Source organism: Canis lupus, chromosome 1 (genome assembly GCF_048164855.1).
Source record: "Canis lupus baileyi chromosome 1, mCanLup2.hap1, whole genome shotgun sequence".
Taxonomy (NCBI): domain Eukaryota; kingdom Metazoa; phylum Chordata; class Mammalia; order Carnivora; family Canidae; genus Canis; species Canis lupus.
The window spans coordinates 41,379,693-41,518,981 of record NC_132838.1 but is presented as its reverse complement, the minus strand read 5'-3'; the positions used below and the strand labels follow the sequence as shown (position 1 = coordinate 41,518,981).

Below are 139,289 nucleotides of genomic sequence, written 5' to 3'. Positions count from 1 at the left end.
CATACATAGCCTTCTGGAGGAGCTTGCCCCAACCTTAAAGGTATTACCACCTAGCTGGCACTGTAAGTGAAGTGTTTTTTGGTTTTTTTTTTTTTTTTCTTTAAAGGCCGTTGTACCATTCTATCAAGCCAGCTGCTTCAGAATGGTGGGGAACATGCTAAGGCCAGTACGTTCCATGAGCATGGGCCCATCGCCACATTTCTTTTCTTGTCAAGTGAGTTCCTTTATCAGGAGCAACAGGGTATAGAATGCAGTGACGGTGGATAAGGAACTATGTAAGTCCGTGGATGTGACTTTTGGCAAAAGCACTGCATGCAAAGAAGGCAAATCAATATCCACAATAAGTATCTATTTCAAAAAAGATGAATGCTGTGCCTACTAGGCTGGAGGTGGTTGGGTATAATCACCATGCCAGCTGGCAGATCACCCTGGGCAGTGGTGCCATATCGGGGCTCAGCGTGAGTCTTGGCTGCTGGCAGACTGGGTCCTGAGCAGTGGGCACAGCCACATCAGCCTTAGTGAATGGAACTCCATGCATCTAAGCCCATGTATAACATCCATTCCTGCCACCACAACCACTCTGTTCATGAGCACACTGGGCAGTTTGAGGTGCCCGGGGAAACAGGCTGACCGACACCCCCAGAACAGGTCATCCTACCCACTTCATTCTTAAAATCGTTCTCTTCTGAGGCCACACTTTGGTGAGCATTCAAATGGAACATACATATCTTCATGTTTTCAGAGAATACTATCCACAAAACTCTCCCCCAGATTTCCTTTTGGATTTCCAATTTCACCAAATTTCCAATTGGATTTTCCAAGACCCTGGCCATCCACCCAAATGAAATTGGTATATAATTGCACATCTGTCCATTTCTCCTTCCCAGTAAAGTGTACAACCAGGTGTACTGCCTAAAGTTGTACTCGTTGATGAAATTTCCCTTACCCACTGACACTCAGGAATAATCCAGAAAAGGGTTATAATGCTGAGGCCCAACCCCGAGTATCTTACAGAAACATCTGAAAACCAGGCCTGAGTCTTCTCTTCCTCTGTCAACTGATAGTAGGGAACTTCCCATGAGGCCAGAGGTACAGGCTGGGAGAGAGGAGGCAGTGAGGCAGGAGGAGGGACCGTGAGCATTTAGGCAACTTCATCGTGTAACTTGCTTGTACCTGAAGGCCTGATCAGGCCAGACCATGTACGTACTGCTGTGCTTGACCAACTCCATGGCTCTATGACTCAGAAAACACCCACCTCATGATGGGCGGCTCAGGTCTCATGGTGACTAGGTGGCCCACTGTCAAGCTTTCAGGCCCAATAAGGCTTCCTGAAGACCAAGATTTGTTTTTCAAAGGAGAGTAGTTAGTTATGTGTGGTTAATGGCAGGGCCTTGCTCCAAATCCTAAAGGGCCAACGCTGTGACCTACCTAGGGAGGCTGCCAGAGCCTCCAAATACCATGTTGAATTGGAATAACATGTGCATGGTAGCAATGTCAATATCCTGGTTGTGATATTGCACCATAGTGTTTGTAATTTTTTACCTTTGGAAGAAACTTGAAAAAGAATACTGGGACTTCTCAATACTATTTCTAATAACTATATATGAATTTGTCCACATAATGTACAGTTATCTCAAAATCAAAAAATTAATTTATAAACAGTGTGGATGGTTTTGGAAGGAGCAGTAGGTGGAAGCTGGGAGGACATTGACATAAGAGTAGGAGAAAGCCTGCAGAACTTTAGAGAAACTGCCAGAGGAGCCTCATGGCATCTGAGGACGCTGCCAGGAAGGGCTCCAAGGAAAAGTGAAATACTAGGGCTCTTCTACCCACCTCAGAGCCAAGGGGGTCCAAGACATGGAAATTCATAAGAAAGAGCAGGAGCTCTTATATACCTTGTTATTCATAGATCAAGAGGAAATTCAGTAAGGAAGGGCAAGGGGAAGGCTCAGGAGAACAGAACAGGGTTAGGGCTGTGCATTATAGGCCTGAAAGACATACAGTGAATGCTTTTGTCAAGTCCCTAACACCAAGGACATGCTATCTTCAGCACCTACTGCCTACGAACCAGGCTTTTTTGCCAATTAATTTAATTGATAAATTCAGGTAGAAAGGGTATCCATCTCCTTAAGGAAGCATTTCCAAAGTGTTGAGTGCAGACCATAGGATGTTCTACACAACCATTAAAGAGACAAAATAGACATGTGTGGGACAGGGAAGGATATCCTTGATTCAGCGATGAGTGAACCAAAGTGTTGAATAGCAGGATAGCCCTCTATGCACATATTAAATGGAAAACAAAGTTCTGTGGGATATACACCACATTGGGTAAAGAGGTGGCCCTTGGAGAGGGAGAGAAGAGAGCAATGGGTGAGCAAGGATGAACTTTCTTTGTGTTCCTATTGACTTTTTTTTTTTAGGATTTAATTTATTTACGACAGAGAGAGCACAAATCCGGAGCAGCAGATGGAGAGGGAGAGAAATACTCCCAGCTGAGCAGGGACCACCACTGGGGCTCCATCCCAGGACCATGGCCCAAGTCGAAAGGCAGACACTCAACAGACTGTGCCACACAGATACCCCTCCTGTTGACTTTTCAATAGGCATTTACCTTTTTGGCAGTTGAGAATCCTTTAGAGAAAGGTTCATGACCCTTGCATCCTGTAGGCCAACACAGAAACTACAATCCTGGAGTACCGAACCACCCAGAAACATTTCACCAGACCTCATGTGCCCACTCCAGGGGGGTGTGCCTTTGCCATCAGGAGCCATTACATTTCCAGTCCCTAGTGTCACCAGCTGAGTCCAAACAACCTGTGCTACTCCAAAACATAACTGGGCTGAGTCCCAAGCCCAGAATCCCTCTTTTTTGCCTGCTTCTGCTGCTCTAGGGGTCCCACCAAGTCCCCAAGGAGGAGCAAGAACTTGAAGTCCAAGAGAGGGTAATGGCTTCAGGCCTAGCCTCACACAATGCCTCCTCCCTCTGACACCTAAATGACAATCCTTTTTTGTTGGTTTGTTTAAGTAGGTCCCTACAGCAGGGCTTGAGCTCACAACTCTAAGATCAAGACCCAAGCTGATATCTAGAGGCACATGCTTAACCCACTGAGCCATCCTGGTGCCCCCGGATGATAGCATTCTTGCTATTGCTTCAGCTTGCAAGCATCGCCTTGGGATGCTTCTTTGAAGGCGCAGTCTCTTTTCTCTCACTGAATCCATCATTGTCCTGCAGCACTGCTCCTTGTCTGACCCGGACTGAAAGTTTCTGTATTGGAGAAGGAAGAACGTGATGGGCCAGCTGGGAAGTTAGGGCACCAAGATGGAGAACTTTCCCGCCACTCTCACAACGGACCTCCACGTCACCACCAGAAGACCCATACTCTCCACCCGGGAACCTCCCAGTTGGGAAGTGCCAATCACCTACTCGCCGCCCCGTGCCCCCTGAACACCGCATACCTCACCGTATATGAACTCATACTCCTCCCTTGAGGTGATCCGACACACCTTCTCCCGCACATACTCACCTATCACCATATACCTCACCTTTTGGGGGCACAAGCCAAGACTCCACCCCAACTCAATAAAAGAACATTGCCAATTCTCTCCCAGCGCGACTTCCCTGACTCGGGCCACCTCTCCGAGTCACCTAACCTTGCCCATTAGAGCACTCTCGAACCTACTGCCTGGCTCTGCTGTTTTTTTTTTTAATTTCTCCACCGTTCATTTTGGAAAAAACCTAACAGAAAGGCAGGTCCTTTTCATCATTTCCTAAATCTTGTGAGCCAGAAGCTTAGGGTTTTGCCTCTTTCTTTGTTCAGGCATGTCTGTCTGTCTGTCTGTCCTCTGTCTTCCACACGTGTTTTAGTGAGGCTTGTGTATTAACATGACACTGACCAGGAATGCTATTCCCTCTCAGTTCCTGGAGAGCCTAGCCTACTCCCTACTTTTGACTCTTATCACCCCAAGGTGGCAATCCTTCCTTGCACTGCTCCCCTCAACTCTGGATGTGCTGGAATACAGGGCCTTGATTTAGGACTCCTTCGAATCCTCCCATTCTTCTTCACACCTTCTGTTGCTAAGTCCTGCCTTCTTCACAGAAAGAGAATTTTCCAATAGAATTTTCATATTTTGGACTTGGCCAATTGCATCCTTCTGCCTGTTTATGTTGTTTGGCTGACAATATTTTCTATAAACCAGCTGTTAAGTCCAGAGACCTATGATTTGTTTTAGGTTCAATTTTGGTTTTGCAAATCTACTTTTTTTTTTTTGTAAGATTTTATTTACTTATTTGTGAGAGACAGAGAGGGAGAGAGAGAGAGAGAGAGGCAGAGACACAGAGAGAGAGAAGCAGGCTCCATGCAGGGAGCCGAAGTGGGATGGATCCTGGGTCTCCAGGGTCATGCCCCAGGCCAAAGGTGGTGCTAAACCACTGGACCACCGGGGCTGCCCTGCAAATCTACTTCTTAGTTGGTGTTGGAAATAAGTATCCCAGTATATTACATCAAATTTGGGGCTGGACCTTCAGGTGGGACCTAGTACACATGAGCACCTGGGGCCTGGAGGCAAAAGATGGTGAGTAGCTATTCAGCTGCTTTGGGATAGACCACATCCACTAGGAAGACCTCAGGGAGCTCTGGAGAAGCAGGAAGCTCAGGACTATCTTCTGTGTTCACTGACAAATTTACATAAGAACAGGTCTACAAAAGAAGCTTTACCTTTGCCTTCTGGATAGTTTTACTTCCCTACCACCTTTCAAATCAGACTTGGTGCTTTATACCTTTTTATGAATTACTGTGCCAACTGAAACAAAGCATCAGAATTACCCTCAAGTTGTGACATTTTTTCAAGATTTGAGAAGTGAATAATATTTTGATGCAATCTCTATTTTAGTGAGCTATGACCCAACAAAATGCCTCATTTTAGGGCATTGCCCAAATTGCCTATATGGAATGAAAAAAAAAACTCAAAGATCTGAATTTACAGAATTTAAGGGAAGGACCCAAATGACCAAGGAACATCACTTACCACTTTTGCTGTATTGCAGGCAATGCAGAATGGTAGTTGTTATCAGAACATGAAATATCACAAAATAGGACTTCAACCTATAAATCCATGTGATAGTCCTGAGAAGCAGAAAGCAGGATGGGATTAACCTACAGTGATTTCAATGGAGGAAGCCCCCATGAGAAAAGAGAATGAAGCCTGGGGGCATCTAGGAGATCTTTCACATCAAAGTAGTTCAGACCCCAAGTGAAGGAGAGGCAGAGTTTGAATGGTGGCATCATTCACCTCCAACCTGTCTAGGGAAAGTACCACAAGGTCTCAGGAGAGTCCTTAAATAAAAGTGGGCCATCAGAGGAGTCCCAGGTCTCCCAGGAAGAGGCCTGTCTTAGTAGGCTCTGTCAGTGGCTGGGAGCAGCCCTAGGGAGAGTGGCCTTGGCTCCTCCACAGCAATGCACTTGAGAGCATAGCCTGGGACCCGTGGTCTAGTGAGCACTCTGTAGTTCTCCAGCCAGCACAGCACAAGCCACATAAACCCTCAGCTTGGGAAAGGATGATGTATTTTTCTAAAATATTAGTATTGTAGGGGAGAAAAAAAAATTTCCCTCTACCCTTTGGAGTTACAGGCTGAGATGCCTGAAATAAGGACAGATTAATGAGAGAAAAAGAAATGTAAATTTATTAATATAGGTATCTCATATACAGATGGGAGAGGCCCAGGGGGAAAAAATAACTCCCAAGGCAGTTTAGAACTGCCTTAAATTCCATCTTCAGAGAGAAAGGGAAGCAGGGATATAGGCCTCTTAGAGGAGAGTGAATAAATGATTTTTAGGAAAGATGACCAGGGCCCTAGAAGGACAGATGGGAGGCGTGAGAGTTTGGGACAAAGCTTGGGTGTAGTGTAGATTTTCAGGACTTGCAGGATCTTCTCCTAAAGGAAAAGCCAGTCCTTCCTAGGATTCTACCTCACAGGTGAAGAAATCAAGGGCAAAGACTTGCCAAGTGCTCATCAAATCAGCAGCCAGAACTGGCTACTCTAAGCTCTTTCAGGAGGATGCCTGTGAAAACACTGACCTTAGCTGCCAGTGGATGTTGCCACCAAAACACCCCTGAGGCTCTTCTGTGACTTGCCTCCCACTTTGCAACCTTATTGGCCTGAACAAAACAAACAGACCCATGTGAGCCCACTGCATGTTCCTGCTGAACTATACTTCTCCACGGTAGAGCTTTCTGCTGGGGGATGATCTAACTGGGAGCATTTCTAACCCTGGATGCCCACTGAATACATTTCATGGGTTTGTGAAAAAAGCCACAAAATTTGGCTTCTTGATGCATCTGAATTGGCAAGGTTCTCCTTTTCAACTCTTTTCTTTCAGATTTTATTTCTTTTTAAAGATTTTATTTATTTATTCATGACAGGCACAGAGAGAGAGGCAGAGACACAGGCAGAGGGAGAAAGAAGCAGGCTCCATGCAGGGAGCCGAATGTGGGACTCGATCCCAGGTCTCCAGGATCACACCCAGGACTGAAGGCAGCGCTAAACTGCTGAGCCACCCGGGCTGCCCTAGATTTTGTTTATTTCTTAGAGAGAGAGAGAGAGAGACCATGAGCAGGGGAGAAGGGGCAGAGGGAGACAGAGAAGCAGGCTCTCTGTTGAGCAGGGAGCCTGATGAGGGGCTCAAAACCAGGACCCCAGGATCATCATCTGAGCCAGAGGCAGACACTCAACTGACTGAGCCCCCAGGTGCCCCTATTCAACTCTCTTCTTTCTAGGAATTACTTGATACCTGACTGATACCTTTAATGACACCCTCTGGGACCCTGAGCAGAAAAACCAACAAGGAAGTCATGCCAGACTTTTGACCTACAGATCTCTGAGCTAATGACTGAGTGCCCTTGAAACAGACGAATGGTAGTAATCTGTCACACAGCAATAGAACACTAGTCACATACCTTTAGGCTGTGAGGAGAGGTGCAACTAGAATCAATTAATGATTAAAATAATTTCCCTTAGACTAAGCTCAGCTCCATACTTTCCAAACCATGTTCACTTTCCGTATCCACATTTTCAAGCAGGTAGCATAGGATATGTAAACATTGCAATGCATACTGTGGCTCTGGACCTTTGTGTGCAACATCCAGGAGTTCCCACAGCCACTGGTCCCACTTTGAAAGACCAGCAATTGGGGCACCTGGCTGGCTCAGTTGGTAGAGCATCTGCCCCTTGGTCTAGGGTAGTGAGTTCAAGCCTCACCTTATTTGTGGAGCCTGCCTAAAAAATGTATTTTTAAATAAATAAAATATATGTTTAAAAAAGAAAGACTAATAATTACTCAATTATATATGAACCTATAAGAAGATAAAAGTGCCTGAGTTTTGCCAGTGTTTTTATCAAAAGCCCTAGCCTCCTGAGACACACAAATGGATATCATATAAAGATATGATATGCTGGATGATATTTCCCCTGGAAGCATTTTACTCATCAAATACTATGAGTATTAGAAATGAAGCCATTCATCTAACAAGTTGCTCTGTTTCCAGCAGCCAAAGGTTTACAGGGGAAACTTGGACCTTAGGCTAAGCCCAACTTGGGGCTTGAACTGTGCAGGGGGTTACAGGGTGTGGAGGGAGGGTGGGTGTTGCACAGAGCAGGTGGCTTGAGGCGACGGGCGGGGGTGGGGGGGTGGCTCTCGGTCCGGGGCGCCAGGCCCCCTCGGAGCCGGACAGAAGCAAGGGGCCCCGCGGCCCCCCGCGTCACTAGGGGCCCCCCACCCCCGGGGCCCTCCCAGGTGTCCTCGAAGGCTGCTTCGGGCTCCCGCGACCCGCCGGGGACGCCGCGTTTTCGAGCCCTGCACGAGACTGTCAAGGAGGAAGAAAGAACCACGGAAACCGAGAAGCTGCAGGAGAGCACTTCCTTCCGATGAAGGTCTGTGGCGGAGCTGGGCCCGGACCCGAGGCGCCCAGGGCCCCCGGCCTCTGGCTCCCGCGCCCCCTCCCCTGCCCCCTCCCCCGCCCGGCCTCCTGGGCCCTGCGGACTCCACCCTAAGGCAGTCCGGCCGGCCGCGCTGCTCTCCTGTGACAGTGACACAAATTTATTTGTGGCAGAGGAAAGGTGAGTGTGAGGAGAGTGAGGGAACACTGGGGAGAAGGGTTTGGGTGTGAAAAGGAGTAAAACAAAACAAAACAAAAGACTCTCACTTAAAATGGAGTGAGAAGCCCTGAAGGGAGCACTCTCATGCATACATCATTCCTTGCAGGCTGCAGGACCAGAAGGGGGCAAGGAAGATCATTCTCACCCTAACCAGGGAAGACGCCTTCACAATGGATTTATCTCCTGCTGTGAAGAAAAAGAAGGGAGGTCTCCCCCTGTCTCAGCAACAGCCCACTAACCACCACTTGCAGCCAATGAGAAATCTCCACACCCTCAAACTCTTGCTCTTTTCCAATGAAGCTTTGTTCAAAATAGCCCGCCCCAAATTCCTCCTAAACCCTAATAAAAGCTGACCTTCCCAGCTTTTTTTCAACTTCCCTATGCTTTGCCATACTATGCTTATCCAAACTGCAATTCCTCTCCTATTCCTGAATAAACTTGTTTCACCAACTGGTTTCTCATAAGGTTGATATGGGTGTGTAGTGGGGCAAGTACACCTTGTGTGAGAGAACTTTGGCGAGTTTTGGTGTGTGTGTGTGTATGTGTGTGTGTTTTGTGTTTCCCCGAAGTGTCTTCAGAGATAATTGTATCTCCCCTGAACAGGTCAGCATGGGGTGGAAGAAGGGGAAGGGGTAGTATGTGTCTGTAGAATGAGGAAGTGGGATGCACTGGGCCAGACCATGTATGTAAGAGGAAGTGTCAGGGAAATGTCTATAACAGGAATGTTTCTGGAGATTGCCGTAAAAGTAAGTTGGGATATTTTGTGCGGAAGAATTTCAAAGAAGGTGGGCAGGACTTTGTGTAGAAGGAGTGTGTGTAGAGTGTGAGAAAGCAAAGGTATGAGTGGAGGGGGCAACCAGTGTGTCTTTGCAGAGAGTGCATGTGTGTGTCAGGCAAGCAGGCTTGAGAGTAGGGGAGAAAGGATATGTGGTGAGGGGATGTGTGTGCCCAGTGGTGGAGGGGGTGTTAGGACCTTCTGTACAGAAAGCATGGTGAGGGGTGACTTGTATGTATGTATGTGGAAGGAGGATGAGTAACAAACAGGAAGACTATGTGGGGGGATGAGTTTATTTGAAGAGTGTTGGGGAGCAGACTGTATGGAGATGGACAGGTTGGAGGGTGGGCAATAGTGTGAAATGCTGTGATGTCAGGGTGCATGCATGTCTGACAATGGAGGTGTCAATGTGGGAAAGGTAGGCTCATTATGTATGACAATTAGTGCATAAGGAACGCTACTAAAGAGGCATGGACAGTGGTCTGCTCCCTCTGATTTGTCCTGCCTTGATTGTCAACAACCTACAATGGTTTTACCATGAAATTGCAATGGAACCAAAATTGGGGGGGGGGGGGGGACAGCTAAGAAATTGGGTGTGTGGTGACATTCCTTTTTTCCTTTTTGGTTTCATTTTGTGTGTCTGTGAGGTTTTGGGTGGCAGGGAGGGTGGTTGTGGTTTGGCTTGACTCAAGAAACCTCACCCAACCACTGACGTCGCAGTTGCTATGGTTTCCTAGCGTTTGCTCTGATCTTACGCATTAGGTCCCATCCGAGGGAGCGCAGGGAGAGAACGGGTTTGTCCTCCCTCCTAGCGTCGGCTCCTCAGAGAGTCTTGCCTGTTACCTGAGCGATCAGTCCCTTCAATCGTCTCCATCCTAAAACGAGCAGAAGAAACCCACCTCCACCCTCACTAGAAAGTAGAGTGTGTGAGGAGAGGAGAGTGCGGAAATGGGGTGGAGAGGGGCTGGGGGAGGCCAGTAGACAGGAAGTGGGGAGGCAGGGGAGGAAAGAGCCGGGAGAAAGCAGGTGCTGGAAGGGAGGAGGGCGGTCAGAGGTGCCTGCGGGAGCCCTCCACTGCGGGGGCGGGGGCAGCACCCAGCCCCTCGCCGTCTCCCCACCGCTGTTCCCCCACTTTCCTGGGGAGACGTCTTGTTCTCCCTCCGCATCTCCTTCCAATTCCGCTCGCCCTGCTCCCCAGCCCCAGCCCTCGCCCTCTCCACTTTCCCCCTCCTCCCCAGATTTGCGCAGGTCGCCTCCGCGTCCCCCGTCGGTCCTCGGGGCCGCCGCGGCTGGAGAAACCCGAGCGGGACGGGCTGCCCACCCGCCGCCCCCACCCCTTGAACGCCCCCACCCGGGGTCCCTCCACCCTGGCGGGGCGCCGTCGGGGAGCAGCAGCCGTGGCCGCGTGGACGGAGAACAGGATTCCGGACCCTGGGCCCCCGCTGGCTGGCGGCTGTGCTGGGCGCACCGGCTGCGGAGGCTCGTTACCCAGCCCTCGGGGCGCCGGGGTGGCTCAGTGCTTGGGCGTCTGCCTCGGGCCCAGGGCGTGATCCCGGGACCCGGCATCCCGTCCCCCATCCGGCTCCCCGCAGCCAGCCTGCTTCTCCCTCTGCCTTGTTTCTGCCTCTCTCCGTGTGCCTCTCATGAATAATAAAATCTTTAAGGAAAACAAACAAACAAACCCAGCGCTGCCGCAGCCCCGCTCCAGGAAATCGCAGAGCGGCTCCCCACGGGCACCCCATCCCCACTCCAGTCCACCCTCCGGGCACCTCAGGGCTGTCCTCCTAGGTCTCCCAAATGTTCTTCTTGGCCGGAAACCAGGCAACTCCCGGGTCCTTAGCATTTATAATATTTGTGTACTTTGCTGCTTAATTTTTAGTAACTGCTAAAGATTAGGTTGGATCAGACATTGTTGTACCCTTTCCTGCACTATTCTCCCAACATAGTTGATGCTTTCCCAAATATTTCTTACATCGACTGTGCTAGAATCAGTGTGTACACTGGGAAAGTCCTCAGTAGGGGCCAGGCATGCTCCTTTGTGTAACTTACAGAAAAATCAGATGGTTCAAGGGAGACATCAGTAAACACTGGGAAAGAGGACACCTCCTCTTCACCCTCCCCAGTCCTGGCTTCCAGAACAATGGTACCTGGTATGACAAGCTCTAGGATTCTGATAACTCCCTTCTTCCCTGTCTTAGTTGGATGATACTGCTCTGAGGAACTACCACAGACTGGGTGGCTTATAAATAACAGAAAACTTTTCCCACAGTTCTGGAGTCTGGGAAGTCCAAATCAAGGCTCTGGCAGGTGTCTGCTGAGGGCTGCTACATGGTTCCTAGTCAGCTATCTTCTACTGTGCCTTCACATTGTAGAAGGATGGAGGGAACTCAGGGTCTTTTTTTCCCCTTTACTTAAATTCAATTAATTAAAGTATAGTGTATTACTAGTTTCAGAGGTAGAGTTCAGTGATTCATCACTTGCATAACACCCAGTGATCAGTATATCAAGTGCCTTGCTTAATGTCTATCACCCAGTTACCTCATTCCTCCAACCCCTCCCCTCCAGCAATCTTCAGTTTATTTCCTAATTAAGAAACACCATAAGTCTTATAGTTTGCCTCCCTCTCTGATTTCATCTTGTTTTATTTTTCCCTCCATTCCCCTATGATCCTCTGGTTTTTTTTCTTAAATTCCACATATGAGTGAAATCATGTGATAATTGGCTTCTCTGACTGACTTCTTTCACTTAGCATAATACCCTCTAGTTCCATCCACGTCCTTGCAAATGGCAGGATTCATTTTTTGATGGCTGAGTAATATTCCATTGTGTATATATACCACCTCTTCTTTAGCCATTCATCAGTCGATGGACATCTGAGCTCTGTCCATAGTTTGGCTATTGTGGACATGGCTGCCATAACCATTAGGGTGCAGGTGCCCCTTCGGATCACTACATTTGTATCTTTGGGGTAAATACTCAGTAGTGCAATTGCTAGGTTATAGGGTAGCTCTGTTTTCAACTTTTTGAGGAACCTCCATACTATTTTCCTGAGTAGCTGCACCACCCTGCATTCCCACCAACAGTGGAAGAGGGCTCCCCTCTCTGCATCCTTGCCAACATCTGTCATTTCCTGACTTGTTAATTTTAGCCATTCTGACTACTGCTGTGAGGCAGTATCTCATTGGGGTTTTGACTTGTAGTTCCCTGATGCTGAGTGATGTTCAACAATTTTTTCATGTGTCTATTAGCCATTTGTATGTCTTCTTTGGAGAAATGTCCGTTCATGTCTTCTGCCCATTTCTTGTTTGGATTATTTGTTCTTTGGGTGTTGAGTTTGGTAAGTGTCTTAGAGATTTTGGATGCTAGCCCTTTATCTGATAAGACTTTGCAAATATCTTCTCCCATTCCATAGGTAGCCTTTTAATTGTGTTGACTGTTTTCCTTGCTGTGCAAAAGTTTTTTATCCCGATCAAGTCCCAATTGTTCATTTACGCCTCTGTTTCCCTTGGCTTTGGAGATGTGTAGAGCAAGGAGTAGGAGTGGCCGAGGTCATAGAAGTTGCTGCCTGCATTCTCCTCTAGGATTTATTTATTTATTTATTTATTTATTTGTTTAAAAGATTGTATTTATTTATTCATGAGAGACATAGAGAAAGAGAGAGGGATGCAGAGACACAGGCAGAGGGAGAAGCAGGCTCCACGCAGGGAGCCCAACATGGGACTCGATTCCAGGTCTCCAGGATCAGGCCCTGGGCTGAAGGCGGTGCTAAACCACTGAGCCACCAGGGCTGCCTCCTCCTCTAGGATTTAGATGGATTCCTGACGTTTAGGTCTTTCATCCATTTTGAGTCTATTTTTGTGTAGGGTATAAGAAAATGGCTCGGTTTCATTCTTCTGCATGTGGCTGTCCTATTTTCCCAAAGCCATTTGTTGAAGAGACTGTCTTTTTTCCATTGGATATTCTTTCCTACTTCGTCAAAAATTAGTTGACCATAGAGTTGAGAGTCTAGTTCTGGGTTCTCTATTCTGGTTCATTGATCTATGCATCTGTTTTCGTGCCAGTTCCATACTGTCTTGATGATTACAACTTTGTGATCCAGCTTGAAGTCTGGAATTGTGATGCCTTCTGCTTTGGTTTTCTCTGGCAACATTGTTTTGGCTATTTGGGATCTTTGTTGGTTCCATACAAATTTTAGGATTATTTGTTCCAGCTCTGTGAAAAAAGTTGATGGTATTTTGATAGGGATTGCATTGAATATATAGATTGCTCTGGGTAGCATAGACATTTTAACAATATTTCTTCTTCCAATCCATGAGCATGGAATGTTTTTCCATTTCTTTGTGTCTTCCTCAATTTCTTTCATGAGTGTTCTATTGTTTTCTGAATATAGATCTTTTTACTTCTTTGATTAGGTTTATTGCCAGGTATCTTATGATTTTTGGTGCAATTGTGAATTAAATCAATTCCTTAATTTCTCTTTCTTTTGTCTCAGTGTATAGAAATGCAAATTGTTTCTGTGCATTCATCTTATAATCTGTCACTTTGCTGAATTCCTGTATGAATTCTAACAATTTTGGGATCCCTGGGTGGCGCAGCGGTTTAGCGCCTGCCTTTGGCCCAGGGCGCGATCCTGGAGACCCGGGATCGAGTCCCACGTCGGGCTCCTGGTGCATGGAGCCTGCTTCTCCCTCTGCCTGTGTCTCTGCCTCTCTCTCTCTCTCTCTCTCTCTCTCTCTCTCTCTGTGACTATCATAAATAAATAAAGTTAAAAAAAAATGAATTCTAACAATTTTAGTGGTAGAGGCTTTTGGGTTTTCCACATAAAGTATCATGTCATCTGGGAAGAGTGAGATTTTTACTTCTTCTTTGCCGATATGGATGCCTTTTATTTCTTTTTGTTATCTGATTGCTGAGGCTAGGACTTCTAGTACTATGTTGAACAACTGTGGTGAGAGTGGATATCCCTGTCGTGTTCCTGACCTTAGGGGAAAAGCTCTTAGTTCTTCCCCATTGAGAATTATATTCATTGTGGGCCTTTTGTATATGAATTTTTTATATTGAGGTATGTAACCTCTATCCCTACACTGTGAAGGATTTTAATCAATATAGGATGCTATGTGGAACTTAAGAAACAAACCAGAGCATCATAGGGGAAGAGAAGAAAAAATAAAAGACAAAAATCATAAAGGGAGACAAACCATGAGGGACTCTTAATCATAGGAAACAAACTGAGGGTTGCTAGAGGGAAGCAGGGTGATGGAATAACTGGATGACATTAAGGAGGGTACGTGATGTAATAAGCACTGGGCATTATATAAGACTGATGAATCACTGACCTCTACCTCTGAAACCAATAATACATTATATGTAAATCAATTGGACTAAAATAAAATTTAGAAAATTAAAAAAATAATTCTATACTTCGTCAAATGCTTTTTCTGCAGCTAGAGGACCAGATGGCTCTTGTCCTTTCTTTCATTAATGTAGTGTATCACATTGATTGATTTGTGGGTGTTGAACTACCCTTGCAGCCCAGGAATAAATCCCACTTGGTCGTGGTCAATAACCCTTTTAATGTACCATTGGATTCTATTGGCTAGTATCTTGGTGTGAATTTTTGCATCCATGTTCATCAGGGATATTGGTCTGTAATTCTCCTTTTGCTGGGGTCTTTGTCTGGTTTTGGGATCAAGGTAATGCTGACCTCACAGAAAGAGTTTGGATGTTTTTCCTTCCATTTCTATCTTTTGAAATAGCTTCAGAAGAATAGGTATTAATTCTTGACATGTTTGATAGGATTCCCATGAAAATTCCCATCTGGCCCTGGACTCTTGTTTGTTCCATAAGTTTGGATTACTACTTCAAATTCCTTGCTGGTTATGGGCATGTTTGGGTTTTCTATTCTTCCTGTTTCAGTTTTGGTAGTTTATATGTCTCTATGAATGCATCCATTTCTTCCAGATTGCCTAATTTGTTGACATATAGTTGCTCATAATATGTCTTATAATAGTATTTCTTCTATGTTGGTTGTGATGTCTCCTCTCCTTCATGATTATATTTATTTAGGTTTTTTCTCTTTTCTTTTTGAGAAGTCTGGGAAAAGCTTAATGGATCTCATTAATTCCTTCAAAGGATCAGCTCCTACTTTCATTGATCTCTTCTACTGTTCTTTAGTTTCTATTTCATTGAGGTCATTAATTCTTTTCACCTGCTGGGTTTTTAGTCTTTATTCTTTCTCCAGCTCCTTTAGGTGTAAGGTTAGGTTGTGTATTTGAGACTTGTCTTGTTTCTTGAGATATACTTCTATTGCTATTTACTTCCCTCTTGACTGCCCTTGCTGTTTCCCAAAGGTTTTGAAAAGTTGTGTTTTCACTTTCATTTGTTTCTATGAATTTTTTAAATTCTTCTTTAATTTCCTGGTTGATCCATTCATTCTTTAGTAGGGTGCTCCTCAATCTTCATGTATTTATGTTCCTTCCAAATTTCCTCTTGTGACTGAGTTCAAGTTCTAAAGCATTGTGGACAGAAAATATGCAGGGAATGATTCCAATCTTTTGTACCAATTGAGGCCTGATTTGTGACCCAGTATGTAATCTATTCTGTAATCTATAGTATATAATATATTCTGGAGAATATTCCATGGGCACTTAAGAAGAATTTATATTCTGTTGGTTTAGGATGGAATGCTCTGAATATATCTGTGAAGTCCATCTGGTCCAGCATATTATTCAAAGCCCTTGTTTCCTGTTGATCTTAGGTGATCGGTCTATTGCAGGGAGTGAATGTTATTTTTGGGAGATCTCTTCACTTAAAGATACTCTTTAATATCCTTACAAGGTTGGTTTAGAGATCACAAATTCTTTCAGTTTCTGTTTGTCCTGGAAGCTCTTTATCTCTCCTTCTATTGTGAATGACAGCCTTGATAAAGTGTTCCTGGATGCGTATTTTTCTCATTTAGTACCCTGAATATACGATGCCAGTCCTTTCTGGCCTGCCAGGTCTCTCTGGATAGATTTGCTGCTGCCTTCGACACTTGTAGGTTAAGGACTTATCCCAAGTTGCTTTTAGGATTTTCTCAATGTTTCTGAAATTTGCAAGCTTTATACTCTTATATGTCAAGGTGTTGACCTACTTTTATGGATTTTGAGGGAGGGTTCTCTGTGTCCCCTGGACCTGAAAGCCTGTTTCCTTCCCCAGATTAGGGAAGTTCTCAGCTAGAATTTGCTCAAAAACATCTTCTGCCCTCCTCCCTCTTTCCTCTTCTTCTGGGATCCCAATTTTTCTAATATTGTTTTCCTTTATGGTATCACTTATCTCTCAAATTCTCCCCTCCTGATCCAGTAGTTGTTTATCTCTCTTTTTCTCGACTTCTTTATTCTCCACCATTTTGTCTTCTGTATCACTAATTCTCTCTTCTGCCTTGTTTATCCTAAGAATTAGAGCTTCCATTTTTTATTGCATCTCATTATAGCCTTTTTTTATTTCAACCTGATTAGATTTTAGTTCTTTTATTTTTCCAGTAAGGGATTCTCTAGTATCTTCTATGCTTTTTGCAAGCCTAGCTAGTATCTTTATAATCATTTTTGTTTGTTTGTTTTTTAAAGATTTTATTTATTTATTCAAGAGAGAGATAAAGAAAGGCAGAGACACAGGCAGAGGGAGAAGCAGGTTCCATGCAGGGAGCCCAATGTGGGACCCAATTCCGGGATGCCAGGATCACACCCTGAGCCAAAGGCAGATGCTCAACGACTGAACCACCCAGATGTCCCTATAATCGTTTTTGTTGTTGTTTTTAAGATATTACTTATTTGAGAGAGGGGAGGAGAGAGAAAGAGAAAGCAAGCATGCACGAGTGGCGGGAAGGGGCAGAGGGAGAAGCAAGCAGGCTGCTGAGCAGGGAGCCTGATGCAGGGCTCAATTCCAGGACTCTGAGATCATGACCAGAGCTTCGTCACCACAGACACTTAACTTACTGAGCTACCCAGGCATCCTATAATCATTGTTTAGAATTCTAGCTCTGACATCTTACTTACATCCTTATTAATTAAGTCCCTGTCAATGAATACTGCATCTTGTTCTCTTTTTGGGGGTGGGTACTTCCAACTTGTCATTATGTCCAGAGAAGAATAGATGAAAAGGAGGACAAAAATACAGAAATATTTTGGGGGAATATATTAAAAGATTAGGGGGAAATATTCCCTAAACAAATCAGATTAGATAAGAGACTGAAAAAAAAGAAAGAAAAAAGAAAAGAAAATCAAATGGAAAGTGAACAGAACAATGAACTAGATCCTGCATGTATTTTGGTCTGTTTGTTAGAAGAAACTAGATCCCAAAATTGTAAAGAAAGGGAAATTTATGTATATACAAAAGTAAAATGGAATACACTGAAAGGAAGCCAAAAATGAAAAAAAATATATATATATATATAATGTAATGTAAATGTAAACATGAAAATTAAAAAAGATTTTTTAAAAAAGAGTTGATAAAGAAATTAGCTGAAAAGGAAAAAATGTTGAAAGTGAAAGACTAAAAAAAATCATGAGGTAAAACTACAAATTCTATATACTCTTCTCCCCTCCCCCCCCCCCCCCCCCCCACACACACACACACACACACATACAAGCCCTGGAATTTTGCAGCTCCCTGTGATCAGTAAACTTGGCCTTAGCCAGACGCTCTGGCTGACCTGGGGGAGGGGCCTGTTGCACTGACTTTCAGGAGCCTTTACTCAGGTAGATCCGCGCCCTCGCCAGGGCTATAGGCTCAGTGTAAGTGGCTCCAGAATGCTCTCTGTGGCTGTTTATTGCCTGAAGACATTCAGCCCAATTTGGGGGATGAAATGGCAGCGCCCAGATCTGCTCCAGACCCAGAGCTGAAAGATTGCGCCCCCCACTCCTTCGCGCGCCCTCAGGGAAAAGCAGTCAATCTCTGGGGTCCCCCAGGCCTCTGTCCGCACTCCCATGCTCACCTAGCCTGTGACCCAGCGTTTCTCTCTTAGGTCCCACTTGGAGTCGCCAAACCCTGCAGACTCCTGTAGTGCGCTCCCTTGCGGCTCCTCCTGAGGGGTGAGGGGGGTCTCCCCTTGGTTCCCCCGCCTGCTGGGCCCCTGCTCCGACAGAGAGCTGTCGCCTGATCCCGATGCGATTCTGGTTATGGCAACACAGAGCTGAGGGCCCATTCCTGGGCTCACTGATTGCAGCCGGCCTCCACATCCAATGCTTGGGAACTCCGTTGCACTCAGGCACCTCCTTTCTTTCTGTGACCCTGGGGGTCCTGAGACCACACTGTCCCACCGAAGATTCCGCCCCCAATTCACCACCTGAGTGCCTTTCAGGTAGGGACGGCCCACACCAGAGCAGACGTCTAAAAGTTCCAATTTTGCGCTCTGCTGCCCTAGCATTTCAGGTAACCTGCTGACAGAGGCTCCCTCCCTCTGCAGTTAACATACCACCTCGGATTCACTTCTCTGCACCTTCTACCTTGCAAAAAGTGGTCGCTTTTCTGTTTGTAGAATGGCAGCAACTCTTTTCTTAGATCTCCAGTTGAGTTCTCAAGTGTTCAGAATGACTTGATAGCTGTCTAGCTGAATTCCAGGGAGCAGACAAAATTAGCATCCCCTGCTCTTCCGACCTCTTTCTGAGAGCCCCCACGGTCTTTTTCATGAGGGCACTAGTCCCATTCCTGGCCTATCCTCATAGCCTCGCCACTTGCCAAAGGGCCCACCTTCAAATACCATCATTTCGGTGGTTAGGTTCAGGGTGTCAATTTTGAAAGGGGGGACAGACATTGAATCTGTAACACTCCCATCCCAGCTATCGCTTGAATTTTTCTCTCCCCAGCTCTTACTGTCCTCCCTGCAACTTCACAGTCACATCCAGCCAAGTCCCAGTACAAGGTGGAGGGCTCCGCAGGGCTATAGATAAAAGTCTTTCATCTCATTGGGATAGTGGCAGTAACAGGTTCAAACCCTTCATTCTCTAAGAGAAGTAAATGCCATAAAGGTGTGGTCAGATCAGATCCAATCGTGCAAGGAGAAGTGGAGCAAGGATGATCCTGACTGACATTGAGCTGCTGCAGCAAGCCCAGCAAATGACCCCCATGGTCTTCAGGGCCTGCTTCTTGGCATGCCTTTCCCTGGGCCCATACTTTCTCCAGCTCAATGTCAGTCAGGATCATCCTTGCTCAACTTCTCTGGTAACTGAGATGGGTGGCAAGGATATGGTAATTCACTTGGGAAGAGATTTAATGCCTTTCCTAGGTGTAAGTACAAGTGAATGTGTGTGTGTGTGTGTGTGTGTGTGTGTGAATGAGTCACTCACAGATTTCCTGGTAGACTTTCTCAGGGGAATCAATGCCGGCCAAAGGAATTTTCCACCATCCAATCTATCCCATACTACCTCACTGGGGTAGGCAGATCTCGTACCCCATTATCTGATGCATGAGTCACCTGGAATTCCTGAAATCTAAATGCACAGTTTTGCCACTGGGCCTTTTGCTCATGCTCATCCCCTGCCTAGAATTCTCTTTCTCCATATTACTACCTAGTCAAGTTCTAATAATCCTTCAAGACTCAGCTCAAAAATCACCTTCTATGAACACTTTCCACCTCTTCTAGATAGAAGGGATCACCTATCCTTCTAAACTTTGAAAGCTCTGAGCACAGAAACACTGTCCCATTGTGTCCTAATAGGCTGTCTTCCTTCATGTAGATACCTGAGCTTCCTGCTGATGGGCCCATCCCTCATCCACCTGTGTGTCCCAAAAAATTCTTAGTGGCTGTTCATGCTAGATGATCAGTAAATTTGGAAGGAACGAAATGTTTTCATTAAACTGGAAACACCAGATTCTGGGAATGACATCTTTTTAGGACTCAAGTCTAGATAAGGATTTTCATTTCCTGTTTGCTTTTCAACACTACCATCCACACCTCCACCATATGTGACAGGTCTATAAATTGAGTAATCTCAATTCTCTCTTGCGTAATATAACTACATAATGGTTGTTAGGATGGCAACAGTTCCTGTGAAGATGAGAGGGTGGTGGAGAGGTGGGGTCCCTGCTTGTTGGAGATTATATCCTTAAAAAAAGATTTTATGTATTTATTTGAGATAGAGCAGAGAGAGTGAGAAAGCACAAGCAGGGGGAGGGAAAGCACAAGCACTAGAGTTAGAAAGCACAAGCAGGGGGAAGGACAGAGGGAGAGGGAGAAGCAGACTCCCCACTGATCAGGGAGCCTGACTCAGCCCAATCCCAGGACCTTGAGATCATGACCTAAGCTGAAGGCATACTTGAAGCTGCTTCTTTGAATTTGCAATTTAATGTGATATCCTTAACTGACTGAGATCATATCTGATTTTTTTTTAAGATTTTATTTATTTATTCATGAGAGACACAGAGAGAGAGAGAGAGAGAGAGAGAGAGGCAGAGACACAGGCAGAAGAAGAAGCAGGCCCAATGCATGGAGCCAGATATGAGAATCAATCCCGAGATCACTCCCTGAGACAAACGCTCAACCACTGAGTCACTCAGAAGTCTCAGATGATATCTTTGATTAAAATTAAGGTGCAGTTCTCTGGATGACTAGTCCATTGAGCTTCCAACTCTTGATTTCAGCTCAGGTCACTAACAAAGGGTCATGGGAAGCCTGTTTAAGATTCTCTCCCTCTGCCTCTTAACAAACTCTGCCCCTTAACAAACTGAAGTTTATTAAAATATATACCTCATGTACACAGGGGTGATACCCAGGGAAAAATTAGTAACTCCTGGAGGGGGCTTAAAATGCAGGATTAAGTGGCATATTAATAGGGAAAGGGGAGCAGGGATGTAGGCCTTTTAGGAGAGAGTAGCTGATTTTTTTTGGAAAGATGAATGAGCCCTCAGAATAGATAAGAGGCAAATAGTTTGTGGCAAAGTTGTCCTTGTGTGATGTGTGAACTTCTAGTCTCCACACCTATGATGAGTCAGTCCTCTCTGGATACCAGGAGATTGTTGACATCTGAGTTCCTTTTGGAGTATCTGTCTTTAGACAAACTGGATGTGGAGGTGTGCTCAGAGACAGCCTTTCCCTGCATTAGCTGTTTCTCAAATGCTTCGGCTCAAAATAATCTATATGTCAAAGCAATATATCTGAGGATACCATATTCTACTACCCTTCACACCATACACAAAAAATTAACCCAAACTGTGTGTGTGTGTGTATATATGTATATATACATATATATACACATATATGTGTGTGTACACATATATACACATATATGTATATATGTGTGTATATACATATATATATACATATGATAAAACTATAAAAGCATTAGAAGAAAACATAGAAGTAAGTCTTTGTGAACTTGTTTGGAAAAACCTTCTTAAATATACCAATAGCACAAGTAACAACAACAAAAGGTTAATTTGACTTCCTCAAAATTTAAAATATTTGTGCTTCAAAGACACCATCAAGAAAGTAAAAAAGACAACCTACAGGCTGAGAGAAAATAATTGCAAATAGTATATCTGGTAAGGCTGGTATCCAGAATATATAAAGAATTCTTACATGGAATAATACGGAGGTAATAACCCAGTTTAAAAATAGGACAAGGATTGGAGTGTGCATTTCTCCAAAACAGTATACAAATGGACAATAAGCACACGAAAAGTTCCTTAGTATGGTGAGACACCAAGGAAATGAAAATCAAAACCACAAAGAGATATCACTTCACATCTACTAGGATGGCTAGCATCAAGAAGACAAGACACTGATGTGGAGCATGTGGAGGAGGATGTGGAGAAATGGGAACCCTCCTTTATGTCCTCAGACTATGGAGATGGAGTCAGTGTGGATGATGGTGTGAGATGAGGGGTACATGTGTGGGGGCATAAGCCTCTGTGCCTGTGACTATGGAGGTTCATGGATGAAGTGTGGAAACCATTACGGATGGAAACCATTATGGATGAGGAGCCGGTAGGGAACATTGCTAGATAGGCATGGATGGTGGTCTGCTCCTTCTGACTTAGTCTTTTCTGTTTTAGAGTTTCCCTTCTGAACACTGTATCCAAACCTGCATAATGATCTACAGTTTTTCCTTGGACAATTCTAGTTCCTTCATCTTTTATATTCTACGGGGTCCATGCCCAATAAACCACTTGCCTCTTAACTATTTCCTATCCCCTTGCTGTTTCTTTTCCTCTTTTTTCTTTTTCTTAACTAGTTGCCCTGGGGATTACAATTAGCGAGTCCACCTAAACCAATCTAGTTCAGAATAACACCAACATTGCGCCATTATTATTTGACTTCCTCCCCCTTTGTGCCATTACTGTTATACAGATTATTTCTCTATACATTTTAAACCCACATACATTTTAAACCAAACAGGTTTATCATTGGTGCTTAGGCAATTGTCTTTTAAATCAGGTAGCGAATTTACAGACATCAAATCATTATGTTGTAAACTGAAATTAATACAATGTTATATGTCGGGTACGTCTCAATTTTTCCAAAAATCAATAGAAAATAATTAATTACAAAAAGAGTAAATTTGTAGTGTCTGTCGTCTTTACCATGTAGCTGCCTTCACCAGTGCTGTTTACGTCTTCGTGTGGATTCAAGGTACTGCCTCCAGCTTAGGCTTAGATTTGGGACCTCAAACACATTTACGCAGTGGCTTGTGGAAAATACTGGCCCCTGAAAGAAGCTAATGGAGTCAGTGTCACACATACTCTATTCATAGACCTGCCACTCTAGAAGAACTAGCAGCTGTCACCCTCCCTGCCCACAGGTAGCAAGGTATACACAGAACGGGCTCTACAGGAATCTGTGATCCTTCTGCCAGGACAGGGGGTAGAAACATGTTCTCAGATGGAGGTTATCCAACTTCACTTGCCAGGGGACATTGGATGTAATTACCAGCCCCTTCAGACACACCGACCCTGATTCCTCTGGGCAAACAGCCCCCTTTTCCCAGAGAGAAAATCCTGCACAGTCTATGGTTACTTTCTTTGAAGTTTGTTTGTTGCTGGGTGATTTAGGGAGACCCTGGGCCCTGGGGCCTCAACCCAGACCATCCCAAGGAGTCACTGAAAGTTCTTGGTCTTGTCCTGAGAAAGAAATCAAGGATAGACATGCAACACACGGGATGAGTGACATAAGCAGGAAAGGCTTTGATTTGGCACCACCATCTTGAGCCTGGCTGGTTTGATTTGGCTTCGGCTTCTTCTCATGAAGTTCGACCAGGCAGGCTTCTTACATTTCTAAGAGTTGCCCCTGACTTCCTCATTGGTGACCTCCAGCTATTTGGTTAAAAATTAACTGCCTACTCTAACATGTTTGATCTGGATAAAAGAAGGCCAGTAATGCAGACCAATTAATAGATATCAGGAAAGCCCTATAATCTGACTCACAATTTATCGCCAAATGGATGTGACTTGCATTTTAAATAGCCAGCAGAATGCCAGGCACATAGTGAGAACTTAAATGTGATGGACAGATGATTTTATGGACTGAATTTGTCCCTCCAAAATTCATGTTGAAATCCCCAACATGAAGGTAATAGAATGGGAGTCTTTTGGAAGTAATTGGGATGTGACGGTGGAGCCTCTATAGGCTTTAAGGACACTCAGAATTGCTTGTTGTAGCCTGCCTCTCTCTGCCAGGTGAAGACACAAGGAGAAAACTGCTGTGTGCAAGCTGGGAAGGGGGCCTCACTAGACTCCAGATCTTCTGGCCTTTTGATCTTAGACTCCCCAGCCTCCAGAACTGAGAAATAGATATTTACTTTCTAAGCCACCTGGCACATGCTATTCTGTTATAGCAGCCCAAGCTGGCTAAGATCATTGGATGGAATAGGTGGGACAGCTGTAAAAGTGAGGGGTGAAAATAGGCTTAAAAACATCGGGTCTTTTAATTAAGAGGAACTTTCAAGAGAAAAATGACATGAGAAATTTCAAAGTGACACCAAATCTTTGTTCTTAGACTAATTTTCACACTCCAAAGCCAGAGCCCTAAGACTTTTTCTAATGATGAACTACTTGGCTTTTCTTGGGTCCATAAGTCTTGGCTCCCAGGGGATTTTGGACTTGATTGTCAACTCATCTTTGATGATAGACCAGGTGCTATGTGTCTCCAGCTCCTTCAATTAACCAGTGTGAGCTTGGTGAAAGTGAATCTCTATCAGTTATGAGGGAAGAGATCCAGTAGACAAGGAAGGGGTGGGAGAGGGGAGAGGGGAGAAAATGTGGGGAGATGGAGGAGGAGATGGGAAAATCAGGAGAGGAGAAGAGGCAGTGGGAAGACAGGAATAGGAAGTTGGCGGCGATGGGGGTGGGAGTGTGTGACGGGTGGAGAGGAAAGGAACTCACTTTATCGTCAACAGTCGCACTCACACTGGAAGGGGTTTTGAGGAGAGTGGTGAACTTTGCTTTGTGATGTCTTTTCTTTTTTTTTAATGAGTAATCATATTTTGACCATGTACAAAACTTTCCCTCAGCACACCTTGCTCCTGTCTGATTCCAGCAGAGCCTTCAACCACGTTGATGTGATGACTTTGGGAGGTACCTGCCCCGCAGCCACTTCCTGCCTCTTACTCTCCAAGGGTGTGCTCATCAGGAATGTGGCCAGTATCTTACATTGCCAGTCTTTTGTCATTGCTGCCACTGGCACAAGCCTGGAAGACTGTGAGTATCCTGGGATCTGGGGACCTGGCTCGGAGATAAGAAAGGGGAGGAAGACATGGGGCTTCCCCATGTCTCAGGCAAGTACCAAGCTATCCTTGTGCTCTTTTTTTTTTTTCCAGGTTCATAATTTATTGTACAAATTGAGTATCACATGATGAGTTGACATTAGCTTCTCCAAGCATGGGAACTTAACAGATGAGGTCCAAGTTAAAGTCCATTTATGTTGCTTTCACAGCTGGTGTTTTTTTAGACCTTAATTTGAAGTATAAAATCTTCAAAGCAATGCCTCCGTATGTGGCCAATACACAATTCATTCTACCTGTGAGAGTATAAGAGTTGAAATATTTTTTGATGCTAGTGAAATGGAATTGGGCATCAGTTTCTGGACCTGCCATGATTTCAATCTTGCAAAAGGTAGCAATTCCACTGGTTGTATCCTTCAACATATGCAGCTAACTTGCAGCCGCTCGGAAGAAGCCGCCTCTATCCTTGTGCTCTTAAGGACAGGGACCCCAGTCTAAGGCACTCTGCCTGTACTGTGCTCCTCCCATAGGGCAGCTCTCTGTCTCCTGCCAGTTCCCTCCTTCTACTCCAGAAAGCCTCTTCAGGTTACCCAGGAACCATCATGAATCTGGCATGCATCCTATGGTGTCTTTTTTTTTCCCTTTCTGTTGAAAGTCCTCTCTGTTAGCTAGATTTCAAGTCCCAGGAGGGCAGACAGTGCCTTGTAGTTTCTCTACCTAAGAACTTGGCAGATGTCACTTAAAGTATTTGTCACATATATCCTTCTGGAAACAGTATGTGCCCTTCGAGGGCTCTATGGCAGGTAGTATCAAAGTGCTTTACTGAAGCTCAGCCATAAGAGATGGGGACTAAGGATGCAGAAGATGGAGGGTGCTGGGATGGAGACCCCTTTCTCTGCAGTAGGCCTTTCAGAGAGTCTTGGGACCCCAGTTGCCTTTTTCTTTCACAGATGCTCATTCTCTCTGCCTCAACCTCACCGTCAAATCTCAGGCCAGACCTGAACACCCTTGGTATGAAGTGCAGGGCTCAGTGGATAAAAAGCCTTTCCTTCAGTATGACAGTGATAGCAGCAAGGTCAGACCTTTGGGTCTCCTGGGGAAGAAGGTAAATGCCACCAAAGCATGGACAGAATTGACCCAGATGCTGGCAGATGTGGGGCAAGAGCTCAGGATGATCCTGCCTGACATCAAACTGGAGAACAACATGACCAAGGGTAAGTAGAGGAAGGGGCTGGGGAGATGGAGGCAGTCAGCAAGAGAGGGAAAGAGCACAGCACATGCAGGGAAGGGGCTCATGTACAAAACCTCAACATAGGTCCCACCTCAGAGACACGCTGGACCTACTGGGAGATCAGGGAGCTCAAAGAGTCCAAGCCAATGACTGTGTGTGGATTGCAGGTCCTCCCACACTGCACAAACTGCTGTCTTGTCAGTGTGAAGCGGAATGATGCACTGCTGCGTCCTAGCACTTCAATATCAGCAGACAAATGACCCTCTTCTTTGATGCAATGAAAATAAGCTGGACAGTAGTGAATCCTGGAGCCAGAGGTATCAAGGAGGAGTGGGAGAGTAAGGGAATGGCAGACTATTTCAGGAGGATCTCAATGGGAGACTGCAATCAATGGCTTCAGGAATTCTTAGAACATTGGGAGAAAATGCTGGAGCCTTCAAGTAACTAAATGAGCACGGTAAGGAGGTTGCAGCAGCTCTCTTTATAGGTCTAATGCCTTCCCTGTGTGGATAGGAGGATGTGTGTGCAATTGGAGGTTTGATGGATCAGTTGCCTGACTGATCTCTTGGTGGACTGGAAAGTCAGTGACTGCCATAGGCCCTCCTGCCTATGCTCCTTTCTGTCTCCCCTCCCTCTGCTCAGGGGCCCTCTTCCCTACTAACCAATGATCCAGTCACCCTGCACTGCTAGGCAGTCCCCAAACCTATAAATATCATTGTGCTTCCAGCCCTTTCTTCTTCCTCTGTTTTATTTATCCTTTAACAGCACAAATGTCACTTCCTAGGAAGCCCTCACAACTTCCCCTAGACAGAATGAAGCATCCTCAGTTCTGTCACCCTCATAAAGTTCTGCCCACAGTGAACACATAAAACTGTATGATAACCAGGTGGACATCAGCTGTCTCCCTCAGTAGGAATATGAGCTCCATGAGGATAGGGCACAACCTGGATCTGATAGAGTGACTGCCACAGCATGAATCAATTTGGGCATGCCATAGTTTGCCTAGGGAAGGTAAGTGTTCAAGAAGGTATTTTATTTGTTTTTATTACAATATAATTAACTTACAGTATATATTAATTTCACACATACAATATAATGATTCAATAATTCTATGCATTACTCAGCACTCATCAGAATAAGTCGATACTTAATTCCCTTTACCTGGAAATCATTCCCTCTGGCAATTATCAGGACAGCGTTGTTGGTTTTTTTTTTTTTTAGGTTTGACAGGGCTTCTATTTTTTGTTTGTTTTAGCACCATCAATAACTGTGCCAGTTGCCAACCAGTCTTCATCCATCCTGAAAAGGCTATGGATCATCCTAGTAGTGATCAGTTCAGTCCTAATTACTTCTGCATATCAAGTTAAGTGTATATAGCAAGCTTGCCTCGAGCTGTGGGGGAGAATGTAGTCTGCTAAGGACTTGGGAGAGGTGAGCCATGGGTCTCATCCAAGCCCTTGTCCACTGATCCATCTCTACAAAGAAATGAGATCTTTCTTAGTGTTGAGTCTCCACACCTAATATTGGGGCTGGAGTTATTCTGATGTTGGGATGGTAAAAGTTAGTACAGGCAGCACAATAGTGCAGTGAGGGGAGGGGCAAGCCAAGGATCTACTCCTGAAGTGGGGAAGGGTTTAAGATCTATATCCTGGGTAGGGTGTTGTTTTGTTGCAATCTATCCCAAGATTCCTCTGGTTTTTTTTTTTTCTAAATTTGTTTTTTTTTTCTTAAGATTTTATTTATTTATCCATGAGAGACACACACACAGAGGGAGAGAGAAAGGCAAAGACACAGGCAGAGGGAGATCTAGGAGGATAGCATGATGTATTCAACAATTTTTGTAATGTCATAATAGCTGTTCCATTATCAGAAGTTTCTTCTCTGCACCATGAGGGAACTACAACGTAAGACCAACCCTTGGTGGCAAAAACTGACATTAATGACAATCTGACTCCCAAGGTTAAATATGATCTTTTACCACAGGTGGGTTTGCTAAGAAGCTAATGAAGCTTCAGCTTCAGAAAACCTTCTTTGCACTAACTCCTCCCATGGCCCTTGAAGGGGCTCTTACAATGTGTTGGCATGGTCATTTTTTTAAATTTGCAAAAGGAAGCTATTTGCCCACAAATAAAAGAGTTTGAACAAGGAAGCTGCCTGGGTTTTGTTTTGTTTTGGCTCAAGGGTAGAATTTAGTGATTCATCAGTTACATATAACGCCTAGTGCTCATCATCAAAGGCCCTCCTTAATGCCCATCACCAAATTGTCCCATGCCCCCACCCACCTCCCCTCCAGCAATCCTTAGTTTGTTTCCTATGATTAAGAGTCTCTTATGGTTTGCCTCCCTCCTGTTTTCATCTTATTTTATTTTTCCTTTCTTTCCCCTATGTTCAACTGTTTTGTTTCTTAAATTCCAAGTATGAGTGAAATCATATGGTATTTGTCTTTCTGTGACTGACTTATTTTGCTTAGTGTAATACCCTCTAGTTCAATCCACATCATTGTAAATGGCAAGGTGTCATCTTTTTGATGGCTGGGTAATATTCCATTCTGTATATATACCACCTCTTCTTTACCCATTCATCCATCAATGGACACCTAGGCTTTTTCCATATTTTGGCAATTGTGGACATTGCTGCTATAAGCACACCAAGTGAGATTTTTTTCCTGGGCTGCAAGGGTGCTTCAACATTCACCAACCAATCATGTGATATATAACATTAATGAAAGAAAGGACAAGAACCATATGATATTCTCAATAGATGCAGAAAAAGCATTGACAAAATATGCATTCTCTCTTGATAAAAATTCTCTGCCATATATGGATAGAGAGAACATACATCAATATCATAAAAGCCATATATGAAAGACTCACAATGAGTATGATTTTCAATGGGGAAAAACAGAGCTTTTCTCCTAAGGTCAGGACACGACAGGGATGTCCACTCTCACCACCGTTGTTTAACATAATGCTGGAAGTCCTTGCCTCACAATAAGACACCAAAAAGAAAAAGAAAAAAAAAGCATCCAAATCAGCAAAGAAGACAAACTTTAACTCTCACAAGATACTCTATGTAGAAACCTAAAAGATCCCCCAAAACATTGCTAGAACCAATACAGGAATTCAGCCAAGTCTCATGATATAAAATGAATGCACAGAAGTCAGTTGCATTTCTATACACTAACAATGAGACAGAGGAAAGAGAAATTAAGGAATTGATTTAATTCACAACTGCATCAAACACCATAAGATACCTGGCAATAAACCTAATCAAAGAGTAAAAGATCTGTACTCAGAAAACAATAGAACACTCATGAAAGAGCTTGAGGAAGACACAAAGAAATGGAAAAACATTCCATGCTCATGGATTGGAAGAAGAAATATTGTTAAAATGTCTATGCTACCCAGAGCAATCTATATATTCAATGCAATCCCTATCAAAATACCATCAATTTTTTTCACAGAGCTGGAACAAATAATCCTAAAATTTGTATGGAACCAACAGACCCCAAATAGCCAAAACAATGTTGAGAGAGAAAACCAAAGCAGAAAGCATCACATTCCGGACTTCAAGCTGGATCACAAAGTTGTAATCATCAAGACAGTATGGAACTGGCACGAAAACAGATGCATAGATCAATGAACCAGAATAGAGAACCCAGAACTAGACTCTCAACTCTATGGTCAACTAATTTTTGACGAAGTAGGAAAGAATATCCAATGGAAAAAAGACAGTCTCTTCAACAAATGGCTTTGGGAAAATAGGACAGCCACATGCAGAAGAATGAAACCGAGCCATTTTCTTATACCCTACACAAAAATAGACTCAAAATGGATGAAAGACCTAAATGTCAGGAATCCATCTAAATCCTAGAGGAGGAGGCAGCCCTGGTGGCTCAGTGGTTTAGCACCGCCTTCAGCCCAGGGCCTGATCCTGGAGACCTGGAATCGAGTCCCATGTTGGGCTCCCTGCGTGGAGCCTGCTTCTCCCTCTGCCTGTGTCTCTGCATCCCTCTCTCTTTCTCTATGTCTCTCATGAATAAATAAATACAATCTTTTAAACAAATAAATAAATAAATAAATAAATCCTAGAGGAGAATGCAGGCAGCAACTTCTATGACCTCGGCCACTCCTACTCCTTGCTCTACACATCTCCAAAGCCAAGGGAAACAGAGGCGTAAATGAACAATTGGGACTTGATCGGGATAAAAAACTTTTGCACAGCAAGGAAAACAGTCAACACAATTAAAAGGCTACCTATGGAATGGGAGAAGATATTTGCAAAGTCTTATCAGATAAAGGGCTAGCATCCAAAATCTCTAAGACACTTACCAAACTCAACACCCAAAGAACAAATAATCCAAACAAGAAATGGGCAGAAGACATGAACGGACATTTCTCCAAAGAAGACATACAAATGGCTAATAGACACATGAAAAAATTGTTGAACATCACTCAGCATCAGGGAACTACAAGTCAAAACCCCAATGAGATACTGCCTCACAGCAGTAGTCAGAATGGCTAAAATTAACAAGTCAGGAAATGACAGATGTTGGCAAGGATGCAGAGAGGGGAGCCCTCTTCCACTGTTGGTGGGAATGCAGGGTGGTGCAGCTACTCAGGAAAATAGTATGGAGGTTCCTCAAAAAGTTGAAAACAGAGCTATCCTATAACCTAGCAATTGCACTACTGAGTATTTACCCCAAAGATACAGATGTAGTGATCCGAAGGGGCACCTGCACCCTAATGGTTATGGCAGCCATGTCCACAATAGCCAAACTATGGACAGAGCTCAGATGTCCATCGACTGATGAATGGCTAAAGAAGAGGTGGTATATATACACAATGGAATATTACTCAGCCATCAAAAAATGAATCCTGCCATTTGCAAGGATGTGGATGGAACTAGAGGGTATTATGCTAAGTGAAAGAAGTCAGTCAGAGAAGCCAATTATCACATGATTTCACTCATATGTGGAATTTAAGAAAAAAAACCAGAGGATCATAGGGGAATGGAGGGAAAAATAAAACAAGATGAAATCAGAGAGGGAGGCAAACTATAAGACTTATGGTGTTTCTTAATTAGGAAACAAACTGAATGGGCAGCCTGGGTGGCTCAGCGGTTTAGCGCCGCCTTCAGCCCAGGGCGTGATCCTGGAGACCCCGGATCAAGTCTCACATCGGGCTCCCTGCAAGGAGCCTGCTTCTCCCTCTGCCTGTGTCTCTGCCTCTCTCTGTCTCTGTGTCTCTCATGAATAAATAAATAAAATCTTTAAAAAAAAAAAAAGGAGAAGGAAACAAACTGAAGATTGCTGGAGGGGAGGGGAGTGGAGAGATTAGGTAACTGGGTGATGGACATTAAGCAAGGCACTTGATATACTGATCACTGGGTGTTAAGCAACTGATGAATCAATCACTGAACTCTACCTCTGAAACTAATAATAACTATATGTTACTTAATTGAATTTAAATTTTGAAAAATAATTAAAAATAAATAAATAAATCTTTTAACCCCCCCCCTCAAAAAAAAGGAAGATAGAAAAAGAAGAAAGATCTCCCCCTGCCCCAGCAACAGCCCACTAACCATCACATGCAGTCAATGAAAAGCAAAGGTACAACTAGAGGAAGGAACCTGTGTGTCTTTGCAGAGGGTGCAGCGTATGTGTGTCAGGCAAGCAGGCTTGAGTGTAGGGGAGAAAGTATATGTGATAAGGGGATGTATGTGCCCAGTGGTGGAGGAGGTGTTAGTGGTAGAGCAAGGACTCCTGATGATCTTGACTGATATTGAGCTGGAGAAAGTGTGGGCCCAAGAAAAGGTGTGCTGGGACGCAGGCCCTGAAGACCATGGGGTGGGCAGGAGAATAGATGTTGAGAGGAGATGGGCAGCTTTGCTGCTGTGGAAAAACTGAAATGGTCCAACCTCAGGGGCCCAGAAAACCTAACTGACAATAAGAACTGGACTTAGAGCAGTAGCTTGGAATGTGCATAGAGAGAATATAGATGTTCTGGACACAGAAATTATAGGACATGTTGGGCCCTAAGGATTCTGTCGAGTGATCGCTGTAGATGTTGAAGGGATGGTCTTCCCACCTTCCAAGTCAAGATGCTCAGTAAACCTGAGGCAGGTGGACACACCAGTGGATCGTGGATTCTGTTTTTATAGATAGATTTCTCTCATCTTTGATTTGGTGAAGATCCACTGGACATTGATTCCAGCACCAACCAGATCATTAAAGAGCAGGGAGAGTATGTTAGAGAGCTGACTGTCTCAGGAAGGTCTCAAAAAGAAGGGTTCTTGGAGCACTGGAAGGACATTCTGGAGCAGACAAGTAACTGAGCTGGGTGGCACAGACACATAATTCTCCTGGGAGGAGATTGAATGCCTTCCGTGTGTGTGTGTGTGTGTGTGTGTGTGTGTGTGTGTGTGTGTAGAACGAGTCAGTCACAGATTTCCTGGTAGACTTTTGGTCAGGTGCTTCAGTCATTTGAGCTTCCAACTCTTGATTTTGGCTCAGGTCCTGATCTCAGGATCATGGGAACCCTGCTTAAGATTCTCTCCCCCCTGCCCCTCCCCTGCTTGCTCATTCTCTCTCTCTTTCTCAAGAAAAAAAAAAAATATTTAAAGAATCAAGGAGAAGAGCCTCTGAGTTTCACATCTGCCCCTTCACTGTCTCCTGATAAAAAAAAATACGAGCCTCCTATCGCAAAGTAACCTTGACCTGGGCAGGCTCAGTTCTAAGCCATGATGAAGCCTCACTATCTTAGAGCAGTGAAAAAGGGCAGGAAGCCCCAAGAAGGTTCAGGCTTATTTCTTTTTAAAAGCTGGACTCTGAAGTGAAATGTGAACTTACAAAGTAAGAATATCCAAACATGCTTGGCAAGTGTTGGCTTAAGTCACACCAGGCTGCTGCCTTAGGGGCCCACCTGGTGGGTGGCAGGGTGGCAGCAGGAGCCCACGGAATAAACATATGCAGATGTGGGCACGGGAAGTAGCATGATGGATCCAGGTGATCTCTTCATAGGGTGGGGGATGCCATGCACAGAGCTGCAGACACGGGGTTCTCTGCCTTTAGCCCCTGATGGAAGGTGCCTGAAGATGACTTACTTGCCTCAACCAAGCAGGCTGGAGTTTAGGCTAGGTGTCCAGCCACAAAAGGAATTAGTGAGCAGGGAGGAAGGCAGATGACCCATTTTAGAAACTAGGTCTCAACAATGAGGATTTAAAGGAAGCTGGGCCTCCACGGACACCTGGGATTTGGAACTCTGCCAGCTTGTTTTAGGCTACCTGAGTCTGCTGCTGAAGGGCTACAGGTCTGGACAGGGACAGGGCAGGGTTCACCTGGTGAATATCGATGCCCACACTGACTTCAGGGGAGATGGAAGGCAGGGCAGGCCCAGGAAAGGCTGTGTTAGAGATATGGATGTATCCTGCCATGCTTCCTCCACCTTTGGGAAGAGCCTCCCCACTGTGTCTCATAGGTCTCCCCGTCAGAGGAAGAATCAGCACCTAAGAATAAAGAGAGCTAGTGTGCTTATGACACAGCCCTACTTTGTTGCCTTTGGCATTTCTTGACATTGCTTTTGCTGTTGTGACAGAGGAAAGAGGAGATTAGGCCCACGGAATGATGAGGAAAAGAGTTGATGGGAAATGTCTTAAATCAGGAGACACTAGGCAGGGGGTAGATTCAAGATAATCTGGTCCAGAGTCTAGCATAAATACTTTTTTTTTCCTCTAAAGTCCAAAGACTGTTCAGTACTAGAGAGCAAGACTCAGCTATTCAGAGCTCCTGAGCCACTGATTTAATTAATCTTACTTATGTAATGAAGTCTCCATAGAAACCCAAGAAGTTGGAGTACAGAGAACTTCTGGGTCGGTGAACTTACTGGGAGACTGATGTTCTAGAAAAGAACATGGAAGCTCTGTGCCCTTCCCCATACTTTGCCCTGTGCATCTCTTCCCTCTGGCTGTTCCTAAGTTATCCACTTACAATAAACTGGTGATGCACTAAGAAAAGTGTTTTTTCTAAGTTCTATGAGCTGCTCTCACAAATTAATGAAATCCAAGGAGGGGATTATTGGTCAGTTAGAAGCATGGGTGACAGTCTGGACTTGCATCTGGTATCTGAAGGGTGGTGAGTCAGGGAGCCTTGTAGGACTGAACCCTTGACATGTGGGATCTAACACTATCTCCACATAGACAGTGTCAGAATTGAATTAAATTGTAGGATATACAGCTAGTGTCTGGAAAATTGCTCATTGGTGCTAGGGCCTTTTTCCTCCTCCATCACTGGGATTGAGTGCAGAACCATTTTTGTGGAACTTTGTTACAGCAGGCCTAGCAAGTGAACACTCATGACATACAAAAATTAAAGGCACGGTTATCACAAAGGTCTCAAAAGATGATTGCAAATGACAGGCTGGGAATTCTTGGTCATTGGGAGAAAATGGTGGAGCTGACAGGCAAATGAACATGTGCAAAAGGGAGGGTGATGGAGTGAGCAATAGAGGGGCTTTGCTGGTGGGTTTTCTCTGGCATCTAGGCAATTCTCACCCACTGTCCCTGTCCCTTACACATCACACCCCACCTCACCCCCAGACACTCCTTCCCCCTAACACTCCTGGCCACCAAACCAGTATCTACCCACCTCACCACAAGTGTGGAGGTAAGGTAATGCAATTGTTTCTGTATTGTAGATGAGCATATTGGGGTTTAAAGAGAGTAGGTGGCCTGTCCCAAGGCCACACAACCAGTAAGTATTGGCACAGGTGCTGCTGTTGGTGCTATATTTACCAGGCTGAGTTGCAGAGGAGATATTGTGCCAGTTTTTAAATATTTGAAGGACTGTCACTCAGGAGAAGGTACAGATTGCTCTGAAAGACCCCACAAAATGAACTGGGACAAATACTTGGAAGCTACAAATAGATTATAATTGAATAGAAGGAAAAACATTCTAATGAATATAGTAGAGTTGCCCGAAGATGGAATCGCTTTGATATGTGAAGTAGGATATTCCCAACCCCTATAAACATGGGGAGAGTCCAGGGATCCCTGGGTGGCTTAGTGGTTTAGCACCTGCCTTCGGCCCAGGGCGTGATCCTGGAGTCCCAGGATCGAGTCCCACATCAGGCTTCTCCCTCTGCCTGTCTCTGCCTCTCTCTCTCTGTGACTCTCATGAATAAATAAAATCTTTAAAAAATAATAAACACGGTGATAATCATCGTATATGCGACATAGCTTGTTGTAAGTCAAAAAGTCAGTGTTTGGGCAAAACTCAAAACAGTTCCTGGCCATCCTAACACTTCTTATAAGTGTTTCTTAAATTTAAAATAAAAAACAATAGAAGCATCCAAGCAAACGCTGGGCTTTGCCTTAGTCAATGTAGAAGACAACTTTTTAGGATCTTCCCCAATTCCCTACCACGTCCTTTCTCTCACTCCATCCTCAGTGGGGGAAGAGAAGGCAGTGCCTGAGGCCATGTTTGTGTGTCATGATCTCTGCACGTTGGTAACTGCACCTGGGGACTCACACTGGCAGCAGCAGAATCTTTCTCCTGGGACTGGCAGTCGCTGCTCTCAGTTTCCATGCATTGCTGGAATTGAGGGGAGGTAAACTGAGGCTTGGCACAAGGAGGGCAGAAAATGCCATACTGAGAGAGGCAGGAATCGTGGGTGCAGAGAGACCAAGACCACTTGGTCCTGGAAGAGAGAAGAAACCCCTGGGAGACCAGCTGCCTGGTTGCTCAGGGCTCTCCACCTTTGGGTCCAAGTCCTCCTTCCCGCCCAGTTGCCCGTCTGGCCCTGTCTGCAAGTCATCTTACATGTTTATGCACAGCAGCCCTTTTTTCCTCAAGCCAGTATGAAGTGGCTTGTTGTTTGCAATCTGCAGAGATTTGATCCAGACAAACCTGGATCGTTTGGCTGCAAGTAATAAGTCCATGCAAATACCCCAAGTACAAGGCCAAGGGGGGAACTCAGGAAAGCCATCTGGGGCTTTAAAGTTGTCAGCTCCTGTCTTCACTCTGTTCCTCCCTCAGGGCTATGTGTCCACTGTTCTCTGCTTGCCCCTCCTGACTGCTCCATTTGTCTCTCTGCTGAGCAGTTTATCTGCTCCATCGTCCCCTTACATGGAGCACTTACACTTGCCTTTCCAGCTGTGTTTTTCTCATTGATTCCATCCGTTTCTCAATTCTATAATATAAAATACAAAATATTCCTAGGAAGGAGTATCTGACTGGCTCAGATTGGGCAGGGTGCTCACTATCGGTTCCCTGAGTGGACAGGGGTGGGGCACCTGGAAGCGGGAGCTGTCCCTTCAGGGATGTGGGCAGAGTAGACTCTGGGAAGTGGTGTGGACAAGGAGGAATCATAGTATAATGACCTTCTGGCTGGCAGGTTGTAGGGGATTCAGGATTCAGGGGTTGCACATCTCTGATCTTGGAGAAGCTCCCTCATTTCTGTGGACTGTAGTTTTTGAGAAGTGGAACTGGAAATAATAATCACTGGCATTTATCAAGCATCTACCATGAGTTAGATTCTATTCTAAGCACTTTGTGTGCACTAGTTTAACTTACTTAATGCCTGTAAAGCATTTATGGTGGTCACTAGGATAACAATCTTTTTCCAACATTGCATAAATGGATCTATAATGAGCAAATCCCAAGTTGCTGGACTTTACTCTTAATGATCTTATAAAGCAATAACACATCTCCATCTTTTCAGCCCACAGACCTGATATATGTATCCTCATATACAGATTCTGCAGCCACAGATAAGGTTTTGATGTTTAGGTTTTCAAAACAGAGATATTTTCTTTCTGATAAAGATGAAAGGAGAAAAACTAGAACTAGGAGATCAATGATTTATTTCCTCTATCACAAATCATAATCAGCCCATCTCCCTCCTAATATACCATGCAAAGAAACCTGTTTTTTCCCCCACAGTTTTATTAAAGTGTAATTGAAGACAATAAACTATACCCACTTAAAGTATACAATCTAATGAGCTTTCACAAATGCCTGCACCAGTGAAACTATCACCACAGTCAAAACATGAACATACCTATCACTTGCTAGCTAAGGTGTCCTTGCACTTCTTTGTAATCTCTTCCTCCCATGGAATTACAGGTGTCTCTACTCAGGCTTCCCAGAGCATCAACTCTTCCTAGACCTGGGCAGCTGGGAAATTGTTCTGTCTGCTTCTGTTCAGTGGTTCGTTCTCCGGCTTCGGATAGTTTTCTCACATGCATGCACTTGACCAGTACTAAGGTGAAGGCTCGGGGCAGGGGGTGGGGATGGGGTTGGGGTTGTCTCTGCAGACCTCCAGAGCCCTTTCTGTGCACCTCTCTCCCCTCTGGTGCTCTGCTCTATGGATTTTAGCCATCTGGCCCCAGTTGAATTCTCAATTCCATTTTGTCTGCTCAGAGAGACTGCCAGGCTCCCTCTGGGTTCCCCTCCCAGCCCTGCAGTTTGGAATCCCTCTCCAGGCAGGAAGCCAGGGCAATGAGAAGGATCACTTCCTTAGTATCCCTTCTCCCGAGGTCCTGCACTGCCTGTTACCTGATGTCCAAAGCACATTGTTTCTTTTTTTCTTTCTGGAATTTTCACCTAAAACCCCTTTATTATGGCTGCTGCAGGAGGAGCCTATTTTTCTTAATGAAAAATGCTTTATGACAAGCTCATTATAAAAATTTCAGTTGATATGAAGTCTGGTAAAGAAGTAAGTATTCCAGGGATCCCTGGGTGGCTCAGCGGTTTGGCGCCTGCCTTTGGCCCAGGGTGTGATCCTTGGGTCCCGGATCGAGTCCTGCATTGGGCTCCTGGCATGGAGCCTGCTTCTCCTTCCTCCTGTGTCTCTGCCTCTCTCTCTATGTCTATCATAAATAAACAAATATTTTTTTTAAAAAGAAGTGAGTATTCCCCTCTACTGTTCCCATCTCACACGCAAGACATAACCAGTGTTAATAGTAAACACATTAAGTCATGTCCCCTTTTCTTAAAAGGAGCCTGTTGTGAAGTTATAGAGGGGAAATGTTTGGCAGTGCTGGCAGGATTGGAAATGAATGCTCCTGAGAAACACTGTCCCACCCATCTCTCCCTCATTATCTCCCCCATGGAACATGTGAACTGGGTCTCACTCTGTACTGATTTCTCTTTCACTGTCCCAAAGGCAGGAGTGAAGGTTCTGTGTCCAGCTTAAAATCTCCATGAAGGCCATATGAAATCATGTACCTGAAAGTGTTTGGCAAACTTTGAAGTAATTACAATTACAATTGTTAGTTAATGCTATCTCCTATTACCATACATGTTTGTTTTTCATATTAATAATTATTTTTATCAAGCTAGTATTTAGAAGATTTGAATGCTACCCTTCAGAATCTATTTTTATCATCAGTGACAGTTTCTCCTTATCATAAGCTTACTGGAGCTCTCTGATGTCTAAGGTGAAAGGAATTCTTATGTTGTCAAGGACATCTTTAAGTAGTTGTGTGGGGTGAATACCTCATAGGTGGAAGAACCTGCAGCCCAAAGTGGGCCACTCCCTTTAGGGCTAAGAGGCCAATATTTCAGCTTCAAGTTACACACATACACACCCCCTGGAACTCTATGAATTTTCCTTTTCATGTAATAGCAAGAAATATTGGACTATTTTTTCTTCTTTTATATTTTTACCTTCTAGTTCTATCTCCTTCTCTGTTCTAGATCTGAAAGCAATAGGTTCCTAAATATAAGCTCTAAAATTTATATAAATATACATATCATAAACTGCTATTTTCCTATCCAATTATTTTCTCTTTCCCTCCTAAAGAGTATAGACATTGAACAATGTGCAAATTACAATAGTCACATAGCCAGGGATGCCTGGGTGGCTCAATGGTTGAGCGCCTGCCTTCCACTCGGGTCATGATCCCAGAGTCCTGGGATGGAGTCCCACATGGGGCTCTCTGCAGGGAGCCTGCCTCTCCCTCTGCCTAGTCTCTGCCTCTCTCTCTGTACCTCCCATGAAAATAAATAAATAAAATCTTAAAAAACAAACCCACAAAGTTCATGCATCCAAGGGAAAAACTTCTGGACATGCCAAAAAAAAAGAAAACGTGCTTTATAATCAGGAGAAAAAAATGAATCAATAGAGTCTCTGAAATAAATAAGATGTAGAAGCTATTGGCAGGCAGTTACAACTCTCATGTGCGGTTTTTCATAAACCTTATTATGCCACTCTTGGTTTCTGTTCAGGTCATGATCTCATTTCATGGATTTTCAGATACCTTATTATGCCACTCTTCGTTTCTTTTTTTTTTTTTTTTTTCACTCTTCGTTTCTGTTCAGGTCATGATCTGCAGGTCATGGAGCCAGTGACATGGCCCATGAGATCTCGCTCATTCTGGGCTCTGGGCTCACTGCAGAGTGTGCTTGAGATTCTCTCTCCTCTTTTCCCCCTCCTGCTCCTGCTCTTTCACTTTCTCTCTCTCAAATAAATAAGTAAAATCTTTAAAAAAAAAAAAAAAAAAACCCACTGCTGCTCGATTTTGTAACTGTGTGGTGACAGCCGTTTCTGTGGTGATCCGTCAACAAATATACGAGTGGTTTGGGGTTTTCTTATATTTTTATTTATTAATTCATGAAAGACACAGAGAGGCAGAGACAGAAGCAGGCTCCCTGCGGGGAACCTGATGCAGGACTCGATTCCTGGACCCCAGGATCACGACCTGAGCCAAAGGCAGATGCTCAACCCCTGAGCCACTCAGGCATCCCAAAATACGCAGAGTTAAATGATCGTGCACACTTAAAGCTAACATGCTGTGTGTCAATCGTACCTCCATAAAGGAAAAGATTATCTGCTAAATCTAATCAAATAAAACACATCTTCACTAGATCTTACATGATGGAAGCTGGAGGGCTCTCTACACACTTAAAGAGAGAACTCATCAGGCCCTCATAATTGACTGTATCCAGATTTCCGGATATGTCTGTGGACATATGACTGTGACTACTTGATTTTTTGTATTTTTCATCAGCATTGCCCACCTTGTGCTAGCCGAGTATATTTGGGGAACCTAATATGTCAACAACAGTCAGGGGCGGTGAAGGATCGAAGGCTGTGTCCGGTGGTTTCCCAGTTCAACCACGTCCTAGGCCGCGGAGGTCTGAGCTTCCGCTCTGAGCTGACCTCCGCGCGCACCCGGCGTGTTACTAAAGCCCGGGGAGCCTAGACACAAGCCCCGCCCGGACCTGCAGGGGCCCGCGTGCGCAGGGCGCCTACGCGAGCCCGAGGCGGGGCGGGGGCGGGGGCGGGGGCGGGGCTCCGCGCGGGAGCCGGCGGGGGGCGGGGCCGGAACGGGGCGGGGCTCCGCGCGGCCCCGCCCCCGCCCCCTCCGCGGTCACTGTTCACACGCCGGGTGCTGATCCGCGCCGAGGCCGTCTCGCCGCCGCGGAGGGCGCCCCCGGATCCCCGCAGGGAGGCGCCGGCGCTCGGGGAAGCCGCCGGAAAGCGCGAGCGGCGGGGCCAGGCCGGGCCGGCTATGCCTCCCGTGGCCGCGGTTCCCGCCGGCGACCGCGCGCCCGCGGCCTCGGGGGTGCAGCCGGGCCCCGCGGAGGCCGCGCTGTGAGGCGCCAGGGCCTAGTGGCCGCCGCGGCCGCGCCGGAGGGGCCCGGGGCCGGCGCCCGCCCGCCCGCCCGCCCCCCTCGCGCTCTGCGGCCCCGCCTAGGCTCGCCGCCTCAGCCGCCGGCCGCCATGGTCTTCGCCACCCGGGAGGGCGCGGGCTCGGCGCGGCACCGGGCGCTGCGCGGGCTGCTGCTGCTCTGCCTGTGGCTGCCGAGCGGCCGCGCGGCCGCACCGCCCTCCGCGCCGCTGTCCGAGCTGCACGCGCAGCTCTCGGGGGTGGAGCAGCTGCTGGAGGAGTTCCGCCGGCAGCTGCAGCAGGAGCGGCCGCAGGAGGAGCTGGAGCTGGAGCTGCGCGCGGGCGGCGGCCCCCGGGAGGGCTGCCCGGGCCCGGGCGGCGGCGGCGGCGGCGGCGGCGGCGGCGGCGGCTACAGCGCCATGCCGGACGCCATCATCCGCACCAAGGACTCGCTCGCGGCGGGCGCCAGCTTCCTGACGGCGCCGGCGGCCGTGCGGGACTGGCGGCAGTGCCTGGCGGCCTGCTGCTCCGAGCCGCGCTGCTCCGTGGCGGTGGTGGAGCTGCCCCGGCGGCCCGCGCCCCCCGCCGCCGCGCTCGGCTGCTACCTCTTCAACTGCACCGCCCGCGGCCGCAGCGTCTGCAAGTTCGCTCTGCACCGCGGCTACAGCAGCTACAGCCTCAGCCGCGCCCCGGCGGGCGGGCCGCGAGACCTGGGAGCCTCGCCTCCAGAGGGTGAGTGAGCACCGCGCGGGAGGAGGCCGGGGCAGACCGCGGCCGACCCCGGCGCCTGTCGGCGGCTGCACCCGGGGGACTGCTCCGGCAGGGCAGCGCGGTGGGAAATGAACGGAAATAACCGCCTTCCAGGTTATTTCAGGCCGCGGCATCCGGAAGGCTGCCTCTGGTTTCTGTTGTAGATGGTTTCTGAGAAACCCTAGAAGACGGAGCAGAAGAGGGCACCATGGCCTGCTCCTGGAATTTTTCTGGCCTTGGGGGGAGGGAGGCTGATCTCAGAGGATTTACAGAAATTCGATTTAAAGGAGGGGAAAAGCTCGAAGCAAAAAAAAAAAAAAAATTTATTTTAGGCTCAGATTTTTTATTAAGTCATGGTTTGTGTCAAGTAACTGCAGGAGCAAAATCTAATTAGATGCCAGATTGCTCACAACACACTCATTGCTTAGCTTGGCTCTCACGACTCCTGATTGCGTGTGCAGTGGCTTTCGTCACACAAAAATGGCCAAGGGAAACTTGATGTCGGTTATTTTGAAGTGAGTCCAACTGATTTCCCACGAACTATGGTCCCTTTTGTAAAGACGGAAAGGAGGGGGTTTTCATTTTAGTTGAAAATAAGAAAGTTTAAGGCAAGTCTTCTTTTTTTAAGATTTTATTTGTTTATTTGACAGAGAGAGAGAGAGAGAGAGAGGGCACACAAGCAGGGGGAGCTGCAGCCAGAGGGAGGAGAAGCAGGCTCCCCACTGAGCAGGGAGCCTGAGGTGGGGCTCCATCCCTGGACCCTGGGATCATGACCTGAGCCTGGAATCATGACCAGAGCCGAAGGCAGACGCTCAACAGACTGAGCCACCCAGGCACCCCAGCATGTCTCTTTTTTAAAAGAGTTAATAATGAAAATTTTCATTCTATGGTTTTCCTTCCTGCAGATGCTCTGAATGACAGTCGAGGCACAAAAAGAAAATTGTGGCAGTTGGAGATTAAAGCCATGAGGGAATAAAACCTTGATTGGGACCATGTGTGTTTGGCAGAATGTGTTTGATTGCATTCTGTTGCTCTTTGATTTATAATAAGAAGAATGTTATAGTAAGATTGGGGGTCGAGGGCAACCTCAGCCACTTTGGAAACCTGGAACCTCCAAGACCCAAAGGTCCAGAGAGAAGGGTCTGGGAAACCACATCCACAAGGGCCCATCTTCCTACTCATTTCCACCTGAGATAAAGCTCAGGACCCTTGTCAGGGCAGCAGACATCAAAGGTCACCCTGTGACTGCTCAGCCCCAAGGCAGATACTAGGAAGAACCCCAAAGTTTTCTCCCTAAAGGGAAGGCAAGAGATACTTTCACTTGGACCTCCACCAGCATCCCTGAGCCTGCCCCATGACTATTACACACATATCCTTCCTGTTTGCTCAAATGTGGACCAAAAAAATCCCAGCAGCAAAGAACCAAAACCCTTTTCCCTTGTTCTTCCAGCGCATCTGGAAGAAACCAACATTGCCAAAGGAAGTTTTCTTATAAGCTAGGGGAAATCAAAGGAAAATAAACAAGAAAAGAATATTCTCAAGGAAATTTAAAAAGAAAAGTTAGGTTTACTAGTAGGAGTTTCTGAGTCTCTTTAATTTTTTTCTTTTTAAAGATTTTATTTATTCATGACATACACAGAGAGGCAGAGATATAGGCAGAGGGAGAAGCTGGCTCCCTACCAGGAGCCTGATGTGAGACCCTGTCCCAGGACCCTGGGATCATGACCTGAGCCAAAGGCAGACATTCAACCACTGAGCCACTCAGGTGCCCCCGAGTCACTTTTCTTCCACTCCCTTCTTTGCTCTTCCCTTCCCTAGGCAATTCAATTATGTAGATGTTAGGGATGAAAATGGGTGTCTATAGGGCTTGGTTCTCATTCTGGAAAACACCGTCACACACTTCAGATCCCCAGCAACACAGAAACTAAAAGGATGTAGCTCAGACCCTAAGGTGCCCTCATTTGCAGCTAGGACAAAGCTACCTACCCAAATGACCTGTGTTTGCCCTTGCCCAAATGCATAACATCCGAAGCTCTTTATGCCTCTGAAACTTCCTTGTTTTTCCTTCTCTAATTACCTCTTATTTTCCAACTCTTGTGACCATACAGAGTTGGAGGCTAAAGGAGTGTGAATATGGTTTAGAAAAGCTTTTGCAGAGAATTTATCAGGGCCACCTGATGTGAATAAAAATATGATGCAGAAATGGTGAAGGGGCAGGTGGAATGGAATGGCACAAATTTATACCAGAACCCATCAGCCATGTTTGTTGCGGACACTGAGTTTGGTGCTAGGCATTATTACGAGGTCCTTAAGCTCATGAACTCACTCTTCTCACAACAACCAAAGATCTAGGTTCTGTTATAATCCCCAATGTACTGGAAGGTTCTGTGAGAGAAAGTCACCTGCCCAAAGTCTTGCCACACATGAGTTATAGAGCTGTGTCTCACAAGTGTCTCACAGGAAATAAGAAGCACAGACCATTAAATTGGTCATTCATTCTTCTGGCATATTTTTGTAGGAAAGTGATCCATGCTAAAGAAAAAGTAGAAGCAAGAAAATTTACTGTGACAGTATTTATAATGGTGAAAAAAATGGTAAAGTAAGTGTCCAATAGAGGTTAAAAATTAAAATGGCAGCTGTGAAGTTTATGTAGTAACATGGGCGAAACTAGAGTATATGAATAAATATCAATAAATAGAATAAATCAATAAGTTAGGTTAACTCAGGTTGTAAATTTATATTTCCTGTAACTGGAATATACTTTGGGTACCCCCACGTATAATTAGAAATATCCGGGCTGACATCAGAACTGACAGATGTATCATTTTTATCGTCTTAGGCAAGTAAACCTCTGACTCTCCTTTCCTCATGAGTCTGATGCAGATGGGAATACCTACCTCAGAGACTTGTGAAAGTTAAGTGACATTATGGCTCATGAGTACTTAGCCTGGTGTCTAGTACAAAGAAATCACTTAATAAATGGCACCTCATATTATCATCAGCTCACCAAAAATGATAACCAGACTGAGGTTGTGAATAATCCTTTACTGAAATGTTACAATTAAGAACACCCAATGAAAAAAGAAAACCACAAAAACAACCAACCGCATGAATTTTGACAAATGGTAACTAAGCCTATTCCTTAGTCTGGCCCCACTTCTGTGTCCTGACTTCAGGACTCCCTGCTAATTTCTAAACCACCACTCTATCATTTGTGCCCACACAGTACAGATCCAGATTCCAGAACCTCCTCCTTGTCATTCAGGCTCTGTTCACAGCAGTGTGTTATAAATCAGATTAGTTAACAATATTATTCTTATCTGTATAAAATGTCAACTTGTTATGCTTCATCAGAATTGGTATGAGTCTTATTTTCCCTCAGTAGATCTGACCAAGTGTGTTTAGTTTTCAAAAGAAATCAATGTTTCCATAGTATTTAACACTGATGTATTACATTTTTATGATGAAAATTTAAATTTACCTTTATCTTGTTCTTTATTAGCAAGTCAAGTTTTTTAAAAGATTTTTTTTTTAATTTTTATTTATTTATGATAGTCACACAGAGAGAGAGAGAGAGGCAGAGACACAGGCAGAGGGAGAAGCAGGCTCCATGCACCGGGAGCCCGATGTGGGATTCGATCCCGGGTCTCCAGGATCGCGCCCTGGGCCAAAGGTAGGCGCTAAACCACTGCGCCACCCAGGGATCCCAAAAGATTTTTTTTTTGAGAGCGAGCGAGAGATTGGGGGGGAAGGGGACAGAGGGAGAGAGTGAATCTCAAGCAGCCTCCGTGCTCTGTGTAGAGCACCATGCTGGCCTCAGTCTCACAACCCTGAGATCATGACCGGAGCCAAAATCAAGAGTCAGATGTGCAACCAGCTGAGCCACCCAGGCACCCCTTAAAGATTTTATTTTTAGGTAATCCGCACATCCAACATGAGGCTTGAACTCACAATGGACAACTCTTGATCAAGAGTCCCATGTTGTACCAACTGAGCCAGCCAAGGGCCCCAGCAAGTGAACTATTTTTAAATGATAGCACACTCCTTTCCTCTTGTTGTTGTCACTTGTCTGTCTTTAAGGAGTGTTTCTTAGTAGATAAGCTCTAACTTATTTCAAAATACATTATGCAGCATAATTTGCCCAGATTGGAACAAAAGGAGAAAATATATCTCTTGTTTCAATTACAACAATGATTAATGTAGAGGATATGAGGATTTCACTGTGTTCATAAATCATATCTTAAAGCGTACCTAAAGAAAAATAAATGATTAAAATAATGATTGTTATCCTCTTCCCTGAGTGGCAGGATTAGTTTTGTAATATGTGGGATATTTCAGAATTTGCCTGATTTTTTTCCATCTTAAGTCTTTGAGATTACAACTTTAAGGGCTTAAACATATATTATAGCATTCATTTTTGTTTATATCATATAGGTATATTTTGTTTACTTATAAAAAGTATTTTAAAATAAATTTTCATCCAAATAGTTGCTAACTATAATGTATTACCATGAGTTATAAGTTGCTTTCCAGAATTATAAAGTGGCAAACCATTGTGTGGAAAGCAATGAAACTTCCAGAACAAAAAGAAAGTTCTCTGTAACACTCTGTAAAATGGCTTATTAGTAATGAAATTGTCACCTCTCTCCTTACCTGAAAGAAGCAGAATAAAGACCTGACACTAGGGCTTTGCTCAGAGATGGAAAAGGCAGAACAAATTTCTTCTTAGGCCAAGTTGCTTTTATGGCTTATTTAAATCTGTTATTAGTCTTCATTGTTTAAATGACTATAAAAATGGGACTCGCCTTGAAGTGCCTGTGTGGTGCAATCGGTTAGGCATGCAACTCCTGATTTTGGCTCAGGATCTCTGGGTCATGGGATCAAGCCCCTCATCCAGTTCTGCCCTTAGCACGGAGTCTGGGTAGAGGCTCTCTTTCCCTCTCCCTTTGAGCCTCCCCCCACTCTCTCTCTTTCTCTCTCTCAAATAGTCTTTAACAAAACAACAACAACAAAAAAAAGTGGGACTCATCTTCTCAATAGGCAAATGTAACCATTGGCAATAGCAAGTGTGTTTATTCCCTGTAAACAGGCTCATTAGAAAGTCCTCTCTTTTTGAGGCTACCAACAGCATTCTCTTTTTTTTTTAAATATTTTATTTATTCATGAGATACACAGAGAGAGAGAGAGAGAGGCAGAGACACAGGCAGAGGGAGAAGCAGGCTCCATGCAGAGAGCCTGACATAGGACTCGATCCTGGGTCTCCAGGATCAGGCCCTGGGCTGAAGGCAGTGCTAAACCGCTGAGCCACCTGGGCTGCCCCAACCAACAGCATTCTCATTCAGAAAAGCCACAGCTCTAAGAGCTGCCAGCCCCATACAGAAATTCTCTGTTTCTGGGTATTGGGAGGATCAGTAGATGAGAAGACAGGGCTGGATGAGCAGGTCTCCGAACATCTAAAATATCATGGTAACTTGTCAAAAGGTTTTTTTTTTTCTTTTTTTGAAGGGTTTTTCTTAAGCAGGGAAATGACCCAATCAGATTAGAATTTCAGAAAAGTAATTTTAGCTAATGTATCAAGAGTGACTATTCTTTGTTGCCTGGGGAGAAATGAATAAGATTGCTGCTAGCCCCAAATCTCAGGCCCTGGGATATTTGGGTTGGCCCTTAGAAGTTTGCTTAGGGCAACTGGGGCTCTGGAGGAAGAGTTTAGTGAGTGCCCCAGCAGCATCATTCAGAGAAAGTTAAGGAAGAACAAGTCCAGGCCAGAATTTGGACAGCTTTGGCACTGGAGAGGGAGGAAATAGTGGATGCCAAAAAGCATATATTACAAGAACTTATAGATTTTTTTTTCCTTGGTTAATATTACTAAGTTTCTTTAAGATATATGTGCATTTGGGTAAGTTTACTAATAAGCTTAAATCAATAAAATATTCACATCTCTTTTCTTAGAAATGTTTTCTGTATACTGCTTTTCCTATCAATCAGCACTGAAGCAGCTACCAGATGAGGATTAGTAGTTAGTGAACATAGTTAGCCTTGAATTATTTAGTACCATTCCAGATCAAAGGTAAATATATACTTGTTTTGCTATTGTCAGAAACTCAGTGTGCCAGGCTCTGTTGTAAAAAGTAGTTGTTAGAGGGACCCTTGGGTGGCTCAGTGGTTGAGCGTCTGCCTTGGGCCCAGGTGTGATCCTGGGGTCCTGGGATCGAGTCCCCCTCTCAGGCTCCCTGTGGGGAGCTGCTTCTCCCTCTGCCTATGTCTCTGCCTCTTTTCCTGCATCTCTCATGAATAAATAAATAAATAAATGTTTTTTTAAAAGTCGTTGTTAGAAACTGAATGTCTTCTATTTTTCTAGATGAAACATTGTATTCCAGAGAATTTCTAAGTGAGCTTTATTTTGTGTGAGTCCAAGAACTTGCTTTAACTTTCCAAATTTAATTTATTTCCTATGCATTGAACACTTTATATCACTTCTATTTTAAAAACTTGAGGATAAGAAAAAAAATCTATATCAGGTGGATTTTTTTAGATGTGTTTCAGAAGTCCTTTTTTGATAAATTCATTTAATCGAATTTTGAACATAAGTTATTTATGAATTAAATAAAATTTTGACTCTAGAGAATAAAGCTACTACTCCAGATTAGCTGGCCTAGTACTCTGTCTTGTACTCACAACCTTATCCTAACTATTAGTACTAGCTGATACGCCACACCTCCTCTTCTGCATGTATTATAAATTCCATATTCCTAAATGTTGCTGTTTTGTGTAAAGAGAATACGATGAAAATCAATAAGAAAATAACTTTTAGTTGCTATACATTCTCTTAGTAGTTGTTTGTTGGACTCCATCCTTTCTAGCAAACAAGATTCTTCTTTAAACATATCATTAAAAAAATAGTTATCTCTCTTGTGAATTATTGATTTTCTTTCACAGAAAAGGATGAGCCCCCGCTTAGCAAGGCTGGGCAGGATGTGGTCTTGCATCTACCTACAGACGGAGTGGTTTTAGATGGCCGTGAGAGTACAGATGACCACGCCATTGTCCAGTATGAGTGGACACTGCTGCAGGGTGACCCATCAGTGGACATGAAGGTAATTCATGACATCATTGTGATGACTGCAAGTATTTCCATGAGGTGATCTCTCATAATGTTTTTCTACTCCTGTTCCCAAAATATCAGTCAGCTAGCAGAAAAGGTATGACATGGAGAGAGCATAAAACTGATTGTTGAAAAAGTGGTTTATTATATGAATTTACTTTTCTACTGAGTAAACAGTGATTCTGGTCATTTGTTTTGAGCTTACTCTTGTTCTTGCTACTTTTTTTGGCAAAACACTTCAAGGGAAAAGCTTCAGGCTTTGTTTTCATGACTCAGATTATTTCTAAATTTTTCATTTCTTCTTAGTTCAAGGTCCAGGTAGAAAACTTGAAAAATATGAAGGAATATAAAGAGGAAAATAACAATAGAGTAAACAAATTCTTCCCGAGCCAGAAAGCAACCACCTCAGCTAGCAGTGAGGCCTGCTTGAGGTAAATGAGTTAGTAAGGGAGGGGAAGTGTTCTATTTAGGTGCTCCGTACTGATTTTCATCAAGCTTGTTGGGGCTGGAACTGCTACAGATGAGGGAATGAATCACTCTCCCAGTGGCTTCCTACACCCAGGGAGTCTTTAATTGAGCTATTAAAGAGCACGATATTAATTTCAGAAGAACATAATGACTCGACATTTATGTATATTGTGAAATGATCACCACAATAAGTCTAGTTAACATCTGTTACATAACACAGTAATACATTTTCTGTAATGAGAACTTTTTTTTTTTGAGGAAGCCTTTGAAAACTTTTTTTAAAGATTGACTTTCAGCGACTTTCAAATATACAGTATTATTAACTATAGCTACCATGCTTTATATTACATCCCTTGACATTTATTTTATAACTGGAAGTTTGTACCTTTGACCTCACTTTACCCATTCTATCCACCCTTCACACCCTGCCTCTTGCAACTACGCATCTATTTTCTGTATATACGAACTCAAGCTTTTTGTTTAGATTCCACATATAAGTGAGATCATATGGCATTTGTCTTTCTCTGAATTATTTCACTTAGCATAATACCCTCAAGGTCCATCCATGTTGTCACATATGGCAAAATTCCTTTTTATGGCTGAATATATATATATATATATATATATATATATATATATATATATATACCCCATTTTTCTTTATCCATTCATCCATCAGTGGACATTTAGTTTGTTTCTTTATCTTGGCTATTGTAAGTAACACTGCAATGAACATGGGGAGTGCATATATCTTTTCAATTTAGTGTTTTGTTTTCTTTAAATAAATATTGAGAAATGGAACCGAGGGATCGACTCAGGATATCTTGAGTTGTGAGGCAAGTGACTTTTTAATTAACTCTGTCAGGATCCTTCCTAGCCAGGAGTATTTCCTGGCTTACCCAGATAAGCCATCCAAACTACTTTAGTTAGAGAAAGTGGAAAAAGTGTATTGGTCTGCTGGGGCTGCCATAACAAAATACCACAGACTGGATGGCTTAACCAACAGAAAGTTCTCACTGTTCTGGAGGCTGAAGTCCAAGATAAAAGTGTCAGCAGGGCTGGTTTCTTCTAAGTCCTCAAAGTTGACTGTCAACTACTTCCTGTGTCTTCACACAGTCTTCTCTGTGGGAAAGCACCGACTGACATTCTTTTGGAACAAAAACAATAATCAACTAGTCATTCAAGACTGACTTAAGTCCATTATTAACTGAAAGATTATATAGTCTTAGAATTGTTTGGACCCTTGATCAGCATCTTACCCAGCCCACATCCATCTAGGAGCCCCTTTCAGCCCATTCCTTCCAGTGGTCATCCACTCTCTGCCTGGTATTTCCAGGGATGAAAGCTTACTTCTTCACATTATGTCCTGTGATAGCAGCTTTAATTATTAGGCCAACAGGATGTGCCTCCTATTACTTCTGTGCACTGATGCTACTAGATCTTCTCTTTGGAAAAGCACTGAACACCTTTTTATTCGGTGTATCAGCCACTTAAGTTTTTTTGGGGGAAAAAAGAATATCAACCACTTGGAATACTCTTCTCAGAACGTAGCACTCCCAGTCTTTCAGATATTCCTTGTAAATTGATTTTCAGAGAGTCCCATCTACCATCTAGCCTCTTCTGGATTTTTTCAGATTCTTGTAGGCCCTTCTTAAAATCTGACACCCTTATGAACCCTATATGTAAACTGTGGTTCTTCCTGATACAGACTATCACCTCCTGTGATCCAGACATTATCTTTACTTCTATTAATGAAGCTTAATTTACATAAACTATTTTAGTGGCTGCTTCACACAAGGGATTCATGTTGAGTTTTCCATTAGCAGGATTACCTAAAACCAGCTTATCTGCACAGACTGCTGTCCTGATGGCCTCCCCACCTGTTTGTGTAATTGATTTATTAAACCTGAATGCAGGACCTTATGTTTAGCCTTTTTACATCTTAGCCTTTTGGTTTTCATCTATAACAGAAATAATTTTGAACTTTGAGTGTCATCTAGTATATTTATCATTCTTTGATGCATTGTGTCAGCTGCAAAATTAATATATCTTTATTGAATCTTTGAGAACTAAGGTTGATCAAGAAAGGTATATGGACAAGCCATTGATCATACCACTAGAGAGCTCCCTTGAGATGGATGCTGACTGGTAATTGGCACTTCTGGGACATATTTGTTCAAGCAGCTATAAATCTGCCTCTATTAATCATCTAGGTTTGTGTATTTGCTACTAAAAGCTTTATTCTGTAAGCAATGAATTACATATATGAGTGCCAAATAAAAATGATGCTGATGATTCAGTATTTAATTTATTGAAGATATTTATAAAGGAGTAACAAAATTAGGCATTTCTTTCTTTTTTCTTTTTTTTTTTTTTTAAATTAGGCATTTCTTATGGGCTTTTAGGGCTGACTGCTCTGCATCAAGAGGGAAATGTGGCTCAATTCCCCAGCCAAGTGTATTATGTGCTGGCAAATAGATCTAAAGTTATACAGCCATAATCCAAATAGCAAAGTCTGCAATAAGAGAGCCATTTGCTACCAACCTGTAGACTGCCTTATAATGATGTACATTCATGAATGCCACCAAAAGTAAACTGTCATCCTACTATGACTTCATCATAAAACTGTCATTGATGGAGTCACCCACTCAGTGTCAGGCAGTTTAGACCTATCTGTAATCTTCAGAACAACTTCACAAGCAGGCACATCCCTATCTTGTGGATTAAAATTGTAATAAAAAAAATCATTAGGGCAGCTCTGGTGGCACAGCGGTTTAGCGCCGCCTGCAGCCCAGGGCGTGATCCTGGAGACCCTGGATTGAGTCCCATGTCAGGCTCTCTGTATGGTGTCTGCTTCTCCCTCTGCCTGTGTCTCTGCCTCTCTCTCTCTCTCTCTCTCTCTGTCTGTCTCTATGAATAAATAAAATCTTTTAAGAAAAATCATTAAAGACTTTGAAGTGGCAAGAGATTACTGAGTACCTGTCAATGAAATGCTGGGGTGTGAAGCGGGTCCTTCAAGGTTAGCATTGTAGAGGTTAGATTGTAGAAAACAGATAATGATGCAAATGATTCTTGCCCATAGAAATGCAAATACGTTTTTTCATATAGAGATGCAACTGATTTCTGCCCCTTGGAAAAGTGGATTTCAAACATGACATTTTAACGCGCATAAGTATTAATCTATGAATACATTCAATTTGGTGCCTAATAGTACTAACAGCAAACTTGTTTCAGCTTTGCATCTCCAGCAACTTCATTTATGTATTCATAGTTACTTATAACTGTCTGTTCTTCAGATTCTCATTTGTTGGTGTTCTTCTTTAAAGATTTTATTTTTATTTATGAGAGAGCGAGCATAGGCGGAGGAACAAAGGGAGAGGGGCAAGCAGATTCCTCTTTGAGTCCACAGCCCAATGCAGGGCTCCATCCCAGGACCCTGAGATCATGATATGTGCTGAAATCAAGAGTCCGATGCTTAACCAACTGAGCCCCCAAAGTACTCCTCAGATTCTCCTTTGAATCTATGGGATGCCTTATTGGTTTTCTCTCTATAAAATGAGTTAAATAAAATCTTTGGTGCATGTTCATATTAGATTTGTGTGACAGTCATAGTTTTAACATTTTGAGAATTGTCCTTTAATAGTAATTAATATCCTTCAGGGGTCATCTCATCCCTTTCACCTGGGCAGCCTGATTTTACACCCCAAATTTTTTTTAAGTTTATTTATGTTATTTATTAATCTCTACACTCAACATGGGGCTCGAACTCACCATCCTGAGATCCAGAAGAGTTGGTGTTCTTCTGACTGAGCCGGCCAGGCATCCCTACACCCCCAAATTTCTGAGAGGAAAATTAGGACTCTCAAGTCAGAGTTTTTTGTTTTGTTTTGTTTTGTTTTGTTTTGTTTCCCCTTCTGAGAATGGGATCCAGCTGACTGGAATGTTAATACAGTCCTCCCTCAAGCTGCAAAATAGGATTACTTGGAAGGTTGTTGGGAATAGGTAAAGAGCAGTTATAGGCTATCATAGCAGAGCAATTAAGTTAAAACCCAATGTGGGATCCATTTATTTTTATGTCCCTTGACCATCTGCACCCCTCAGGGGCACTCACTGGTCAGGCTTTCCCCTGAGTGCCCCCTTATAAGTCCTCCTCTCTCCTTGCCTCATCTCCTCTGTTCTCCACCATCTACACAGACTCCTACCTCCATTTCTCATGCCTGTAATAAAAGAATAGGCCTCCCTTTGTCCTGAAATACTTTAAAACCAGGAATGCCTGGGTAGTTCAGCAGTTGAGCATCTGCCTTTGGCTCAGGGCATGATCCCGAATCAGGCTCCCTGCATGGAGCCTGCTTTTCCTTCTGCCTGTACGCCTGTCTCTCTCTCTGTGTCTCTCATGATTAATAAATAAAATCTTTAAAAAAAAACAAACCCTTTAAAAGCGAGACAGGACTACCTTTTCACATCCAAAAGACCCATTCAGGTATTCAGAAAACGACAAAAACCAATTAGGTCCTCACTCTTAAGAGAAATTATTTCTACCGACTTCATTATGATAAAACTGATAGCTAGGTATATTTAGTACTTAGTGTGTATTCAGTACTATACTAATCATTCATGTTAACTAAATATATGAGAAAGGTCATGTTCCTGCCTTGTCTTCTTCCTTTATGAAAAAAAAAATAGGAGAAATGATTGGTCAGAACCAAGAGTCTACCCACTAGACTTTAAAGTTATATATTTTCTGTCCTTGAACAGGATGTTCTACATCCATTAACTGAATATTAATCTATAATACAAAATGCAAATGCAAAAAGATACATTTTCTTAAATTCAAAAAGACATTTTTCAGGCAGCCTATTAAATGACATCGAGTTCCACAATTAGTCAACATAATACATTTAAATCTGAAGTCAGAATGTAAAATCTGACATTTAGGAACAGGATACAGAGTACAAGGGTGTCCAAGAGATTTGGAATCCATAAATCCAAAGATTTACTTATATTCATCAGATGTGGAAAAAAAATTTTTTTTTAAGATTTATTTATTTACTCATGAAAGAGAGAAAAGCAGAGACACAGGCAGAGGGAAAAACAGGCTTCATGCAGGGATCCTGGGTCTCCAGGATCACGCCCTGGCCTGAAGGCGGCGCCAAACCACTGAGCCACCCGGGCTGCCTGGAAAAAAATATTTTTAAAGATTTTCTTTCTTTTAGAGAGGAGCATGCATGCATGCACCTGAGCACAAGCAGGGGGAGAGGCAGAGCGAGAGGGAGAGAGAATCTTGAACAGACTTAGTGCTGAGTATGGAGCCTAAAGTGGACTCAATCCCACACCTGAGATTGTGACCTGATCTGAAACCAAGAGTTGGAAGCTTAACAAATGAGCCATCTAGCATCTCCAGTGTGGAAAATATTTTTAACTAAATGATTTTAAAATAACATATGTAATGGAAGTTTACTAAAGAATGGATATTGTTGGGGCACTTGGGTGGTTCAGTCAGTTAAGTGTCTGCCTTTGGGTCAGGTCATGATCTATCTCAGGGTTCTGGGATGGAGCCCTGCATCAGGCTCCCTGCTCAGTGGGGAGCCTCCCTCTCACTCTGCCCCTTTCCCTGGCTCATGCTCTTTCTCTCTCAAATATATAAATAAGATCTTTTTTAAAAAAGGAATAGGGGCACCTGGGTGGCTCAGTGGTTGAATGTCTGCCTTCCACTCAGGTCGTGATCCTGCAGTCCTAGGATGGAGTCCCGCATCAGGCTCCCTGTAGGGAGCCTGCTTCTTCCTCTGCCTATGTCTCTGCCTCTCTCTCGCTGTGTCTCTCATGAATAAATAAATAAAATCTTTTTTAAAAAAATAAAAAAGGAATAGATATTGTTTACACCAGTAATTTCATTATGAAATTAAAACCAATTTCACACTGGCTTGCCTGCTGTACATAATTAGTTTTTAAAATAGATATATTATCATCTAAATTGGGGTCTGCTGGAAGTGAGAAGGGGTGGTATTCCAAATTACCCCCAGGACCACTGAGAAAAAATGGAGCAAACCAGAACATGGGTGCTTCTTGATAAAACCTAAGTTTTACTGGATGGTCTCTGGGGTTTCCCTGTTAGTCTCCTTTTAAACAACCTCACCAAAAAATAAAAATGGTATTTTATAGGAGCACCTGGGTAGCTTACTCAGTTAAGTCTCTGACTCTTGATCTCAGCTTCCGTCATGATCTCAGGGTCGTGAGATTGATCCCCATATCAGGCTCCACACTCAGCTGGGAGCCTGCCAGAGATTCTCTCTCTCCCTCTGCCCCTCCCCTGGCTCTCTCCTTCTCTCTCTCTCAAACAAATAAATCTTCTTAAAAAATAGTATTTTATAATTCAGCATTAGAGAAGAGGTTTCTGGGAAGGGAACATAAATAGAAACAAGAATTGACCTTTTTCTGATAGGGCAAGAGAGCACAAAATAACTGTTGAATTTCAAATTGCATTCTCTCCTGCAATAGGAGCCATTTTATCACTTATTCCTCCTCAATCAGATTTCCTGGGACATAATTTAGGTCGATACTGAAAATGCTCACAAAAGGAACGAATCATTACATGGCAAGGAGAGGATTTAAAAAACTGTAAATAAATAAGTAAAAAAATTTATACATGAGAGGCACAGAGAGAGAGAGAGGCAGAGACACAGGCAGAGAGAGAAGCAGGCTCCATGCAGGGAGCCCAACGCGGGACTCGATCCTGGGTCTCCAGGATCAGGCCCTGGGCCGAAGGCGGCGCTAAACCGCTGAGCCACCCAGGCTGCCCTGGGTGGGTATTTTAAAAAAATTTAAAAAAATAAAAATAAAAATAAAAACCCATTGAAAGACTTGATAAAAATTTAGTGAGCAGAATTTTCAAGGAAGTCTGCAGTTATTTAACCAAGACACAAGATTCCAGAGAATCTACTACAGTCTTTAAATTAAGCAGTAACTCTCTGTCGTCTTCTGTTTTCTACACATCTTCATCGATAACAGACCAAAGAAATACATAAAATCAATAATATCACAACAGAATTTGTAACAATAATGAAAGATTTCAGTAGAAATATTTTCAGTGAGGAAAGGAATGAGCTGAAGAGAGGTTTCACTGCCCCAGGGGCCCTATGTCCCATCTCTCCTTCCTCTAACCCTCCTTCCTCTATTCCTTTCATGATAATTTTTCCCTTTCTCTCCCAAAGCTTAGAACTGTGCTTATACTTACTAGGATTCTAATAATACTTACTAATTAATTGAATCTTTTTTTAAGAAAAGTAATTCTAAGGAAATGTTGAAAAATAATCTCCCCAGTGGAAAAGAAAGTACATATTCATGAAAAATAAATCTGGGTAAATTGAGTTAGGTAAGATCTATGCCAGTAAGGGGAGAAGCTTTAAAGTTCTTTTTCAGGGCAGCCCCGGTGGTGCAGCGGTTTAGCGCCGCCTGCAGCCAAAGGTGTGATCCTGGAGACCCTGGATCGAGTCCCACGTCGGGCTCCCTGCATGGAGCCTGCTTCTCCCTCTGCCTGTGTCTCTGCCTCTCTCTCTCTCTGTGCGTGTGTCTCTACGAATAAATAAATAAAATCTTAAAAAAAAAAGTTCTTTGTTCAGAAACAAACATACAACTTCTCAGACAATAAATTGACAGCACAACAGGCTTCCAGAATCACAGAAATCAGCAGCGAATCTGTGCTTCCGGTCAAATGGAGTTTGGACCTGATTTACTGTATCTACATTTTGTAGACCATTACAGCTGGCCAGTCTGTATGTAAACTGTGTCTGGGTTCTTTCTAAGAAATGGTTCTTGGAATAAGAACCTTGGAAGGTTTTACTCTGCTGACTGAGAGGTAGGATTCTGGAATGGCTGTGTGTGTGGAATTTGGAATCAAAAGATCTGGATTTGAACCTAGTTTTGCCAATTCCCTAGCAAGGCAAACTTGGGGAAATTACTTCATTCTTTTTTTTTTTTTATATATTTGACCTTTATTTTATTTGTTTTAGATTTTTATTTATTTATTTATTCATGAGAGACACACAGAGGGACAGGCAGAGAGACAGGCAGAGGGAGAAGCAGGCTCCATGCAGGGAGCCCGACGTGGGACTCGATCCCAGGTCTCCAGGATCAGGCCCTGGACCGAAGGTGGCGCCAAACCACTGAGCCACCCAGGCTGCCCTACTTCATTCTTTAAGCCTTAGCTTCCCTCAATTGTAAAGAGGATAGTATCACCCAATAGAGTTTCAGTAACAGGCCAAAGTGGGAAAATACAAATAGAGCGCTTAGCGTACTACAGAGCACGAAATGAGCACTCCAGGAGAGGTAACTATTACGGTTAGTTCTAAACATCTTAGGATGTAAGTATTGGTCTCTTGTGACCAATAGTTTAACTGAACTACAAATAGAAGAGATATACTCACTTGTATATATAAAAAAAATTATGAGGGCCTCTTAAATCAAGGAGCAAGGAAGTAAGGCACTGTGCAAAATTTGTAGGATATATTGCCCTCAAGTAGCTTGACACCTGGTAGGGAGATGAGATGTGCACCTAAATAACAATCATACCAACTAGAAAGTGGTAAGCCTATAAAAGAATGTAGATAAAGTGCTACTAGAATTCAGAGAAGGAGAGACTATAATCTGGTTGAGGGAAGTCTTCTTCCAGTTGGTGGCCCTGTGGTACATGTCTCTGTAATCTTAATATTCTGACAAATAGGACTTATAAAATTATATTGACTTGAACATTTCACATTGAAAAGATCCACATTCTATAGTGCAAAAATTTTGGACATGTCTGAGAGCATTCAAATTCAAGGTGTGTTCTCTGAGTATGGTGACCTAGGGCCATAAAATCAGAATCCATTTAAAATGAGAATCAGGTTTGACTTGCCCAGAGGACAGTTGGACATTTGCCTGGTGGTCTGTATAGTAACATATTTTTACTTTCCTAAGAAATACTACAGGGGGGCGCCTGAGTGGCTCAGTCTGTGAAGCATCTGCTTTCAGCTCAGGTCATGATCCCAGGGTCCCAGAATAGAGCCCTATATCAGGCCCCCTGCTGGATGGGGATCTGCTTCTCCCTCTACCCCTCCCCCTGCCTGTGCTCACGCATGCTCTCTCTCTCTCTCTCTCTTTCTGTCTCTCAAATAAATAAATGAAATCTTTTTTTGAAAGAAAGAAGAAAGAAGAAAGAAAGAAAGAGAAAGAAAGAAAGAAAGAAAGAAGAAAGAAAGAAAGAAAGAAAGAAAGAAAGAAAGAAAGAAAGAAAGAAAGAAAAAGAAGGAGGGAGGAAGGAAGGAAGGAAAAGAAAAGAAAAGAAAAGAAAAGAAAAGAAAAGAAAAGAAAAGAAAAGAAAAGAAAAGAAAAGAAAAGAAAAGATAAAAGAGAGTGCTTGGCCAGTTCAGTTGGTAAAGCATCAACTCTTGATCTTGGAGTTTTAAGTTCGAACTTACTTGGATGTAGAGATTACTTTAAGAAAAGAAAAAAGAAGGGCACCTGGGTGGCTCAGTTTGTTGAGCGTTCTACTCTTGGATTTGTTTGTTATTTTTTTTTTTTTTTTAGATTTTTGTTTATTTATTCATGAGAGACACACACACACAGAGAGAGAGAGAGGCAGAGACACAGGCAGAGGGAGAAGCAGGCTCCTTGGAGGGAGCCTGATGTGGGACTCGATTCCAGGTCTCTAGGATCACACCCTGGGCTGAAGGCGGTGCTAAACCACTGAGCCACTGGAGCTGCCCTCTAACTCTTGGTTTTGGCTCAGGTTGTAATCTCAGGGTCATGAGATCAAGCCTTGTGTCAGGCTCCTCACTCAGTGCAGTCGGCTTGAGAGATTCTCTTTACTTCCCCCTCCTCCTCTGTACCTTCTCTCTCACTCGTGTTCTTTCTGTCTCTCTCTCTCTCTAAAATAAAGAATATAAAAATAATACAGAGAGATCTTGTGTTCACTTTATCCATTTACCCACATCTTGCCAACCCAATGGATATTGATCTTCGATCTTCCTCTGTTTAGGAAGGAGAGAAGGGCAGTAGGAGAAGAAACAAGACAGAAGCAGTACTAATCTTTTGTTTGTAGAAACTCTGCATTATGGCCAGGTATCAAAGAAATTGGCTCACGTTCTCAGGGAATGTTGTCCTGCTCTTTGTGGGAACAATGAGAACTTTTGTCTGATTCTCTTTCTCCCTTTTCCTATTTTTTATCCTGGCACTTAGGAAATGTTTGTAAAATACTTTAAATCCTTCCCAATGTCCGGGCAGCCCAGGTGGCTCAGCAGTTTAGCGCTGCCTTCAGCCCAGGGTGTGATACTGGAGTCCCGGGATTGAGTCCCACGTTGGGCTCCCTGCATGGAACCTGCTTCTCCCTCTGCCTGTGTCTCTGCCTCTCTCTCTCTCTCTCTCTCTCTCTCTCTTTCTGTATCTCTCATGAATAAATAAATAAAATCTTAAAAAAAAAAAAAACTTTAAATCCTTTCCAATGTCATATAAACATGAGAAGATGTCTGGAAGGATCACCTGGGTACTTGAAGGAAAAACATCCATCTTACTGTTCTAAATATTCTAAATATCTGATTTCTAAGAAAGATACCCCTTGTTAGCTAAACGAATAAAAAGGAAGGAATATTAATCTGAAGAGATCTAAATTGAAGCTCACCCAAGACTTTGAAGGTTATTACCATGGTCTGGATCTGGATCAGTGTTTCCTACATCAGAAAGGAGGTGCCTATGAAGGCAGAAAGAGGCATCCAAAGCCTGGGTGGGTGATTGGCCCCTTAGACAGGGGATGTTCTGTCTTCCAGCCCCAGCATTGAAAAGAAGCTCCCCAAACAAACCACAGGTCCTCAGAGTTTCAGTTTGACACTAGTGTGTTAAATGTTGACACCCAGAGAGCTCGGGCACAGGCCTGGATAATACTGTCCACATAGATGGCCCATCTAGATCTCTTGCCTCAGGGCTTCCCTGGACTCTTAAAATGTCTATTAACTTCACCTCCACCTCACTCCTATGGCCCCATTCAGGGTCACCGTGACCTCACCAATCTCATTCTGTTCAATCCTATGGTCTATCCTCTCCTCTCATGTACCTGGGCAGCAAAGCCCTCAGCTTTGGCTTTCTGCAGTCTTAGGCCTTGTCTGCATTGAGGCTGACCAGCTCGGACAGAGTTGCTTTCCCTTGTAGGACCTTATTCAAGGCCACAGGGCTTGGTGTAGTCTTTATCTGCCACCATGTACCCATGTGTCCCAAGAAGCCAGTGGTCTTACCTATTACACAGCTGCCATCTAGCAAAGCCTGCCTGATTCTGAGCCAGAGCTAGAGAGAGTGAGAGTCTACCACCTGCACCAGCCTTACCAGCTCCCACCCCTTGTAGTCACTTGCTTCTCTTGGCTCAGCTTCACACTCTGCAGCCATGGGGAGAAGTCATAACTGCTCCTTACCTTGCAATAATGTAGGCAGAGATGGAAGGGAAAGTTTCCAGAAGAAAGGGTCAAATCATACTGGAGTGCAGGTCTCTTGACCACTGCAGTGACTCTGGCTAGAGACAGGGCGGGATCAGAGCAGGGTGGTGATGGTGACAGTGGACATGATGAGAAGCAGTTAAATTCCGGACTTTTTAAAATATTTTATTTATTGGAACACCTGGGTGGCTCAGCAGTTGAGTGTCTGCCTTTGGCTCAGGGCATGGTCCCAGGGTCCTGGGATCAAATCCCACACCAGGCTTCCTGTATGGAGCCTGCTTCTTCCTCTGCCTGTGTCTCTGCCTCTCTTTCTTTCTGTGTCTTCCATGAATAAATAAATAAAATCCTTAAAAAAAATAAAAGATTTTATTTATTTATTTATTTATTTATTTATTTAGAGAGCTTGTAAGTGGGTAGAGGGGCAGAGGGAGAGGGAGAGAGAGAACCTTAAGCAGACTGCAGTGGGTGCAAACCCCTTCATGGGGCTCAATCCCATGACCCTGAGGTTACAACCTGAGCCAAAAGCAAGAGTCAGATGCCCAACCGACTGAGCCACCCAGGACCCCTGTGTGTGTTTTTAAAGTAGAGCCAATAGAATCTCCATCGATTGCATATGGAATGTGAAAGACAGCAGGAGTTCAATATGACCCTGTTGTCCCAAGCCACAGGTCTTGTCTCATTTTAAATCTTACTCATCTGACACTCTGATGTTCTGAATGTTCTCAGACATTGATGCACCCTTTTGTTTCTGAGTATCGTTTGCTCATTCCAGACTTTGCAATGATCTTATCATCTCCAGCTCTCTCTCTGCTTGCCCCTCAGGTAATGTTTTTATTCTCACAGAAGTGACTTTTCATGTCACAATGTGGCAGTGAAAACTGTTCAACATCTCTTTGAAATACACCACCAAGGACTGGTGGCCTTGTTTGCCACCTGTCCACCTTACATCTTTTACAGGGAGAGTGATAGGACATCCATCACCTGGAGGTCTTTATTCTGTGACCATCTCAGTGAGTGGTAGTCACAGTATTGAGATTTCATTTCCCTGTCTATAAAAACAGGGTGATTCAGCTTGAGGTGAGAACTAACCAGTGAAGATAATGGATATATTTAAGCATTTCCTATGTTTCAAGCTCTTTTGATATTTAAAAATTAAAATAAAATTGTATTTTATATTTATAATTTCTATATAAGCCCTATATTAAGTTCTTTTTACATCATTATCTCATTTGATCCTTAAAAGGTAGGTGCCATTATTACTTCCATTTCACAGATAAAGAAACAGGCTTTACTAGGGTTAAGTGAATTGTTCAAGGTCACACAGCTGGCACATGGTGGAGCTGGCATTCTAGCCCAGCTCTGTTGGATGCAAGACCCCGCTGTTAACCACTTTGCTCATGTTTCTTCCAGTGTTACTGCATATCACCTGTATGTGCCTGTTGTGTGCAGATTCCCAGATCCCACTCTCACACCCTCTGACTCAGGCTGGGCTGGGAAATCTGAAGTTAATAGCAGCTCTAGGTGATTGATGGCCGAAAGCAGCCTAAATTTGGCAATCACTGTATCTTCTTATATTGCCTCTGAGTGATTGTAACACGTTCCACTTGTGTGTATATGTTGTCCGGACAATGCTGCTAAGCCAAGGTTATGTGTAGGAATCTAAATTCTAGGATTATGTGAATACAAACAAGCAGCTGATAGTTCTAACAGGGCAACAACTGTCTGTACTTTCAAGTCCGTGAATGCATCATTGTAATAAACCATGTATTGCTCAGAATTCATTTGTAGACCATATCCAGACCAGTTCATTTAAGCACAAAGGGATATTTCCTGGAAAAATAGGATATTAAACCATTGTAGTATCTGGGAAGGCTGAAAAATATAATAGTTGGATTGAGCATCCAAAAGTGACTCCCCAGATCACAAGGTAAACAGCCTCAGAAGCTATTGCTCTGATTAGGAGGCTGCTTGAAAAGTGGCATGAAGAGAGTAGAGGATCAAGATGGGGCCCTGGGTTTAGGAAGTGAGCAGAAGTGAAGTCCATGAGAGTGATCAGCAAGGAATACCTGGGGGAACTCGAACACAGAAACAGAAACCAGGGAAGTCAGGAGTTCCAAAACCAAGAGTGGCCAACATTATAAAATACAGTAAGAGGGCCAGAGGAGGGGGAGCTGGCAGGCAGTGAGTCTAACAAGTATTGTTGACCTTGATGACCTGGTGACCTTTGCTAGATCAGTTAGTGAGTTTTACCAGCAGTTTCAGGGGAATGGTAAGGAAAGAAATCAGATGGGTGGGATAAAAAAATTAATAGAAAATGAGCAAATGGAAGCAGCACATGCAGCATGAACAAAGTTTTGAAAAGGTAAGTTGAAATGGAAAAGAGACAAGATTGTATGTCTGGAGATGGTCTTGGAGTGTAGGGTTTTTTATTTCCTGTGGTTTTGTTTGTTTTTAGGTCAAGAGAAACTTGAGCATAGTGATAACAGAGCCATTTGAAAGAGAAATTACTTGATAGGCCAGTGTTCTGAAGGTCATAGAGGGAAGGGGTCAAGGCCTAGATGGAGGATTGGCCTGGAGTACATCTTATGGCCAGGGGAAAGGAGGTGATGACAGGTATGGGTCTAGGTGCTTTCCCAGCATGAGGTGGGTGTGGAAGCCATAGATATGGCCATAATTATGGTCCTCATTTTCTTCTCAGAGTAGATGAGATCACCTGCTGGGAAGGAAGGAATCAAATATTGAGTGTGGAGCTTGGAGGAGTTACAGGTTTAGAACAGCAGCTGCTAAGGACAAATGAAGGCTTGTCAGTTAAGGATATTGCCAGCCCAGATAAAACTGAGAATTGTGAATTCAAAGTGGAGCAGCCTGCCAGAATAGTGTATGATTTAATATTTTACATCCTTGGACCAGGAGTGGAGAGGCAACTCATGGGACTACTCCAAGGATAATGTTGATTTCCAGTTCAGGATGATGATGGACTCCATGCCTCAGATCTCTTACCTAAATGTGCTGTTTCCTGTTTGGGTGTCAGGTACCTCAGTCAGGAACCCTGAAGCTGTCCCACTTACAGGAAGGAACATACACCTTTCAGCTCACTGTAATGGACACTGCTGGGCAGAGAAGCTCCGACAACGTCTCAGTGACGGTGCTTCCCATGGCGTTCTCCACGGGAGGTGAGAGGAAAGTCCTTCCCTTGCATTCATGGTGGCTGACAGAAACCAACTAGTTACAGAATGGTTGGCATTTAATATTCTGAATGCACTCCTTGGGCTCTTCCATTCTTTTTGTTTTTAAGCAGGCTCCATGCCCAGCATGGAGCTCAACACTGGGCTTGAACTCACACCGAGAGCAAGACCTGAGCTAAGATCAAGAGTCGGTCACTTAAACAACTGAGCCACCCAAGCGCCCGTCTTCCTTTCTGTCTTTGGTCATGGTTGAATAAGAATCTTTTCTAAAAATATGAAAATATAGGCTCCATTACACTTTGGACTTAGTGGCACTGCTGAATTGGGATGGAGGAGAGCTCCAGGGGATGAGATGACAGATTATGAGATAATAGGACCCTACAGACTCTTTATCTTTCCTGACTGGCTTTCATAAAAGACAATCATAGTTTTTCTGGGAGAGGCTCTTGTTTAAAGATGGGTGGTTTATTTGATTTGCATGTTCAAAGAAGGCAGCTAAGGAGCATATTTAAAACAAATTAAATTTTAAATTTTAAATAATCCTTTTAAATTGTGTGTGTGTCAATTTAAAAGGGCTATTTAGGGATGCCTGGGTGGTTTAGCAGTTGAGCACCTCTCTTTGGCTCAGGGCATGATCCTGGAGTCCCGGGATCGAGTCCCACATCAGGCTCCACGCAGGGAGCTCCATGCAGGGCTCCCTCTGCCTGTGTCTCTGCCTCTCTCTCTGTGTGTGTCTCATGAATAAATAAGTAAAATCTTTAACAAAAATAAAATAAAAGGGCTATTTAAAACTTTTCGTGGACACATTGTACAGATAACCTAATAACATAGCTTTATATATTTGTGATGGTTCTCACATTCTGTTGCACAATATAAACTCACTCTTCTCACTCATCTAAATTTCTTAATCTCCCAAACATCTACATTTCTAAGATTAGCTCATCGAGTTTAAGAAATTAGATAGATAGATAGATAGATAGATAGATAGATAGATACAACTTAAGAGCACTAAAGATATAGAGATATTACAGAGGGAAACCCCCACAGTTCACTTCTGGAGAAGTGCAGAGGTAAGTGTGTCTAAGGGTCTTATCATTGGTCTGCAGATACTCTCAGTGTCTGCAGGAACACAGAATGCCCAGGAGCTGTGCCAGGCACTGGGCATACAGCGGTGTGCTCCGTAGACCTGGCCCCATCCCCATCCCCATGTAGCGAGCCTTCACAGTTGCTAGCCATGGCTCCAGTAAACCCACAGCATGTCTTTGCCATCCCTGACTACTCAGTAATTAGATGGTAATTATGCAACATTTGGAAAAATAAGGGTAAAAAAGACTGGAAATGAGTGTATATCCCTGATCTTGTCTTCTGTCCAGCATAGGTCAGTATGCATATTGGAAAGGAAGAAAAATTTTAGAATGCTGAGAACTTGGCAACTTTGATAATTTGCCTTCCATAGGGATACAGAACATAAGCAGCTTCAGAATCTGGCTGGCTGACTCCCCATCCAGCCAAGGTTCCTTTTTACTGTGAGGAAGGAGGGTGACTGCCCACCGGACTAGCTGGCACCCAGCCCCTGCCCATTGCCGTTCTCTGAAGCAGTGATGGCAAGTAAGAAGAGCTGTCCCAGTCAGGAATCCAATGTAGCCCAGATTCCAGCAGGGCCACTGATTTATTGTAGCTACAAAGGAGAGCCAGACAGTTACTCAGAACATTTTTGAGGGGTGCCTGTCCGGCTCAGTTGGAAGAGTGTGCAACTCTTGATCTCGGGGTCATGGGTTTGAGCCCCACATCAAGAGTAAAGATTACTAAAAATTAAACTTTTAAAAAAGAAAACATTTTTGAGTACCTTGGCGTGCTAGACATGCAGCAGGGCCATTGGAAACATGGCATCAGCTCCAGCCACTCACTCTCTGTAGAGGACCGTTGAGCCCAGAGGGCTGTCCTTCTGGGATCAAGAGCTCATCTTGGCAGGAATTGAGTCCAGTACTGATTCTTGGAGGAAAGAACCCTGCCATCCCTACAGAAGTTGGAAAAAGATTGCTTCTGGGAGGGAGAAAGGGATATCAGTGCAGGTACAAGCCAATGGCTAACACTGCACCAGCCTGGCATTTGCCTTGTTTATTGACTCAGGCCAATTTTCCAGGGCTCCAAACGTAAATTGGCAGTTGTACATTTTTGGCCTTTCTCCAAGATGATAATAAAATGTATTTGAAGTGGCAGAAAGTTATGTGAATCACTTTTGATTACTGAAAGTCCACTTGGATATAGGTCTTATGTATGTAACTTTATACAGAAGATAAAAAAGAATGGTTGTGTCATTAACTAGTATCTGGACTCACTCTCTGGCTAGATTGGAATAACATACTATGAATTAAAGTAATAAAACACCACATAGAGACAATTGAAAACCGGAAGTGGGGATAGAAAAGTGTTTCTCTCCCCTCTGTTACATATGGACCAGTCTTACTGTTTATAACCTAGCTGTAATGGTGGTAGCCAAGGGTGCATGTTGTGGGGGAACCAGACAAGCATGTACCCCTGCTTCTGTGATAATAATTTGGTTGAGCTTTGAATATAGAGGTTGCATGTTTTCAAACTTTGGGAAAGATAATCTATTCAAATGCCAAGCCAATAAACACTTCTAACATAATCTAGATTAGTGGTCTCCAAAGAGAATCTCCCAGACACAGACATTTTTAGGATGGAAAAGAAGACACCTGAGCTTATATTTTTAGTAATTTCTAATATTCTTTGAATTTTTAGTATATTTTATAACATGTTTAATATGTTACTGTACTAGTATGTGCATATTATTTATAGGTGGAGATGGATGTTTACCACACTATATGTATAGTATACCACACTATATGTATTGATCAGATGCACAGTCAAAAAGATTTAGAGACCACTAATCTAGAAGTAAATGGATAAGTTACAAATATCAGTCTATCTCCCAAACTACCAAGGAATGAGTAAAACTTTGAGATATTAGGATTTTCATGTCATGGACTTAAAAATGTAAGCAGTAGCTATATTCTGCTTGGTATTCGGGGTAACTCAGTTCCTCTTCCCTTTTTATCTGAGCTCCTTTCCTGGAAATGAAGCAAATTCTCCTTTGTATGCCCAAATTCTCAGTCATAACTGAGACTCTCTACTTCGTCTCAGGAGCTTCTACCATCATTTCTTCTCTTCTTCCTCCTGGATCAAGATATTTTCAAACTGCCTTGTACCTAGAGAGACTCTTTTCCCAGGCCCTAATTTAACTGCTTTCCAATGGAATATGTATCCAAGATTTCATTTGGGCTTGTATACTATGCTCAACCATCTGTTTCAGTAGAACATCATCATCTACTGCTCTCCCATGTCCTGAGAGAATTGTCTAGTTCCTTCTGTCCCTGAAAAATTATAGAGCTCCATAAGAGCTACTTCAAGTCTGACACCTTTACTCTGCATTAAGCAGTGTCAAAGTCTCCCAGTTATTGTATAGCTGAGTCTGGTAAACTTGGCTTAATCCGGAGTGGGGGAATGCCTTTCAAGAAAATACGTGTAGCTCCTATGAATTACACTGTAGATTAAAAACTCATAACAGCTCCAAAAGGGAGACAATTTCATTATTTGAAGAAAATAAATTCATACCAGCTAGTAGCTAAAGATTCTGTTTATTCTTTGTAGCACCAGGAGTGTATGGTAGTCAACAAATAGGGCTCAATAGTAGAAAGTTAATCTCAGTAAAAATTATTACTTAGGAAACAAGAATGTAAGACATAGCATTCTTGTAACATGTAGAAAATAGTTCTCTAATAAAACATGGCCAGCCAGCCAAGTGCTGTGCAGGGGTGTAAGAGTGTTAGGCAGCCTGTGGAGCTGACCAGAAGGAGATATTTAGGATTTTCATGTCATGGACTAAAAATGTGAGCAGTAGCTATATCCTGCTTTGTCTTCAGGGTAACCCAGTTCCCCTTCCCTTCTTCTCTGAGCTCCTTTCCTGGAACTGAAGCAACTTCTCTGAGCTAAAGAAAGAAATACAGAGTGAGATCCCTGGAGGAGCAAACCCAGGGCTGGCTGGAGAAGACTAGAGCTGCGGTTTCTCTGTTCCCACCTCTTAGGCAGTGTTGGCTTGGAGAATGGCCCTGAGACAAAGAGCCCATGGTGATGCCTCAGAATCAAGACCCAAGGTCAAGGAGACACCTTTAGCTTTCTAGGAACCTGTTGCTCCAGCTCACACTGTTGGGTCTTTCCCAATTATCCTCATCTCTATACCCCAAAGCATTTCATCCTACATTTAGTCTTTGTTAATCAAAACATGGTGAAGTGTTGACTTTCCCACACTCCTGTAACTTGAGACTGTTTATCAACAGGATGCTTGAGTGTTTGCTCCCGCTACCACTTCTTTTGTGACGATGGCTGTTGCATTGACATTACACTGGCTTGCGATGGAGTGCGGCAGTGTCCTGATGGGTCTGATGAAGCTTTCTGTCAAAACTGTGAGTCTGCTGCATGATCTTTTCAGGCAAGGAGGGAGAAGGGGTGTTTGTATTCTCAAAATAAAATACAAACTCAGTATTGCTCTCTTTCTACCCAGTTTCAGGTATAACTTCATCTGAATAAGCTATGCCTTAAATTAAATAAGCATTTAATTTGAGTCTCTAATCTCAGTTATAAACATAAGACTTTTTATATTGCTTACATTTTTTTGAAAATTGCTTTCAGTTTTCCAAGAGATTCTTCCCTAAAAATGCTTTGTAGGATACAGTTTTTAAAAAAATTAAAATGAGGGACCCCTAGGTTACTCAGTGGTTGAGCGTCTGCCTTCGGCTCAAGTTGTGATCCTGGTGTTCTGGGATCAAGTCCCGTCCCCCCCCCACCCACCCTCCCTACATCAGGCTCCCAGCAGGGAGCCTGCTTCTCCCTCTGACTATGTCTCTGCCTCTCACTCTGTGTCTCTCATGAATAAGTAAATAAAATCTTTTAAAAATAAATTAAAAATTAAATTAAAAAAACAAAATGAGTTAAGATTCTGTTTTGATAAGTTTTTAAGAAAATTTGTGACATTGTAGGGTGTGGCTAAGTCAGGACTATAAACCGATCTTACAATATCGTCTACATACAACAAAAGGCCACTGCAAGAAAGGAAAAAAGTTTCAGGAAGTGTTAATGAAGGTGTTGGTTTGAAGAAGGATGGAGAATCTCAAAACCTTGGGTTTAAGCTTTGTTTTTGTCGATTTATATGTGACATTTAGAAAGTCAAGTATTGGGAGAAGAGAAAACAGTTTACTCATTTGGAGAGAAGTTTTTTATGGGGCTCTGACATGTCTTAGATGGTTATTATTTCCAAATATCCATGACTTTAAGTCTACTGCAGGGATCCCTGGGTGGCACAGCAGTTTAGCGCCTGCCTTTGGCCCAGGGCGCAATCCTGGAGACTGGGGATCGAATCCCACGTCGGGCTCCCGGTGCATGGAACCTGCTTCTCCATCTGCCTATATCTCTGCCTCTCTCTCTCTCTCTCTGTGACTATCATAAATAAATAAAAATTAAAAAAATAAAATAAATCTGCAAATTTAATGTTGTTTTTAAGATTTATTTATTTATTTATTTATTTATTTATTTATTTATTTGAAAGGGAGAGCAGAAGAGAAAGCTGGGGGAGGGGCAGAGGAAGAGAATCCTCAAGCAGACTCCCCACTGAGCTCAGAGTCTGACATGGGTTCAATCCCAGGACCCTGAGATCATGACCTGAGCTGAAATCAAGGGTCAGCTATTTAACTGACTTAGCCACCCAGGAACCCCCTCAAATTTAGTGGTTTTAATTACAGTTTAGAAAAGAAACCCAACAACTAACAGCAGCTTTTCCATGGTCCAGTGAGCCTTGACCAGAAGATGGTGACCCACACAGCAACTGTCCAGCCTAGAACCACAGGACCAAGCAAAGATGCAGCAGGAGGTTTCTTCTTGGAAAAGTCTCAGAAAGTCACTGTTCAAAACCAGCCACCAGCTGGTTTATCAAACGCAGAGAAGAGGAATCATTCCACGTTTTGGGGACCAGAGAGTCAAACTGATCCTATGATGCCAGGTAAGGCCTTGAGTGGGTACTCCACAAACAGCCTCATTGTCTACAGGGACCCTTGGCTTCAAAATTCAGGTTGTATTTGAAGAGTGTTAAGGAAATACAAGAAAGAAGAGAGTTAAAATGAAGAATTTGGCCTAAAAGGAAAAAAAAAATCTGACATTTGCCCTGATTATTTATAGTAAGAAACACCTAATAAATACATTCATACATACTCCAGAGATACCAGTACGTTTATTAGTAAGTAAGTTAGAATTAGGAAATTTCAACACCTGTATTAAGGAAATAAATGCCCTAAGTGTTAAATTTTAGGTTACTTTGGGGAACCCTGGATGGCTCAGCGGTTTAGTGCCTGCCTTTGGCCCAGGGTGTGATCCTGGAGTCCCAGGATCAAGTCCCACATCAGGCTCCCTGAATGGAGCCTGCTTCTCCCTCTGCCTGTGCCTCTAAATTTTTTTAGGTTATTTTGAGATGAAGCAGCATAACCCCTATGTATTCATATACATCCTCTTCACACTAAGCAAGTAAATGTGAAGAAAATATATGTCACATGGAAATGGTTGTATGTGCCATAATTTAGTGTTATGCTCCCAATTTAACTAAATCTGATTTTTGTTTTTTTCTAGTAAGGCTAATAAGAAATTTAAATCCATTTACACTGCTGAAGCATTAACATTCTATCATCTTAAATTTATTTTTGCCCATTTTTAAAAAAGATTTTATTTTATTTTATTTTTTAAGATTTTTTAAATTTATTCACAGAGACACAGATTGAGAGAGGTGGAAACACAGGCAGAGGGAGAAGCAGGCTCCTTCCGGGAGCCGGATGTGCGTACTTGATCCAGGGACCCAGAGACCATGCTCTGAGCCAGAAGCAGGCACTCAAACACCAAGCCACCCATGCGTCACTAATTTTGTGCATTTGTATTTGTTGATGTATTTGTATTTGTTGTCATGTCATCAACAAATACAAAACAAATACAGAATATCACATTTCTGTATGCTTTTATAAATGTCTTTTCAGTGCTTGGACTCTGACTACATTAAATGGAAACAATCTATCACTATTTTCATACCTTCTTGATGAAAATTTTTTGTTCATTGCAGAAAATTCAAATAATATAAAAGGAAAATGACTTAAAACATCACCCTTTACTGAAAATAACTTTTAATATTTTGGCATATTTCTTTCCAATCTTTTGTTTATCTACTGTTTAGATTTTAAGAGCCTATATACAGATGCATCCACAAAATATTCAGTGAAGGGCTTTTCGTTCAGACAGTTTAGATTTAGGTGCTTTCAGACCCTGACTTAGGTCTCCTCTGTTAGCACTGCCACTTGATGGGCAAGGCAGTCAGTCCCTCTAAGCCTTGGGATCTGTTTCAGTCTGTTTTCTCCAAAGGGGAGGGATGAATGGAGAAGAGAGCCACCTGAGGCCAGATTCAGGGGAGACCAGGTGTTCTGGGCAGGAGTGCAGAAGAGATGGAGAACCAGTGGACAGGACAGTGTTCCCGGAGGCCAGGACAGATGGGCTCTCACTGTGTCTCTGTGGTAGAGAGGCTCACAAGAGCGAGGATGGATTAGCTGAAGGCAGAGTGGAGACCAAAGCCGCGTCTAGTCTTGGCTCTGGCTTTAGAACCTAAAGCAAGCTGCTTCGTACTCTGTAACTATTTCCTCACCAGTTGGTAAGGGATTTCAATCAGACGACCTGTAAGCCCCATGTAGCCCTGAGGGTGCTTCAGGGATGACCATAGCCTGAGGTTCACGCACTCCTCCGCCTGCTCTTATGCATCCAAAAGACTGGTCTCTCCATGATCCTGGTGCAGGCTCCGGGGCAGTGAGAACTCCGCTCAGAATTCCTTTGAAAATAATGCACCACCACTTGATGGGAGCTGGCACTCAAATTAAAATGCATTTCCAATCTCTGCTTTGTCCTTTTTGATAATAAACCTCTGACTTTGGCTATAAAGATAAAAGGAATAGAGTTTCACAGGTGCAGAGATTAAATGTCCTGTTATTATTTATAATATATATATATGTGTATGTTCTTTTTCCTCATTAATACATATTTACTTTAGAAAATTTGAAAAATATAAAGAAAAAATTAAAACCATCTAGCAAAACTCATCATTAATATTTTGTTGCATTTTTTTCTGGTCACTTTTATTTATACACATACCTACACATATTTATTCCCTTTTTTTAGAGAATATACAGTGTTATGTTTTTAGGTGTACAATATAATTACTTAACAATTCTACACATTACTCAGTGCTCATCATGATAAGTGCACTCTCAATCCCCTTCACCTATTTCATCCATCCCCCACCTATCTCCCATCTGGCAACCACCAGTTTGTTCTCTGTATTTAAGAGCCCATTTTTTATTTCTTTTTTTTTATAAAGAATTAATTAATTAATTAACTTCAGAGAGAGCACACAAGCAGGGGGAGCAGCAGAGGGAGAAGCAGACTTCCCATTGAGGAAGGAACCCAATGCAGAACTCGATCCCAGGACTCTGGGATCATGACCTGAGCCGAAGGCAGATACTTAACTAATTGAGCCACCAAAGCGCCCCATTTGTTTTGTTTCCTAATTTCCACATATGAGGGAAATCTATGGTATTTATTTTTCTCTGTCTGACTTATTTCACTTAGGTCCATCCATGTTGTTGCAATGGCAAGGTTTCATTCTTTTTATGGTCAAGTAATATTACATTGTGTATATATGTATACCACACTTCTATCCGTTCACCTATGGAGGGACATTTGGATTGCTTCCATATCATTGCTGCCGTAAATAATCCAGCTAAACAATGGGGCATGTGTATCTTTTTGAATTAGTGTTTTGTTTTCTTTGGGTAAATAGCTAATAATGGACTTATTGGATCATATGGTAATTCTATTTTTATTTTTTTGAGGAACCTCCATGTTGTTTTCCACAGTGACTTTACCATTATGGTTCTGATTTACATTTCCCCAGTGATTAGTGATATTGAGCATTTTTTCATGTGTCTGTTGGCCATTTGTATATCTTCTTTGGAAAAATGTCTATTCAGGTCTTCTGCCCATTTTAATTTTTTTATATTTTTAAGATTTTATTTATTTATTTGAGAGAGAGAGGGAGAACAGGGGGAGAGGTAGAGGGAGATGGACAAGCAGACTCTGTGCTAATCACAGAGCACGCGATCCCACAACCCTGAGATCATGACCTCAGCCGCAATCAAGAGTCAGTTAACAGACTGAGCCACACAGATGCCCCTTCTGCCCACTTCTAATCAGATTATTTGGTTTTTGGGTTTTTTTTGTGGGGTTTTTTACTGTTAGGTTTGCTAAGTTATTTATATATTTTGGATGTTGACCCATTACTGGATATATCATTTGCAAACATCTCTCCTCTTCAGTAGGTTGCCTTGTTTGTTTTGTTGATGTTGTTTTTTAATATTTTGTTTATTTATTCATGAGAGACACACAGAGAGAGGCAGAGATATAGGCAGAGGGAGAAGCAGGCTCCCTGCGGGGAGCCCGATACAGGACTCCATCCCAGGATCCCAGGATCACAACCTGAGCCAAAGGCAGATACTCAATCACTGAGCCAACGAGGTACCCTGACATTTATTCACTTTTAACAAAATTCACAACACATTATGTTTATGAAACTTCTTTTTCTCAGGAGTATATTCATATGTTATTACATATCCATCAAAAACAAGAACTTTTTAAAGAAACAAAGCAAAAAAGGAAATAACCAATTAAACAAAAAAATCCAGACTCACAAATACAGAGAACAAACTGATGGTTGCTGGAGGGGAAGGTGGGTAAAAAGAAAACAAAACACAATCTTTGGAAGTCCAGGGTGGAGAAGGTGGGAAGAGAAGGCCAATACTTTGAAATTGTTCAAAAGGGCCCTCACGGAGCACAATTTGTGTAGACAGCAAACACCCCTCCCTCCCCATCCCGAAGACTACCACACTCATGTTCCCAAGCCTCCAATTTCTTATGAGCTAAATTATGCTCCACCCAGCATAACATAAATAGATTTTAAAATGCACTACTCTTTGTGACCTATGCCTGGGTTTTTACAAGGATTATTAGCTAATATAGTAAATATGGACAAGTTAAATTTTCTGTTGCTTCTTTTCCCCACAGACATGTTGTGAAGATAAAAAAAAACTCATTAAAGATATATTAAAGAGATACTATGATTAATACTGATAATGTAGTACAGAAAGGGATGAGGTGCAGTATTTTGCCTGTCACATTAGCAAGGTGAAAAAGTATAATAATTCATGTACAGAGTACAGAGAAACAAGACTCATGCACTTTTAGTGGGATTAAAATTAGTACAGTCTTGGGGCGCCTGGCTGGCAGAGTCAGTGAAGCTACCTACCGACTCTTGGTTTTGGCTCAGGCCGTGATCCAGGGTCATGAGATCGAGCCCTGGACCTGGCTCCACAATCAACACAGAGTCTGCCTGAGACTTTCACTCCCTATATCCCCTCCTCCCCTGTATGCATGTGCTCTCTTCCTCCCTCTTTCTCTCTCTCAAATAAATTAATAAATCTTTTTAAAAAGTTAGTACAATCTTCTAGAGGGCAGTTGGAGGGCAGTTTCTGAAGCATTAAACCTGTATTGCCTTGATTCAGTTATCCCACAATTGGGAATTTAGTGCAAGCGTGTTACTAGGATAAGATCAAGGATTTGTTCAAATATTCAGTTTCACAGTGAATGCACACTCTGTCTACTCCGAGCCATCGGTCAGGACTGCACAGAGCCACAGTGGTGCCTATGCTGAGCACACAGTGGCTCAATGGCTGAATTGTTGCTAGATATGCCTGTATCTGTAGGGCCTGTTCCCTGTGTGGTCAAGTCATTCATTAACAAGGCTGTCCTCTTCTATCTGACCTAGTCAGAGGAAAGAAATCTGATTTCTAGCACTGCAGAGTGCTAGACAAGTGGTATATCCAAAGTCACATTGAATCCAGTTTTTTGAAACATGTCCAGCATAGCAGGTCAACCAAATTCCCAGAGGATCCAGACTGAGGCATGGACGTGTGAGAATGCATGGATTCTGTATGGATACATGGGGCTCTGCCTGCATTTTCTCAGATTCCCCTGCTAACCGTGCCAAAGCCTCACCATTTAACTTCCCTCTGGCAGTAACTAGAATGAGCAACTGTGACCTTTGCATTATTGTGGGAGGTGTTTTATCCAGAGGGCATAAAGGATATTCAAAAGGCTTTTTATATGTGCCCTGTATTTTTCATGGGTATTTCATCTTTTCATTATACTGTCTCTTTTCTTATTGAGAAAACACTCGGAAACCATAAAACATTTCTGGGAAGGTAGTTTGAATTTATTGAAGCCTGGTAAGCAGCATGGCTGAATAGCCTATTATGCTCCAATATGATGGCAGGAGTCAACTGTTCTCTCAAATGGATGGATCTTGTCCTAGTGCAATCCAGAACATTTCCTGAAGAGAGCTCCCTTTTCCCTACTTTGCAGCCGCACATTGTGGTATACCAGTGAATAGTGCCAAAGAACAATTCTGTTGTCTGTGTTTATTGGCAGGTGGTCACGGGGAGCCATAAAGCATTCTGGAAGCAGGCCCTTATTGTAGCCACTTTTCCAGCTGATATTTCCACCTTCCTTCCAGAATGTACCTGCATGTTCTATGGTCAGTGAAAATGACATTAAAACAACTTCTGTCCAGCTTCCAGCTACTTCTGTAAATGCATAGCTATGCATGTATGCATAACACAATGGGTCCTTCAGAAAGAGGAAGCACAATTCCCTAAGAAATGAGTTATTTGCAGAAGCAAATGCCATCTTTGTCTTACTTGTTCTGACTTGCCACTCTGGTTAGAGCCTACAATAGGACATGTGGAAGTGAAGCATTTCTCTACAGTGTTCCATATGTTGGCGTCTGGGAAAACTGAATCCAACAGTCCAGGAAATGACAGTGAATTCCTCTCTGAAATGTGGAAAACAGGAATTCACATTTCAAGTCTCCTATGTGCACTGCCTTCTTCCTAATGCCTGATCTTTTCCACCTCCTATAGCACGGGCTTCTTCTCCCCAGCGAGTGAAAGCATTTAAGAAAATGCTCTTCAGCTGAAGATTCAGAATGAATTTGTTTAGTTTTTCACATGAACCCATCTCTAAGACAAGATCCCCTTTCTAAGTACAATAAACCTCTTTCTCTGTTGCATCCTTCATAGAGCTTTATCTCAGACTTCCTAAGGAAATATTTAAATTTGTGATTTTTGCCTAGGTATTTTGTTTTGCCTAGATATGAATAAATACAGTATCAACTCTAAGTTCTTGGATTTGTGGCTCTGAGAGCAGTATGGTTCAGTAGAAAAGCTCCTGCGCTGGAGATCAGTCCTGGGTTCTAATTCCAGCACCAGCAGTTACTAGCTTCCACTTAATTAGCTGCTCTGAACTGCCTTTCCTTGCCTATGAGAGGATAATAGTATCTTCTCACAGTGTTGCTGCAAGGATTGCATGAGACATTGCATGTAAATATAATCTGTGTCTCTCAGTGCTAGATGAATTCTTCCTGGAGCATTTGAGTGCAGTGGCATTCACTAGGAAACTCGGGTAAGAGAGCTACAAGCCCATAAAACAATTAATTCAAATGATGGCCCCAGTACTGAGTTCCTCTTCAAATTTAAGATGAACAATCTCTCATCTTCATTGGAAAGAGAGGCGGGGGGGTGGGGGTTGTTGTTTAGTTATTTTATATTTTTCCACTGGGCAAAAGGCAAGCTAGTTAATCCTCTGAAAAGAACTGGAGGTTGGTAAATTTTGGTGTTTTTATTCCTGGCTCATTATTTTTAAAAAGTAGGACATGAGTTCTCAGCCATGTGATCTTCCCACTTCCAGATTTCTTTTTTTTTAAGATTTTATTTATCTATCCACGAGAGACACAGAGAGAGAGAGAGGCAGAGACACAGGCAGAGGGAGAAGCAGGCTCCATACAGGGAGGCTGACATAGGACTCGATCCCAGGTCTCCAGGATCACACCCTGGGCCACAGGCGGTGCTAAACTGCCAAGATACCCGGGCTGCCCCCACTTACAGATTTTTTATTGGAGAGAGTACTTACTGAGTGCCTATCACTGTGCACTTCTTTGTTCTTTATAGCAACCTGGCAATGTGCAGAAATCATTAGCCACATTTTATGGATGAAGACACCGAGACATAGAGAGGTAGAGGCTTAGACTGGGTCATACAGCTAGTAAGTAATAAAGCCAGAATTTAACTGAGTCAAATACTAGCCCCAGGAGATGTCGGCTTTGGCAGCAAGCCTCACTTAGCTACAGACACAGGAAACAGCTACAGTTCCCTTAAGACCTGCTTGTATGGTCTTTCTATTAGGGCATTAGAAGCTCAGAAGAAAGAGATCTCTGAGTGCTGGAGAAATCGGGGTTGGCTGCTTATAGATCTGCATTATGACTTTCATGGGCCCTCCCAAAAAAAACCCAACCAAAATATTATGCTTTATGACTGTGTTGGTATAGAGATTAATATAACACAGGCCAGCTTCACTATTATATATGCATTATTATTATTACTATTTATTATTATTATCATATCCATTGTGTTCTTGTGATCCTAAGAGAAATCAAATGGAAATGTTTTTGTGGGTCCAGTGCCCATGGTGCCTGACAGACAGGTAGCCCTGCCTGTGATATGCACAGACATTCCACTGTGCACTGGAGAATGGGCAGAAAGAGTGTCTAATTGATTGGCTAACAAGGGTTCTAATTGACTGAGGGAGCAAATGGGTTTGTGAATGACAATTCCTGAAGGACGGGATCCTAGCTACCCAAAGTGAAGGGTATTTGTAGGGAATGGAAGGCAATATGGGGGACCTCGGAAGCCCTGTTGAGGCATCTGGACAGGTGGAGTCAAGAAGAAGGGAAACAGGGCAGCCCGGGTGGCTCAGCGGTTTAGCGCTGCCTTCAGCCCAGAGCCTGATCCTGGAGACCCGGGATCAAGTCCCACGTCGGGCTCCCTGCATGGAGCCTGCTTCTCCCTCTGCCTGTGTCTCAGTCCCTCTCTGTCTCTCTCTGTTCTCCCTCTGCCTGTGTCTCAGTCTCTCTCTGTCTCTCATGAATAAATAAATAAAATCTTAAAAAAAAAAAAAAGAAGGGAAACAGAATTTGGTCCTCAAAGCCAGTAGAAGAAGGATCACTACCCTCCATAATAAAGCTTTCACCATTCATGGCAAAATGAGAAAAATAAGAACAAAGTAGTCAGTTTTTTATAAGGCTAAATTTATTCAATTTAAAGAGCCATCCTCTTTACATAGTAAGCTCTTCATGTTTTGGGTTTACACATTTCATTACTTTATACTGAAGTGAAGGCAGTGGCCTTTGTAAATGTCTTTACTTGGCAAACTAAAAATTGACAACCCTGAATTGGCCCTCCAAATAATTTTGATTTTGAAATGATTAAAAATCATTTTGAATTTTTAATTGGTCCACACAACCCAAAGGGGTGGAAATCAGCTTGCCATGTGGAAGACAGCCCAGGTGTTCAATGGCCTTGTACTCCACCAGCCCCATGGCTTAAATTCAGTAGTCCCTGTCCCCTCTTCCTGGGACATGGATCTCCTCAGCTCCTTGGCATCCCCTTGTCCCTTTGTCCCTGAGCTGAGCAGCCCCCACACCTGGCAGCCCAGCCACAGTGACAGCTGTTCCCTGGCCAGCTGCCCCCATCACTCCCCACGGATCACCCTCTCCCCCTGGCTGCTCCTTTTTCCCTCCCCTTACGGTTCTGGGTGGGAGTCGGGGCTTCCACCTCTACAGTAGGGTGGACAGTAATAGCAATCAGTTTGAAAGGTAAGTCTGATTGTCTGGCCTACCAGAACTCGTTTACGCCTCACTCATGTCTCTCACTCCCTTTGGGCCAGGAGCTCATGGAGGACCACCTGAACTATGGGTGTATATGCAGGTGGCACTTGTGGGTCCTTTAGAGTAACCTGGCAGGCAGGGGAAGCAGAGAGCCACTGCTGCCTGGGCTGAGAGGAGCAAATGTGCAGCTGCCTCGTGGGCCTCCTGGCACTGATGTGCTGAGGGAGTGCAGTAAGGAGCTTCTGCAGACACAGCCACCCAGGCAGAGGCTCTTTCTGTGAGTTAAAGGGACCAGAAACCTAAGGCTGTGGCCCTGAGGACAGAGAAGAGGGGCCACTGTCAGGGGTGCTTCAGAGGGTATCCTGGATGCAGTCTGGTCTCTGCTGCCCGGCAACTGGTGGCTGGGGGGTGGAGGGCTGAGGAGCATGAAGGATGCCTTCAAGGAATAAATGGATTCGCGGCCCCTGCTCTTTAACAGCTACATCACTGCTACAGTCCAGGCCGTTTAAGTGTGGCCTTCTGGCGCTAATTAGTTCCTACAGTAACTTCACAATTTTCTATTATCCTGTTGATTTTTGTGATCCTTTGTAAACCCAGGCAAATCACTTAGTTCCAATTACAAAGAGTTTTATAAATACCTTCTTTCAGTAGCCTTATTTCAGTTTCAGGCATTATGAATGTATCTGTTGATGACATATGAGTAAAGAAGCTTTAAAGTTTTATTCTGTTTCTCAGTAAAATTACTGATGTAGGCTCATGATTTCCAATTTATTGTCATTGAGAAGTTTATATTATCTCACAATCTCCCCTGACATCACACCATAGCATGAGGGCAACTCCACTAGTTCATTAATCATTATATTGTCCTTGTAATAAGCATGCAAGTGTTGTAAATCCCTAGATAGGAGATGATCCAGTGATACAATCATGGCTCATCAGACCTGGGAATAAAAGTCCTAAGATTTGGAACACCTGGGTGGCTCAGTGGTTGAGCGTCTGCCTTCCGCTCAGGGCGTGATCCCGGGGTCCTGGGGTCAAGTCCCATATGGGGCTCCCCACAGGGAGCCTGCTTCTCCCTCTGCCTGTGTCTCTGCCTCTCTCTGTGTCTCATGAATAAATAAATAAAATATTAAAAAACAAAAAGTCCTAAGATTTGATCTTTCTTATTCTTCATTCTCAATAGTATAGTATAACTGAATAGAGTAAATAATTAACTACACATCATTACATCACAACTGCTGGGTTCCACTAGCAAGCAGTTAGACATATCTGAGTTTAAATCCCAGCCCTGGGGCTCCTGGATGGCTCAGCTGGTTAAGATTCTCTCTCTTCCTCTCCCTCTGCCCCTCCTTGCACTCACTTGCACACTCACTCTCTATCTCTCATAAATAAATAAATACATATATACATACATACAAATAAATAAATCTTAGCTCTGTGCCCCAGTTACTACTAAAAAGAACCTGGGCAAGTGCCAAGCTTCTCTGACTGAACCAGAAAACATGAAGCAATGAATACCTGCCAACCTGGGTTGAGGTGAGAAAGTCAAATAGCATGTCTGAGTGCCTTATGTATGCTAGCTCTGTTCAGTTTTTAAAGAAAGACCTTTGTGGACTGCTCCTGCTTTACATGGTATGAAGACCAGAGATTATCCTTGACTTTTCCAGCCAGGTGTCTCCTTCCTTCTCCAGTGTGCGGGTAGGGGTTTTGTTACCATGTACCTGTTCCCCTCTCTCTGCTGGCAGTTTTGCTCTTGCCCCATACTTTGCATTACTAAACTGGTCACATTAGCTAGCTAGGTTAGTAGCAAACACAGGCCTCTGTTTACTAGAGAAATAAATTCTGTAAGTCCTTTACATCCATCGTAAAAAATAAATAAGACAGATTCCTGTATGTGTTCTATTTGTTTTTTGTAGATCGTGGCTCCTCGAGGAAGAACAGAAAAGAGGAAAATTATATTTTTGAGTCAAAGAGCGATCGAGGAGGAGGGGAACACCCAGCCCCAGAAACAGGTAAAATGTGTAACTTGGAAATTCATTGCAGAGTATAAACATTTGCAGAACCACATTCCCTCTAGTTGAAGTTACTGATGCAGCTGCAGGAGCACATGACAAGATATGTGGGTCAGAAGAACTGTTGTATTCTCACCTCCGCTATCATGCTGCATCTTTGGGCTCTTAAACCAGTACCCTCACATCTTTGGACCTTAGCTTTCTCTTTTATAAGTTGATTGGACTAGATTATCACTATATTCCCTCCCAGGTGTAACATCCTACGGGAAGAGTAATACTCATTTAAGAACATAGGCTCTAGAATCTGATGCAAACCCTTGCTCCACCACTAAACTCCATGACCTGGGGCAGAAGATATTATCTCTCTGGATCCCAGTCTCCTCATTAGTAAGACAGAAATAACAACTATCACTTCCTCAGAGCTGTTAGGATAAATGGGACAATGAATATAAGCTATTGAGCACACTGTATGGCTCATACAATGAGCCAAATAAATAATGGCTTATTATGCTTGAGATAGTTATGATTCAATAGTAAAAATCTTAGAGTACCTAGTTCTCTCTAGCTACTCTAGTGATAAAGACCAAGACAATAAGAACAAGGAAAGAGTGTTGGAGGTCGAGGGAATATATAATGAGTGCAAGAATACCATAATTCCATAATTTTGGTGGTTTTTAACTAGAAAGAAAACACTTTCAACATAGTTTTGTAGAAAGGTAGTTTTTAGTCCTAAATCCCACAAACTAATTAGTAAAGGAAGATTTAGGAGGACAAAATATGATTCTTAAATTATAGATCTGAACATGGAGAAGACTTTCTTTTTACTCTAGAGTGTTCTTTTTATAATCTGGCAATGTTGAAATGTAATTGTTAACCAATAGATGGCCAGAACCACCCAGACGTCAAGTACCTAGATGCTGCTGTTTCTGCTGGCTCCTGGACTTACCCCTGTCCCCAGATATTTGAATAAAAAGGGCCCTGTCCCCCATGGACACGTAAAAGGAAACAAGGCCTGCTCTGCCCCCGTGCCTGGTTATATGCAGAGAGCCTCGTTCTAACTACCCACTGCTCGTTCCAGTTGTTATGTATTACGAATATTACTCCCACTCATGCGAACAAAATATCCAATTCATCTCCTTCGCTGGTTCCTGAGAAAATTATATCATGATGTGTTTTATAAGGGGTTAGAAAATTTTAAATCTCAAGTTACCAAAGCTAAAGACAATGAAGAAACCATGCCAAACGAGTATTGAAAAATCTAGAATAATTTGCAGTATTCTAGCAAGCTTATTATGTGAGATTTCCTTTTCCTTGCATTCAAATCGTTAAACAGGAATCCATTTGACAGTATAGCCACATCCTATTTGACTATCTGACTTGACAAAGAAGATTCCCCAAGATTATATGTCTGCTTTGTTGTTACTAGAGCTGCATCTGCACCCCAGACTTGGAATTGGGATCTTCAGCATAGCCCCCTGCTCCCTCCACCCCATCCCCACCCCTGAGGCTTAAGCACTGGTGCCCATCTTTACACAGATCACACTCATTTAGAAGGGCAGCCTCTAGTCCTCTCCCTGCTCTGAATGAGCAAAGTGATCTTCCTCAGCTTCTCATCCCCAAAGGTGAACACCCATCTGTTTGCACCCACACCATTTCCTTACCTGCAGTACTAGAGGGAGGAGTGACTCCCCCTGACCTTGATATAGCCCCTAATCTCCTCAGGTACATTTCCCCATCATTTAGGAAGTCTCCTGTTTCTAATCCGTGTCTCTACTGGCTCATTCCCCCAACAGCAGCAGACAATTTAGATCTCTCCCAACACATAAAACCAAAATAGCATCCCTCAATGTTCAGGCTCCCTGTAAGTGAATTTCTGATTGCTAAGTCCATTGGTCTCTCTGGGCTTCACCCCACTTGACCTCATCTTAGCATTTGGTTCAGTCAAGGACTTCCTTGAAGTCTCTTCCCTGTGCTTCCAAGACTCCCTTCCTCCCTTGGCTGTCCTGCAACTCTTTGGATCCATCTCTTTCTGTTCTACTAGTTGTCTTTTGTCTGCGTTCTTACATATTGGTGTTTCCTGGGGCCTCACTCCTGACCTTCCTTCTTCTCCCTTTCTCTCTGGCAATTTCATCCACTTGGTGGCTGCAGCCACTACCTTGAAGCTAAAGACTCTCTTATATATATAGGCCCAAATAATCCAGAAATCTATGGAGTGCCTGGGTGGCTCAGTCAGTTAAGCATCTGACTCTTGGTGTCGGCTCAGGTCATGATCTCAGGATTGTGATATCAGGCTAGGCACTCAGCGAGGAGTCTGCTTGAGATTCTCTCTCTCTCCCTCTCTACCTCCTACAATGGGTATGTGTGCTCTCTCTCCTTCTCTCTCTCAAATAAGTAAATCTTAAAAAAAAAAAAAAAATCCAGAAACCTAAAGAAAATTATACCTGGATCAAGTATAGGCATCTCAATCTGAAAATGTCAGAACATAAACTAATCTCCCCACCCACCCCAAATGAGCTCCATCATACATTTAAACCACTTGAACAAAAATCGTATGAACTGGACATATGAACCATTCCTTTTATATCTGCACTTCATATATCATAGTAACTATCATAGTAACTGTAATAGTAACTGTAATAGTTAATTGCATTTTTTTATTTAAATGTTTGTCTACCCAGACCTGAAGTCATTAAAAGTAAAATCTCCTTTCTCTTTTGGAGAAGTACTGTATAGTGGTGGTTCTGGGGCTGTACTGCCTGGGGGCTTGTCCTAGCTCCACCACTGATGTTACAAACTTAGACAAATAACTTAATTCTTTTTTTTTTTAATGTTTATTTATTTATGATAGTCACACAGAGAGAGAGAGAGAGAGAGAGAGAGGCAGAGACATAGGCAGAGGGAGAAGCAGGCTTCATGCACCAGGAGCCCCACGTGGGCCCTGGGCCAAAGGCAGGCACTAAACCACTGCGCCCGCCACCCAGGGATCCCTAACTTAATTCTTGATGTCTTACTTCCTTCATTTGCAAAATGGTTATAATAATAGTAGCAACTCATATGGTAATTGTGAGAATTAAATGATTTACACCATAAAGCGCTTAGAAGAGTGGCAGGCACCTAGGCGTCCAACTCTTGATTTCAGCTCAGGTCATAATCTCAGGGTTGTGAGATGGCGCCCTGTGTCTGGCTCTGCATTGAACGTGGAGCCTTCTTAAGACTCTCTCTCTTCCTCTGCCCCCATCCCCGCCCCACCGGCATCTCTCTCTCAAATCAATCAATCAGTCAATCAATCAATCTTTTTTTAAAGTCATTCTTGGGGCATGTGGGTGACTCAGTTTGTTAAGTGTCTGCCTTCAGCTCAGTTCATAACCTCAGGGTCCTGGGATCAAGCCCCATATCGGGCTCCCTGCTCACTGGGGAGTCTGCTTCTCCTCTCTCTCTGTCCCTCCTCCCTGCTTATGTTCTCTCTCTCTCTCAAATAAATTTATTTTTTTTAAAGATTTATTTATTTATTTATGATAGAGAGAGAGAGAGGGGCAGAGACACAGGAGGAGGGAGAAGCAGGCTCCATGCCGGGAGCCCGACATGGGACTTGATCCCGGGACCCAGGATCACGCCCTGGGCCAAAGGCAGGCGCCAAACCGCTGAGCCACCCAGGGATCCCCTCTCTATCAAATAAATTTTAAAAATCTTATTAAACAGGGGATCCTTGGGTGGCTCAGCAGTTTAGAGCCTGCCTTCGGCCCAGGGCATGATCCTGGAGACCTGGGATTGAGTGCTGCATTGGGCTCCCTGCATGGAGCCTGCTTCTCCCTCTGCCTGTGTCTCGGCCTCTCTGTGTGTATCTCTTGTGAATAAATAAAATCTTTAAAAAAAAATCTTATTAAACATTGTTATTCTTGTTTTTTTTTTAAGATTTTATTTATTTATTCATGAGAGACATAGAGAGGCAGAGACACAGGCAGAGGGAGAAGCAGGCTCCCTGCGGGGAGTCCGATAGGGGACTTGAACCCAGGACCCCAGGACCATGACTCAAGCCAAAAACAGACGCTCAACCACTGAGCCACCCAGATGCCCCCAAAATTGCTATTCTTAAATAAATGAAGTCATTCTTTAAACAACCAAAGCACCTGGAGCAGTGCACTCTGTAGCATTGGCTTACTGTCCTTGGTTACCAGCACTGAGCTCAGTGCCAGGCACAGGGCTCTTACTGAATGCTGGATGAGTGAAGAAAGGAGTGAGATGAAAGGTCATAGAATCAGCTGATGCGATGGGCATTTTTGCTCCTCTAATTCCACGAGTTGGCAAGACCCCTGCAGCTAAAAATAGCTCCACCCTATCGTCTCCCAGGCTTGGGACTCCAGAGTACATCAGACTAAGAATAGAGCCTGCTGAGCTTGATAAGGAAGACCGATCGGGGCACAGCCCTGTCCCCACCAGACTCCTGCTGGCCTCTCACCACCGCTTCTTACTTCTCGCCTGGGTGTCTAGGACCCACCCCCCAGGAGAAACCCTGTGAAGGAGGACTTGAGAGATTCTTCAAGTACCCTTAGCCAGAATTACACCAGCATATTTTGAAGTTAGCTCTCAACAGTGGTTCTTACTGGCTGAGAGTAGGATCTCTGGATTAAGAAAGAAAATAAATTTCTTGAAGCCCTAACCAGTACAAGAAATTAGGAGTTAGTCCATAATATTTTGAGAGACTGATCATGTGTGGATCCGCAAATGTAATCTCTGACTATGATGAAAAACTCCCCTCTGGCCACCGTGTCCTCACAGCTGTCTATTCACAGACTGGGTGTGCGGGTGAGCTACCTTTGTACTCACTGAGGCCACCGCATTTCGTAGGAACCTGGTACAGAATCTGGTTTGAAAGAAGTCTGGTTTGAGAACTACACCTGCCATTTACAAACTATGTGCTCTTACACCAATTACTTAATCTCTGTGTAAAATGGTGACAGTACCAGTACCTGTTTGAGTTGTTCAGATTAAGTAAAACAGTACATGCAAAGTGCTAATGATACAGTCACTTGTAGCTATTATTGCCACTATTCACTGACCTGCCCTGTTCATTTCTAACCGTTTCACAGGTGCAGTGCTACCCCTGGCCCTGGGTTTGGCCATCACGGCTCTGCTGCTTCTCATGGTTGCTTGCCGACTACGCCTGGTGAAACAGAAACTTAAAAAAGCTCGTCCCATCACATCTGAGGAATCCGACTACCTCATAAATGGGATGTATCTGTAATAAGTATCATTTAAATAGCTGGGGGTGAGGATGTTTTACTTATAATTTATACATATACTGGTTTGGATATTTATAACCTCTTTGATTTGAACTGGGCTAAGAAAAATCCTGAAACCCCAGAAAATTCTGCAAGCACTAAACCTTTGTTTTTATTTATTATAGAAAGATTTTCTTTGGGGAGTATATGAAATGTTTTGAAATTTAGAGAGGAATCCATGTGAGTAAAGACTCTAATTCTGACTTATGTGAACTGTCCCTGAAAATAGCAATTTGCAGTTAGCCAAGGCAGAAAATTCAGAATCTCAAGGGAAGGCCTTCGGATGGCAATGTTAACCCTTTACTTTTCAGAAGCCAGCCATTGGCCTCTGGGAACCCTGGGCCACTTTACACACAGCTTTCTCTTATTCTGAGGCCTTCTTATTCCTCATATTAAGCTTCAAGTGCTTTTCTCTTCTCCCCTTCAAAGCCTGTTTCTGAGAATGGATCTCAGTGAATTTATACCTTCAGTGAAATGCTCCCCATGGCAGGAATATCTAATTGTAACCCTTGTGAACACGTCAAGGAGGCATCAGGGTGGGTGAGTGTGAGCTTATCCCAGTGCCTCTGACATCATGTCGTTTGGGTGGCTGCCCCCTTAGACCTGACTTTGGGAGAAAACACTCAGACTTTGGATTACAAATAGCTGTAACGTCGTCCTGGAGGGAGATAGGAAATGATGGTGGCAGCAGAGGTGGCAGGTCAAACATTTTAACACAAACTTAGCTGAGGGCAAAGTACTTTCTTAATCTACTCAACACTGCTTGATGGTCCAGAACACAGCAGCTTTATTTATATAGTCACTGGTCTTCAGCATTAGTCTGTGTTGATGGAAGAGAAAGATGCATTCAAATTGAAAAGCAGAGCACTGAGTGGATTTCTAGGTGCAGCGTTTGTAAAAATGTCACGTTTAAGGATCACCAGGTTCTTTCATCCAATGGAATAGGCCAGTTTTCTCCATTATTTGTTTAATGCTATAAAATGTTATAATGTACAATCAGCTAATGCCAGGCTTATGTATTCCCAGAGCATAAAGCAGTCTTGCACAAATTCACCCTTACAGAAAACTGGCATCAAGCTTAGTATCTTTCTCCTTTTAATCAATTTGTAGGATTTTTTTTTCTTTTTTTCTTTTTTTTTTTTTTTTTAATTTTTTCATGATAGGCACACAGTGAGAGAGAGAGAGAGGCAGAGACACAGGCAGAGGGAGAAGCAGGCTCCATGCACCGGGAGCCCGACGTGGGACTCGATCCCGGATCTCCAGGATCGCGCCCTGGGCCAAAGGCAGGCGCCAAACCGCTGTGCCACCCAGGGATCCCAATTTGTAGGATTTTAAAGGCAGATTATTCCCAGCATCACTTAATGCCAGGATTAAACACACCCTAGTAATCATTCTCCTGAGAGCAATCTAGAGTGTGCCTGTCTACACTGACATATTACTAAGATAGTATGGCTTTTTATCCAAAGTGGCAAATCTTCTAAAATACTTGAAAACACTGTAGAACACTTTATATTCAGACTGAATGTGAGGTAAGTTGTTCCTTTTAGCAAAGGGCTTAATTTGGGTCAGAAATATAACAGAATACATGAATGAACAAAGTTAGTTCTAGAAAAATAAAGAAATTGGTTACTTTTATTTCCTGAGGGGTCCAAGCATTTTGTGGAATGATTAGAATTGAGCAAAGACTTAAAGTTCTCCTCAAGAGCAAATTAGAAAAATGACTGTGTGAATGAACTTAGGATATCTGTACTCTCTGTGTGACGCTGTGCAGTTTGCTTTTCTAGAGAAGGGTGTCACCTATAGCCATACCCAATAAAATAAAAACTGATGAGGCATGCATCTTTCGGCACATCTTTTTATACATGAAGAAATTAAACGCGGTTTAGTATTGCTATGGTGTTGAGATACTTGAGAAAAGATGTCCATATCCAAGTGTACAAAATCCCTTTAATAAATTGTATTTTCTTCTTATGCCTTCTTAAATAACCGTTTCATCATCATAAGTTGCTGTTATTTACTGAGCTGATGCTATAGCACCTGGATCTAATCATATCAACCTTATTTTGCAAATGGAAAAAATAAGAATTAAAGAAGGAGATGAGGGTGACTGGGTGACAGGCACTAAGGAGGGCACTTGATGGGATGAGCACTGGATGTTATACTATATGTTGGCAAGTTGAATTTATTTTAAAAAAATTAGAGAATCAAGGTCCACAAAATAGTTATATTGTTATATGGACTGCATGAGACTGTCTAAGTCACTTTACCTGTGTCTGATTGGAGGAGTTCTGCATCTAAGATAATTTATAAATAATTTTAAAGGGAAGCTTGTCCACAATTTACTGCTCAAACGTGTTATGTCTCATGTGTCTTTTGCTGGGAAAAGGCCCACAGATGCTACCTTTCAGAAAACACATGGCTTCTTTGCTCTAATTCTCAGTACAAGTAGACAACAGCTAGTCTCCATCCCTTCCCAAGCATTTGGATGTTTCCTGTTGCTGGAGGGTCAGATTTGTTCTCTTCCACGGGAAAATGACAGAACGTCTTCATCTTTCTCCTCCTGCTTTTTCATAATCTTTGACTTGGTGATTTGGCTCCACCATTCACTTTCATGCTCACCAACCCTCCTCAGCCACTGATGGCTGTTTCATGTTGTTCTTTACTATATTTTCCCACAACCCAAACGCAGAGATGCAATTTCTATCTGTTCTTTGGTTTGGGGGTTTAAGGCAGACCTTGCTGATGAATTCACTGGATGTTTCAAGCATAAACGTACTACAGCGTGGTGTGGTCTGGGGCACAGGCACCATCTGATCCTCCTGCGCTCTGCCTACGTTGCAGCAATGAGACCATGTATCGTAAGCATCTGAGCCTGAGATTGTCATTTGGGGTCTCTGTTATGTTGTCCCCAATTTCATGTTTGGGGATTGCACTACTTTGTTCCTATCAGAGTGACTCCCAATTACTTGTTTTCTTTTCTGGACTCCAGGTTTTCTGCAACTGTTGGTGTTAAAACTGAATGACAAATTCTTTTTTTTTTTTGAATGACAATTTCTAATGAAAAATTGCCCACGCCAAATAGAGAGGGAAAAGCTTAGCTTGCAGTTTGCTGTTCACAAATGTTCTTAACTCCTTGGCTTTTTAAGCAATTGGGTGGCTTTTTCTTGGAGACTGGCCCCATTTTTTCTCAGCTCTCTGGTCCTGTGCAATTCTAGAATCCTAAATAAAGTGTATACACCGTGGCTACTTGAACAGCAAACACAGGGAGGGTTTTGATTAAATATAAAACCACCAAGGATGAAAATAAGGTTAGGCCCATTGAAGCTGAGTGTGTCCAGAGATGAACTGCTTAGAACCGAGCCTCCATTTGTTTCACTTGGGTCTCTCTGTGTCTTCTTTCCTACTCATTTTAATTCTTCCACCTCAGTTCTGAGTCTTGTATGTGACTTAGCACGCTGTAAATTGGAAAGAGATCAGCTTTCAATATCATTCAACTTAAAGATCATTTCAAAACTTAGGAAACGTTTCAAAACACACTTCTTAAATTTTTTTAAGTTTTATTTAAGTAATCTTGACCGACCACCCAATATGGGGCTCGATCTCACAACCCCAAGACCAAAAGTCACGCGCTCTCCTGACTGAGCCATCCAGGTGCCCTCAAAACACATTTTAAGATGGTCTTAACTTTTACCAAAAAGCTTAGGAAAAATTATACTAAGTATATGAACTTAGAAAAAGATTTCTTTTATTTTCATTCATCATATGACTGAAGACCCCAAATTCCAGATAAAAAGCTATGTTCTCTTACAGTTTCACAGATGAAAACGAAGACTTAGAAAAATCTCTAAATGTGTAATCTATAGATGTGTGTATAGAACAAAGAAATCAGAACCTTGAGGGTGGGGGGGACGGGGTAACTGGGTGATGGGCACTAAAGAGGGCACATGATAGATGAGCACTGGGTGTTAATTCTGTATGTTGGCAAATTGAATCAATAAAATATTTAAAAGATAGTTAATTTAAATAAATCAGAACCATGAACTGTGCAATCTGAGATGGTGCCTTCAATGCTGTTTGCTGCTGAGGAGCAATAGTCTGACTCTCCTTAACACCTCCACTTGTAACTAACTTCTGGCTGGCTTGATCAAACTCTGTTCCCTACAAGCTAATCACATAAAGGTGCCAAGATCCTAAAGAATGGCAGGTCTTTTTCTCCAGAAAATAGCCTTTTTTATAAATGATTTACAACTGACACAGTTAACATGGAAATTCTGCAGGCTCTTTTATCTATCATGTAACTTCTAAGCAAAATCCTAACAGGATCATGACCAGAAAACCTAAATAAACAGCCCCAGCAAAAAAAAAGAAAAATTACTTCACTCGATGTGATCCTTTGTGTGTGTGTGTGTGTGGCGGGGGGTGTCACAGTGATGTGTCTGGGGTGTGGGAATTCCAATATAAATGTCCTCAGCTGCCCCAGGCCCCTGGGTTGCTGCTCTCTCATATTTAAGATGTCTTCGGTGTTGCAATCACCTGCCCTTTGGACAAGAGAAGTATTCTTGTGATGCTCATCCGATTAGGACACTCCGAGAGTAAGAATGAGTTCTTCAGCTCCAGCCTTCCTCGAATGTCCTCTCAGGTCAGGCAAGGAAGGGACGGGACAGGAAGAGGGAGGAAGAGCAGAAGAAGGGGATTCCCTGCCTCAAGATGCATCCATGGAAACTAAAAGTCAGGGGTTTTCTCTTCCACCAAGCAAGGGTGCGCTTCATGGAGCCCTGGCTCACACAACACAAAGGTCAAGTCCAAAGCTGGGAACTAAAACTAGCACCTACTATCACAGCCCTGGCAGAGGGATTAAAGATAAGGAAACTCTTGGACTTGTTTCATGTCTATTATATTACAGTACACAGACATGAACCTTGTGGGCCACATGGGACAGCCAGTTTTCTTTTTTTTCCTGATTTTTTTAATAATTTTTTTTTATTGGTGTTCAATTTGCCAACATATAGAAGAACACCCAGTGCTCATCCCATCAAGTGCCCACCACCCAGTCACCCCCACCCCCTGCCCACCTCCTCTAATTCGTTTCCCAGAGTTAGGAGTCTCTCATGTTCTGTCTCCCTTTCTGATATTTCCCACTCATTTTTTCTCCTTTACCCTTTATTCCCTTTCACTATTTTTTATATTCCCCAAATGAATGAGACCATATGTTTGTCCTTATCCGATTGACTTATTTCACTCAGCATAATACCCTCCAGTCCCATCCACGTGGAAGCAAATGGTGGGTATTTGTCGTTTCTAACAGACAACCAGTTTTCTTCATGCAGGATTTTCTTACTGGCAATCTATTTGAGCCACCTGTTTAAGTACAATGGGGACGTAACACTGTCATCTTCCTGAAAAATGGTAGGAGAAATCAAGAGACATGAAACTGAAATCTGGGTTGAGCATCGGCCTTTGGCTCAGATCGTGATCCCGGTCCCAGGATCGAGTCCCACATGGGGCTCCCCGCGTGGAGCCTGCTTCTCCCTCTGCCTGTCTCCACCTCTCTCTCATGAATAAATAAAATCTTAAAAAAAAAAAAAAAAGAAAGTGGAATCCTTGGGACACCTGGGTGGCTTAGTTGGTTAAGTGTCTGCCTTCAGCTCAGGTCCCTACATAGGACTCCCTGCTCAGCAGGAAGTCTGCTTCTCCCTAAGCTCCTCATCCCACTCGTGCTCTCTCTCTCAAATAAATAAAATCATAAAAAACATTTTTTTAAAAACCTAAGAATTCTTCATTTTAATTCTTAACTGGAGCTAGATTTGGGCTTTAATTAAATCAAATTTGTAAAAACACCTTGTTTCAATAGGATCTCACAAGACTGGAACTTTAAAAAATATTTTCACTGTCCTCTTCATACTGTATAAAGGAATCACTTCTATTAAGAAAAAATGGAATACTAAAACATTTTAGAGATTGTGAATACTAAAGATTAAGAGGTATTTCTTATCTCTGACCAGCATATATATAAAATAAGCTCTCTTAAAAAGAAAGCTCTTAGGGACGCCTGGGTAGCTTAGTGGTTGAGCATCTGTCTTCCACTCAAGGTGTGACCCCAGAGTTCCGGGATTGAGTCCCACATTGGGCTCCCCGCAGGGAGCCTGCTTCTCCTTCTGCCTGTGTCTCTGCCTCTCTGTCTCTCTCATGAATAAATAAAATCTTAAAAAAGAAAAAAAAAAAAAGAAAGCAAGCTCTTACACCTAGTTAAAATCCATTATTGCTATCTCTGCCATTGATATTCCCTTAAAATCCACTCATTTAAAAATTTGAATTAAAAAAAAAATTTGAATTTACAAGTGTAAAATTCATCAGTCGCATGGCGTTTGTCTATACCAATCAAGTGGCACTTGTTCCTACTATATTTATTTATTTATTTATTTATTTATTTATTTATTTATTTATTAAATATTTTTTAAATTTATTTATGATAGTCCCACAGAGAGAGAGAGAGAGAGGCAGAGACATAGGCAGAGGGAGATGCAGGCTCCATGCACCGGGAGCCCAACGTGGGATTCGATCCCGGGTCTCCAGGATTGCGCCCTGGGCCAAAGGCAGGCGCTAAACCGCTGCACCACCCAGGGATCCCCCTACTATATTTATAAACTGTCCCCTTGCTCAGATTGTAAACTCCTTGAGAGAAAGCACTTTTTTCTAGCCCCAAGGCCTAACATAGGGATTTACATATAATAAAATGTTGGCAATGGCTATGAAGAATACAGACCAGTAAGTAAGTTTAAGAATCAATTTAAGTTCTAAGGAATACTTGACCTTTGAAACTACCTCAAACGAGTCATGGCCCAAGTCCAGAAGCAGTACCAACAGCAGACTGAAGCCAGCAAGGAACTAAAACTCAAAGTCTTAGCCACCAACTGACACTAGTTTCTTATGTCTGAGATCTTGCCCAAAAAGAGACATCAGTGAAAAGTGTGCATAATTTTTTAAAAATCCGTTATTATTTATTTATTTTAAAGATTTTATTTATTCATGAGACACAGAGAGAGGCAGAGACACTGGCAGAGGGTGAAGCAGGCTCCCTGCAGGTCAATCCCAGGACCCCAGGATCACTCCCTGAGCCTAACGACAGATGCTCAACCACTGAGCCACCCAGGCATTCCCTATAAAAGGTTTAAGACCACAATATTTAGGCAAGATCCCAAAGTGCTACTGCTCTCTTGGAAACTCATTTTCCAGTTCTTATGTTAATAAATCTATTAGTAGATGAGAAATGGGGTTTGGTACATCTATCCTTGATTCTGTTCTTCCCTGACACGAAGTCAATTCACTCACTCACTCATTCAGCATTTACTATTCATTTACAAGAGGGTAAGCCCTGTATTAAGCAGAGAAAAAAGATAAATGAGGTGTAGTCCCCATCTGCCGAATGTAGTCATATTCTACAAATGTACAGCTGAATTAATGCTATAAATCCATGCTACTCTGATTTCATAAAATGGAGCATCAGAGAAACAATTTTATGTCTGTGATCTCAGACAGCATTCTGTATCTGGTGGATATGTGGTTCTCTCTTCTGCATTCAAACACCACCAATGCCTCTTTTAGTTTTAACTTTATTTGGCAAAGCAGCACTGCATAAACTGTTCAGTGACTAGGACCCAGCTTACACAGCATAGTAAATTCATATACATTATCAGCAGCAAATTAGAAACAGAAAAAAACAGTACTGAGCTACAAGTCTCTATAATTTTAAAGAGGGAAAGGATGAACTATATCAGTTATGTCCAATCTGAATAGCTAAGTGTTATAAAGGACATCACCTGCCATCTTCTAAAGTTTTAATATTTACAAATGCTTAGTTTTAAAGTAACAAAGCAGCTGATTGTATCTACAACATGCTACTCTATGACACCACATCAAAAGCTTTAAAAAGGAAGCTCATCTCTATTTTCTTAGTGGCATCTAACAGACATCCAAAAACCAAGAATTTTAACTTGTGAATGGTGGCGTTATCTGATGCACAAGAGCAATTTGATCAATTAATATTGAAACAGAATTAAGTGTCTAAGAAAAACCACTCCTCGAAATCAATTCACAAACTAAGTCTTCCATTTGTGGAACCCCGTCTTTTAATATTTTAAAGTAAAATGTGGGCATGTTAAAGTAATAATACACAAATTTATACTTTGCATCATTCCTTTACCAATTCGGCTTCTGTGCCTCTTTGAAGAACTAGAAACCCTACAAAACCACACATTTTCATGCTGAAAATAATAGTGTAACAAAGTCCAAAACAAGCTGTGATGCTGTTGGTTTCAAAAAGCTTTGAGGACTGAGATGAGCAATCCACTGTAATATTATTTACTGGTCAAGCTGATGGTGCTTTTACAGTTCATCCCTGAGGATAAAAAAGAGAAATATATAAGTAGATGTTACATAACTCCAAAAACTTGGCTAATAATTTGGATACAATTAGTAAATAAGTAAAAATACACCAATCCCCAAGCATTTATAAACAAAAAAAAAGAGAAAGCAAGAAAGCAAACAGCCCCAAGTCAAGGCAAAAATGGAAGTCAGCCATCCGAACATCTCTCATGCTACTCCAGAATGAAATATGAGACCTGAAGGCCCTGGATTCCTATTTTTCATTCTAAAGGTAACTTTTTTCCTTCACGATAAAAAATTTAGAGAAATTTTAATTTTTAGATCTAGGATCTTGCTAACACTATCATAAAATCACATTGGGTAATTAGAATTCAAATAATTTTTGATAGTTACACATTGACAAAACTGGACAAAAATGTGGTCTTTTGCTTAGAGTATACTCTGCTAGCAAATGCTGAGTGGGTTCAATTTCAACCCAAACTCTGGGAGAAAAAGCATCCTGTGTAGGTGTATCTGCCAGATGATTTCAAAAGGCAGCTTTGTCAGCTCCAAAGGAAATCACTCGCTCAGCAAGCTGCAGCACTGTACCAGCCACTGCCAGTGAGGGGAAGGAAGGAAGAAGAATGCAGCCTAAAATAAACTGTATAGCATATAAATCATACCTCAATAAAGCTGTTAAAATTAAAAAAAAATAAAGCTACCAAAAAGCTTCATACTTGAGGGTAACGAGTGACAAAAACATTGTTAAACACTCAAGAATTTTAGGGGTGAAGAAGTATGACATTTGCAACTAAATCTCAGATGACCTACATGCATATATAGAGAGAAAGAGAGAATGAGAGAGCAGATGTGGAAAATGTTAACAATTGGTAACTCTGGATGAAGAGATTCAGGAAGTCTTTGTACTGTTCTTACAATCTGTCTACAATAAAAATTTAAGTTTTTTAAAAGTTAAAATAAATCTGAAGGGGAAGTAAAAAGAGCTAAAATGTCCCAAATATGTGGTGAATTAAGAGACTATCAGATAGTATGCTTTTTAAAACTGAATTGTGTAAATCGTGTGAGAAATTATTTTAAAGATTACTTCTCCCACAAACTGCCTTTGTCATAGAGTACTGGATTATCTATTAAATGACAAATTATCAGTTCTGGCTCCTCTTAATATATTCTTCTAAATAATTTAAGCACTATAATGCTCATAGAATAAATTTTACTTAAATTCATGCAAGCATTAAAATATTTAATCTACAAAGAGTTCACTTGCAAAGTGCTCTATTCATAAATTCACTGTTCTTTTTAAAATGTGAACTGAAGATGTTACTGTTTTTGTAAAATAATTTACCACATTTGACTTGCCTGTTGTAAGGCATTAAGGATATGATAAATAAATATCCTTACTGCCCAACAACATAATACAACATTTCCAAATATCCTCTTCAATTAAAAATTTTTTTAAAAAGGAAAAGGATAAAAACTCTCAACAAACTGGGTATAGAGGAAACGTACCTCAACATAATAAAGGCCATATATGACAAGCCCACAGCTAACATCATACTCAGTGGTGAAAAGCTGAAAGCTTTTCCTCTAAGATCAGGAACAAGACAAGGATGCCCACTCTCGCCACTTTTATTCAACATAGCACTGGAAATCCTAGCCAGAGCAATTAGGCAAGAAAAAGAAATAAAAGGCATCAAAATCGGAAAGAAAGAAGTAAAATTGTCTCTTTTTGCAGACAACATATTATATATAGGAAACCCTATAAACCACCAAAAAAATGTCAAAACTAATAAACTAATAAAGTTGCAGGAAACAAAATCAGCATACTGAAATCAATTCTGTTTCTATACACCAATAATGAGCTATCAGAAAGAGAAATTAAGAAAACAATCCCATTTATAATTGCATCAAAAAAGAATATGATATCTAAAACAAATTTAAATAAGGTGAAAGATCTGTACACTGAAAAGTATGACATTAATGAAAGACATTGAAGAAGACACAATACTCATGGATTGGAAGAATGAATACTGTTTAAATTATCCATACTACGCAAAGCAATGTACTGATTCAATGTAATCCATATCAAAATCCCAACAGCATTTTTCACAGAAACAGAATAATTCTAAAATTTGTATACAATCATAAAAGGCCCCAAATAGCAAAACAATCTTTAGAAAGAACAGAGCTGGAGGTATCACACTCCCTGATTTCAAACTACATTACAAAATAGTATGGTATTGCCATAAAAAGAGACACATAGGTCAATGAAACAGAATACAGCACCCAGATATAAATCCACACATATATCATCAATTAAGGACCCAAGAATATACAGTGGGTAAAAGAGTGTATTCAATAAATGATGATGGAAAAACTGGACAGCCACATGGGAAAGAATGAAACTGGACCACCATCTACACCATATACAAAAAATCAACTCAAATGGATTAATGACTTGTATGTAAGACCTAAAATCATAAAATGAAATTTAATGTGGTAATCATTTTATAGTACATACCTATATCAGATCACTATGTTGTACACATAAAAGTAATATAATGCTATGTCAATTATATCAATAAAATGGAGGAAAAAATCATATTGTAAAAAAAGTGGGACAATATTGATGACATTCTATTAAATAGGAAAAAAGATTACAAGATAATGCTATTATATGATCTCAAGATTACAAAAAGATGTATACGGAACTATGGATAAAAGAGTAGGAAAAAAAAAATCTACCAAAATGTTAATAGTGGTTATATCTCTAGGTTCTGGGACTGTGGGTGATTTTTATTTCATTCTTTGTACTTCTAAAATTTTTACACTATACATATATTATTTTAGTAGTCAAACAGAATTATTAAAAACAAATAGAAGGAAATATATAGCACTAAAAAAAAAAGAAAAGAAATTAAGTTTATAGATCTGAATTTTAACATCTAGGGTGCCAAAGAAAACCAAAAATTTCCTATCAGTGCACATATAATCTTGTCCATCCTAATACCCCAAAATCTATATAACTTTCACGTTATTTATTTTTCCATTTAATGTTCCAAATTCTACATAACTATCTTTATCTGACTTACATGTGTAGATCACTTACAATAAAAAGTATTATGTCCTAAATTTCTAGAAAGTCTCTTTATTATATATGTGCCAAACATATTCATTAGGTTACCAACTATATAAATATTATTTTATTATATAATGTATAATTATATATAACTTATTAGGTTACTAATTCTAACCTACTAACATTAGTATTATATATTCTTTTTTTTAAAGATTTTATTTATTTATTCATGAGAGACACAGAGAGTGAGGCAGAGACACAGGCAGAGGGAGAAGCAGGCTCCATGCAGGGAGCCCGATGTGGGACTCGATCCCAGGACTCCAGAATCACGCCCTGAGCCAAAGGTAGATGCTCAACCACTGAGCCACCCAGGCATCCCAGTATTATATATTCTTTTCAAGAACAAATGAAAAGATGTATTACCAAGAAACAACAATCAAAATCCATGAATGGTTTCTACTTAACAGGTTTTGAGGTAATAAATTGTACAAAGCATTATGAGAATTCCAAGAGCAACAAAATATATCCCTGCCTTTAAGAATGTAAAATATGTCGTAATGCTGTAATATATGTAAAGAAATTAAAAAGGGACAATACAGAAAAATATGAACACAAGATCAACTAGATACCCTAGGACCTACACTGTCAATCTTAAAAATTCTCAACCAATTCATAACATGTTTTTCATGTGTGCATGGCACTTTGAGATGACAATAAGCAAAGCGCTTATTGAATGAGAATCCTGAAACATTCCTTGGTTTCACAAACCAGAGATGGACTTCTTCCATTGTCTCTTGTGACCATTAAAAACAAAAACAAAACTTACCAGATGATTAACAAAATATTGATTCCTACATATAATACTTACGTAAAATAAAATAAAAATTTAAAAATATGAAGTTTATGATGCAACTAATACAACTACTACACATCCATAGTCATGAACATAATACCACAGGTTCTATCTAGATCTATGGCTCATACCTCTGGCATTGTCTCTCCTGTTATTATATTACTCCACCAAAATTAAAAACAATATTTTTCCAAGTATAAGGAAATGTAAGTCTACATTCAGGCTTTGGGCTTTATTTGGCACAAGAATTCAGCATGCCTACTAGGGCTCTTTCTTTCCCATACAGCAAAGATTGGATCTCACCCTCACAGGGCACTGCAAATAGCTCTGGATTCCTCAGGAAGAGAAGGATGGAAGGTTGGTGAGAAGCAAGAGAAGGTTCAGAAAAAAAAAAAGAGAGAGAGAGAAAGAGAGAAAAGGTTCAGAAGAAAGCTTGGGGGATGAGCTGTTAAACGAATTCTGAAGAAAATATGAAAGAATAGAGACCACCTAACCTGGCAATAAGACTGACTAGGAGCTTTTGACATAATTCCCAAATGTGGGATGGGCACTCAGAAAATGGTATGCAGATCTTTTTAACCACATTCTATCCTTACTACCACTGCTTTATTTAGGCCACTGCCATTTCACCTCCTAACTTGCTACAACCACATTGTTCTGTCATTTTGTCTCTTTCCAATCTACTCTCTACACCACAGCCAGAGTCATCATTCTGAAATGTAATTCTGATTACTTCACTGTCTGTCTTCAACACTTCAATTGCTCCCTACTAAACACACTACACTCTCATTGCTCATTTATCTTCTCTAGACTTTTTTGCATCTCCCACGTGACCATAAGTTCCATGAGAATGATCAGTTTCAAATTCACAGCTAATGTATCCATGGCCCTAGTATAGTCCCTACTCTCAGTGGGTTCCAGTAAAATTATTTCCTCCCCTTATGTAGTTGCCTAGCATGGGAGGTCCCTGCCCTGGTCATATCAATATGTTTTACTGATTCCCATTTCCTGTATTTCTTTGAATAACCCTTTGACAAAAACCACTTTAAAATCCTAGCTGAGCATATTTTGTTGCCTGTCTGGATCCTGAGAGTCTAAGAATACGAATAGAAATAGTGGATGATTGGTCTCTTTAGATTTTAAGTTAACTGTTGTTATATTACCCTTTCAAACATCCTATTTTCTAGTAATTTCTTTCAGTACAAAATTTTCTTTTAATGTGGCAGTTGCTTTTTCCAATTCTGTTTCCAGATTTTGTTTCACCTTTACATTCTTTAAATCTATATTCTTTAAAGATTTACAACTAAGTAACTGATTATTTTGGGGGGCACCTGGATGGCTTAGCTGGTAAAGCCCCTGACTCTTTTTTTTTTTTTTTTAAGCCCCTGACTCTTGATCTCAGGGTCTTGAGTCCAAGCCCCACACTGGGCATAGAGCTTACATAAAACAAAACAAAAATTTAAAAAAACACACACTATATCTTTGGATGTAGGAAAATGTGTTTGAACAAATAGAAAATTTACAAGAGAAAGAATTAGGACATCCTCCTAGTATAATTAGAGAAAAGTTTTCAGTAATACATATATGTAAAATTGCACAATCTTTTAAAAAGTTGAAAACTAAAAAGAAAAACAAGTATATATATTTAAATACTTGGTAAATGACTAAGTATATTTGGTAAATGACTTGTTCATAAATTTAAAAGTTAATCTATATTTAATATAAATAGTTTAGTTTTATAATGGGTGAATATAGGTACTGTGGAAATCTAGAGCTTCTATGACCTGGGAAGGGGGGAACCTCTTCATTAAAGGAAGAAAAGGAGGACCAAAACCAAGAATGCATATAAATAAAATCAGATGTCAGGCCAGGAAGGCCCCTAAGCATGTGAAAGTCCCAAAGCTTAAGTTTCATTTACTTCCTGCTAAATCCACCTCTGGTTATAAAAATGAAATATATTTTTGTAATTCCTTCATCATCAAACTGCAGGGGAATGTTCAATACTAATATCAATTGTGCACAGAAAGCTTTTAAATTTATTAATGAAAATCTGAACTCTTACTTGAATCAAATTTCAGTGTGTTCAGTGTATATTTGCCCCTTTTATACAACAGCAATCATACGGTTATATAACTACATAACCACACTAGAAGCAAAGTCAAGGAAGGTTGTAACTAGTTTTAATAACCATATGACTGTAACTGACAGGACTCCTAGCTTTCAATTTTTTTTTTAAGAAGTGGCTGTGCTCCAGGTTAGAATTCAAAGAAAATAGCTATATCCACATAATGTGAAGAATAAAATGCAATTCCTAGTAAGATATCCCAGAAATGGCCAATTAGAATGAAAAGAAAAACTCAGATTCATTACCATTTATGCAATTAAACATTCTTTCAAAAGGTATCTTTCCTCTTTCCAAAAAAATAAAATTAAGAGGTCTATTAAACTTACAATCACCATTTTACTGAAAATGGTGATTTTTTTCATTTATTGAAAAAATAATTATCTTAAAATAAGTACCTCTGTCAAATAAAAAAAGATTCTAAAACTAGGAAACTGTTAAACCTTTCTTATTTTATCATTTAATTTTTACTAGTCTTAGCTAATGTCATTCTTACTTATTGATTTTACTCCTTCCCACTGAAGGATGTGGGGAGGGGAAGGAAGAAGAAGAAAGGAAGAGAAATCTTGGCTTCAGAAAAAATACTGATTATGCTGAGACATAAACACAAGTAGGCATTATAATGAGCCATGCTATACTGAGGATTATGCTGCATGCTGTTGGTCCTTTGGGTGGGTTTGTGAGACCTGGGCACTGTACTCGCTTTGAGCTCACTGAATTCCCCCTTCCATCCCACCCCAGGAATTTGGTTAGAATGGTTTTAAAATGGGCTGGCCAGTTCCACAGACTGGCAAGAAGTTTGTTTCTTATAGCGGCTCTGAAACAGTAGCCGAGTGTAAAACAGACATGGGTCGTTAGACAGAATGTCAATGAATCTGATTGAAAGAAAGAAAGCAAGCTAAGAGGAAAAATGTCCTCTCGGGGACTCTGACACCTTTGAAAATTGGGACAAGAGTATCTTTTCCCTTTCTCTTTGTAACAATGGTACAACAGGGTGTGAACGGGGCAGGAAAGGATGGCCCCTTCTCTTCAGACCAAAGCCTTTGTTTCCATGACCACAGAGCAGCTACAAAAAATGATTTGTGAATACAGAAGCAGAACGGCTGATAATAAAAACATCCTTAACAAAATTCTGAACTGTGGCTAAAAGCCTCTTTTTTAAAAAAAGGGGTAAAAAATCCCACCTTTGTGCCAACCAAGTCTCACCCCCCTTTCCCAAAGATATGAGTTAAACCAAAAGAAGGGCAGACTCATGCAAAATTTTTCTAGATTTTTAATGTAGCGAATTTCTGATGTTAAAATGGAGTAGCATAAAGGTGACAACCAAAAAAGCAGCTCTTGTGGTCTAATGTCTTAGAATCCACACCCTTCACCTTGCATGTGTGGAAGAAGAAAGAGCAGAAGATAAAATCACTTCCACCTGGACCACTGCTTCTCCTTATCTGTTAAAGGCACGTATATGACTCCCATCAGGGGCTTCATCTTGACACTGCCATCCTGTAGTTTGTCATACTGCTCCAACATCTGGTTTCCACCTGCGGGACCAACTGGCAATATCAATCTCCCACCAGGCTTTAACTGGTCTATCAGCTAAAAGAAAAAGAAAAAGACATACACACCAACTTACAGATTTTATATTAACAATCATTTTACATTACTATAAACAACTTTTAGTGTCCATGAGCCAAAAGCAGAAATGTACTTTATCTAGTATATACATAGATTGTTAAACTTATTATTATTCTGTCCTCCACTTACCCATTTACTTATCATCCTCCCCTACGAAATTGCAAGTTCTCTTATTCATCTTTGTGTGCCTGTAATCTGACTCAGTACACAGCAAGACTGTTTGAGATGAACCACCGAATGTAGAGCTCTCCTCTTGGCAAGACCGAAGGCAAAGCGGAACATTTCAATGCCTATAAGCCCGTTTTGAATCTTTGTGGTTCAGGAGAGGAGAGGGGAGTGGTGTAGTGCAGAAAATCAGCAAGAAGTCCCTAGAATTTAGGGCATCACTGAGCCAACAGTACGGGAACCTTGGTTTTATGACTGAATTTAGGATTACTGGCACCATGACAAACCATGCATTAGAATGAAGACACTCTATTCAATCAAAGACCAAGACCACTCAGTGAATTTTTCTTCCATCAGAAAAATTTTAGATCATATGTTACCATTTGAATGTGGCCTTACGAATGACTACTAATCAAAAACTCTAAGGGAGAACTTTCCCTTGGACAGCATTATCCCAGTAAAGCAAGTCCTCAATTAAAAATTCAGTTGTCAGCAAGCCCATCTTATTTTTCCCATTTCAATTTTTACTCAAGTAATTCTCACAAGTATTCTTTGAGTGTCTTTAAATGTCAAAGTTTGTGATAAAAACCAGCAGACTTGGCCCGACTCCAATCTTACTCCCTAAATCCTGTCATTTTAAATCCTCTTAGCTGTGTCTTCTAGTATTTACATTTTTGGTCGTGATTATCTCTAAAGTATGTCTTTTATGTTTTTCATTAAAATATAATTGACATATAACACTGTATTAGTTTTAGGTGCACATCACAATGGTTTGATAATATGTATGTACTGTAAAACCATTACCACAATACATTTAATTAACATCCATTACCACACATGGTTACGATATTTTCTTCTTGTGATAAAAAGAATTTTAAAGATCTACTCACTTAGCAACTGTCAAATAAACAATACAGTGCTGCTAACTACAGTCACCATGCTATAGAGTCTTTAGGTTCTTGTTTCAAATTATATGCTAGACGAAGACTGAGCTCTCTCACATGTATTCTGCTCCTTTCCTTTTTCCAACCAATATCATAATTTTTTAAAACCATTTTCAGTTATGACTGTAAACATAATTTGCAGCTGAGCCAATAATCCAGTGCTTGTTTCCTTTCTTATACAACAATTGTTTATCCTGAACTTAGAAACTGAAACTCTTTAGGGACCTGGCTGGCTCAGGTGGAAGAGCATGGCTCTTGATCTTGAGGTCCTGAGTTTGAGCCCCACACTGGGTGTAGAGATTACTAAAAAACAAAACAAAAACAAAACACACACACACACACACACACACACACACACACCCTCAAGCTCTTTCTTTTTTTCATTCGTTTTCTTTTTAACTGTTTTCTAAATATTAGTATCCTCCAACAACTTCTCAGTAAGATTTTCACAGTCAAACCCATCTAATTAGTGTTCTGTTGTTGTTGGATAGACTCCCTCTGAGTGCCTTCCTCCTCCTGCTCTGAATCCGGAGGCCCAGGAGGCCTGCTGCACAGCTTTCGTCAGGGGAGTTCCCTTTTAACACTGGGGATTCTCATTATCTATCTCCTGAACCAGATGCTCTACCTTCCTATATCCCAGGGCTTCCTCTTTCTGTTTTTTCCTACTCTCTCCTCCCTCATCTTTTGACATTATTAAAGCAATCACTCTAAAAGTATTATTTGAAACAGCACATGGAGTATTTTAAAAGAGAAAGACTGAGATGTGCAGGTCTAAAACTATCTTTATTTTACATATTTGACAATATATGTGGGTACAGAATTCAAGGCTAGAAATCATTTTCAGTTCAGAATTGTGAGTTCGTTCCTCTGACTTGTTGATTCTAATGCTGCTATTCTGCAGTCTGCTGCCTTTCTGATTACCAATTCCTTATAGATTGTTTTGTTGTTCTGGAAACTTTTAGAATCTTCCCTTTATCCCTAATATTCTAGAATTTTATGGTGATATTATGGTTCTTTTTTTTTTTGTCTCTCTCTCTCTCTCTTTTTAGAAAAAGTTCCACATTCTGGGCATCATGATCTTTTCAAACTATACTCATGTCCTTTGGTTCTTGGAAATTTTCTTACTTAGGGCTTAGCACTAATCGTTCCTCCATACGGAATTTGAGGCAGCAGCCCCTCTCGTCAGACCCATGCTTCATCTCTTATTTCCAAGATCCTCATGTCTCCAATTTCTAAGCCCTTTACCAAGTTGTGCAGAGCAAACTGCTTCTGCAATGGTCCCCTCTGCAGGCTCTTTGGTCCAACTTCCTACACCCTTCTGAGTCAGTTACTACTCCATCCGCTTTCCACCTGCATTCACTACAGGGTTTAGGAGTGCAGGTATAATCCCTGAGATAATGAAATAGGAAGTTTGTGTTTCTGCTTCCTGCTTTCTAGTTGTTTTGGAGTGAAATACAAGAGGAGGCATAAACATCTTTTCTGTTATCTTAAAACTGGAAAGCCCCTCCCTTCAGCATGTCTCTCTTTAATCGGATGTATACAGGGATCCCTGGGTGGCACAGCGGTTTGGCGCCTGCCTTTGGCCCAGGGCGTGATCCTGGAGACTCGGGATCGAATCCCACATCAGGCTCCCGGTGCTTGGAGCCTGCTTCTCCCTCTGCCTGTGTCTCTGCCTCTCTCTCTCTCCGTGTGACTATCATGAATAAATAAATTTAAAAAAAAGAAAAAAAAATCGGATGTATACAGACCCTTGCAATACTTCCAAGTGCTACTACAAACATTTAAATTCATACCGAGCTAGGGATGCCTGGGTGGCTCAGTCAGGCGTCTGACTCGATTCAGGTCATGATTTCAGGGTCGTGATATGGAATCCTGTGTTGGGCTCTGCACTCAGTGGGTCAATGGGGAGTCTGTTTCTCTCCCTCTGCCCCACCCCCTGCGTGCATAGTCTTTCTCTCTGTAAAATAAATCAATCTATCTTTAAATTCATAAAGCCAGAAATGCCCTTCAGGATCATGTCAGGGACTCAGTGGGAACGATAAGCCCTGCACCCAAGCTCTTTCATTTAAATACAGTTCTATTTTGTATTTTTATTGTTCCTACTAGGCTGCCTTAAAAAAATTTTTTTAAACTTATGGTTTGTGTGTCTATATGTGAACATTCATTGAACTATTCATTTATGATTTGTACATCTTTCTATAGCATATTTTTTTAATCTTAAGTAAACTCTATGCCACACATTGGGTTCAAACTCATGACCCCATGATCAAGTTTTGCATGCTTTACCAACTGAGCCAGTCAAGCATCCCATCTACAGCATATTAACCTTCAATTAAAATGTGTTAAAACCACTGGTTTAGTTTTAAAAACAAGCAAACAAAATGGCAACAGGGTCAGAGAAAATAATTTTCTCAAAGTCATTCAGCCAATAAACACCAAGTCAATGACCAGAACAAGTTCCCTAACTTTCAGCTTCCCATTAACTAAACATACAAAAAGGAGCCCTTCCAGACTGGGGAGTGGCTGAGACTGGGCACAAGTGTCACTCTTAGTACCGCATCATCTAGTCCAGAACTGTGGAAAATTCAAACACCATAGAAACCTAAGATCTCAGTGAACTCAACCAAGGAGTATTAAGGGTTAACAGAAGCTTATCAGTCTTACTAAAACAGCCAATTTTGGGGGTGCCTAGGTGGCTCAATCAGTTAAACATCTGACTCTTGATTATGGTTCAGGTCATGATCTCAGAGTCCTGGGACTGAGCCCCACATCAGGCTATTCACTCAGCACAAGGTTTGCTTGAATTTCTCCCCCTCTCTCTGACCGTCCCCGCACTCGCTTGCTCTCTAAAATTTAAAAAAAAAAATAAGGGACACCTGGGTGGCTCAGCAGTTAAACTGCCCACCTTCAGCCCAGGGAATGATCCTGGAGACCCGGGATCGAGTCCTGTATCAGGGTCCCTGCATGTAGCCTGCTTCTTCCTCTGCCTGTGTCTCTGCCTCTCTCTCTCTGTTCTCTCATGAATAAATAAAATCTTTAAAAAAATTTTTTTTTAAACCCCAAAAAACAATTTCATACTTTAATATTTCCTTGATTATGTAATTACAATACTGGAATATCCTTCCCTCTCATTGCAACTATGCAAACACTACTATTCTTTTAAGATTCAGTTCCAATTCCATTCATGTATGTAGCCTCCTTAACTGTTCCACGTAAAGTTCTCTCCCTCCCTTGAACTTTTACAGTAGTCTATGTTTTCTTTTCCCTTCAGTATATGTTATATACTAATGATATGCTATCATAGCATTAATTTCCCTGTTATATATATATGACACATTTCTTCCAGAATATAAGCTTTGTGAGGGTAAAATGCATGACAAATACCTGCTGGTCTCACCCATGTACCCAGCAATCTCCCATATTCTGGTATTTAATAAAGGACCAAGTGATTATCAGATCATGAACTCCAGATATGTTTTCCTAATTTTACAGGCATACTAGTTCTTACATGGATCAAATGCAGTTTCAAATAAGACAGCCACAGACTATGATTCTGTAATTTTCCAAATCATTTACAGAATTCTCTTCATATTAAAAAAATTACCTACTAAGTATAATTTAAATGCATGACATAAAAATCTAATTATGTCTTGATCATCTAGAAGTCATTTGTCTATAAATCTTTTACAGCCTTAGTTGACTAAAGCCGAAAAACACAGGAGAAAACTCAACTCACCGCCTGGGGTACAACTGGGGCTGCAGCTCCTACATGAATAGCATCATATGGGGCTTCTTCAGCATATCCCATTCTTCCATCCCCCACTGAAAGAAAATAATTATGCTTTAAAAATCAGTTCAGAGGGAACTATTCGGTGTAAAGAATTATAGGAGGTTTAAAGCAGAGCAAGGAGAGACTAAATAATTGATGCTGGGACAACTGGGTATTCACATGGAAAAAAATACATACTTGAATCTCTCTCTTACATACACAAGAATCAACTTCGGATAGATCAGAGTTCTAAATATGTGACTTAAGGACATATCTTCATGATTTTAGAGCAGTCTTAAAGAGGACACAGAAGAGGTGCCTGGGTGGTATAGTTCAGGTTAAGCATCTGATTCTTGGTTTTGGCTCAGGTCGTGATCTTGGGGTCGTGATCTCCTGGGTGTGAGATGGGATTATGCATTGGGCTCTGTGCTCAAAAGGAGTCTGCTTCAGATTCTGTCTCCCTTTCCCTCTGCCCCTTCCACTCAAGCGCTCTAAGATAAATAAGTTAATTAAAACAAGAAGAGGACACAGAAAGCACTGGAAAACACTGGTAAGTTTGATACATTAAAATTGTTTCTATTAATCAAGAAAGCACCAATATGAGTGAAAAGGCATGCCAGAGAGTGACGAAAAAGGTCTGCAATATGTATAAATAGACAAAGGGCTAATCTATAGAGGTCCTACATATCTAAGAAAAATACAAATAACTCAATATCTGAACAAGACATTTCACAAAGGAGGACATCCAAATGATCAAAAATATGAAATAGTGTTTGACCTCACCTCTTAGGAGGAAAATACAAAATTAAAATCACAAAAAGATACTGCTATACACTAAGTAGTTAAAAAGAAAAATCTAACAATACCAAGTGCTGATAAGACAGAGAACTAAAAACGCTGATATCTTGCTGAAGGGAATGTAAGCTGGTTCAATCACTTTTAAAAAAGTTTTGCAGGATCTATGGTTACCCCATGGAATTGCGGTAATACTCTACATAAATGAAAGCTTGTGAGTATATATATGCATTTGGACCTTTGTATACATATGTTCAGGCAGTATTTTGAACATTTCCAATTTAGAAATAACCCAAAATATCCATCAATGGTAGAATAAACAAATTTTGGTAATGTCCTTTACACTGGAACGTTAGCAATAAAAATTAACTATAAAAAAAGGTGAGTGACTCTTATGAACAATGTTGAATGAAAGAAGTCATTCATCATAGAATATGATGCTGTATGATTCGGTTTATCTGAAATTCAAAATTAAATTAAGCATTGTTTATGGAAGTACAATTAGGCAGGAAAAGCATAAAAGTAATGATGCTGTTTAGCACGAAAAAGAAGGGAAAGAGTTCTGAGGAGGGAAAGGCAAGCAAAAGACATCCAAGCTACCAATGCTGCTCTCTTTTTAGATCAGTATGGCGATGAAGCAGGTATTTTTGCTAAGTTCCACATTTATGCTTTATGCATAGTTTGATGTTTGTTATTTCTACAGTGTGCTCACATGGATACTGCTGAAAAAAGCAATCTACAGGACAGAATGTATGAGTCAACTAAAAAAACTGTATATGTTACTTATTCAAGCATATATTTATATGTCTAGAAAACTTAAGAGGGAAAAGGAGGGTTTCTTTTTTATCTTAAAGATTTCTGCACTTTAAATTTTTCTTAGTGGGCACTTGCTACTTTGCTATTACTTCTTCAAAAGCAATGAAGAAAGAACTCCCAACATGAACATTTTCTGCAATAGTTAAGTCATATCAGCACCATGGTCAAGGCAGAACCAGCATAACATTTTATAGTAACTGTTTTCCTTATGTACTACTTGAAGTGAATATCTAAAAAAAAAAAGAAGCAAAAATTAGCTTGAGTATTATTTAGTTTACATGGGATCTTCTGAAAATAAAAATTCTCCAGAGAGGAAATTTTTAAAGTTTTCTCATACTCACCAACCAGCTGCACTCTCCCTGAAGACAAAAGCACCGGATCGTCCTTTCTGACATTATTTATTGAGTCATCTACTAGCTCTTTAATGTGGTCAATTCCTATGACTTTTCCACTAGAGCCAACCTGGAAATGAGGGAATAATTCAATAGCTCACTGACCTAAATTTGTCTTTCTCAAGTGTCATTAAAGTGTTTCCTCGCCTACAGTCATATTCTGCAATGTGAAATGAAGACAAACAGCCTAAGCTTTCAATTATTCAGTTTGCTGTAAAATATTTACCAAATACAATTTTTTCAGCTATAACCCTCAAATGGATAATTATATTTCATTAATTATGAAACTAGAGTAAGTCACAAAAACTTACAATACTAAAAAAAAAATCCTTTCTTCGATTTCTAATTTTTAAACCCCAAACCCTGAAGATTTAACTGCTTAGTATTAATATTAAATATTAAATGTTTAATAATTGCTTAATAAATTAATATTAAATACTTAAATTGCATTTAACTAATATTAAATGGTGGTACAATCATTTTTAATTTAAATTGCATCTAAAAGTGTGACTTCAAACATTAAAATGTTACATAAAAATTCTATAAGGATTTCTACACCTGATTGTACTGCCTGCCATATGTGGAAAATATAAAATACATAAAAATATAAAAAGGCTCAAAGTATAAATATTAATTGTAAAATAAAGAAAGACAATAAAGACTCTGAAGTCAGACTACCTGGGTTTACATCTAAGCTTCATCACTTACTTACACCTGGACAACTGTGGCAAGTTATTCTATGAATCAGGTTCCTCAGCTATAAAATGACAAGGAAGGGATCCCTGGGTGGCGCAGCGGTTTAGCGCCTGCCTCTGACCCAGGGCGCGATCCTGGAAACCCGGGATCGAATCCCACGTCAGGCTCCCGGTGCATGGAGCCTGCTTCTCCCTCTGCCTATGTCTCTGCCTCTCTCTCTCTCTCTCTCTGTGTGACTATCATGAATAATAAAAATTTTAAAAAAAAATAAAATAAAATAAAATGACAAGGAAAAGGGTACATATCTCATAAATGATGTGAAAAGAGACTATGTGAAAAGCATTTAGAACACTGACTAGCACACATGGTAAATGTATGAAAAATATTAAATTAACACTACTTTTAAAAAGATAATTCAGAAGTCTAATGATTTTTAAAAAGTGAATTTTTCTCTGAAACCATATGTCAAATATTAAGAACATATCCTTTAAGTAAATATTGTGTCTAAGCTTTAAAAAATATCCTGGGGTGCTTGGGTGGCTCAATCAGTTGAGCAGTTTCTGCCTTTGGCTCAAGTCATAATCCTAGGGTCCTGCGATGGAGCCCCACACTGGGCTCCCTGCTCAGCCAGGAGCCTGCTTCTACCTCTTCCTCTGCCCCTCACCTTGCTTGTGCTCCCTCTCTCTCTTTCATGCTCTCTCTAGCACATGCTCTCTCTCAAATAAATAAAGTCTTAAAAAAAAATCCTGACATCACATTAAGGAAGGCTTAATTTCTATAAAACAAGTAACAACTGAAAAGAAATACCTGAGTTCTTTTTTATTTTTATTTTTATTTTTTTTTCTTTATTTATTTATGATAGTCACACAGAGAGAGAGAGAGAGGCAGAGACACAGGCAGAGGGAGAAGCAGGCTCCATGCACCGGGAGCCCGACGTGGGATTCGATCCCGGGTCTCCAGGATCGCGCCCTGGGCCAAAGGCAGGCGCCAAACCACTGCACCACCCAGGGATCCCCCTACCTGAGTTCTTATTAAGGAACAGACACTGTTCTGGATGCTTAGAATACATCAATGAAAAAAAAATATATCAAAATTCCCACCTAAAAAAAAAAATTCCCACCTCCCTAGAGCTTAGGCTAGTAGTCTACCAGTTACATATTAACAGCAAGTTAAATGAATTCTAGTCTTAGATGCATCATCCATAAATCCCAACCTAACTAAACCAAAACCTTCCTATCTGGTTCCCAGGGACAAGATTTTTCATACTAATCAAATTGATTTGATTATCTGTGCACAGATAAACCTTTACTCAAGGTGCCTGAGTAGGCCTTCAAACAGATTGCATAGTTACTTACCAGACAGATAAGTAATAAAACTTGAAGTATAATAAATAAGGCATTTTTCTAAGAGTACTTTTCTTAATATAAAAGAAGCTCTACTCTTATTTCTAATTACCCTGTAGGAGTGTCTAGAAATCAGACTCTCTATATCATTTTCTGCCAGCTGAGAATTTGCAGGAATGCAGCCTGGAAGCTACTGGTTGCCATCTTGTGATCACAAGGGAAGAGCCTGACTGAAGCCAACATTTGGAGGAAAGCAAAGCCAAACCAAGAACCAAAGAGACATTGAGTCAATAAAAATGTCTGATCTTCTTTTGAATCCAGCCACACAAAATGCCAGTTAACACTTTAGACTTTTCCATTCTATAAACCAAATAAATAACCTTTCACCTCTGCCAGTTTGGACTGAATCTTCTGTTACTTGCAACAACAACAAAAAATCCTAAGTGATACATATTCCAACTGCTATACTAATAGAATTAAAAAAACAAACCTCAAAAGCTGCTAGTAAAAAAACATACAGCCAAATCTATAATATGTTTCTGCTGGAACGAAATGAAAAACAAAGCTCTTACCATACGTGCAAAACATGCAGTAAGGATTCCACTTCCAGATCCTACATCAAGAGCTTTAGCTCCTTCATGCAATTGATCAAATAGAAGTTCTAGTGCATATGCATGCTGTCAAGAGAAAACAAAGGAAATATTCATTTTTTTTCAAGACTCTATATAAAGTATATATACCATGGTATATAAAGTTGCCAACTTCATACCAATTTTCCTACTATTGTCATCTACCAAGATAATGAAAACACAATATATTATATGCTTATATTTACAGAATAAAGAAAATTTTTACTGATTAAATTCTTTTTTATTAAATTCTTATATTTACTTAAAATGTTTTAGTAATTTTAGAAATCCAGTGTGTGAATTTTTAAATTTTAATTAGTTAAAAGTCAAAAGCTACAAAAGGATCCACAGTGAAGTCTCTGCCCCACCCATCTCCAACCTTCCCAATCCCCCAAAATTTCACTCCCTAAAGGCAATCCATGTTGTCAGATTTCTTGTGATTCCTTTCAAACATATCCATTCTATGTATATATAAGCAAAATACGTATCTGTTTTTTTCATTTATCTTGAAGAACCTTTATCAATACTTATATAGCCTGTTCATTCTTTTTTATGGCTGAGAAGTATATTCTTATATGTATATTATAGTAACAAAAATCTACTCCCTCCCAAAATCCCTAATGAGGGATATTTAAGTCCGTTCCAATCTTCTATAACAAGAGATGAAATCATCTTAAAAGGTATATGTGTAGGATAATATAATAATGTTTATAGAAATCTTATAGAGTAGGGCACCTGAGTGACTCAGTCAGTTAATCAACTGACTCTTGATTTTGGCTCAGGTCCTGATCTCACCGATTGTGAGATCAAGCCCCACATCTGGCTCCATGCTCAGCAGAAGTGTGCTTAGATTTTCTCTACCTCTGCCCTTTCCCTTACTCGTGAGTGCTCACTCTCTCTCTTTCTCTCTCTCAAATAAATAAATTCTTCAAAAAAATCCTATAAAGTATATTTATAGGATCAATTCTGAGAAGTAGGGCAGCCCCAGTGGCACAGCGGTTTGGCACCACCTGCAGCCTGGGGTGTGATCCTGGAGACCCGGGATCGAGTCCCACATCGGGCTCCTTGCATGGAGCCTGCTTATCCCTCTGCCTGTGTCTCTGCCTCTCTCTCTCTCTCTCTCTGTGTCTATGAATAAATAAATAAAATCTTTAAAAAAAATTCTGAGAAGTAGAATTGAGGGGGTCAAAGGATATATATTTTTATGTTTCAGTATATATAAATTATTAATCAAATAAAATCATCTTGGATACACTTTGGACCAAACCAAGAAATAAAGCCTTTTCTATTCCATCCTCTTTATAAACATACATTTCAGTGCTTTTCTAAAATAGGCAGTTAGAACTAATAAATATTATCTCAAAAGGTGTCCTTAAATGTCTGCTATGTTCATTATTAAAAATCATCAGAGGGCGCCTGGGTGGCTCAATCAGTGTCCAACTCCAGGTTTTGGCTCAGGGTCATGATCTCATGGGTCATGGGATAGAGCCCCACATGGGGCTCTACACTCAGCATGGAATCTGTTTGTCCCTCTCCACAATTCTCTCTCAAGAACAAATAAATAAAATATTCTTAAAAAAGAAGAAAGAAATTTAAGCATCTGAAATAGGGAATTTTCAAAATGGAGGTACACTGGAAACTCCCTATTTATTCATTCACTTATTTTAAAGATTGTATTTATTTATTTATTTACTAGAGATACAGAGAGAGAAGCAGGCTCCTTCCAGGGAACCTGATGCAGGACTTTATCCCAGGACCTCTGGATCACAACCTGAGCCAAAGGCAGGTGGGTCAACCACTGAGCCACCCAGTCTCCCGTGGAAACTCCCTATTTAGAAGACAAATTTAGATGACCAAAGCCAGAATATTAGTTACATTGAGGGTAGAGTCTAAGAAACTGGCATTAAGAGAGGCTGCTAGGACGTAGGAAATGTTCTGATCTTCATCTAGGTGGTGGTTACATATATACATATGTGAACATTCATTAAGCTATACACCTAAGATCTGTATGTCTTACTGTGTGTATAATAACTTAAAATGTTATTGAGCGGCACCTGGGTGGAGCAGTCAGTTAAGCATCCAACTCTTGGATTCAGCTCAGGTCATGACCTGGGATAGAGCCCTATGTCAGGCTCTACACTCAGCATGGAGTCTGCTTGTCCTTCTTCTGTTCCTCCCCCTGCCTCTCTCTCTTTTTCAAATGGATAAGTAAAATCTTTTTTAAAAAAATTATTGAAAAGACTATTTATTCCAATCACTAAAAGTAAATGATCAGACATCATGCTCCCCGATGTGATGGAACAGAAAGAACCATTAGGCAGTGTTCTTGAAAAGGGAGGTAGAAGGGATTAAGTTAAATACCACAGGAAACAATTAACCAAGTTTAGAATATGGGAAATTCTACAGGACAAATGAACAGGTTTTGTTGTTTTTTAAGACTGATTTATTTATTTGAGAGAGGGAAAAGGAGGGAGAATAGAGGAGAGGGGGAGACAGAAAGAAAAACTTAAGCAAACTCTGCATTGAGTGTGGAGCCCAACATAGGGTTCAAACTCATGACTCTGAGATTAGGACCTGAGCTGAAACCAAGAGTCAGCCACTCACTGCAGTGTCTGGACCTTGTTTGGATCTTATTTAAGCAAATCAACCATAAAAGTTTTTTGAAACACCTAGTACAGTCTGAGCATGAATTATGTTTAAGATAATAACATACTAAGGAACACCATTAGGTATGATATAGTATTGCCATGTTTTTAAAGTCATTAGATTTATATTTAAATATTTAGGGGTGAATAATATTATGCTTGAGATTTGTTTTTAAATAGTTCAGCCAAGAGAGAGACAAAGATAAAAACAAGATTAACAAATTGTGGGTAATTATTAAAGGTGATGATGGCTACATGAGGGTTCATTTTATTATTCTATTTGTATATGTGGTGTTGGATACTTTCCATATAAAAAAGTTAAAAAGTTAAGACTACTATGCCACAACTAATTTAAGAAGGGAAAAAGGCCTTTAATAGATACAACTACACACAATCCTAAGATTTTCAAACAGTATTCCAGAGAGTCATTAAGGTTTCACAAAAGCCCTTTAGGGATAACACAAAGATGTAAACTGAGGGATGGGTGTGTTTTAGGAAAAGAGTAAGAGAGAACTAACTTTAACTATTTTTCATATAGATTGCTCTACAAGAGAGGCTCTTGTCTAAAGAGTGAAAAACAAAACAAAACAAAACAAGAGTGAAAAACACTAGTGCTATGAAAAAGAGTCCTGGATTAAGCATCAAAAGTAGCTTTCATCAGACTTTTAATCAGTTATGAGGTTTAGAATTAATAAGATAACAAGTATTAGACTGGAAAAATAGGGAATTAATCAAAGAAACAAAATAACTCCTGCAATATCTGGCTTTCCTGATTCAGAAATCAAAGGACCTTGGACTTCTTTAATCTATAGGCAGTACTGTACCATGTTAATCCCAAAAAACCCTTATGGATATTTTTTTCAGTACTAAGTTTGTATAAGATTTTTTTTTTTAAGGGGAATATCACTGAGCCATTATTAAAGCCTCATTCGATTTAAAATGTCAAGGCTTTCAATCAAATTATTAGATTCTTTTAATGCTTTTATCACCCTACCTATTATTTTCTGGATAACACGTTTATCTCTAAATCCCAAAACCACGTTTTTTAAATGTTCTTTTTTATAATTATGAAAAATTTTAAATCCACAAATACATTGAATACCCTTTTTTCCTTATATACAGTCACCAACTTGATATATTGTGCCAGCTGTTTTATCAAACCATCTCAAAATAGGCTGTGGACATCACGATACTTCACTCCAAAATACTTCAGCATGAATCTGCCAAAAAACTAGGACATTTCCCTTTGCAACCACATCACCATTAATACACTCAAGAAAATCATCAATTCAGTGTCATCTAATATATGTACCATACTCAAATTTCAACTGTCCCCAAAATGTCCTTTAAAACTGTTCAAGGTTTATGCATTGCATTTGTCAATATAAAATATTCTCCCCTCAATTCTCCTGTACCTACCACTTCTCTGTTCTTTAAAACACAGACTCCTTTAGGGAGTCCTGTCTAGCTGTCCCACATAATACCCTATATTCTAGATGTGTGAATTTCCTCATGATTAGATTCAGATCAAAGACGTAGCAAGAACAGCACCTAAGGCTTGCTATGCACCTCCCACTGCATCACATCAGGAAGCACATAATGTTGGGTCACCTCATCCCTGGACCTGCCAAGCTCAACCATTCAGCTAAATATGGTAACAACTTAGATTACTCTTATCTTAAAGGCATAATTTTCTCTTTGTAATTAATAAATCCTATACTACATGAACATTTTTGTGCCCCAACAACCTTCCTCTAAATTGTTCTAGATTGATGATTTCTGCCCAATTCAATCATATTGATGATTTTTAAATAGTGATTTTTTTTAAAGGTTCTATTATTCCCTCCATATGTATTAATTGGCATTCTTCTGTTTTTCATTTTTTCCCTGTCTTGCCTTTTTAAAAAAATCTCTACGAATTCATGAATTTTTGTTTCTCAATTCACAGTGTTACAATCCATTATCTTCATTACCTATCATTTTTCAATTCTCAAATTATCTCCAATTTGGCCTCTGGTAGTCTCTTCAAACCTGCTCCTATGTCCTTCCAACATCACCCCATCAACCTCTGAGTACTTCCTCACCTTCCAAAATTTGGTCACTTCTCCAAGGGGAGTAGAAATGATATTTAGGATTCAATATCTATATGCTAAATGTGCTCAGGGTCCTCAAGATGCCATTTTAACAGATTACTTTTAATCTCTTGCCGAAAGCATATATCACATTTTCAATTAAGACTTTGGAAAATATTCCAGGGTTGTAGATACTTCCAAGCAGTCTGTGACTTATTTTTTTAAGATTTTATTTATTCATGAGAAACACCGAGAGAGAGAGAGAGAGAGAGGAGAGAGAGAATGGCAGAGACACAGGCAGAGAGAGAGGCAGGCTCCATGCAGGGAGCCGGACGCGGGACTCGATCCCAGGACTCCAGGATCATGTCCTGGGCCGAAGGCAGGTGCTCAACCTCTGAGCCACCCAGGGATCCTCCAAGTCTGTGATTTAAAAGTTCATTACACAGATGTCATTTCTCTTTGCTCCTCACTTTCTGTTTCTTTTAATACTTCTAAGATGAAAAAAAAAATACTTCTAATATCTATATAATAAATGAGGCAAATGTTTGTTCATATAATTAATACTATTTTATTCTATTCACAGTCTGGTTCAGCAAGCATCAAAGGATTATTACTGTTTGTACATACCCACATACGTATAGATGTACTGTGTGACTATATATATACACATAAATACACACATTTTCCTTATTAAGAGACACAAATAAGGATACATAAGTAATTAAAATACATTCTTTTATAAGAAAATTCTAATACAAGCTATGACATGGAAGAACCCTGAGGATGTGACACTAAGTGAGATACACTAGTCATAAAAAACAATACGGCGTGATTCCACTTATAGGGTATCTAGAGTAATCAAATTCATAGAGACAGTGGAATAGTGGTCACCTGGGGCTGGGGAAAGCAAGGAATGGGAAATTATTGTTGAATGGGTAGAGAGTTTTAGTTCTGCAAGACGGTAAGAGTTCTGGAGATTGGTTACACAACAATATCAATGTTTTTAACACTATTAAGCAATACACTTAAAAACCAGTTGAGAGGGCACCGGGGGTGCTCAGTGGTTGAACATCTGCCTTTGGCTCAGGTCCTGATCCCAGGATCCTGGGATCGAGTCCCGCATCAGGCTCCTCAGAGAGAGCCTGCTTCTCCCTCTGCCTATGCTTCTGCCCCTCTCTCTGTGTCTCTCATGAATAAATAAATAAAATCTTAAAAAAAAAAAAAAGGTTGAGATGATAACTTTTGTGTTATATCCCTTATACCACAATAAGAACTGTTTTAAATGCATCCTTTTCAACAATTAAAAGACAATCCAAATAAGAAATGACAAGAGATATGAATAAACACTTCTCCAAAGAAGATACACAAATGGTCAATAAGCACTTGAAAGGATGCTTAACATCATAACCACTAGAGCAATGCAAATCAAAACCACAATACTACTTCACAGCTACTAGGATGGATAAAATAAACCATACAATAACAATTGTTGACAAGAAAGTAGAGAAACTGGAGTCCCCATTTGTACCTTGCTGGTGGGAATGTAAAACAGTGTAGCCATTTGGAAAAAAGTTTGGCAGTTCCTTAGAATGCTAAATATAGAATCACTGTATGATCTACCAATCCCACTCCTAAGAATTGAAAATACATGCATACACAAAAACCTGTACATCAATGTTCAGAGTAGCATTTTTCACAGTAGCTTGAAAGTGGGAACAACTTAATGTTCATCAACTGACAAGCAAAGTGTGGTATATCTACACAATGGAGTATCATTCACTATAAAAAGAAATGAATTAGAGATACATCCTACAACAGAAACTTTGGAGATATTGCAAAGTATAAAAAGCCATTGGCAAAATGCCATAACTTTGTATTATTCCATTTATGCAAAATGTCCAAAAGAGACATAGAAACAAAAAGCACATTAGTGGTCACCAGGACCTAGGCAGAGGAGAGATGGGAATTCACTGCTAATGGGTAACAGCGTTCTTTTTGATGTGAGAAAAATGTTCTGAAATTGGACAGTGGTGCTGTTTGCACAATTCTAAATAGACTAAAACCTATGGAATTATAGACTTTAACAAGATGAATTTTATAGTATGTGAATTATAATAGCTTACTAAATTGGTTATTTCTTTTTGTTGAAAAATGCATCCTTTGCCACGGAGCTACTGCCATGTTTTGTTTAGCAGCAAACTAAATATTCAGCACCAAGCTTCAGGCGGGAAAAATGGCATACAGTATTTTCTTTAATAGCTGAAGATTCACCCCTCCAGTCAACTTCCCAAACATGTGGGGTACCAATTCTCCAAACTAACTTTTAGAATTAATGTTTCTATATAAATCTTTTATTTCAAGTAGTAGTTCAAACTGCTTGCAGGAATCTTAAGATTACAATTTTTATAATCATTTCTTTGAATAGTTAACCTATTTAAAAAAACATTCCTAGGGCACCTGGGTAGCTCAGTTGGTTGAGCCTCTGACTCTTGATTTTGGCTCAGGTCATAATCTCAAGGTTCTGGGGAACCCTGCATTGGGTTCCCTCACTCAAAGGGGAATCTACTTGGGGATTCTCTCTCTCCCTCTGCCCCTCCCCCTGCTTGTGCACACGCACACTCTTTCTCTAAGATAAGTAAATAAATCCTAAAACACACACACACACGCACACACACACATTCCTATTCCATGGTTAAAAAACACAAAAAAAGTGAGGGATGCCTGAGTGGCTCAACTGGTTAAGAGTCTTCCTTTGGCTCAGGTCATGATCCCAGGGTACTGAGATTGAGCCCCGAGTCAGGCTCCATGCTCAGAGGGGAGGCTGCTTCTCCCTCTCCCTCTGTCTGCTGCTTCTCCTGCCTGTGCTCTCTCTCTGTCCAATAAATAAAATCTTTGGGGCACCTGGGTGGCTCAGTCAGTTGAGTATCTGCCTTCCACTCAGGTCATGATCTCAGGGTCCTGGGATCAAGCCCCGCATCAGGCTCCCTGCTCAGTGTGGAGTTTGCCTCTCTCCCTCCCCCTGCTTGTGCATTCGCACTCTCTCTCTCCCTGGCTCATCTCTCTCTCGCTCGCTCATTTTTTCTCTCAAATAAATAAAACTTTATAAAAAAAATCTTTAAGAAAAAACACAAAACAGAAAAACAGTAACAATAACCACCACCACCACCAAAGAAGGGGGCACCTAGCTGGCTCAGCTGGAGAAGCGTGCAACTGTTGATCTTGGGGTTGGGCATATAAGCCCCACCTTGGATGTAGAGATTATTTAAATAAATAAATAAACTTTAAAAAAAAAAAAAGCTCAAAACAAAAAAAAGAAAACAGAAAAATTGCTAACGTGTAGAGGGTACAAAGTGAAAAGCAGATCTCGCTTTCACTCTCATCCCTCCAATCATCTAATTATGACCTGAGAAGAAATCATTTTTAGGGCAGCCCACCCGGGTGGCTCAGTGGTTTAGTGCCTGCCTTCAGCCCAGGGTGTGATCCTGGAGACCCGGGATCGAGTCCCACGTCCAGCTCCCTACATGGAGCCTGCTTCTCCCTCTGCCTGTGTCTCTGCCTCTCTCTCTCTCCGTGTGTCTCTCATGAATAAATAAATAAAATCTTAAAAAAAAAAAAGAAAAAATAATTTTTAGTTTTCATGCCTATTAAGAAGACATGTGTGTTTGTATATGTGCACATTTGATTTACTATTCTGTATTCTACATTTATACTTAATGTTTCCTGAACATCTTGCCATGTTGGTACTTACAGATATTCCTCACTTAACAGCTACAGTATTTCACTGTATGGATGTACTATAACTATTAACCATCTACTATTAGTTGCCTATATCAGTGTTGTTTTTTGTTTTCTATTATAAATAATGTGGCAATGAACATCTAGTCATTTTGTACCTAAAAAAAAAAGCACAGGATAAATATCTTGAAACAAAACAGAAGAGTGTAAGATATATTTATTTCACATTTTATAGATTTGTCAAACTGTCTTCCAACACTCTAACAATTTACTCTCTCAACAAAAAGTATGTGACTGTTTCCCCCTCTCCAATACAAAGTATTAAATTTTTTAATCTCTGACAATCTGATAGGTGAACAATGGTACTTCACTACAATGCTAATGTGTAATTTACTAAGTATATAAATATTAATGTAAATGACATTTTTTTAAATTTGTTTAAATGTTAACATCATCTGTATTTCTTTTTCTATGAACTATCATTCTTGTACTTTACCTATATTCTTTTGGGTTTCCCAGTCTTTCACGCTTCTTAATTTATAAAATGCACACCAATACTTATATATGAAAATTAACCCTAGGTTGTTACATGTATTACAAATACTTTCCTCAGTTTTTCTTCTTTTAATTTTGCTTACAACATTTTTTTCTCCGCAGAATTCCTAAATTCTTATGTTGCAAAATATACCATGGTTTTAATGGCTTGACTTTTGTCACATTTTAAAAAGTCATTTCTAGGGGCACCTGGATGGTGCCCTAGTTGGTTAAGCATCTGACTCTTGATTTCAGCTTAGCTCATGATCTCAGAGGTCATCAGATCCAGCCCCACATTGGGCTCCACACTCAGCAGAGAGTCTGGCTCTCTTTCTCTCTCTATGCCCCCGCAGCCTCTCCCCCAGCTCATACTCTCTTACTAAAATAAATAAATCTTTAAAATATAAATAAAAATAAATTTTAAAAGTGTAATTTCTATTTAATGTTTACAAATATTTTTCCTATATTTTCATCGTATAATTACCAGTTCATCATAATATACATGTTAATTTATCTTTTTTTTTAAGATTTTATTTATTTATTCATGACAGACACAGAGAGTGAGAGAAAGAGAGGCAAAGACCTAGGCAGAGACCTAGGCAGAAGGAGAAGCAGGTTCCATGCAGGAAGTCCGACGTGAGACTCGATCCTAGGACTTCAGGATCACACCCTGAGCCAAAGGCAGATGCTCAACCGCTGAGCCACCCAGGTGTTCATGAATTTATCTTAATATAAAGAAGGCTTTCTCTTTAAATGAGAGCTTCTCCAATCCCAAATACTTTCAGAGAATGAGAAAGCTATTGTTCTTCTCCCCAAAAACTAACAGAGTACTCATTCAAATAACTGACATTTAAAACCCAAGAAAATTCCCAACAGATTAAAAGTGCTAGATAACTTAAAATAGGTTCTTTTCAAAGGTACAGAACTTCATAGCTGCTATACTTGACCAGACCCTAATGAATTTTCCAAATAAGTTAAGAAATAATATTCAATTTGAGATTTCTACAATATATCCATTATATTATTTAAAATATTCTCTTCCTTTTTTTTTTAAAGATTTTATTTATTTATTCATGAGCGACACTGAGAGAGAGAGAGAGAGAGAGAGAGAGAGAGAAAGGCAGATACATAGGCAGAGGGAGAAGCAGGTTCCATGCAGGGAGCTCAATGTGGGACTCGATCCTGGGACTCCAGGATCATGCCCTGGGCTGAAGGCAGCCACTAAACCACTGAGCCACCCAGGTGTCCCAAATATTCTCTTCCTTAATTTTTCATCACTAAATAACCTTTTATATCCAATTTTTATGCGACTAGATACTAACGACAACCAACAAAAACTTTAATGACTATTTCTACCAAGAAGACTTTCCTCTATATGTATATTAAGAACAAGAGGTTCATTACCCATCTACATAACTCATAGATGATAAAACTGATCCAATTAAAAGTTTAACTTTTTAAACGTTTTTTACTGAAGAAAACAATCTTACAGGAAAAATGTGATCCACTCATACCCAAAGGACCAAAGTTAACTTACCATGTGTGGAGCACTGATTGTTGCTTGGAAACCTGCAAAAGAAGAAGAAAACTACTGACATACTCAGCTGCAAAAACATACCAGACACTCCATGTAACTCCTTTTCTAACATCTACAAATTCTGTTTCATAGTAATATTTTTTTTATTTTTATGATCTCAAGGAAATAAAACTTTTATTTTGCATTTTAGAGTACTGTCAAGAAGCTTAGTTAAAATGAGAAAATACAATCCTGCCAAAGCCTAATGTGCTCATCTAGTATAACACTCCCACTATTTCTGAAAATTTCTTCTCCCATAGAGTTAGCTAAGAAAGTGAGAATGTCAAGAAGTTGAGTTGGTAAGTTTATGACTTGATTTCTCTCTCTGGGTTTGTTTTTTTTAAGATTTTTATTTATTTATTCATGAGAGACACAGAGAGAGAGAGAAAGGCAGAGACACAGGGAGAGGGAGAAGCAGGCTCCTCAAGGGTAGCCTGATGTGGGACTTGATCCTGGAACTCCGGGACCATGCCCTGAACCGAACGCAGATGCTCGACCACTAAGCAACACAGGTATCCTTCTCTCAGGGTTTATAAAAAGAAAATAAACTTCCACATATAATAAATATGCAAAATCTTTGAAAATTAAATTGCTTCATATTTCTGGCAACTTACTGAGCAACTGGCAAACAAAGCAGCTTAAGAGACTAATAAACGACCTCAATTTACTCTGTATACTATCACCTGGTGGTAATTTACAATCTTTTCTTAGTTTTTAGCTTTCAGGTTTTTTCTTCCAGTGCTGCTTTCTCAAAACTTATTTACCTGCTTCTGCATCTGAAGCAATTTTCACTGAGCGGTGGTAGCAGGTGCCTTCGGGGTTCAGAAGCTCCCCAGGATCTTCTTTGCTGACTGTCATAGTGCTTCAAAAGAAGAAAGTATGGCAGCTGGCTGACTGAATCCTGAGGCCCTTCTAAGCCTCAAAGGCGCCCACTGCCAAGGCTCAGCAGTTCAGCAAAACCTGCTTCAGGAGAAGGAGTTAAATATCGAATTTTCTAAAACCAAGCACAAACCTAAAAATTCAGCGCAAGTAAAGCAGAGAAGTCAGTAACCACTTAATTACATTTACTTCCTTTAATATTGATTTATAAAACTAATATTAATGTGAAAAACAGCTTTAGTCAACATTAAGGCCCTAAAGAAAACTTAGCACTCAGCTTAAACTTAAATTTTCATTAAAAGTATGTCTTAAAGAAAATGTTTAGGGATCCCTGGGTGGCACAGTGGTTTGGCGCCTGCCTTTGGCCCAGGGCACGATCCTGGAGACCCAGGATCAAATCCCACATCAGGCTCCCGGTGCATGGAGCCTGCTTCTCCCTCTGCCTATGCCTCTGCCTCTCTCTCTCTCTCTGTGACTATCATAAATAAATAAAAAAAAAAAAAGAAAATGTTTAAAATATTCTCTATATATATTACATGCAGTTTGAAAAAATAGAAAAGGTACTTCATACATAACATCATTTTATTGAAATGGCTATGTTTGGGATTATGACATTTAACTGAGGCATAAAATTCAAACTAGCAAGGTAGTAATAGATAAATATCTGTGTTCCAATCTATTTTTACTTAACAAAAATTATACAGTAAATGAGTAAAAATGTGGCATTTTCAGAAATCCAGAGCTTACCTATTGATTGTGGAGAATCCATATAAGGGTTACATTTTGCATAGTGGGAACGGTCTGTAGCCAGCATTACTTCAAATACTTTATCTGTTTTGATGATTCCATTTTCTGAAATGAATGAGGCAAAAATTTTAAGCTAGGAGTGAGATGATTAGATGTACTTTAGAATAATTATTATGCCTGTACTGCAGAGACTGGACTGGAAGAGAGCAAGACTGGAAGTTGCTGCAATTGCCCAGGTAAACACAGCCTGGTCTTCAGTGATGACATTAAGGAGGAAGAAATGTAGAAGGATTTGAGTTTTATTTACTAGGTAATATATACCTAACTAGCTCTGGGTAATGGCTGAGATGCTGATATCAGACACTGATTTGTGAAATCCTGGAGAAGGCTCAGAGTTAAGGAGGAGAAGCATAACTTATTCAGTTAGTGACTATAAACCATACAAGTAGAAATTTGCAGAGCCAGTCTACTGAACACATAGATCTGGGGCTCAGGAAAGAGATCTAAGACAGTGATACAGACTTCTAGACATGTAGATGGGAAGTGAAGCAATGGAAGTGAACTCAAAAGGCCAGGGAAGATACACAGAGACGAAAAACAAAAGTGAACACTGACGAGATGTGCAAAGGAAGTGGAACCTTAAAAGATTATGACAAAAAGCAGCCACAAGGGTAGATGAAAATAGATAAACCGTTACAAAGCCCAAGTGAAAAGAAATTTTTCAAGAAGGAAAGTAAGGTCAATAAGGATTATATTTGGCTCCCCCAATAAACTATAAGTTCTTGGATATTAAATAGAAGACGTTAAACTTGAATAACCCTCTTGGTACCATGCACAGTTATTATTCAGTAAAGCCCTTATTAGTTCACTCAGTATGTTTACTGACTGTCTAAAACACACCAGACACAATGATACATGCTGAGAATCATACAGATAATTTTACAATTTAAATGGGTGAATTATATAGTATAAAAGTATACTTTAGCAAAGTTTTTTTAAAAGATATTATTTACTTATTCATGAGAAACAGAGAGAAAGAGAGGCAGAGACACAGGCAGGAGGGCGAAGCAGGTTCCATGCAGGGAGCCCGACGTCTCCAGGATCACACCCTGGGCTGAAGGCAGTGCTAAACTGCTGAGCCACGCAGGCTGCCCAGTAAAGCTGTTTTTTAAAAAAATTCAATGAGGGCACCTGGGTGGCTCAGTTGGTTAAGTGTCCAGCTCTTGGTTTTGGCTCAGGTTGTGATCTTGGGGTCCTAAGACCAAGCCCTATGTTGGGCCCCACAATCAGTGTGGAGTCTGCTTGTCCCTCTCCCTCTGCTCCTCCACTTGCTCGCTCAATCTCTCTCTCTCGTAAATAAATTAAAAATCTTAAAAAAATTTAATGAGACTAGGAGTGGCAATCATGAGAGGCTCTGATTCTGGAGGAGAATCAAAAGAAAATAGGGAAAGGATGACGCCTTTTGGTGCAGCAATGAAGGGAAAAGATAATTAAGGATCTGGCAGAAACAAAAGAGCAAGAAGATGTGCCGACCTCTCCCCTTTTCCCAGCACTAATATCAACACATCACCATCCTTTAAAGAAACTGCAAGTCACTATACTGAAAAAAGGTGCTCTGGAACTGTGTCCACAAAATGTCTAAAAACAGGAAAAAGAAAAAAGCCCAACTCCATTCAAAGATATTATAAAAAGAAAACAAAATGCACATCAAAACATTTCAGCTGAGGGGCACCTGGGTGGCTCAGCAGACTGAGCATCCAACTCTTGGTTTTGGCTCAGGTCATGGTCTCTGGGCCATGAGATTGAGCTCCCACTCGTGCTCCAAGCTTATCATGGAGTCCACTTGAGATTTTTTCTCCCTCGCTCTCCCTCCCCTTCTGCTCCTCCACTCTACTTCTGCTCATAAGCTCTCTCTAAAATAAATAAATAGGGGATCCCTGGGTGGCTCAGCAGTTTAGCGCTTGCCTTTGGCCCAGGGCGCAATCCTGGAGTCCCGGGATCGAGTCCCGCGTCGGGCTCCCGGCATGGAGCCTGCTTCTCCCTCTTCCTGTGTCTCTGCCTCTCTCTCTCTCTCTCTCTCTCTGTGTGTGTGTGTGTGTCTATCATCAATCAATCTTTTAAAAATCAAATAAATAAATAAAATATTTTAAAAAAATCAACAAGGACACCTGGGTGGCTCAGCGGTTGAGCATCTGTCTTTGGCTCAGGGAGTGATCCCGGGGTTCCAGGATCGAGTCCCACATTGGGCTTCCTGAATGAAGCCTGCTTCTCCCTCTGCCTGTGTGTCTGCCTCTCTCTCTCTGTGTGTCTTTGATGAATAAACATATCTTTAAAAAAGGGGGGGGGCTGGGTGGCTCAGTTGGTTAAGCATGTGACTGGCTCAGGTTGTGATCCTAGGGCCCTGGGATTGAGCCCTGTGTCAGATTCCACACTCAGTGGGGTGTCTTATTCTCCATCTCCCTCTGCCACTTCCCCTACTCATGCTCTCTCTCTCTCTCTCTCAAATAAATAAATAAGGAGTGCCTGGATGGCTCAGTCGGTTAAGTATTTGCCTTTAGCTCATGTCATCATCCCAGCTCAGGTCATATATCCCAGGGTCCTGAGATGGAGCCTTGCATCTGCCTCCCTGTTCAGTGGGGAGCCTGCTTCTCCCTCTCCTACTCCCCCTGCTTGTGCTCTCATGCACTCTCTCTTTTGTCAAATAAAGAAAATCTTAAAGAATAAATAAAATCTTTAAAAAATTTTTTAAACATTTCAGCTGATTAAATGGAAACAATAATTTTAAAACTATATTCTAAGGACACCTGGGTGGCTCACTGGTTGAGCGTCTGCCTTTGGCTCAGGGTGTGGTCCTGGAGTCCTAGGATCAAGTCCCACACTGGGCTCCCTTCATGGAGACTGCCTCTCCCTCTGCCTATGTCTCTGCCTCTCTCTCTCTGTGTCTCTCATGAATAAATAAAATCTTTAAAAAAATAAAATAAAATAAAAAATAAAACTATATTTCCAAGAAAACTGCAGGCAGTATGTAAAACTATCACCAGGAAAAAAATCAAGCTCATGACATTTACTAATAAAACTATCAGACTTTCGGGGCACCTGATGGCTCAGTTGGTTAAGCATCCAACTCTTGATTTCAACCCAGGTCATGATCTCAGGGTACTAAGATGGAGCTCCACTGCACTTGGCATGGAGCCTGCTTAAGATTCTCTCTCCTCCTCCCTCTGCCCTTCCTCTTCCCCCACCCACCCCAAGCCCAAGTCCAAGGTATACTCTCTCTAAAACAAATGACAACAACAACAAAAACTTTTTCAGACTTTAAAGGCATAGAAAAAAACCTCAGAGCCTCAAGGCAAAAAATTCGAATTACCTAAGAAGAGTTAAAAAAAAAAAATTAGGCAACCATCAGATTTCCTAAGAGCAAAATTCAAAGCAAAGCAAGAATGAAGCAACATTTTCAAGAAAATTCAAAAAAAGAAAGTGCAAGGGTGCCTGTCTGGCTTGGTTGGTTAAGCATCTGACTCTTGGTTTTGGCTCAGGTCATGATCTCAGGATCCTGGGATCAAGGCCTAGAATAGGTCTGACGCTCAGTGGGGGAGTCTGCTTGAGATTCCCTCTCTCTGTCTGCCTGACCCCTCTGCATACTCATTCTGAAAGAAAAGAAGAAAAAAAAAAAAAAGAAAAGAAAAGAAGAGAGGAGAAGAGAGGAGAAGAGAAGAAAAAAGAGAAAGGAAAGAGAAAGAAAGAAAGAAAGAAAGAAAGAAAGAAAGAAAGAAAGAAAGAAAGAAAGAAAGAAAGATCAACAATTAAAAGAAGCAAACTACTGAGACATCTGGTTGGCTTGGTACACAGAGCATGCAACTCTTGATCTCAGGGTCATGAGTTTAAGCCCAACATTGGGCATAGAGCTTACTAAAAGAAAAAAAATTAAAACCTAACAACAATAAAAAAAAGAAAAAACAAACTACCAATACATTCAACAACATGGATAAATCTCAAAAGTACTAATCTCAGTAAAAGAAGCCACATAAGGAGACTATATACTATATGGTTCCATTTATATCAAATTCTAGAAAAGTCAAAACCATAATGGCAGAAGGCTGATCTATGACTGCTAGAGATAAAAAGAGTAGATTAGTTGCAAAAGGGCATGAGGAAAAAGAACTGTATTAGAGATTAGCAAGCTTACATAAAAGTCCAAATAGTAAATATTTCAGGCTTTGCAGGCCAAAAACTCTCTGTTGAAACAACCCACCTCTATCAAAGTAGTATGGGAACAACCACAAACAATATCAAAAAAGGCTGTGTTAACATAAATCTTTATTTCTAAAAGCAGACAATAAGGATGCCTGGGAGGTTCAACAGGTCACTGAATTGGTGGCTCAACGTCCTGGGATTGGGCCCCACATTGGGCTTCATGCTCGGTCAGGAGTCTGCTTCAGGATTCTCTCTCTCCCTCTGCCCCTCCCCTGGCCTGCCCACACATGTGTGCTCTTTCTCTAAAATAAATAAATACCTTTATCAATAAATACAGACAAAAGAACAGATTGGCTTAAAGGCTGTAGTTTGCTGACCCCTGTTCTATATCATTAGTGTTGGTTACACAACTGTACTTGTCAAATTTTTCAAATTAGTTTTTTTTTTTTTTTTTTAAGAGAAAGAGAATGTGCAACAGAATGGGAGAAACTTAAGCAGGCTCCAGGCCCAGCAACCGTGAGTTCATGACCTGAGCTGAAATCAAGAGTCAGACACTTAACTGACTGAGTCACCCAGGTGCTCCCTAAATGGTTTTTAAAAGCATGTCACTATTTATTAATAAGCTGTACACATCAAGGCTCAGAATCAAGCTCTATTAGGCCATTACTGGGTGGTTTCCAAAATTTTCAACACAAGATGCTTTTTATTTTTGCCCCCAATTCTGCATTTTGAAAGATGCCTAAAATAAGCTACATCTACTAAGTTATTAACTTATTTTGCCATTTTTTTTAAGTTTTTTTTTTTAAGATTTTATTTATTTACTCATGAGAGACACAGAGAGAGCGAGAGAGACAGAGACACAGGCAGAGGGAGAAGCAGGCTCCATGCAAGGAGCCCGATGTGGGACTCGATCCTGGATCTCCAGGATCATATCCCAGGCTGCAGGCGGCGCTAAACCGCTGCGCCACCGGGGCTGCCCTTATTTTGCCATTTTTGGTAATTTGACATATACAACTGCCAGCTCCCTGAAATATTTTTATTGAACAGCAAAATAATTTAATGTTTTAGTTCTCATATATAGCCTAATTACAAGTAAGTGTATGATTATCCTTAGTCTTTCTGAAATAGTGAACAGCTTTAGAACCACCCACACCCAATCTTCTTGCACTCTAGGGACCAAGGGCCTTAATTAAATTAAATAATTATAATAACGGCTAATGGTGGTCCAAATATGCAATTGATCCAAAGGAGAAGTTAGTAGGATTCAAAAAGGAAAATGCAATAGAATTCAAACCATAAACCAAATAATAAAAAACTTGAAAAGATTAGAACCATGTAAAGGTGTCTGTTTCTCTCAACTGGAAGGATGGGGAAGGGTACAGAAAAAAAATGCTGTAAGAATCATGATTTATGACACGATTTCAAGCAACTGATTGAATGGAAAAACAAGGAAAAATATCTGACAATTCCTCTACAATAGTGGAGGGATCTACGATATTAGAAACAGAAAGCAGGGAATAAACTTACAGCTGACTACATAACCCAGCCAAATGCTGACATGGCCATACCATCGATAACTATTGATTTTCAGCACTTAAAAAATCAATAAAATCTGAACTTATTTACTGCTCAGAACAAAATGCAAATTATCAACTTTGACAACGTAAAAGAGCCACCAATAAGTTGGAAAATCAGAGGGAGAACTCCTAGTATCTTTTCTTTCAGAGTAGAAGGGTTACCAGAGGTAGTGTTAGTTTATAAATTATGGAACAAGAAACTGAGGTTAAAGTATATTACTTAAGGTAACCACAAAAAAGGAAGCAAAAAAGTATAACCATATGGGGGAAGGGTGGGTGTGCAGGGTGTACATACTAATCCATCTCGGCAGAAGGTTAACAGAAAATGTCTAAAGCTGATAAAACAAGTAATGACTATTTAACCACATGATTTAAAGACATGAAGATAATCACCAGAAGAACCAAAAAATGTAGTTAATCAGGCTCCCTGCATGGAGCCTGCTTCTCCCTCTGCCAGTGTCTCTGCCTCTCTCCCCCCATCTCTGTCTCTCTCAAGAATAAATAAATAAAATCTTTATAAAAAAAATAGTTAAAAGTGGTTCCCTCTACGCAATGAGTCTAGAGGTGGAGAGGAATGGAGCCAAACAATTATTTTTTTTCAATAGAGGCCTTTCTGTATGATTTTATCTTTTAATCATGTCCATATATTACTTGACTAAAAATTAATCTTGGGGCACCTGGGTGGCTCAGTTGGTTAAAGTGTCCAACTCTTGATCTCCATTCAGGTCTTGATCTTGGGGTGGTTAGTTCAAGCCCCATGTTGGGTTCCACGCTGGGTGTGGAGCCTACTTAGAAAACAGATGAATGAATGAATGAATGAATGAATGAATGGTTTTTTAAAAAATAAAAATTAATCCTAATTCTCCTAACCTTGTAATCACAAACAGTATGATTTATATAGATATATACACAATACACACACACACACAGACCCCTCCAATTAGCACGATGTAAGATGTGGCAGGGGACTCCTTTTCCTTCACAGTGGTAGAATTTTAACTGGGTGCATTACTTAGCCTCTCTGTAGTTATGTGTAGTCTTACAATAAAGTTCTTGTCAATGGAACATACACAGAAATTTGTATGCAATTTCCAGATCATCCCCTTAGAAAGGAATGGAGGTTTTTCTCTTTTCCCATTCTTCTCCCCACTGGCTAGAATATGGAAATGATGGAGGTAAACTATCTTCAACCTTTCAGATGAGGGGAAGACTTTAGGAAGCACAAGAGAGATGGAACCCAGGTCCTCAACACTGTGGAACCACACTATTAGCTCTGAATTGCTTATACTTGGGTTGTTACAGGAGATAGAAACTGATTTTGTTTAAGCCATTGTTATTTTGGTCTTTGTTATAGCAGCTGAACAGGTACCCTAATGCACACAGTATCTGAAGAGGAAAACAAGATCAGTCTGAAGAATAGGATTAGAGTTGGAGCATGGGAATAGGCTGTATAATACCCTAAAGAGGCCTAAAAGCTAAGCAAGAGGTGTTTACATTTAATACAGTAAGCAACAGGAAGCCTGGGCAGGCAAGTGACTTTCTGCGTAATGAGTAGAACAGAGCTGAGGGGAGGGACACTGAGAATGTGACAACCTATCAGACACTTGGAGGTGTATCATTCCAAGTGTGGACTAAGGATCCAGGCTGGAAGAGTACCAAAGAAAATACAGTAGAAGCGATGGCTAGGAAAGGTATCCATAAGAACTGCTGAGTTAGGGATGCCTGGGTGGCTCAGCGGTTCAGCATCTGTCTTCAGCCCAGGGCATGATCCCGGAGTCCAGGGACTGAGTCCCCCATCCAGCTTCCTGCGAGGAGCCTGCTTCTCTCTCCATGTCTATGCCTCTCTCTCTCTGTCTCTTGAATAAATAAATAAAATCTTAAAAAAAATGCTGAGTTAATATGGTGACAGTCTGAAAGAATCAATGACTACTCCAAGATTTTTAGTCTGGGAGAATAGAAGAACGGAAGCAACTCTGGCAGAATTGAAAAGGAAGAAAGCCTGTGTTGATATGAAGCAGGAACACTGCCATGGACTTCAAACAAGTGTCTCTAAACTTGCTACAAAGTTACATCTCAATAAAAAAAGATTATGTTACATTATTCTACTTTATGTGACTTAACAGTTGTTAATCATCTACTCTATATTCCTTCTCAACTATCAACATGCCAGGAAAAACAATAAGAAATGAACAAACTGGTCACCTTTTATTTCCTACCTAGAATGATTAGGAACGATAAGATGTAAGCAGAACTTGACATACTTTTGGTATATAAAGTCTGAAAGAGATTAGGTTTAAATTCACACTATAGTCAAAGAAGAATTCCACATGATGGCTGGCAACTTATGATACAGCAACTTATGATAAAGCATATCATCTAAGTACTAGAGTTTATTTAAAAATACATTTTTCTTACTAGATTTGTTGAGTCACTTGAAAGTAATGTAGCACTCTGTGTCAGATAATTAAGAAAGAAAAACACATCTTTCCCTGGACTGCTATCACTCCTAATAGATACATCAAGTTAACTATTTATTTTGACAGTATCTCTTAAAGGAGGATGTTCCCTGGACTCCTCACATTTGACAAACTATAATGTTATACAAAACTCTAAAATACAGGTAACCAAATGTTAACTTCTGTGTCTCTCTCCTAAATCACACACATTCTACAGCTGATTTTACAGAATCCATGATGCAACTGAAAACACAGAATCTTGGATTTGGAAGGATCTTTAGAGGTTTAGTGCACAATCAAAGCTGATGGCAGATCTCTTCTATGATATCCCTTATAGAGAAATGATCAACCATTCTTTGCTTCAACACATCCAGTGACAGAAAACATTATTTTTCAAAGACAACTCTTTGTTAGGATAGCTTTGTGAATACTTCCTCATAATGAGCCAAAATTTGCCTTCCATTTGTCCTGGTTTGACCCTCTACTACACAAATTTCCTAAAATATTTAAACACTTGCTCTCTTAGGCTTTCTCATTGCTAAATCAAACCACCTCAATCGCATCAAATCACCATATAAAAATGCCAACTCTCATCATCTTGATCACTCCCCTAATAATCTTTTGTTTTTTTTCACTGCTACTTGTAAAGCATGTTGGCCAAAACTAAATGTAGTACTAATAAAAATATGTGGAACAGTGGAACAGTATATGTGAAACAGTATATTTAATGTGGACCACATTAAATAGAATGTAATATAATACATCTAGATCTAGTGCTGTCCGATAGTACTTAAGATGATGGAAATGGCCTATATCTGCACTAATAGGCAGCCTATAGCCTCATGTGGCTATTGAGCTCTTGAAAAATATGGTTATATGACTGAGAAACTGAATTTTTAATTTCATTTAATTTTAATTGTTTTAAGTAGACACACTGATATCAAAGCCCCTTATCATATAAATTAAATCTTATTCAATCTAAGTTTACTTATGTACCTGTAAGATTGACTTGAAACAAATAAAAATGAGGAGGTATTTTCTGGATTTTTTTTTAAGATTTCATCTATTTATTCATGAGACACACACACAGAGGCACAGACACAGGCAGAGGGAGAAGCAGGCTCCATGCAGGGAGCCCGACATGGGACTCGATCCCAGGTCTGCAGGATCACACCCTGGGCCGAAGACGGCACTAAACGGCTGAGCCACCCGGGCTACCCTATTTTCTGGATTTTAATCAAATCCCAATTTTTGAAAACAATCTCTTAGGATTTTCTTTTTCTTTTTTTTTTTAAGGTTTTATTTATTTATTCTTAAGAGACACAGAGAGAGAGAGGCAGAGACACAGGCAGAGGGAGAAGCAGGCTCCACACAGGGAGCCTGATGTGGGACTTGATCCCGTGTCTCCAGGATCACGCCCTGGGCCAAAGGCGGGCGCCAAACCGCTGGGCCACCCAGGGATCCCCCTTAGGATTTTCTTAGCTGGTTCTATTTGGCCCATGAACACACATGATAAAACTAACGGAATATTGTCTTTTCCACAAGTTACGCTATTAGTGGCTAAGAACTGACACTAAATAGAAAAAGAAAATTATTCCAATTTATTTGCAGCAATAAATAAGGATACAAAAGTTACAAATTATCATAATTCTTATCCAAATGCTTACTCAAGGGTAGCCCACGTGGCTCAGCAGTTTAGCACCGCCTTCGGTCTGGGGCATGATCCTGGAGACCTGGGTTCGGGTCCCATGTTAGGCTCCCTGCATGAAGCCTGCTTCTCCCTCTGCCTCTCTCTCTCTCTTCTGTGTCTCTCATAGATAAATAAATAAAATCTTTAAAAAAAAATGCCTACTCAAGGTCTCCACTGAAATGTCTTCTAAGCACCTCAAATACAACATCCCCAAAAATAAACTCCTGCTCTCCCACACCTCCTTGCACACCTCCTCCCCACCACCTGAAAGTCCCTGCTGCTCACTCACTATTTCCAACTCAGAAAATGGCAAATCATTCCAATTGCCCAGGCCCAAACCTTACTGTCATATCCTTGACTCCAATCTTTCTCAAATACCCGAAATCCAAATCTAGCACATGCAATTTTCTCTGCTTGCAATGCCTGTCCCCTGGCTCTATCTGCCTAGCTAGAATTTCTTCCCCTCAACTAATTCTTTGCTCAAGTGACACCTTACTGAGGCCTTCCCTCCCACAACTGCAAACCTCATACCCAACACTCCCAATCCTCCTTCCCTGCTCTGTCACATTATCATGTGACATACTAGGTATTGTAACTCGTCTGTTCCCATTAGAAGCAATCTACAAGAGAAAATATATGTTTTGTTCAGTGCTGTATCTCTAGTGTTTGGCATATAGAAGACAGCTAAATATCAGTTGACTGACAAATCCTGTAAACATTATAGTATATACAAAATGACACAATCAAGAATGCAAAGTAAAAACTGAAATATTAGAGCAGTGGATTGAATTTTTTTAACAAACAAAACTAGGTTAAAAAAATAAGTTGTTCTATATGGCCAGTATAGCATTTAAAATCTAACAAATTAAGAGTTAACCTTTTACAAATGCTCAGATTTAGACCCTCTGCTCTAGGAGACCACCTTTCTCAGTATCATCCACCCCTGTCCCCATCTTTTCCAAACTTTTACCATGGCTTGATATTATCCCAATAAAAGTATAAAATAAATTCTAACTTAAGCATTACTTCTTAAATTGTCACATTTCCTGGATTAAACAGGCTCATAGTTGTTTTCAGTTAATTTAAGAGTACATTATCAGCTCATAATTATAAAATAAGCATATTCTTCATTTCTATAGACCTACACTGTCCAATATGGTAGCCCTTAGCCACAGGTGGCTAGTTAAGTTAAATAATATAAAAATTCAGTTCCTGGGCAGCCCGGGTGGCTCAGCGGTTTAGAGCCGCCTTCACCCCAGGGCGTGACCCTGGAGACCCAGGATCGAGTCCCATGTCAGGCTTCCTGCATGGAGCCTGCTTCTCCCTCTGCCTGTGTCTCTGCCTCTCTCTTTCTGTGTCTCTCATGAATAAATAAATAAAATCGTAAAAAAAAAAAAAAAATCCAGTTCCTCTGATGTCTTAACCACATTTCAAATGCTGAATGCCACAAATAGCTAGTGGCTACCATACTGAACAGGGGAGATATAGACTTTACAGAGAGTTCTAATGAGCAGAACTGTTATAGACACTTTTTCCCCAAGACTTTATTATAAAGCTTAAAACTAATTTGGCTAAAACAGCAGCAGAGTTTAATCTCATAATTTTCAATTCTCTGTGTTAGTGATTCTCAAAGCGTGGTCCCCAGACCAGTAGCAGTATTACTTAGGAACCTGACAAAAACACAAATTCCTGGGAGCACCTGGATGGCTCAGTTGGTGGAGCATGTGACTCTTAATTTCAGGATTATAAATTCAAACTCCACATTGGGCATGGAGCCTACTTAAAAAGAATTAATCGATTTTTAAAAAATACAAATTCTTGAGCCATAGCAATCTGTATTTTAACTAGTTCTCCAGGTGATCCAGGAGATTCTGAAGTATGCTCAAGTTTTATACCACTGTTCTAAGTTACTTAAGAGTGGTTGTCAGAGTGGCTTAGTTGGTTATGCGTCCACCTTTGGCTCAGGTCATGATCCCAGGGTGCTGGGATCCAGCCCTGTGTTAGGCTCCCTGCTCTGTGTAAGTCTGTTTCTCCTTCTCCCTCTGCCCCTTCCCCCTCCTGTGTGCACACGCTCCCTATCTCTCTCAAATAAATCAATAAAATATTTTTTTAAAAGAGTGGTTGTCAGGGATCCCTGGGTGGCGCAGAGGTTTGGCGCCTGCCTTTGGCGTGATCCCGGAGACCCGGGATCGAATCCCACATCGGGCTCCCGGTGCATGGAGCCTGCTTCTCCCTCTGCCTGTGTCTCTGTGCCTCTCTCTCTCTGTGACTATCATAAATAAATTAAAAAAAAAAAAAAAGAGTGGTTGTCATAATATAAGCTATGAAATATTATGAGATATACCATATACATTCTACAATATTCTGTAAATGATTTATCAACTATGAAATCATACACAACCATATTTCTATTATGACATCTTATAAAAGGAAAACTCAGTAGTTATTTTCAATATGATAATATTAAAATTAAAGCAATCATGAACTTTATTTTTTTTTAATGTACAACTATAATTTGCTTCCTCTTCAGATCTGCAGATCCTTTTTCAGTTCAACATCAACGTAACACATTTTTTAAGTCTTTTATTTTAATTCCAGTATAGTTAACAGTTTAGCACTATATTAGTTTTAAGGGTACAATATAGTTATTCCACAATATAATCACACTTTAATCTTTTTCTAAAGATTCAACTAGAAGCCTTTAAGTTAGGAGGAACACACAACAGTAGAATAACTAGGAAAAGGGAGAAATTTTCAAATTTTGTGCCAGTTGAAATTCTCACATGAGAAAATAGTACTTTCATAATAAACTAATAAATAGAAACGAAGTCTATTAGCTAGAATTCAGAAAGTAAACTAACATTGCACAAGTGTCACAAGAGGCTACACATTTTGAGCACTCTAATTTCCTATCATGAATCATGGATACAGTATAAGATTAAATATTTGCAGTATTAACATCCATGTATGTTAAATACTTATTATTAAATTTTCTGACAGAAAAACATCCTTAAACGTTTCAGCTAGGAATTCTATAAATGCAATAAATGCATGATGCAATAAAATGATTATAAAACCACTGGGAAAAGAGCTAGTTTTGACTTACAAGTTTGGCCCCAAAAGAAGAGTCATGAAGAGCATGATTACAAATTTCTGCCATAGCCAAGTATCTCCTGTGATAATTTACCAGTGGAAAATTACTTAATCATAATTTGTGCATAGAATGTTTTGGACGTGTACACTGAAAAAAGCAGGCACTAGATCATTTTAAGAAATGTTATTAAAATATTTACAACATACTGAGCTTATGTGTAATCCATGGGAACCTAAATCACACTTAAAAACACTGTCTCAGCGTATAAATATCCACTTCCACTCAAATATCCTTCCATAAAGTGAACACTGGCAATGCTTGACAGAATTTTGAAATCTAAACATTTTTCATTACTAAATGCAAAGGACACAATTTCAAAACTTTTAAATACTGCAAAAAAAAAAAAAAGTCAAATGACTATTAAGTACTAATCATGTGCCAGACAAGGATATTCATTTCTCTCACTTACCTTGGTATTCCTAGCACAGATCCAAGCATATAACGTATATTTAATTGCATTTATGAAAAAAGGAATGAGTATTGAGAGAGTTCAAAGATCAAAAACAAAAAAAAAAAACAAAAACAAAACAAAAAAAAAAGTCCTAGCCCTCGAGGAGGTTACAAATCGAATTAGGAAACATGACAAGCACAAGAAAAGCTAAATAACATACGACAATTAAAAAATACCACGTGGGCAGAGTACGATTATTCGCAAAGTCGGTGGCAAACAGAGTGCTATGAATTCTGACTAGAGTTAAGGTATTAGGGAGTGCGGTCCTTCTGGTCTCCCAACCAGACAGCAACACTGCATCTCGATCTAAAAACAGAGAGTAACACAGCACTCATCCCACCCTAAAATTATCGCAAAAGGAAGGAATACAATAACTAAAGAGAATGATACAAAGAAACTGCCTTGAAATAAAGCTAGAACATTCCACACACGCACACAATCGTTGGTTGGATCCCAGGATCTCTAAAAGCTCTCAAAATACAAGTCTCTCGGGAAGAGCGTTTCTGATTCTTTCTTCCTCCGTCCCCCGCGAACATTTCCACTGGACAGCTGCCCCAGAAATTTCTCCCAGCATCCGCAATGACAATACTCTCATCTTTCCCTCCCTCCCCTCGCCTGTATCAGACGGTGGCATCTCCCTCCAGAGGAAAAAACGGAGGGCGGGGGAGGCAGTATAGGAAGGAGAGAATGCTAGCAGCGTGGCCGATTATTAGAGAGGAGGAAGGCGAGAAAGACGCGGGGGTCGAGGGTGCGGTCGCCTCGGATCCGGCCCAGCCTCCGGGTCAGGCCAACATCACCCCCCCCCCCAGGGCACGCCCCTCGCCCGCCAGACCCGACCGAGCAGGCGGCGGACTCGAGTGACAGCCCCACCACCTGCGCCGCAGCCCTTCCCCCAGGCCCGTGGGGCGACGCCTGCCCCTGCCCCACCAAGAGCTGCCGGTGGCTCCTTCCCTGCCCTTCCCGTCCACGTCGCCGATGAGTGACAGGTCCCGGGGGAGGCAATCGCAAGCGCACGCCGTTCGATACTGCTGGCGCCAGCCTGCGCCGTACCCTCCAGCCCGCACCGCTGGGGGCGTAGGCAGAGCGTTGCGGACGGCCCAGGGGGACCCAGTCCGGGCCTAGCCTGGCCCAGTTGCCCCACACTGGGCGGGGGTGGCACTTACTGCGGAGATTGTGGATTAGCTCCGAGTGGCTGGCGCCGCCGGATTTCCAGGCCATCGCTAAGCACACCCGGAGCAGGTACAGAACCACCTTCAGCGCGGCGACGGTGCCCAGCAGCTTCCCCAAGAGTGAGACCACCTCCCACACGGTCACCGCCCCGCTCGCGTCCCCGCTGGAGTCTCCGCTGTGACTGCTGTCGCCGCCGGTGCCGCCACTGCGCGCTCCCGGCATCCCCCGCGGCACGCATGCGCTCTGTGACGCTGCGCGGCCTCGGGTGCGGCGGGGTGGGGCCGCAGGCAGGGGTGGCCTCGTGCCCCGCCGACTGCCCGGGTGGCTGCTGCGGCTGCTGCGGACGGGCTGGGCTGGGATGGGAGCCCGGGCTGAGTCAGCGCCGCCGCCGCCGCCGCCGCCGCCGCCGCCGCCGCGTGCCACCCCTCTGAGGCCTCGGGCTGCGCGCCGCCAACTTGCTGAGCTCGCCTGCGGCCGGACGGCGTGGGCCCGAGCGCGGTCGGTCGCGTGCCTGGCTGCGGCCTCGGTCGCCCGGCGCGGTGGCGCTATGGCGCGGTGGCGCGGCGGCGGGGCCGGTGCGTGCCGCCGCGTCTGCCGGATCTGGTTACGCCGCTGCGGCTAGCTCCGTCGTCGCAGCTGAGTCAGCTGCCGCGAGCCGCGGGTCTGCTCCTATAGCTGTGCGGGTTGTTGGACGCTGGGCTTCCTTCGTGCCGCCTCTCCCAACCCACTTGTCTAACGTTTAGGTCGGTGAGAGTCAGAGCTGCGTACGGCGGAGCCCGAATAATCTTAGAGCCAGAGGGCAAAAGCCCTTTCCCTCCCGAGCACGCGAGCCTCTGCGCTGTGCCAAGTCCGTCGGTATTTGGTTATAGCAGAGAGCTGGGGACCCGGGTTTGTTGCAAGTCTCCAGCGCAGCTTCGGAGAGTGGGAGGGCACCACGGCAAGGGAGGGCACCGTGGGGGTGCAGCGTGGGAATGCTTTCGGCTAAAATTAACACGGTATCTAATGGAGAATGCGTTATTCTCCGGACGCGAGTGTGCATGTTCAGCTAATTAATCCCCACAAATGCCACCGTTAGACTGGACACCAGCTTTATCGCTATCAGCCCTGCAAGACAATGAGTGAGAAGCTGACGGGGAACATTGCCCGTCGCCTCCAAC

The 139,289-nt window shown here is 41.5% G+C and overlaps 2 protein-coding genes, 1 long non-coding RNA gene and 1 pseudogene across 10 annotated transcripts; 2 read left to right on the top strand and 2 right to left on the bottom strand.

The window, feature by feature from the left end:
- Window positions 1-7,993: 7,993 nt before the first annotated feature.
- On the top strand, window positions 7,994-8,602 carry LOC140615888 (uncharacterized). The gene is made up of 2 exons (XR_012016407.1): window positions 7,994-8,113; window positions 8,259-8,602. It is a non-coding gene; the product is annotated as an uncharacterized lncRNA (long non-coding RNA).
- Window positions 8,603-24,699: 16,097 nt separating this feature from the next.
- On the bottom strand, window positions 24,700-25,044 carry LOC140615857 (ATP synthase membrane subunit K, mitochondrial pseudogene; annotated as a pseudogene).
- Window positions 25,045-40,565: 15,521 nt separating this feature from the next.
- Window positions 40,566-87,612, top strand: LRP11 (LDL receptor related protein 11). Of its 3 annotated transcripts, XM_072827492.1 has the most exons (7): window positions 40,566-41,195; window positions 48,150-48,307; window positions 63,268-63,409; window positions 67,780-67,905; window positions 69,285-69,494; window positions 80,267-80,362; window positions 85,450-87,612. In XM_072827492.1, the coding sequence occupies exons 1-7, from the start codon at window positions 40,577-40,579 to the stop codon at window positions 85,602-85,604; spliced, it is 1,506 nt and encodes a 501-aa protein (XP_072683593.1). In that variant the 5' UTR covers window positions 40,566-40,576; the 3' UTR covers window positions 85,605-87,612. The 3 variants fall into 3 exon arrangements, with proteins under 3 accessions (XP_072683593.1, XP_072683603.1, XP_072683610.1); XM_072827502.1 differs by lacking the exon at window positions 69,285-69,494; XM_072827509.1 differs by lacking the exons at window positions 80,267-80,362; window positions 85,450-87,612 and adding an exon at window positions 75,059-75,807.
- A 5,621-nt stretch (window positions 87,613-93,233) lies between these two features.
- PCMT1 (protein-L-isoaspartate (D-aspartate) O-methyltransferase) lies at window positions 93,234-138,446 on the bottom strand. Of its 6 annotated transcripts, XM_072827537.1 has the most exons (10): window positions 138,126-138,384; window positions 129,889-129,996; window positions 123,441-123,545; window positions 121,776-121,807; window positions 111,196-111,300; window positions 108,534-108,654; window positions 106,549-106,634; window positions 101,495-101,664; window positions 95,530-95,673; window positions 93,234-94,036 (listed from the first exon to the last, which is right to left on the bottom strand). In XM_072827537.1, the coding sequence occupies exons 1-10, from the start codon at window positions 138,352-138,354 to the stop codon at window positions 94,024-94,026; spliced, it is 1,113 nt and encodes a 370-aa protein (XP_072683638.1). In that variant the 5' UTR covers window positions 138,355-138,384; the 3' UTR covers window positions 93,234-94,023. The 6 variants fall into 6 exon arrangements, with proteins under 6 accessions (XP_072683638.1, XP_072683662.1, XP_072683654.1 ...); XM_072827561.1 differs by lacking the exon at window positions 95,530-95,673 and having other exon boundaries at window positions 101,448-101,664; window positions 138,126-138,379; XM_072827553.1 differs by lacking the exon at window positions 95,530-95,673 and having other exon boundaries at window positions 138,126-138,379.
- Window positions 138,447-139,289: the final 843 nt, after the last annotated feature.

Excerpts from the sequence above, each read along its gene's own strand:
- LRP11 (XM_072827492.1), top strand. The coding sequence starts at position 40,577 with ATGGTCTTCGCCACCCGGGAGGGCGCGGGCTCGGCGCGGCACCGGGCG. Across the intron at positions 48,308-63,267 it reads ACCCATCAGTGGACATGAAG|GTACCTCAGTCAGGAACCCT; the intron begins GTAATTCATGAC and ends TTTGGGTGTCAG. Across the intron at positions 63,410-67,779 it reads CATGGCGTTCTCCACGGGAG|GATGCTTGAGTGTTTGCTCC; the intron begins GTGAGAGGAAAG and ends GTTTATCAACAG.
- PCMT1 (XM_072827537.1), bottom strand. The coding sequence starts at position 138,354 with ATGCCGGGAGCGCGCAGTGGCGGCACCGGCGGCGACAGCAGTCACAGC. Across the intron at positions 121,808-123,440 it reads GGATTCTCCACAATCAATAG|GTTTCCAAGCAACAATCAGT; the intron begins GTAAGCTCTGGA and ends CTTCTTTTGCAG. Across the intron at positions 108,655-111,195 it reads CTGCATGTTTTGCACGTATG|GTTGGCTCTAGTGGAAAAGT; the intron begins GTAAGAGCTTTG and ends CCTCATTTCCAG.